Below are 144179 nucleotides of genomic sequence, written 5' to 3' on the forward strand. Positions count from 1 at the left end.
CCATTTTGCGGCTCTGTCCGGGTGCTGATGTCTTCATCTCGCGGCTCTGTCCGGGGTGCTGATGTCTTCATCTCGCGGCTCTGTCCGGGGTGCTGATGTCTCCATTTTGCGGCTCTGTCCGGGTGCTGATGTCTTCATCTCTCGGCTCTGTCCCGGGTGCTGATGTCTTCATCTCTCGGCTCTGTCCGGGGTGCTGATGTCTCCATTTTGCGGCTCTGTCCGGGGTGCTGATGTCTTCATCTCGCGGCTCTGTCCGGGTGCTGCGGCTCTGTCCAGGGTGCTGATGTCTTCATCTCGCGGCTCTGTCCGGGGTGCTGATGTCTTCAACTCGCGGCTCTGTCCGGGGTGCTGATGTCTTCATTTTGCGGCTCTGTCCGGGGTGCTGATGTCTTCATCTCGCGGCTCTGTCCGGGGTGCTGATGTCTTCATCTCGCGGCTCTGTCCGGGTGCTGATGTCTTCATCCCGCGGCTCTGTCCAGGGTGCTGATGTCTTCATCTCGCGGCTCTGTCCGGGGTGCTGATGACTTCATCCCGTCACGGTTCTTTGGGAAGAAGGTTCTCTTCCCTCGAGCCAACGCAACAGCCTTTTAAACGCGAGAGAACAGTGAGATGGGCTGGGGTTCTGGAAGAGGGGACAGGAGGCGCGGCCTGGAGTGTTTCTGGGTTAGAAAACCCTGGATGCCATAATTGGTGTCCCTTTCACCATCACTCAATGATTACACAGAATTTTTTTTTTATAGCACGTTTAAAGGTCGCGGTGTTATGCTGCGCTAATCTGTGCTGCGTGGTGCTATGTTTCATTATGCTGGTGTATGCTATGCGGTTCTTTTTTTATTATGATGCGATAGTGAGTTGAGGCTGACCCATACAGCGATACTTAGGACACAGGCGGGTCGATTCCCTGCAGGGCTGACTCATCTTTCCGAGGTCATTACAATGAGCACCATTCCATTGGGTATTCTCAACACCTGTAGTTCACGGTGCGCAGAAATGGCAAGTGTTGTAAGAATAGCCTTGTAAAAAACAAGTTTTTAAAAAAATTAAATAAGTGCTGTGCTCTATTGTGCTGTTATGCAGTGCTTAACTTGAAAACGTTAAAAATGAGCGTAGTGGCCAAATACTTTCTTAGGAGCAGAAAACCAAGGCTGCCTAGTTTTAATTCTACCTCATGCCTCCCTCCTCCGGCTTCGGGCCTCTATATTTCACTCCTGCAGGCTTTTTTTCATCCAATCATTGATTTTTTTCGTCTTTCTCTTCCTCCTTTTTACACTTTTTTGCCTTTCTTTTGCTCTGGTGACGATGATCAATGTGCCAGTCTCCAAATATGAGAGCCAGTGCCCTCCACCAGCACAAAGTACGCCATGCCGCTATTCTGTATTAAACTTTTCTTATGTTGGGAAGGTCTGCGCTATACTTCCATTAAGGCATATTGTAGTCTATGCTACATTATCGGATGCTCAGTAAGAATGGTATATACACCAGTATGGCGGCCAGATGGTTTGGTTTTGATTATATATTTCTGCAGTACTTAGTGGAATAGTCAGGTGGACATGCCGCACGTTCCCATGGACATGAAGGCACCTATTGTTTTTGTTAAAAACAAACAAAACAAAAAAGGGAAAGGAAAGAAACAAAGAGGCGATGGAATGTTGAATTGTCCACCCCAGGCTGGGCGCTTCGTTCTAATATGGCGTCCACGTGCGAGCTGTCGGTCATGGCGCCGGTCTCCTGGAATCTATTCATAAAGTACTGAGAGATGTGTAACACAGGCCAGGCATCAAACAAGAGAAGTGGCATTGTTGTGGCAGCTTCTGTTCCTTGTCGAAGACCTTGTTATGTCTCACCTTGACACACTTGTGCAGAATCTATTCACGTACAAAGCGCCGCGCTGCTTGATGTATGGGCGCGCGCCTCCACGCGCCTCTGCTTCCTTTGTGTGGTGGTGAGGAGAGGGGGCGATGAGGGGGTTTGTGGGGAGAGGGAGAGCAGAGCGCCAGTCCATTACTCTTACCCTTCAGAGATGAGTAGGGATCTTATGGTGCGTGCACAGGTAACGGGCCGCACGTGGTATATTTAGCTGGATTTCGCCGGGGAGTCGCAGAAACAGGCTCGAATCCAGGTCAAGAATTTTCACAAGGACCCTGGGGGAAGAGGGGGAGGAGCTCAAGCAGGGGGTGCTAATAGAAGACTCCGATTTCTCATGCATTAAGACACTCCATAGCATCTCAGGAGAGCCCCCTCTCTCCCTCTCCTTTGGAACGAGCTGTCTCTCTGATTTTCCCCATTGAGTTTTGAGCTAGAAAATAGGAACAGAAAGGAGCGCGCGCTTATGTGAACCCCGGGCGTCTAGAACTGGAGAGTAGTTTTAGTATTTATGAATGGCGGCGTGGATGAAAGGTTGGTGTCTCGTGCAGTATGTTTCGCTCTTGGCTCATTAATATCCAGTGTGATCCGAGGTCTAGAGATGATAATATGTACTAAATAAACGTAACCATGCAAACAAGCTGGCCATTGGTCATTTGCTGACTTGTTCATTGACCCTTCTGTATTGAGTTCACCGAAAAGTTTGATTCTAATCCGGCAGATGCTAAGTTGGCCACCTCACTCCAGGTCAGTATGGACACAGTTTCCAGTCCTGGAATTTTGTGTGATAGCCTAATCCATTCTGAGTGTTGCAGTCTTGTTTAGTTTCCCTTGAACAAATCTGAAATCAATGTATTGCAGGTTGAAAAGTCAGGACTGGACGCAGAGTCCGCCATGAGCTGGGGTGACATGGTCTCCCTAGTTGATGACGGCCATGCCTCAATACCCTAAGACTGGAACTGGTCTGGGGTCGCTTATGTTTCCTTTCATATGGGACCAGGACTGACTGTTCAAACTGTGCGCTTCATATGACAGCAGGGCCAAGACACATTTTCAGGTGGTTGGTCTCCATTCGGAATGGCACCAAGGGCAAATTAATGATGGATGGAGTGGGACCCGAGAGATTGCCAGTCGCTGAGACTTTTGCACATATTCTATCAATCTTCTTTTGTTTTCCCACTGAATTATCTGCACTGATGTTGCTAGTCTCAGCAGAGATTCCAAGGACTGTTTGACCACAGTGTCCGAACCTCACCCTCCAGCAATGGTGAACAGCATGGTGGAATTGGGCACTGCCTTCAGATGGCCTCTGGCTCGCAGTGCATGCCATCCCCAAAGAAGGCCACACATTTAGAAAAGGTACCAATGATGGCTCATATGGCGCCCAATTAACAGACAGCAGAGAGGTGCAGTGCTTCGGCATTCTTAATAGTGGCAATGGATCACAGGTCCACAAAAGGCACACATCCGAGCGAGGAGCTTACAGCCACGTTTGCCCAACATCATTACTTGATGAAGCTTCTTCATAGACTGAGGGCCGGATTGCTCTGATGCATTTCCCAGTTACCCACGCAGCACTGGCAGTACAGGTCAAACATGCTTATTGTTGGTTTTGCACTTGAACGGTGAAGAAAATATCACTACAAGATCTATGTGACCAGTACAATGCATGTGATCCAGCCTCTGTCTAGTACATAAAACGAGGCTGGTCTGAAGGGCACCATTTTAAGGTATGACATTGGCTTGGCAGCCTCATTTAATCAAAAAAACGTGTACATCATATTCTAGTGATACAACGGGAAACAACCTTAACAACGCGGGCATCACTTCGCGATGCCATTACAACGCGGTCGTTACAACGACCGCGTTGTTACCATGCAATGCCAATACTACGCAAGTCATTACATAGACTTGCAGTAGATGGTGTGCTAACATTAGAAATATTATAGTTTACAATTCCAACACCTTCCCTACTGTTACGTAGGCTGGAGTTGGAATAACAAATTATACATTTCTAATGTCAGAGCGCCATCTAATGCAAGTCGATGTAATGACTTGTGTAGTAATGGCTTTGCGTGGTAACAACGCAATCGTTGTAATGACTGTGTTGTAATTGCACGTGTTGTGATGACTCGCGTTGTAACGAGTCTTATTCAATACAACATACAGATAGGGTCTTCGAATTATATCCTAATGATACCACATACAGATGGCCTTCAGCCATTGGTCAGGTGGAAAGCCATTCAAACGGTTGCTCAGCCCACAGAATTGCATGCATACAATGGGCAGTAGATCAGCCCTCTTCAGCCATTGGCTGCGTAGCCAGTGTCAGACTCATTTGAATCAGCCCACTTGGAAGCCATTCGGTAGTCTGCATGCCAGTCATGTTGAATGACAGAAGTTTGCCTGTTACTTGTGCTTCTGAGAGGCACAAGGGTTCTCTCTGAGATGCCTTTTGTCCCCTACATATGCATCAGTGTGATGTAGGTATGTGGAAGACAGAGCGAATATCCCCTCCTTTGTATGAAGTGTATGTGTGCTTTATGTTTCTTGCACTTGCATGCGGAAATATAAGAGACTGCTGCGAGCCAAATGGATCCGCAAAAGGCCAGAGCTGTTGGGTTCGTTAGTGCTTGATTTTTTCAGTGGTTTAGTAGAAGCGATCCTTCTTACGTTTATGTTAATAGAATTCAATCAAGTCATTATACTTATTGCGGTCTCTATCATAAGTGGGAGCACTTCAATTTCTTGTGGGAAAGCAACGGAGTGAGAAGGCACAATGTTCATGTCATTCTTTTCTCCTGCAGCATTGCATGAACTATTTGGAACATTGTAATAGCATGGCCAACAGCCTCGCTGCCTTTATTCATACATATACATTTCTGTATTTCAGTTGTGATGCTCAATTGCGAACATAATTATCGCTAAGCATGAGTTTTTCCAGGTTATTTGCTTCCTTGATGTTTGTTCCCTAGTTTCGGAAGTTTCTCCTAGAAGGAATGCTTCCATGGCTTTTCTGAAGTAGGCACAGCTATGCAACATATGGTATTACGTGGAACATTTCCCCAGTGTCTGGGAACCGGGAATAACATCCTTCTATTTCCTCAGCTTATGGTCCTAAATATGGGGTTGGTGGGTGGCCTTAGTCAGCCAATCAAAACCGCTTGGTGTGAGCATGTGGAACAATCTTGCACTTCAGAGGAGGGAGGAGCTTGTTAGCCATTTGCCTGTGAGGTATAACACTTTGAAGAAGATCCTTACCTAACTGGGAGCAAGTGTTGTCTCCTTGGCATTATGGATACCGATTACCTCTATGAGCCTCCAGTAACTTAGGTTTCAGAATCTTTTAGAAGCAGCTGAGTTGAACATTCTGGAAGGCGTTTGTAGTTTGTGTTGGCATTGTCTTGTTTTCAGCATATCAGGTTGCAAAGTTCTGCTCTGTGGATGCTGTCTCTATACAAGGATCCCCCTATAATACCTCTTTCAAAGAAGACCCCTCCTGGCTACAGCAGTGACCAGCGTGAACCTGAGCTGATGGTTTTTCGGGTGAGATTCTGTTTTCTTGACTTATATGGCATACGTGACAATTTGGTAGAATATTGGGGCCAGCAGGTAGAAGGCTTAGGCTTTTGACAGGAGCCTAGAAGCTTGAATCTTAGCACCATTAAGCTCAAGGCCAGTCTTTACTATCTTACATTCTTATTTCTGCAGATTTTTGCGAATGAGGAAAAGCAAGTTGGTGGCTTTCCGCAACATGGAAGTTAAAGGAGAGGCTATATTTTCTAAGTAAGGTCACGATTGCCAAAAACATAGATGTTAATGAGTATTGAGCAAGGTTGAGTGTTGGAGGTGCTGCAGGCCGCAGTGGCTGGATCTAAGATTGTAGGTTCCAGAATCCCTTTATCCTTCCTGTCACTGTGGAGGGCAATGAACTATTGAAATGTTGAGTCTCGGCATTGTGAGGTCTCTCAAGGAAGGTCATATCTATTACTATGTTTGAGAGCACGATTGATATACGAGGAGTTGCATTTCCAATGAGCATTGAGTTGTGTGCATTAAAATCCTGTCCCAGGTGTTTTTAGTGACTTGTCTTGGCCAGAAGTATCAATGGTGCAGACTGAGGGATGGTGGGATTCACAGGACACCTTGAGTTGTGTGTTTCTGGCATTTCAAGGAAGTTTGGACAGCTGTGAATGAAGGTTTACAATAGTTGGCCACATCAATTGACACAGAGGTTTTAAGATTGTTTTCAAGTACACAAAGGATTTAGTTAGAGGACATAACCAAGGTCAGTATGTATTATATACTTAGTGTATATAGAAGGACATGCTGTAAAACAGTGCACCATTTGAGCCATGTGATTAGTGTAGATACCCGCATTTTCCAATGTTTTTTATTGGGGTAGAAAACTTTTTAAAAACAAATTGATCATATGGTCAATAATATGTATTGAACATTTAAATATCATGCAATGGTCTAAATGATCTCATTGCAAATATTTATATACCTTCGTAAACTTCTAATTATCTGTGCATTTTATACATACAGTCTTTAATAGTTGGAACTTTTCTCGATTTCCAAAGTTCCATAATTAAATAACGTGCATTTTACGTGGCAGTAGAAACTATTCTTTTTGTCCAATCTAGTTAATTTAAGCAAAAGGTGGAGCTCAAAAGTATTATACAAGGATTCACATTGCTAGAAAATTCCATCCTCGAGAAAACATTAAAATATTTTACCTCCGAATCAAATAAGATACGGACAAGCCCCTACCGTATGTCGGCAATCCCTCCGTTTATTGCTTTGCTTCTAAAACATGATGATGAAATATTTGGGTAATATTTGTTAAGAGCCTTGGGAGTATAGGCAGTGGTGTCTGGCACAGATCAGGGGTGGCAGGTTGAGGGGTGTAAAAAAAATAAAAACAAACGTACTTTATTGCCACATCTCTCCTCTTTTCGTCTCGCCCATTGGGCAGGAAACAGGCAGCACCCAGGCTCCCCTAAGCCAATCACAACTCTGCATTGCAGCGTTGTGATTGGTCTGAGCGCCATGGCTGGGTGCTCAGTTGAGGACTGGGAGCCTGGGCATGTTCTCCACCCAGGCAGTAATGCAGCTTGAGTGGAGAGCATGCAAAGTGCGCATAACTGTTTGGTCAGCCCAAGATGGCCGGCCAAATATTCATACACACTTACAGAGTGCCACCACTCCTCCCCCTGCTCTGTGAGCCCCATCCCACCCCGCCATGCTGCAGCAGGAACAAATAAAATGATAATACCATTGAGTTATTACACTTTTATTTTTCCTTTTTTTACACTGCTGAAAAGCAATGGGGCGACGGTCCTCCGCCCTAGCAGATGAGCCGCCAATGAGTATAGGAGATCATCTATCTAGAAAATCCATGTGACTTAAATTAGAACCACAAAATGATTCATGACTAAGGTAGGACATTTCTTCCCAACTTTTATGTGAAATTATAACCTCATATATGTGAAATTATAACCTCATATTTATCCAAGTTCTATGTGAAATTATAACCGTAACTTCTTTATTCTGTGTGTCAATAAAAAAGATTATTAACTTTTTCTTAGGCATCCTGTTTAGGAATTCTATACCAAAATCATAAGCCCTTGAGCAATAGAAGCTTGAGCATGGGTTGATCGAAACTGAAGTCATGTTCTTGACCTCCTTGCGTCATCTTGCTGCTTCTATTGTCATATCAGAGAATATGCGAAACTGAAACTCATTGTTACCTATGGAGGACTTTATAGAGATGGCCATTGACAAAATCTGTTCCTTAATTCTCAAGTCAGCAAAGTTGAGAAGACTAGGTTTAGGGGATTAGAGTGAATTAAAGGCTGTGAAGGAACGCAAGGAGTTTGCATAATGGTGAGATCTTGAGAACATTAAGGTAGAACAGTGCTTTTATTCAACTTTTTGATCAGGCAAACTGGACTGATACCATCTTCTTGGTGTTCCGGTATGGCAATGAAAGGTAGGTTAAAGCACCTCAAGGGACTCTCTAGTTCTTCTTGCTTAATTTGGAGCTGTGATAATACTTTATCACTCTACTCACAGTGGTTCTGTAACCTCACATGTTAAACCTCTGTGTCAGAGACTTGCTATTCTAAATCTTGAATGTGACTTGTAAACAACCCACGTTTTTCATCCAGTTTGTCTAGCAGGTATTTTATTTGTGCAGCAATCTCTGATTGAATTAACTTCATCTCATTCATTTCTCTCAATGTTTCATCTATTATTGTGGCAGTAATCACCTGGTCTACTTTTGCTTTTGAATGGACTTTTAGCGCAAGGAGCGACTCATTGATCTTAGCCGGATTTTCAGTAACAAAGAGTGTGATGTTAGTCAGTTTTTCCTGGCCAGTTTTATTTGTTGTGGCAGTTACTGCAGACTCCTTTATTGCTGTAAAAACAGTGTGCTCTGAATAGTTATTTTTCTAGGAAAATAAAGATTGTTCAATATCTGTCTCTGCACTCACTGTGGGGGAAAAGCATCATCTGTCATTGGAACAGAGAGTGGTGTTGCTTTTTTAATGTTTTGATGGCAGACGCGCTGGCAGGCTGAGCTTTTGCGGTTATGAAAAAGAGGGTCGGGCTGTGTAGCCGTCTGAGTTGATGCCAACATCAAATCAGAAGCACGTGACCCCTTCTTCCTCAGTACGAGAAGATTTGCGCAGTGAACGCCGGTCTTCTTGTCTGGTTTCAAGATCCGCAGTGAGTTTTTGCAGTTCTAGGTCTGAGGAGCTAAAAGGAGATGTTTCAATTGAGTCCATTGTCAAGTTACATCTCCTTGTGCCCTACAGCCAGCCCGAGGCTTCAGAGCGTGTAGCATCTGAGGGAGTAATCTCTGCAGTTTAAGGTTCAGCGATGACGGCAGTCACTCTCATACTATTTTGGCTTTTATTGATTTCCACAAGCTGATTGCGAGCTTTCATTGTCTCCAAACCCCTGTGGCAGAGATGGCTTTCTTCTCCGGCTCTCTTTGAGCTTGTCTCTCTCGCAAGCAAGGCTGCCCTCTTCGCTTTACGAGCTGTGCCTCTCAGCGCACACGAGTTCATATGTAATTGTATTTATATAGTGCTTACTACCCCTGACGAGTCGTTCAACAGTGAAGAGTTGCGCACATCTTATTGCTGAAGCCATTCCTTCAAGGAGTTCTTTTTCAGGCTTCCCAGCACTGAGAGCTGCTTAGAGCTGTCAGCAAATCGCTCCCAAGACAGCCTTCCCCAATCCCAGTGTGTTTGGGAGTGAGGGGAGCAGGCAAGTCACTGACCGTTCTGTAAAGTGTGGAAAAGGCTGCATTATTGAGAGAGGTGCCCATTGATATTTTAATCCTGGGCAAACCGCCTTACAAAACTACCACAACGCGAAACGTTTACCAATTACCTAACCATTGTCCTACCCCACCCCTACTGTCCCACTCACAATAGCCCACCCCTCAAGTATCTCATTACTATTAAAGAGAGTTTGAACATCTTCAACTTTGACTTGCCCCTCCAGCCTAAGACTGCATGTTGTAAACTGTAAGCAACGAAACGTCTGAACCTTGAGCTTCCTGCTTATTCTCCCTTTCCCTGTGTTTCACAAATGGCAACACCCCTCCAACTTCTGTAGCCCCCCGGAAAACTTTCCAGGCCACCACTACCAAGAAAGAGGCTGCAAACTGACTTTTCCTGCCCCTCCCAACTCTTGTGTCAGACTCCCCCAGGGACTCGGCTCATCTACAGATATTCAGTGCCCGAGCCACTACCGCTTTCAGTTCTAACAGATGCAACTCCATCCCTAACCAAGATGAACGCCATCAATCCAATAGAACTCAACGTTGTTGTACTGGATGTCCGAGTAGCAAATGTGGCCAAAAGCAAGGTCCCTGCAGTATCGACTCATCTCCCTGCTACTCTTTCTGCGAGCCCGGTCCACTGCTGCTGGCTTCACAGTGCCCCTTCGGTGCCTGCGGGGCATGAGCTCAGTCCAAATGACAAAGCACCCAGCCCACGGGGCCTTCAGATGCTTCAAATAATTCTTCATGGCCCTCATGAATTTCACACCCTTCTCCAGGGCAAGATCATTCTCCCCCAGATGGCGAACCAACACATTCGGTCATCTCCCTCTCACTAGCTTACCATTCAAACTGATCAAATCGCACCATCTCATGCCCCCCTTTCCTCACCAGATAACAGGAAACAATCACTGGTCAAATCCCAAATTGGTACCATAGCTGTCTGAGCCATCTGCCGCTCCACCCATTTGATGAGGGAATGTCCTTTAACCCAGATGGATACATCCTCCACCCCGGTCCCGCGACCGAACCTGAAACAAAAACAGCAGTAAATAAAGCCTTGACACATTGCCCTCCACCCAGATGCATGCACATATCTCCCAAAGCAATCAGAAGACCAGCTCCCCAACTGTATGATGTCCACCCATGCCTAGTTGCAATTGCCAGCCTCGCTCACTGTGCCAATCTGGAATGAGTGTGTCGAACAGTGGGAAATAGTGACCGGTAATGTTGATAGCACCTTGAGCAGAACAGAGAGGAGCTGGGAAGCATCACCCTTGCCCCCGATCTGCGCTGAAAAACGACCCCCCCTCGGAAACCCCGCATTGTGCAAACCACCTGGCACACCATGCCACTGGGCAGAATTCCAATGCCGGGAGCACCTGCAACACTATGAATTTCTCTTATGCCCTCTGGTCCATCTTCTCAGCCACACCGCCAAACTACTGTCTCTCTTCGTGACATCCCCCCACTTCACTACCACCAGCCCAACAACTCAGACATCAAAAGGTGCCAAAGAACACCCAGAATATCAGGGTGGAAAAAACACACACCTCTCCTTCTCCCCTGCTTACCAAATGGCAACTTCCGGATTACCCAGCAAAACAAGCTCCATGATAAGGGCCTCCGAGGTCTCCCCAGGCAACCATGCTCCCTCACCCAGCCCTCGAGCATCCTTTGCCCCAGTTCCCCTGCTGAAGGGGAATAGCCCCACAACAACTTGGCCATGAAAGCGATACCCACTAGCTTGACTACGATTGTGAAGCTCTTCTCTTTCAAATCCAGGATAAATTGAACCACGTCCTCTGGGCTACGCCACCCTACCTCTCTGTGCTGCATCTCTGAAGCCCAAAATTCTGACCAAGCATGGCCATAAGCTTTCCTAATCAATACAGTTGTGGACCCTAGCCCCATCCTGTGTTGCCCACTGACCACAGCTCCACTGGCACAGGTGTTTTGCATCTATCTGCTCCCTTGGCCAGGCCAAGGAATCTCTCCCACTGGAAACGAGACAAAGCATCCACAACACTGTTGTCTAGACCCAGCAGATGCCATGTCCTGAAATAGATATCATGACGCAAGCAACCCAACATGAAGACACGCAATAATTTTAGCACCTGTGATTCTCTTGCCGACTGTTTGTTCACCACCTGCACGACAGCCATGCTGCCCACTCGGAACAGCCACCTCTGGTGCACCAACTCTGCTCCCCACCGTGTAGTCACTACCACTAGTGGGAAGAGTTCCAGTAACGCTATGCTTAGCCCTCCTGCCTTCCACTGGGCTGGCAATTCCTCTGAGCACCAAAGACCCTGCCAAAACAAACCAAAGCCCAGACCTCCAGCCACGTCTGAGAAGATTTGCATGTCCCAGTAAATATCATCCTGCTGGGCCAATAGATTCCATTGAAGGAATTCAAGAAGAATCCACCCAGCCTGAGGTCCTCTTTATCCCCAGCAGATAGGCATACATGATGGTACAGCAGTGATCCTACTTCACGAGTCAAACCTAGCCTCCTTCAAAATGTCCTCCCCGCCCTTAACACCCAACAGGCAAAACTGAGGTGACCCAAGAGGACCTGGACTTCCCTCACCTTCAACTTCTCTCTAGCCAGCATGTTTGTCAACAATGTCTAAATAGCTACTTTTTTGTCCTGTGTCAATCACGTCTCTATTTTTTACACATCCAGTACAATTCCAAGAAAGGACAAAGCTGTACTAGGGCCCAATATCTTTTCAGGGGTGAGAGGCACACCCAGGTCACCCATGAGCTCCTAGAATCTTATCAGCGCATAATGGCAGTCCACCAAGCAGGGTGCCCCCACAAAGAAGTCACCGAGGTAGTTTGTCCTGTGTGCCTGTATGCCATGTGAAAAGGAACTGAAACACTCAAACAGTGCACATGAGATGAAACATCCCATCGGCAAAGCCTTATCCACATACCATTTCCCTTCACGGTGTATGCCCAACAGTTGAAATTTGTCTGGGTAAACCGGAAGCAGATGAAAAGATGATTTTATATCGCATTTTGTCATCCGCACCCATTGTCCTGTAGCCTCCACCAGGAACATGTCCAGGTCTACTGATGCATAGGACAGCTAAACTGTCTGGTATTAAATCATTCATGGACTTGCCTTTGTGCCATGACAAGTGCTGGATTAGGTGGACTGCCCCCATTCCTTATTGGGCATCACACCTATGGGTGGCACAATAAAATCTGCCTTTGGCTAACCATCAAAGCGGCCGCCATCATCCCCTACAACAGTGGTTCCCAAACTTATGACTCCTAAGGACCCCCATTGAGTCATTACTGGAAGCCAGGGACCCACAGACAATTTTTATGATTTATATTTCAAACATTAAAACAGTAATTCGAAAAAAATAAACACACGTGTGCACACAAAATAAATAATCAAATTACTAAAAGTTTTAGTATTTTATATTGAAAGAATTTGCAAAAAATGAAAACTTTTAATGGGAAGGTTGGTGCTGCATCTCCGTGACTAACTTTCAAATGGTTGGTTTTATTTCGCAGTACGAGGCTCCTGCCAGGGCCAGACTGGAACCTCAAAGCAGCCCTTGCAAATGTTTTCAGACTAGTCCCCATACAGTGCACACCAAGTGCAGTGAGTGAGCCAGACAACTACAAATGGGGCTTTGGGAGGCTCTCCCCCCAAGAAAATTTAGGAATCAATGGTGCATTCTACAACACATTTATCATTATGTATTGAACTGTATTCGCTTTTAAAGAAAAGTAAATCATGACCTTACTATACACCAGGATACGACAATTTTTGTTGGGGTTCTTTAATGATTCCCTTATTATCACCCTCCAACAGTGTTTCTCTTCACTCCATAGCCCCTCTGTCGCATGTATTTTATTTGTTTTATAGCATCTCTCTTGCCATTGTAGGATGTCAGAGCACTTTACATCACACACATATAGAGACAATGAATCCTACGTGTAAATCAGTGTATAGAAAATGTTACATAAGGCAAAGGAGACTACAATGTAGAGGATTCACTTGTCATTCACACTGGGAGGAATTTGTAAAGAGTGCTTGCTCTGTAGAAGTACAAACTCAGGTTTCAGAACGTAACACAGTGGTTAGCATTGACTTTAACAATAAAAATGTGTTTCCACCCAAATAAACCGTTTTAGCAGCATCAGGATAATGAAAGACTGGGAAAAACATAAGTTACAAACTTGTGCCATGCAGTTTGCAAGCAGCTCTTTGATGACAGTTTATAGGTCTGAGTGTTGGATCACGATTGACACTTATGAACTGCACAGTAACAAAAGAATCTATGTGACAAAAGCAGTAACCCACTCCCACTAACCTATGCACATGAAATACAGTTTTTTTAGAATGCATTGTACATGTTCTTTGCAGTAGGCATATTAACCCTCCGTGCTACATTAGAAATGTCAAAGCTGCCACTGGACAAAACGCTCATCTCTCTCCAGCAGGTACATTAATCACCACAGTTATCTTGACACTTTTATTGTTGCTCGAAAACTGCTTATTATACAAGGAACTTTAGAATGTTTTTAAAACTGTTGCCTGAGGACCCCCTGGGAATGTGTCACGGACCCCTGGGGGGCCGCGGACCACAGTTTGGGAAACACTGCCCTACAATATCTCTTTATCAAGTTTGTCCTGCACTGTGCGCTTCTGTTCTCTGGCGGAACGCAAATTGTCTGCCCATCTCTGAACCTGTGGGCCCTCATACCCCAATCATAAACCCATTTTGAAATCATCCCTTAAGATCCTTGCATTTCCTGGCTTATAATGAAACCCCAACCAGTACTCCAAACTGTCCAGTCCAACCGGAGTAAGAGCCTTTCGCTCCAGGTCCATGTGCTCCTCTCCCCCTTCTATTGATGAATTGCTGTTGCTGTTGGTGTGTACCCTGACTGCCCGCATAGGGATGCCACTGCCCTCTACTCTGACACCCTCCCTCAGTGTTCCCGAAGCAGTGCATTATAACGTCTGCCAGCCCATTTGGGGCACTCGGGCTGAAACTTGCAGTACTCTCTCGTGCACATTTCCTTGTTGTAGTCCCAATAGGCTCCCCTGAAACTCCCTTTCCTCTGGTTGCCCCCCCGGTTGGGGAGTCCCTGAAAGCAGGGGCGTAACACAGGCCCCAAGCATTAGGGGGCCCCCTTGGCACTGCACTCAGGCTAGAGAGCTCATGATTGAGCCTGGAGGGGGCCCCTCTTCGTACCGTGCAGGGAGGCCCCCTCAATTTTCATTACGCCAGTGCCTTAAAGGGCTTGTAAACTATTATCGAGCTGCTGGCCCTAAAAATTGTCTTTCCGATCTTCGTGGGGCCAATGGTATGCTGCCATAGATCATTATCCTGATCCTCCACTTAGCCTCAACATCCCAGTCTTGCCCTGATTTCCTCATCATATTGAGTCTATGCATAAGCCCCCATTAGTCAATTGGGCCTTGCGTATGACATTGTGCAGGGCAACGCAGTGGTCAGGAAACTTCTTGCAGTAAACACTGTAGTAAATTAAGAAAACTGCTATCTAGTTTACCATTGTCAGGGAAGCCCTCAGCCTTTTGGCCAGTTGGTACTCTTTCTCTTTAGACCCTTCCTTGGAGAGCAGTTCCTGATGAAGGAGTTTAAACATCTCTACTTACTCTCCCTTTCAGATTTTCTCTTTCGGTGTCAATATTAAGTGTGCCCCCAATGGTTTTGTGATGCCCATGTATGGCAGCCATTTTACCTTCAACTCCTTGTTGTCCTCCCCGTCTTTTTTGCCTCCTTCCCCTGTACCTGTTGCACTAGCTTCCACTATGCGCTCCCTGCCCTGAGGCCCACTGTCCACCATTCCTGTTGTACCCATTCCTGCCTCTTTTGGTGGGCTACCAGCTGTTGTGCCAGTGCCCACGCCAACATCAGCCATGTACTTACCGCTTTGCAGTTGCTTCCCTCCCCATTGCCATAACCCGCATCCTTACCAGGAGATATTAACAGACATGGCACATGCCCACTTCGTAGCCCTTACCTGGCTCCTAAGTCGGTGTCTTGCAGGTGCTTGCTGCCTGGCCATTGGCCTCCGTGTTCCCAATGCCACACTGTGTCAACCCTCTCCCATCTGTAACACACTAGACAAGAATGGGTTAGCGGCACCCCCATGCACCAACCTGTGCCTCCATAGGTTCTTCTCCATGGCGTACCTCGTCTTCTTTGAGGCCATCCTGCCCATGATCCAGCATAGACACTCCTGTGGTGTCCTCTGCACTGGTCCAGCTCGGGCCTGCTCTCCCAGCCTGTATTGTCACTGTTGCACTGGCCTGTGCTGTGGGCTGGCACCCAGTAGCCAGGGGGGCGTAGATACCCTATCATGCTGGTCTTCTGACACCACCCTTCCTTCTTCGGCTCCAGAGGAGCCGTAGGTTGCCCAAGACCTACCCGCTGTTGGAGCCAACGAGGTCGTCCTAGACCTACTTCTGCTGTCTGTGACAGAATCCCCCACAGGTGTCTGGTGAACCACCCTGGCCCCAGCCATTTATTCTCATTGGTGCCTGTGAGCCACACAAGGCTCTCCCGAGTCTGGAAAAGGGTGACGTTCCTCTGCCTGGAAAAAAGAGGACAGGACTAGTGTGCTTGCACCCCTAGCCCCTCCTGTCCCTCCTGCGTCTACCTCTGGTGCCCAAGACCACTGACCCTGTCCTACTCTTTTATCCATGCCACCTGGGGTATACCCTACTCTGTTCTCCATCACCCCAACTCCTCCACCCCACCCGTCCCCCCACCCCCTGGTCATCAGACTCCAAACTTTGCCCTCCCCACATTCCAGCATACCACAGAACCAGTGGATGGCCCCTGAATTCACGAGGGCCCCCACCCCTACCTAGCTCATCCCACCACTCCCCAATGTGGGCCGCTGGGAGGACTTCCCCACCCCAGCTCCCCAGGGCCCACCCTCAATCTGGCTTTCCTGACTGTTTAGGGGAACCCTCAGCAGCCAGTCCCACCAGCCCAGCCAGATGACCGTCCCCATGAACTCCCCACACCCTCCCGGCCTGACTCTCCTTGGTGAGGCCCAATATAAAATAAGAAAATTGCACAGGGGCTCCCGCCCAACCCCCACTGACATCCTCCTGTCCAAAGCCTGCAATATAGTGGGAGATGCTGCAGCGGCCTCCTGCTCTGATTCTTTGGAGCGGAAGGCTCATCCGACACCTCCCGCTCATTCAGGGAGGCACCACCTCGGCTTCCCAATCGCCTTCCGTTTACAGTCCTGTACATGTGCCTGGGTCATGGATAGGCCGCTGTCAATTCTTCATAGAGAGGCGCCACTTTGACCAACACAGACGGCTCCCCAGGAGCCGCCACTTTGCCCCGGCCTCCCCTCCCCCTACACGGCACTGATGCAGGCTGCAAGGGATCCGAGCGTCTACCTCCATTGGGCCCGTCCCACCTGCAAGGAAGCCCCAGCACCCTGAGCACCACCTAAGGCTGCCAGCTGCGGCATGGAGTGGCCTCACACCCGCACCTCCAACTCATAAGACGTTGCCCACATTTTGCCGGGTGGCGCACAGGCAATGCAGGCCATGGCCATGCTGTCTGAGCCCCACTGCATTGGTCTCACCAGGTAATTTCGCCTTCAGGCACCATCAAATCCATGCAACCTGGTTCTAGCAGCGGGCGCAGATCTTCAGCAACCATCGTGGCACTAGCCACCCTTTTCTGCACTAATCTCAAATTTTTATAAAATGAAGAAAACAAAACTTCCAGGGTGTCCTGGAACCAGCCTCCAGCTCACCAAAAACCAAGATGGTGGCAGAGAGCCCAAAAGAAGCCTCATTTATAGACTGATTGGACTACATTGAGCTCCAATTGACTCTAAGTCCAAGAAAGGGGCAAGCAGTCAATTTTGACTGCACCCACTCCCAGAGGACACCAGGGGGCAGACCTCCCCGTGGTCAGCTGCGCCTCAAATCCCCTTTCACCTCCTCCTTCCCTCCATGTAGATGTTATGTGGGTCGTCTCTAGCTGTCAGTGACAGAACCTTATCTTTCCAGGTTTATGTCCAAACCTTTGCAGTTGCCATGAAACTGGTCCTGGCAAAGCGACGTTAGTGTGACACCATGTTGAAACTCAATGGTTTGGCCAGCGCTGACAGTGAGAGGGAAGCTCGGGAGTGATGCACAACAAGGAGGATCATCCGTCCTTAGGAGCAAACTCACACACACAGGCAGTGCCACCGTCATGGGCCACCTGTGAGTTCGTGAATTCCCATTATGTGATTACCAGTCCTATTACCTTACCAAGAGACTGTATGGAGAAGCCAATTTTTATTACTGCACAAGTAAGACACAAGCAGGTTTGGCTTTTATGCACATTATTTTGTGTGCAAACAAAGAATGGCTGTAACCTTACATGGAACCCTGGGTGTTTAATTCATGACCTGCTTGTACTTCTGAAAGGTGTATATAGGGTTAGGTACAGTTGTTCAGTTGCTGCTTGGCCCTTGACTAGCAATAACTTGCTGGTCATTAAACCTGCTCACACTTTTGCCAACACGGGCACAGTGAGGGTAGGCTATGGTGGGACCTCTGAGCTGCAAATATTGTGCAAAGTCTTTGGGATTGCAATGTGCATAGTGATGTGTCCTCTGGAGCTCTAGCCGTGGCTGGTTTTCAGCCAGTGACTCCACCACCAAAGCTGTCACTTGTATGTGACTTATTAGTTCTGCTAAATGTGTCACAACGTTTTGAATGATGCATCTGAGGGGAGAGAGGGCCAAGAAACAGAATTCAAGGTGAATATGTGGTAACAACACCGACAACAGAGGGGTATTCAAACACAGCTTTATTCTCTTCAAATCACACGGAGCGTGATCTCGCCTGCGCCAGCCGCAGAGCGTGATTTCGCCTTCGCCAGCCACTGCCGTTAGTGGAATCCTGCAACCGTGGCACCCCAGAGAGATAGAACTCTGGATAGAAGTACAACAAGCACTGCACAAGGCAAGTGCCACATTGCAACAGAGTCCTTCCTTTGTTCTGACCCTTTTGAAAGGAAGGGTGCTCTGCACTTCGTCAAGAATCAGCCATTGCCTCTCTACCAGCCACATAGAAGTAGGTTGTAGCTCGAGATGGTCCAAACATGGCACGTTTTTGTGGACAATGGCCAATGATTTTATTTTAGACCATTGTCAAACACAATGATGTCCCTCTGTAGCCATAAGCTAGGTTGGATGTTTTTGTTTAAGGATATAACATATATTGCTCCGTTCAAGTACTTAAAGTTACTTGGTTCATGCATACTGTCCTGCTTTGGACAAGAATGAATTTTTTTTATTGAATAATATGTTAATAAACCGAAATAAAATCAGACTGCAAAATGCCTACAGTCTCCTAACACAACCGTTTTGCAGTTGTAGTCATGCTAACACTCCCTGCTGTACATCTCTGTTCCCTGCTCTTGTGTGTGAATCAACCGCCTTCTCCGCATTCCTGGAGCACACAGTAGTGAGAGCAGTTGTGAATTTCCATCACCCTTTTATGGTAAAACCCTGCAATCCTATAAACAGGACCGACTTTCACAACAGCTGCTTCCTTGTCCCTTGTGAAGGACACTCTGCTCCTCCTAACAGGAAGAAGACATTAGTGAGGATGATAGAGACAGAGCAAGAAATCCTACTTTATTCGGCTCTATTCCAGTGTCTCAGTCCAACCGTGGTGGCCATGTCCTGGGTAGTATTTAATCCTGTTCTAAGCTTCCCACGGTATTTAAGATCTGATGTTGCTCCCTGAGAGGATTCGTTAGTTGCTGAGCAGGCGGGCACTCCGAATTGCCAATGCGGCACTGTGCTGCAGTGTGCTGCAGTGTGCAGTGCTTACATTGTAACATAATGAGTGCTTGTTGCCCAAAGCACTGCTCAATAGACAGTGGCCGGTGCTATTAAATGTACCAAGGCAGCCTGGTTCTGAATCCACCTCATGCCTCTTTAATCCACTACCAGACACTCCCTGACCCTTTATCTCACACTTGCAGGCTCCTATTTTCTCCTCTGTTGTTTTTTCCAGCTTCTATTCCTTCTTTTTTCCCGTTTCTGTGTTTTCCCCTCTGTTACTCACAGGGAATGCAACCACCAGCTCGAAGTAAGTACTGGCAGTGTGTCACACTGACTTCTCAGACCAGGCAGTTGCATGCGGCTCTTGTAAGTGACCTTATGAAAGGCTTCCTGGAGAGGCAATTAAAGGTGTTTTATAATAAAAACATTTGTATTTAAGACACAGGGATTGGCAATCTGCCGACCGAATACAAATAGCCTGTCACTAATATCCTTAGAATTCAATGTCAGATAAGGAAAAACAGGTACGGCTCACCATTGTAATAGCAGTTGCAGCTTTACACCTCTACGAAGCTTAAAAAAAGAATTTTAAGTTTGAGATTAAAAAAGGAGCCACATATTGTAGCTCTAATCTCTCTGCTGGACAGGGTCAGGAACGCACCACTCGGCAGCTGTTTAATGTTTTTTTAGTGGATCTGTGCTCCGCCTCCTTGCCCGCTTGATTAGACTTCCAGCAACAGGCAAAGGAGTTTTAGCACTTGTGTTTCCCTGGTGCCACCCATGTGACATCTTAGAAATGCTATTCCCTGCATCCTGATGGCCCATCTACATTGGGCAGTGTTAGAAATGGTATTTCTGGTTGGCTAGGGCATGCGCCTAAGCCAGGCAGAAACCACCACTCTAGTCAGAGCAAGGGAGTTACACATCAAAGTTAACCCCTGCTCACCCCCTTTGTAGCTTGGCACGAGCAGTCAGGCATATCCCAGAGGCAATGTGTAAAGTGTTTGCGCAACACACACACACAGCAGCGGCACACCAGGCACACCACAAAAGAAACTCCACACAAGGTTATATCAAAAATAGCCTTTGTATTACTCACAAAACACATTAGAATGTAATCACATATATACGCTGTGCCATCTGGCACTTGGTATGACTTTACAGGGATTATATACACAACAGGGCCAATCGGGCAACTGTCTTAACCATCATAACCCACAGTTAGAGGAAACAACCAGTAACTCCTGGTAACATTACACTTAGCATGTACATATTAGGCCAAAAGTATCAACAGTAGCTCAGTGCATCATTACCACACCTCATGCCCATCTCACGTGTAAATATACTTCACAGTATGCCACAATGTCCCCGAGAGCCCACTGGCCCCCTAATGGCAGTCCCAGCACCTCTGTGCCATCTACCTGGACTGCGTAATAGTTCGGTGGAGGCTCCTTACTCCACCCAGAATCGGGAGCCTCCGTCGAGGTTCTACCCCACTCAATGAGCCTTGTCAAGGCCTATTTCCCTCTAGTAAGGGCTTTCTCTACTATCTGTTCCTCAAACAGCTGTCCCCGATCTGGCAGTGCAGCTGTGAACGCCGAGTCTCGCCCCCAAACTCGGGGCAACACCAAAGCGACTCAGGACTGTCTTGGTCGTCAAGGAGGGAGGGAAGCCGACACCTGGCTCCCCCTAAAATCACCCTTTACCACAATCTTACGGTTTCTGGACTGCTTATTTATCGACCACCAGGGCCATCTAAAGTCTTTAGGGAAGAATTAGTAAATAAAGTTGTCCTGCTGGCTAGTAAGGCAGCTAACTTTACCATCATAGGAGACCTCAACTTACATCTAGAAGATAGCGGCAAGACGGGCATTGCCAATTTTTTAGCAGATCTAGAGGGATGTCAGTTAGCACAACGGGTCTCCAATACTACAAATGCAGCAGGTCACTTGTTGGACCCCATATTTTCTAACCTAGGCTCTTTAAAAACTGAGCCTCCGATTCCCATGGCCTGGACGGACCATTTTCTTGTCCCTTTTTCCCTTTATTGGCAAGGCAAGAAAAAGCTGAACCGTCCACTATTGGTGTCCAAACGACCTTGGCATAAATTAGAGGTTAATAAATTCTCAGATTTATTGTCAAACCACACTCCACAGCTGTCATCAGATATAGAGTTAGCTGAGACACGCTTTCAGGATTGGCTGAATCAAACTCTGGACAGTTGTATTCCTGCTAAAGTTAGCTTTAAACAAAAAAGAGGACAGTCAAACCCCTCGTTCAACGAATCCCTGATTGACGCTAAGAAAAAATGTAAACAACTTGAGCGGGCCTGGAGGCGCACGTATGATATAGAAGCAAAAAATAAATACCGCAAATCCATGAAAGCATACCATAAGCTGGTACGGAGGGCCAGAGCGGAGTATATCACTGGCAAAATTTCGGAGAGTAACAACTCCCCCAAAACGATCTTCTCCCTTCTTAAAGTTATGAAATGTGCAAACTTGAAAGCCGACTCACCTGTCACCTCTAATAAACAGTACGATTAGTTTTGCTGAATATTTTGTACATAAGGTGGATAAAATGTATAAAAGCTTTCCACCGGTCACTACTAATATTGATCAGAGGATAGGGCACAAGTACAAGGGACCCATGACGGATAAAACACTGTGGGGCAGATTTAAAAGCCCCTTGCGCCACTTTTGCGTCACTTTTAACATGGGAAAAGTGACGCAAAAGTGGTGCAATGGGTTTGTAAATCAGCCCCTGTGTTCCTTTCCCCAAATATCCCTTATTGAGACTGAGTCTCTTTGCTTGAAAATCAAATCAGGCTCTCCAGCTGATTCCTTGAGACCAGCCCAATTCTGCCAATTTCGCAACCTCATTTTACCAGTGGCCGGGGAATTGATTAATCTATCCCTGACCTCAGTGCATATACCATCAGCTTGGAAGCACGCTAAAGTGACACCTCTCTTGAAGAAAGCATCGTTAGACCCATCTGAACTGGGTAACTATCGTTCCATTTCTCAGCTTCCCTTTCTAGCCAAGGTGGCTGAATCCTATATCAATACTATTCTGTCAGAGTTTACAGAGGAAAATGCCATCCTGGACTCCTCGCAAAACGGCTTCAGAGCCCGTCACAGTACTGAGCCGGCTCTGTTGGCAGTGACTGAGGAAATTCATGGTAGCTCAGACGATGGAAATTCCGTGGCCTTAATTCTTTTGGATTTAAGTGCCGCATTTGACACTGTCTGGCATGAAATATTACTGTGCAGGTTACAGGAGATAGGGATTGGGGGTTCGGCCTTGACCTGGTTTTGCTCTTTCATAGAGGGCAGAACTTTCCAGGTCATAGTGTCACCCTACTACTCCCAGGAGTTGGCAATTAGACATGGGGTTCAACAAGGATCGATACTGAGCCCCGTGATCTTTAACATCTATGTACAACCCTTGGCAGTGGTGGCAAAAAGCAGAGGGTTGTAGTTGGTTTCCTATGCCAATGACACCCAATTAGCCATCGCCTTTTCTAAGAAATGTAAAAATCATCTCATCAAATTTAAGGAGGATATGCTGGCAATCGCCAATTGACTGACAACAAACTTCTTGCAGCTAAATGCCAGTAAGTCGGAAATTCTGCTGTTCGGGAGAGACAGCAATATGTAGTCAGAGCAATGGTGGCCAGACCAATTAAAACCAGCACCTCTGCCGAAGGAGGCGGTCAAGAACCTGGGCTTTTGGATCGATAGAGGTCTCTCTTTTGACGCTCAATCCAAATTAGTCGCAGTGACCTGCTTCGGGCTCCTGAGAGGGTTAAAACCTCTACTTGACTTTTTCGAACCCAAAGTCCGGCAGACTGTTTTACAGGCTACTATTTTATCCAGACTGGATTATGGAAATTCCCTTTATTTAGGTGCTAACAAATCCTGTATTCAGCGCCTTCAGAGAATACAAAACACAGCAGCCCGTACTCTACTGGCGCTTCCAAAATCATGTTCAGTGTCTAAGCTTCTACCTAAACTACACTGGCTGCCGCTAGGAAAAATAATCCAGTTCAAGACACTATGCATTGCTCACAAAATCTTGACTCAACAAGCTCCTGCGGTCCTAGCAGACCTGCTAACAACGTACGTCCCGAGCCGTCCCTTGCGGTCAGCTGACCAAGGGTTAGCATGCACCCCCAGAGTTTTAAGAGCCAGAGCTGGTGGTCGTTCTTTTAAAGTTTTGGTAGCCAAACTCTGGAACTCCCTTCCAACTGCTATTAGAGGGCTGCAAGATCACTTAGCTTTTCGGAAAGCCATAAAGACCTGGCTTTTCCTGGCGTAACTTTCTCTCCTTTTTCCCGGGCTGTCACTACTTACGGGCATTCTTGGTAGCGCTGGGATGCCCCATCGCTGGGGCAGCTCTGCGCTGTATAAATCCGCTAATAATAATAACACTCTGCCATGGCTCAAAACGAATAATGCTCCCACACTCACAGCAACTGTAGCTCAATGCAGGAAAGCCCAGCCCCACTCACCATTCCGTGGGGGCTAAGCAAGTTTGCAGCCGTCTCGCCACTGATGACTCCGGCTTCTGTGCTTGTCTCCTCCACCTCGCGGTCTGGAGCACAATCCTGCTTTGTCCCACCCACAACCAGGCATAGACCTCGCCTGACTTCTGGTGACCTTCCAGAAGCAGCGGGACCCGCCCCAAGGGATTTAGCAATCACCAGGCGAATGGAACCTGCGGGGCTCTCCACTTCCTCATGGGAGCCCCGCCTACGGTACGGCGTCCTCTGCCTGACTTCCGGTTTGCGGCTGCTCGCGTCGGGTCCACCTCAGGAGCCCACTCCTCTGGCTCAGAAAACAGCTGGGGAAGCGCCAGCAATGCTCCTGAGGTAGAGGCTCTGTGGAGAGGGGCAACTTGCAGCACCCTCCTCCTTCTTAGTTCTAGGGCCAGATCCCAGTGCCCACAATGCCGCGTTTGGATCACGTTGCTGCCGGACTCACGGAAGCAAGAGTCCCACGGCAGAGATGCTCAAGGTGTCCCCTTTTTCAGAGCACTGGGGACACCTTCACAGGAATAGCAGGCAGCCCAGCACGTCGGGACCCTAAGCAGAGGGCAGTCCCTCCAGCCCCCCCCAGCAGGTAGCAGCTTGGTTCCAGATGGTGGTTCCTCCTGGTAGTTCAACAGCCTGCCGGCCACAAGTCCCAAGTAAGCACACAACAGCCTTTTCATGGGGTCACAGCCCCAATACTTATACCAGTCAGTGTCTTTGTTCTTCCCCCTGGCACAGCTAAGCCCAGTCAAAACCAGTTCTTGGGGGGGGGGGCACTTAAGAACATCTTTACAATGCATAACAACCTCCTTTATCAGTGTAGGCTCTGGCCCCAGACAAACCACATGGGGGTGGAGCCAACATTGTGGAAGGCAGGAACAGTCCTATTCAGGATCAGGTGCTATTACTCCCACTACTCCAATTCAGCCTAGCGTTCACTCACCCAGCCCCTCTGGAGCCACTGCACGTACCTAGCCCCTGTCATCCAGAGCCAGACATGCAATACACAACAGGCAGGCACAAAGACACATAGCACACAGAAATGCCCACTTCTAAAAGTGGCATTTCTAAAATAGTGATAATAAATCTGCGAACACCATTACACAGCATTTATTACCACTATTCCAAACATACTAAACTTGATCATGCTACTCCTCTCATGTCAGGAATGACCACTGAAACACATATCAGGGAATCCCCAATGCATTCCTATGAGAGGGCAGCCTCACAGTATTGAGAAACCAAATAGGCTGTTTGTCACTACCAGGACATGCCACACAGTTAAGGCACATGTTCTACCTTTTACCTGCAGCGCACCCTGCCCATAGGGCTAGCTAGAGCCTACCTTAGGGGTGACTGATATGTAGTAAAAGGGGAGTCACAGACGTGGCACCCACTTTATGTGCCACGTCACAGCGACGGTAAACTGTGCACGCAGGCCCTGTACATTTTCCTATAGCTTGGAAAAATGTCACATACTCTAGAGATGAATTACTGAGGCTGAACAGAAAGAGCATAACATCTTGTGGACCGTGACTCGATCTCCTGAAGGAGCCAAAGAGATGTGAACACTGTAGGCTACAGCTTAGCTGCACGAAAGTGAAGACCTTGATAACTCAGCAAAAACAAGCACCCATGGTTAACTTGAAGGAGTTCAAAGCTGTGTTATTTAACGCACGCTCACTAGTAAAACACAACACTGAACTCGCAGAAATGATAGAAAGCCACAAGCTACATCTAGCCTTTATAAATGAGACTTGGGCAGACACAGCATCAGATCCGGAGCTGATATTAGCACTCCCCGGAGGCTATCCCATGACCAGAGCTGATAGGACACACAAGTGAGGGGGGGGACTAGCTATCATTATCAGAGATGAACTTAGAGTGGTTGGATGTTCGACAGGCAGAACTCCGGATTGTAAAATGTTAGCCTTCCGGATATCACTTAATGACAACTATACACTAAAAGGGCTTCTCATATATCGCCCACCGAAAACCTGGACACCGCTGATGGATAATATTAATCCATTCTTGGAGTCCAGAATTAACTGTTCAGACTTCACAGTTTTAGGAGATTTCAATTATCACCTAGAAAAAGAAGAAGATTACAACACTAGTGCGCGAATTGACGCTATGGCAAATTTCTCCATGGGACAGATAGTTAGACAAGAGACATGTTGCAGGACATATCCTGGATGGAATACTTCCAATCCCAGTGTAAAGATTTCGGTAATCATCCCTGTCCTTTGGTCGGACCACAAAGCCATAATATTTACTATACAGGATAACGGACAACTTAAACCATCAACTAGTATCCACAGCGCGATCGCCTATCAAGATTGGGCCAAAATCAACGTTCCAAATCTACAGACCTTGCCACAAACATCAAAACCAAATTTAGACTCAGACTCTAATACTGTGGTTAATAGAGTAACCACCTGGGTTAAAACTGTGGTAGACGAAGAGCAGCCCCCAAAAAGAGCTTCTTGGCCAAAAGGAAAAAAGCTTCTGAAACTTGGTACTCAGAAAAACTTCGGGAACAGAAAAAAGCATGCAGAAGGTCCGAAAAAAAGTGGAAAGCCAGTTATGATCAGGAAAGAAATATTGAATATGCATATACTCTGTCAGAATACAAAAAAATGATTTTCGAGGAAAAAGGCAAATATTTTACAAAGAAAATTTTGGAGGCCAAGAATTCCAACAGAGAACTGTTTGATACAGTGAAAAAATTAGCTAACCTCCCAGCAAACTCTCAGAAAATGAACTGTCCGGAATTCTGTAATACTTTAGGACAATTTTTTATAAATTAAGTTGAGTCAGTGTTCAAAACTTTCACAGACAGCAATCATCCCTCTGTTAAGAAAAGGTAGCCAGGGCCAGATATACAAACTTCTGGCATAGGTTTCTCCTTTTCCTCCCCCCCACAATGGAACAGATTATTCAAGTGGTAAAGACCACTAAGTCGGGAGCCCCGTCTGACCCCTGCCCGCCTAAAATCTTTCATCTGTTCCCAGAATTATTCAGTGAGCAAATAAAAGCAGTGTTCTCTGAGATAATATGGCCTGGTCTGTTCCCAGAGGCGTGGAAGATAGCCTCAGTCCGGCCGCTATTAAAGAAATCTAATCTTGACCCCAGTGAACCCAGTAGCTACCGGCCAATCTCCAGGATCCCCTTTCCATCTAAGGTGCTGGAGAAACTACTCAATACGCAGATTACAACTTTCATCTCTGCCGGAGATCTCCTGGACTACTCACAATATGGGTTTAGAGAGAGCGCCACGGAACAGAGACTGCATTGGTTATGGCAGCAGAGGAACTCAGAAAAACACTGGATGCAGGAAGGAAGGCCGCCTTGATCTTGTTAAATTTGTCAGCGGCCTTCGACACTGTCAACCACGAGATTTTAATTGGTAGGCTAACGGACCTGGGATTCCAAGATACCGCTATTACCCTACTGTCATCCTATCTAATGGACAGAACTTTTATTGTAGAAGTGGATGGATCGGCATCTAAATCCTTTAAACTGCCATGTGGGTGCCTCAGGGCTCCTCCTAGAGCCCCACACTTTTTAATATTTATGTGGCCCCTCTGGCAGCGATCATCAGGAAATGTGGTTTTTCAGGGGTCTCATATGCCGATGACACCCAGGTGGTGGTATCAGTCTCAAATAATATCGAAGAGACAGCTGATTGGTTTAACATCTGCATGTCTCAGATAAATACATGGATGCAGAATAATTGCCTTAAATTGAACGGTGAAAAAACAGAGGTTCTGCTATTAGGGTCAAACACCTTCTTTTGGTCTCCAAGATGGTGGCCAGCTGATCTTGGCGAGTGCCCTACCCCGGTCCCAAAGGTCTGGAACTTAGGGGTGGTATTTGATGAAAAACTGACATTTGAGTGTCAAATCAATAAGCTTGCATCTACTTTTTGGAGCATTTTAAAAATGATTAGGAAAATACGCCCTTTTATCCCCTTGGATGCATTAAAGACGTTGGTGACAGCATTAGCCCTTTCCAGACTGGACCATGGCAATGCCCTATATGTGGGGCTACAGTCCCAGTTCTTATTAAAGCTCCAGCGAATGCAGAATGCTGCAGCAAGATTAATTTTGGACATCCCTAAATATGAACCTGTTTCCCACCGATTGAGAGATCTCCATTGGCTTCCAGTGGAAAAAAGAATTGTATTTAAGTCACAATGCCTAGCATATAAGGCATTACAGGGTAAAGGACCACTGTATCTGAGGACACACCTCAGAAGATATTTGCCAGCTAGAAACCTGAGGTCAGCTCACTCACAACTACTGTCAATTCCCAGGTACAAGCAGGTTCTCTGGGGGGACACAAGTTGTTTATTAGAGACAGCGAAGACCTGGAATCGTTTATCGATCTCGATAAAGAATAGCATGTCACTCATGGCTTTTAGAAGACTACTGAAAACTTGGCAATTCGTCAACTAAAATGTCAGGACTACCAGGGCCTACTAAAGTTTCAGCATTCCTGCCAATTCCAGTGCCAGGACGCCCTCGGGCATATACCCGCTTTACAAGTCTAAAAATCAAATCATCAAATCAAATCAAATCAAATTGTAGAGGCCTGAGACAGGTTTGAAAGGCTACTTGGGTGGGTGGCGCAAGCAGCGCTGCAAGTAACCCTGGGCGGAGTATGCGGCGTGGTGCTGAACGTAGTTCCACAGAGTTTAAAACAACTCAGTGGAACTACGCTCCGCTCGGCACCCTCCCCCTCCCAAAGTTTAAAAAAATAATTTAAAAGGCACTAACCTGCCTCGGCTGCTTCCTCTTCGCAATGGCGGCTCTCACCTGCCTCCTCCTCGCACTGAATAACCCCTATGTTGTGCGTCTTGCATGTGCACATGCACATTCTCATGACGTAGAACGTAGGGGTTATTCAGTGCGAGGAGGGGGCATGAGAGAGCAGCCATTGCGAGGAGGAGGCAGCTGAGGCAGACGAGGCAGGTAAGTGCCTTTTTAATTATTTTTAACAACTTTGGGAGGGTGGAGGGGCCGGCTAGCTATGCTTCACCACAGAGTCGTAGTTTTTCCTGAACTCGGCGTTTGTGGCGGAACGCGGAGTAGGCAAAACTACGCAAACTCCACTGGCAGAGCGTAGTTACCCGCCCAGGGTTAGCTCCAAGCCCACCAGTAGTATTTCATTTACTGGCCCCGGGTATATGAGATACCACTTTACAGGAGTAGACCAATCCTACCAAGTTTACCATAGAGAGCACATGCACTTTAACACTGGACAGCAGTGATAAAGTGCCCAGAGTCCTAAAACCACCAACACAAGGTTAGAAAAAATACCAGGAAGAAGGCAAAAAGTTCAGGGATGACCCTGCAAAAAGGGCCATGTCTAACAGGTAGGATATCTGGCAGCAAGGAATGGTCCAGTAACCGAAGTGAAGTTGCATGGGCCTTGAGCTAAATTGGAGAACTTTGTGCTTCTTCAAGAAGTTCTCTGAATTTGCTCCACTGCACACACAATGAATATAACTTCGCCCAGGCAAAAAAAAGAGCTGTTGGCCACATACGTTGTTGACTGTGCTGTTGGCTCAGGTAACATGGTTTGTGAAGCCCACTCTGGACACACATTAGAGATCACTGCTGCTGGGCTAGTTTGACAAATTGGAAAATAAGTAATTTGGAGGTAACTTTATTATTGGGTTCAACCTCTCACCTCTCACCTGAGCCCACAACTGAATCGATCTTCCCTTTTGCCACAGTCCAAGTAAAAAGACACAAAGAGACGTGTTATATTCACTCTCCATTCACTCAAGCTGGACTCTTTGGGCTCCCTTCATTAATGTTCATCACAATTGACGTTAATTAAAACTGTAAAACGTATTAGTTTCTATTTCCCTTATCATAAGTGTCTCCTAGTTTTTTCCTCATATAACTTTTGATAATACTTTTTTTGCTCGAATGTCTCTGTAGTGTACCTATTATCTAGTGATTTTGCTATATGATTTCTGATCCTCAAGCACCACTGGTAGACTTATTGCTTTCCGACTTTTCCTGCATTTTATTGGTGTACCAAAGGGAACTTTAATGAGGCCCTCTGTCTGACCTCTGTCTGTACACATCTAAAAATGTGGTTTGTGGGAGCTCAGCTAAAGCTTTTTAGAAGTCTAGAAACTCTCCCTTTCCAAACAGTATGTTTCTTATCTTAATAATTTAATCTACACATCAAATAAAATATTCATACTAGCAGTATCTTATATAAATGTTCCATGGTATTGAAATAAGAATGGAGCATCTGTCAGCGTCCCTCACAGCAATTCCCAGAGGAAATGTAGCATTTCTCTTGGGAACTGTCCCATACGGATGTATTTTTGCAGAATTATTTATAATCTGTTTGTCATAACTACTGTACTTACTTATGTTTTGTAGTTGTTTTTGATTGAAGGGGCCCAGGTTGAGACAGGCTATATCAGAGACTGTACCCAATGGTGCAAATTCCGGGCCTGCAGTCTAAGTAATAGTTTTTTTTTTCTGAGAACACCAACAAAAGCAAACACCTCATTAACAACACAAAGAAAGTGACCCATGTTTATCCCATCACTTCAGGTGACTTACTGTGTACAACACCCTCAAACTGCTCTCACTTTCTAACTTTATCAACATCCACCATCAGCGCCTTCCAAACCACCAATTATGAAAACACCAGCCTCCCATGTACAACAGTGATATCTCTCTGGAGAAACCTTTTTTATAAAAAACTTTATTTACCAGTTTCTCAAATGTAACAATAAATATGTTAGTACGCGTACTACATAACCCAGTTGGGAAAGCAAATATACGGAAAGCAAATCACCAGTATCATACATGCTTGACAACAATTGCAGACTGAAATAAACAGGGTAGTTCTTCTAAGACCTTCCAATCCGCCCAACTGAGCACATCCTACAGACTGCGTTGGTTCCAGCAGAGCACCCACGTGTCTCAGGTTTTACATGTACTATTGTGTCTACTGAACCTCGGATGGACATCTCAATCAGCCCACTCCCATTGGAACAATCCCATGTTCCAATTGTGAAGCAGCTAATGAGCGTGAGGCTGCTACGTAGCCTTTTAAGGGGCCCCAAATGTCTGTTGGACGGGACGACCTTGGCAAGGTGCTGATGTACAGCTCGCTATTAGTGTTACGATATGTTAGGCTGTTTAACCAACTCTTTAATGTTATGTTATGTTAAGTGGAATTTATAAAGCGCACTGACACCAAGGGTTTCCTGGCGCTGAGAGACAGAGGTGAGTCTGGGGTCAGAGGAGGCGGGAATTAGCCGGGTAAGGGGAAAAGGAAGGTTTTGAGCAGTTTTCTGAAATGAAGGAGAGAGCTACTGGATTTAATGGTCAGGGGAAGAGGATTCCAAAATTTGGGGACAAGGTAGGCAAACCGACGGCCGCCGAATTTGTTGGTTTTGGGGACAGCAAGCAGGTTGAGGAGGGCTGAGCGAAGATTGCGCGTTGGACGGTGTGGATTGATGAGAGTTGTCAGAAAGGCAGGGCTGGGGCAGTGGAGGGATTTGAACATGAGGCAGCCCAACTTGAAGGCCGCCCTTTGTTCTATAGGTAGCCAGTGCAGTTTGTGTAGCAGAGGTTTGGCCGACTGCCATTTGGGAGTTTTGTAGATGAGACGGGCTGCTTGATTCTGTACGACCTGAAGGCGATGCAGCAAAGATTTCGGGAGACCGTAGTACAAGGAGTTGGAAAAGTCCAGGCGGGATAGTACCAAGGAGATGACTACCTGGACCAAAGCAGCTGGTGGTAGTAGGTGACTGACTTTGCGGATTTACCGAAGCTGGGACATGCATGAGGAGATCACAGCGCCCACGTGAGATCTGAGGGAGAGTTCGGTATCGATGGTCACACCAAGACTTTTTACTGATTTCACAGGGACCGGGGGGGGGCTAAGTTATTAGGCCAGAACTGCGGGCCCCAGTTGGAGGGGCTAGAACCGGGAAGAAGGAGCTCCGTTTTGCCGGGATTTGGTTTTAATGTTGGTGCAGTCTTTTTTTCCCATTTAATTGCAATCTCTATCTTGGCCAATAATAACCCCATGGCAATACATTTCCGGATCCCCCTCGGGAAGTTAACCACATAGCCCATCAGTGCACCCTCCGGCGTGGGTGTAATGTCCATCTCGACCATGTCTCCCAACGTTCGAAATATTTCTGCCCAATATGTTTTAATTTTACCACAATTCCAAGTGAGGTGAGCAAAGTCTGCGTGCGAAGCCCTGCATTTCAAACAAAAGTGGGGTCTGTCCGGGTCTATCTTATGAGTTTTTTCTGGGGTGATATAGAGTCTCTGTAGAAATTTGAAGTTTATCAATTTATGACGGTTGTTTAGGGAGATTTTTTATGTCTGCATACAGCATGCAGTCCATTGGTCATCTAGGATCGGGTGTCCCTGATCGGCCTCCCAGGTCTCCCGAATTTTGATATTGTCCATTGGGATGGTGTCTGCACATGCTCTATACAATTTGGAAGTGAGATGCTCTCCCCCCAGTACACTCAATAACCGTGGTGAGTGGTGCAAATGGTTCAGGCTCTAGCAAAAATCCCGGTAGTAGTGGCCCCAGCGCTGAACGTATCCTGTTAAGAATGAACCTATCCCTAAATGTGGCCTCATTAAATTTCTCCTCCTCTGAGATAGTGAAAACCTGCCCTCCCATGAACAAGTCCCCGAATTTACCTATGTCGTATTTGGAGAGCGTTCTTTGCACAATTGTTTCACTGGTGATTGAGATCCAATTATTAATATTAATCGGGAGACCAGGAGAGTATAGTATGGGGGCCTTCATAATTCTGATCAATTTTTTCCAAGCCCAACTGGTGGTCGAGACAGTTTGTATGTCGTTGGGATCTCGGGGGACGCCCCGAGGGAGGACCGTGTTGAGGGAGCCGGGAAGGACTAAGTCTGCCTCTGGTCGTAGATACGGGATTCTGGCGTCTGGGTGGAACCAGGAGTGCGTGTAGCTGCACTGTGCAACTAGCTAACATAACTGAAGATTAGGCACCCAAAATCCACCTCTACCGTAAGGTAATGTCATAACCTCCCATCGGGCCCTGAGTCTCTTGCCTCCCCAGGTAAGACTAATGAGGTGAGTGTGAAATGTCGAGAAAAAACAGTTTGGAAGCGGAATAGAGATATTATTAAACAAATATAAAAAATTTGGGGACAAGAATCATTTTTATTAAAGCAACGCGGCCTGCTATCGAGATGGGGAGTCACAGCCATTTTTCCACCTGCGTCTCTAGCTTGTGTACAACCTGGCCATAGTTTAGTCAGAGTATTTGGGCAGTATCTAAGTGTATATGTATTCATAGATATTTCGTTGGGTCCTTACTCCACTCCATCGGAAACTCACAGTTCCATTGTGTAGTATTTATAGTAAGGGAAAATATTACTGATTTGTGCCAATTGATCCCCAAGCCGGAAAATCATCCAAACCAGATAATTTCCCTTATCAGGGGTTCGAGCTTTACCTGCAGTTCCCGGACGTACAGAATGATATTGTCCGCATATAAAGAAAATAGAAGGGGACCCGTGTGAAACTGGAGGCCTCTCTGCAGATGCCGCTCCTGAAAATGCCTGACGAGGGGTCCATTGCCAGTATAAATAGAAGCGGCGATAGTGGGCAGCCCTGTCTGGTGCCTCGTGAGAGAGCGAAAGAGTGAGATACAGTGCCATTTAGGCGTATGCTGGCAGCCGGGCCGTGATATAGAAGTGCAGTGACATTAATTAATCCCTGGGCATTCCCATCCTGCGCATAACAGAAAGAAAAAAGGGCCACTCTAGACAGTCAAAGGCCTTCTCGGTGTCTAGAAGGATTGCAGCAGCTGGGGTTTCCGGATTCATTCTATGTAACACTGCAAACAGGGTTCTTAGATTTAGGGAGGTAGACCTATGGGGCACGAACCCCGATTCGGCACTGGAGATTATTATGTCAAGTAATAAAGAGAGCCGCAATGCTATCATCTTCGCTAGGATTTTGTAATCTAAAATTAACAGGGAAAGCGGTCTATACTATCCGCAAAGCAATGGGTCCTTCCCACGTTTGGGGAGTAATACAATCACTGCTTCTCGAAGGGATGGTGGTAACTCATTCTGTTCTAGTGCCTCATTGTAAACCTCAAGCAATCTAGGATCCAGCAATTCCTTATATGATTTGTAAAAGTCACCAGTGAAGCCATCAAGGCCTGGTGCCATGGAGCCGTTCAGTGCCTCAATCGGCATGAGAATCTCATCGGAGGAGAAGGGTTCAGCCAGAAAGTCTTGCATGAATTTTTCTAGGTATACCAGGGCTATTTCGGACAAGTAATCTTCCAGTTCGGTGGGATTATGCGTGATTTTGGATGTGTAAAGTGTGTCATAATATGCTAAGAATTCATCATGGATTTCAGAAGTATCGGTGAGGAGTTGTCCTGACATGGATCTGTCCTGACAATTGCTGCTCAAGGCGGGCCAACCTCGCCCTGAGATCTTTCAACACACCGGCGTGCTTGGCTATGCTAACTCCCCTAATGTAGGCTTTAAGGGCCTCCCAAAGTACTGCCCAGGTATCAACCGATCCAGTGTTTATTTTGAAATATTCTACTATTGCCTCTTCGATCTCAGTGTGAAACACATCATCATTCAGGGCCCTACCCGGGAACCTTCATTGTTGTTCGTGCCCTTCTGGCCTGGGGACGCAGACTTGTAACACAACTGGAGAGTGATCTGATTATGTCCTGGAAAGCGCCGTGGTGGTCTTGTACCATGTGTTCAAGCACAGGGAGCATAGCCATTAGTCCAAATTGGTCCATGTATTGTATTGTGATGAGTAGTGCGTGTAAGTGTTAGCTGTACGATTGTGTCGTCTCCAGATGTCAGACAGATTCATTGAGTCACACATTTCTATAAGGGCATGTCGTGAGCGTGGTTTAGTGTCTGAGGAGGTGAAAGAACTGTCCAATGTGGGGTTAAGCAATAGATTATAATCCCCGCCCATTAATATGAGATCGGAGCTCGAACTAAGTACCAAAGTGTGTAGCTCGTGAAAAAATTCAGGGCTGTGAATGTTGGGGGCGTACAGGCATATCAATGGAACGTTGTGTCCATCAGCTTTCATATCACTATGGTGTAGCGGCCTTCTCCATCACAATAGGCTTTGTGTAAGTGAAAGGGAAGACGCTTGTGAATCAGTATCGCTGTGAACGGGCGTATGAGCTGTAATTTGAAAAATAGTGGTGTGGGCCCCAGCTAGCCGCAAAATGGGTGTCGTTAGATTTAGGAAGGTGGGTTTCCCGTGAAAACGCCACATCTATGTGATGTCTTTGTAGGTATTGGAGTACGTGTTTCCCTTTTCTGGTGTTGTTTAGGCCCCTGACATTCCAGGTAATCAAAGACAGGCAAGATTGGTCAGGTAACTTAAGTAATGTTGTCATTCAAACAATCTATCTGAAAAGACAGTATGGCCTTAGTGGTGAAATACATTTCAACATAGCAGTGAGCATACTGATAAATATAGTCTGAAAAACAAATCTGCAAATATTTCCCCCCGCCCAGCCTCAGGCCCGCAGACGCTAGGAACCAACCCCCTCAAACTATAACCAAATGCACCCAGTAAACATCCAAGTTGTAAATGCAAATGTACAGTATGATGCATTGTTATCAAGAATACCGGCAACGTGATATACTCACTGGGGAGAGGCAACGCCCCGACATCTCCCAGCAATGTAAAGCATTGAACTGTAATACTTATTCTGTCTAAGCATCTATGAAAAAACTTCTAATCTAAAAAAACTGCAACACTGCACAAGTTAACAAAGTTATTCCGTGGAGAAGAGTTCAACACTGGCAACTGAGCCACTGTGTGGTGGGGAAGAGCCAGACCTGACCTCTTTCTGCTGACTGTTGCTGTTCTTGTAGGATCTACAGAATTTCTGCACCAAAGTAGGGGTATCAAAAATGTGTGATCGGCCATCGATATCGACATGTAGGTGAGCCGGATATAACAGTCCCTGTCTAAGGCCTAAATTACGCAGAGTGGCCTTCACGCCGTTGTATTTTCGTCGTGCTTCTTGCACCATCGCAGTGAAGTCTGGATACAGCGCAACTGTAGATCCCTGCCAGATGGTCTCGCCACGCTCCCTGGCGGTGCAGTGTCCCTGTGCCGAAAGTTCATTATTCGTGCAATAATAGGTCTCGGAGGGCAGCCAGGGTTGGGACGCGGGCCAAAGGAGCGGTGAGCGTGTTCTACAACAAAGCCCGGGGTGAAAACGTCTTTCCCAAAGAGGTCAGTGGGCAACGTTTCCACAAAAGGTCAATACGGCCAGTGTTTGTAGATTCGGGTATTTCAAGAATGCATAGATTGTTGCACCTACTGCATCCTTCTAAGTCTTTGTTTTTAATTGCAACGTCCTTTAGAATTTTTTCCATATGCTCCAAGCGTTTGGTAGATTGGGAAGCTCCGTCTTCAAGATCGGATACCCTCCCCTCCCCTCCACCGTGTCCAGCCATCTATCATGAACGTCCATTGTGGCCCCCAAGGTATCCAGATGTTTTTCAAGCGTGTCAAACCTGCCATCTAATGCTCTAAATCCGGCTCTCAATTCTGCCAAAATGGAAGACTGGGTTGTAGCCGGGTCATCTGAGGGGACTGATTTCTTGGCCACCCTCTGTCATGTTGGTTTCAGACTCTTGTGCTTTCTCAACAGGTTTCCCGAATGTGAGCAATCTTTGTTTAGGGTCCTTCCGGACCATACCGTCCTGCATGCGTGTAGTGGGGAGTCGACGCGAGTGTCAGCAGTGTAACTAGCGGAGCAGATGTGCCAAAAGATTCCCCTCGAGTGCCACAGTCAGTATGACCGCAAAGGAAGAATACCCAGGAGCAACTAGTTCAGAAGAAATGGTCCAGTACAGGGGGAATATGCTGTAGGCGAAAGAGCAACCCAAGTGAACAATGTCAGAGCCGGGCACCACTGAGTTTATGATTTCCCAGTGAGGTAGTGCAAATCAGATCTGCCTGTTGTCTTTCCAGGGATAAATCCCAAAGGCTGGGGGACGCTGCAGACCCAGCTAATCCCCTACCTTGCCTGGCACCTTTCAATTTGAGCCTTCCAGTTCAATCAGGGGCATTCTGTTCATCCCACAGTTCTCTTAAGTAATTATTGGAGCCGTGTTCAAGGGCTGGCCAGGCGAAGCTCCGTTGTAAGAATCCCCGGCGGCAGGCCCCAGGGTGCCACGTCCCCCCCTGACAGCGTCATACACGCAGCCGGGTGGCTGCCTACCGGGCTCCCCCGCGGTCCCTATCACCGCGGGAGCCTCGGGGAGTGGTGCCGGCCTCACGCGCGCACTCTGATCCCAGCTTGGAACCGGGGTGCGCAGAGGCAATGGCAGCGGGGGTGAACAGGGGGCAAAGGCACACCCAGAGCCGCACTCACCTTTTCAGCATCGCGGGAGGCAGCACCGAGGTCGCAGTCTTCACGGACATAGGTTTGCACTCCAGGCAGGGATGCACAGTGCCCGTCTCAAGCCCGCGCTGCATAGACGAGTGCAGCCCTGCCCCTCAGCCGGATCAAGGCTTGATTTATTCAGTTAGCTGGTGGTTCAAGGAGTCATCTACAGCTCCGAATCTTCTCCGCAGTATGGGGGCAAAAGGATTGCGCTCAGGTGCCGGAGGTTGTAGCTTATTAGGTGACAGAAAGCATTTTACTGGGTTCTTCTGGTGGAGCTTCAGTGCTGCATGGCCATCACGGTCGGCAGCCTGGCCACGCCCCCCTGGAGAAACTTTTGCATTTGTTCCCAACATAGTCAACACACTGCTGGCCCAAGTCATCTTACTCAACGCCCTCGAAAGTGCAGACGCCAATCAGCCATTGGGAGAAACTTCACTATCTGTCAGTGACCTTCTTCACTGCTAACCACCAAGTACCGCTAAATATCTTTTCAACAGCCATGGGTTTTGAGAGCACTAAACTTCACACAGTCACCTTTTAGCTCTCCAGCATGCATTAGCACCTGCTGACCCCAGAAGCTACAAGTGGCATCCAGAGTACCCTAACAATCAATCCTTCCTTCTGTTATTCTCAGCCTGTGCATGGGGATTCTTAAAACACGACTGGCCAATGAAGCATCAAAATTAATCAGTACCCTGATGACAACCAAACTCTACATGAAAGTCTGTACCAGCAATGAGATAAGCTGACTTAACGTCTTTCCCACTCTTGGAATCAGCAGTAGTTCTGAGCACGCGCAGATCCAGGAATGGCTCACTGGCACAAACTGGCAAGAGAGCTCAGTGAGGTAAATGTGGGCTTCTGAAAATTGTTGTGGTCCTTGTTGACTCATCCTGCCTCTCATCCAAGGCTAGTGAACTGAGTATCATTACACTGGGATACAGAAAGGCTTGTTATTTGGATATTATTTGGAGCACCGTGAGACAGGAGAAGTGAGGTGCAAAGCCTCTATAATAATGAAGCTATTATTATGTGTGAGCTGGAGGGATTCATGATACAGATCGCTGCAAACGGAAAGCTACTTGGGTTCACCCTTGACATCAATCTCCTCTGCTGAACCCTTAGAAATAAAATCAAAAACACACACAGCATGGTACTAGCAATTGCTCCTCTACCAGAACAAAACGTACCTCCCAGAAGGAGATTCAAATATAAGTGCACCAGCTCTGGTTTGACAGCACCTTAACAGATAGTTACAACATGTTAATCAGTGGAACCCATGACTGTCACCCAACTCCAGTGAAGGCCTTTCTTGCATATAGCCACTCACTTTATCAAATGTCTACAGAGGTATGACCACATCACCCAGCCTGACAGAGTCCATAGGATATTCCCAGAGGTCTTCATCATATTCAAAGCAGGCCTTCTTTTGGCACTTACAGGGCAGTAGCCACCAATATACTAAAAAGATTAACAATTCAATTGAACAGCACAATACAAAAGTCATTAACTTTGCGAGACAGAAATGGAGAGAATCAGACATGAACAGATCAAAATATAAACATTTTCATCCAATGCATCAAGGAGCTGGAATAACACTTTGACACAGTCCAGACTTGCTCCCCAGTCTTCCACTTCAGAAAACATTATGGAACACCTTGTGCATCAATGTTAAGGACTTCCCTGCTCGTCTTCATCCCTGGGCAGAACTTAAAAGACAACCCCCCTTTTTATCTGATCTTGAATCTTTCACCCCAAGCTATATACGGCTCTCCATTGCTTGGATGATGGAATATCACTGCCTATTTATAAATATGTATGCACATAAGAAGAAACAAAAATATGCATTTTGCTTGCTGACAGAAACATGCTTAAGGAAGTGGCCTGCTTTGGGGGCATTGGACTTAGAGGTAGTATTTCATAATAAGTTCACATCTCAATGGCCTCAGCCTCAGTTTACGACCTTTCACTTTTATCACTGACATAATACCGAAAGTCACATTATCGAACAACAACATTTTCGATGTAAAAATATCGATGACAAAAATATCGATGTTGTATACTTAATTAAAAAATAACACAAATATCGATACCACAATATCATAAAGTAACTATATCGACAACACAAATATTGCACACATAAATATTGCTATTCACAATATCGACGCTTCTAAATAAATATAGGACGTCTAAAATATCGACTACAAAAATATAGACATCAATATTATCGTTTCTTTGAATATATCGACAACTCAATAATACATAAAATAATTTACTTTAAACACCATAAATAAAATAAAATGCATAAACATACATGTTAAATTAAATTAAACCAAAAACAAAACTATCACAAATATAACAACAGAAATAAATGATAACATAATAAACACACTTATAATAATCATTTAAAATATACACTTCCAACATAAGAAAACATTTTAATGCATCTTATATATCATTTATTAAAATATAATTATTTAACATCTCCTACCTCACCCTAAAAATTTTTTTACTCTTAATTAGCGTCTTCCATATAGGGAAAACAATTACCAAACCAAGAAACAAACTAAAAATTAACCAATAGAAATACAGAAGATCAAAGTAAACCAATGATATTAAGCAAAGGCTTAAAAATACACTATATAAACGAAAGAAAAATCATTCTTATTTTACACCTTAAACCAAATTAATTGTGAAAGGTGAAACTCTATCGGATTTTGACCACAAGCAAGAAGTGCATCAAATTCAAGTCTACTACACTTGGAAAAAAGTAAGTAAATGAGCATTTCTAAATAAGCAGTTAAATTAAATTGTAACACAATTTTCAATTGCTAACTAAAACTACTAAGTTATATATTTTATCTACTTATATTTCCACTACAGATATTACTCCAAAGTTACGAGAAAAAGGAATTTACCTCGCAAAAACATCTAACTAACAAAGTAAGTATACTTTATAAAGCCTTTGTACAATTTCTGTATAATAAAACTAAACCCCTTATGTATCCTAAACACCAAAGAAACCCTATGTAGAATTTTAAAACATTTGAAAGCCTTAGTAAAATCTAACAAAAATGGTAATAAAGGTATAATCTATCCTTAACTAACCCTGGGCGTAGTTCGTGTAGTAGTGCTACGCATAGCTGCAGAAAGTGCACTTCGCACTACGCGAGATACGCGTAGCACTACAAGAACTGCGTAGTGCGCTGTTCGCGATGATTGCACAGTGCCGGATGCTTGTCTGCACTGTGCAATCATTGAAAACGGCATCTTGCACAGTGCGACTCGAGCAGATTTTTACTCGAGCGGCAGCTTTCTCAACGCGGACTGGAAGTTTCTCATCGCGAGCATACGCGACCACTCGCAATGAGAAACCTGACCTCCCCGCGTTTAGAATCTCGCCGGGAGGTTTATTTTCCACGCTGGCGATCGGCAATTTGATGTTGCTGATCGCGAACGAGGAAAAAGTCTCACCGGGATGTCATTTTGCTCACTCGCGGTCACCAACTTGACGTTGAGGACCGCGAGGGAGCAAAAAATGCCAGCTATGGTACGCGTTTTTGCACTGTGCTACGTGCAATTCGCGTAGCGCGAAGTAGCACAAACTACGCAAACTACGTGAGCGTAGCATAGTTGTCCGCCCAGGGTTATCCTAAACACCAATACCACACCATGTACAAATGTAAAACATCCAATAAAATATACTTTATTTTCCTTCCACAGAAAACTATGACCAAACAGCATTCATTAAAAGAAATAACATCTCCTTTGAAAGAGAACTTAATAGCACTTAGTAAGTGTAGGAGAGTAGGGTCTGCAATCCTATGATCACCCAGATTTTTTGCTTTTGCTTCATTGGTTTACGACTTTCCCCGGCTGTGGGCCTGCCAATCAGACCCACAGCCTAGCTGTTCTCTCTCGAAATTATCACACATGTACATTAGGTGCATCCACTAATTGGAACTGGGCCGCCTTGTCAGTCCCTGTCTCAGCATACCACAGGTATCCAGGGCATCGGTGTACCCAGGGCCTACCAGGGGCTGAAGCATGTATTATGCCACCCCTGGAATGGCCGCCCAAATCTGACACGACTGGCTGCACGACAGCTGGGGCCACGTGGTGTAATCACCCGTTGCTGTAGGTGTAGTATTCCTACACCTAAACCCTAAAATGGACACATGGATTCCTATCAGTCACTCCTATAGCAGGCCTTATCAATCCTGAAGGCAGAGTGCAGGGAATCATGTGGGACGGTGCTCTGGCGCGAGCTGAGCCCGTCGACGGCTTGCGGAACCAAGTCCTAATAGCCGTTCCATGGTGACGCGGGCCAACTACTTTTAATGCATTATAATCCTGGCGGTTATTTGCTAACTTTGGCCTCACATCACCTACACATGTCGAGTAAGGTGTCATACGAATGGGAATACAAACCCCTCGCCAGTCCTGGTGACGGGGTTAGCATTCCCCCCTTTCAGAGGGACACGACATGGAAGTAACCTTGAACCCCGGTTAAAGTTGACTCAAGCCTCAGCATCACAAAATGGATGCTGCCACCAGACACAAGTCTGACCTCCTGCTGCTGGGGGACCTTCCAGCAAAGGGAGCTTGGACAAAGGGTTTCCTGTCGAGGGCGGTGTTAGCACCATCCCAGACAGGGTTTGTGTATCCCAGGTAGGCAGGGCTGAAAGGAAGGTGATTGCAAGTTGCACCCCGGTGCTCACTGTGCATAGCCCGGCTCAAACCAGTTTCGGGGGCACACCAGCCCCTGAGCTGGCGCGAAGCCGGACAAAGGATAGGGGTGTAACCACCCCCCTCCTGGCTCCACCCAGAGGTAGAACCTAGTCACGGGCCAGCCCCTTTTTTTTTAGAATAAAGGTAGGAGCGAGTCCCCTTCCCAAATTGGATAATCAGATAATCGGATAACTCCGAATCACGAACCACTTTCCACGAAAGGAACTCTTGACTATTTCTGAAGACTCTCCCTTGTGGCTAAGGAGTAGCCACCCTGCACCAGCAGGCACCACCTAAGCGCTTGCGGTTTGCTGTAAGTCTCTCCTACGGATCAAGACTGCCCAGCTCGACGAGACCCGAGTCCCTGCCATCTCTGACCTTTTACCTGCCTCATCAGCCCAGCTGAGAGTCGTAGGTGTGACGAGACCTGCGGGACCGGCCATCTTCAGAACCTGCACGACGCTTATCTAGCACGCCCACCGAGGGACCCTCGAGTGAGTGCACCTAGGGTTTGAGAAGCCCTAACCCTGAGCAGCTCCAGCATCGAAGTCTGCCTCCCCAGCATCCCCGAGATCTGCGTGGGGGCCCTTCCGCTCCTTGCTGTTCACCGCGTTGTTCGACCACTTGCCGACCGGCTTGTGGCCCTCTTCACGACGCACCACGGTTGTTTCATCACTAGTCTGGTTGCTCCAGACTGGCTCTTGCTCCCCTTCAACAGAGGAGTACCACGGACCCTCCTGGTCCACTCCCGACGCCATCTTGACTCCCCCGCTTGGGTTGCCACTGCCAAGATCCGCTGCCCCTGCCTGGGCCCAGCATCATCGACAGCAGACACCTTCGTGGGACAGCTCGCCCTCCATCCTGGTCGCCACCGCGCCTCCTGGTCCGAGGAACAGCCGAGTCCGACGTCATCCACTCACCTGGTCGAGGTGACTTCAACCGGTACCCTCCTGGTACCCACACGATCGCTGGCTAGCGGTTGAGACCTGAGTCCCCTCTGCTTTCAGGTTTTCTTTATCACCGATCCAGGCTTGGATCTCGCTGAATATCGACACTGGTCGCCTGCCAGCAACTCTTCTTTCAGGCTCCTGAGACTACAACGAGGACTTCCGACATCTTGCCGAACCTTCTACAGCCGCAGCCTCTGGCTAGGTAACACGAGCATTTCGGTGCTCCATCGCAGGTTCGCTCTACAAGTGTCCAGTTCCTTTTTCGTTTAAGTCCCACTGATCGGATCACTCCGGAATCGGTAACTTTAGACTTTCTAACCTCTCCCCTTCCACTTGCAGTGTAATGGTTTCGTGCCCTCGGGCATTTGTGTAAATAGTGCAACCAGAAGTATTTTCCTAAGAGTTTTGTAGTGTAGTGTAAAGAGCCAGGGTAGTCTTGTTATAAATAAATATCCTTTATTTTCATAACAACTCGTGTGGTGTCCTTTCGCTTGGTGTTCAAGGGGTATATGTGATGGTAAACAGCTGGCTTAACACGCCCTCTAGAGTTTAGCCTAAGACTGCTCGTATCCACGCTACTAGGATAGCTGGTCTAAAAGGTTGACTTACAACCAATCATCAATAAGGGTCGTTTGGAATGATACACAGTGATCACTAGAATAGTGAGCACTACATATCAGGCCAACTTCTCACAGTAAGTGTATGTAAACTTTTTTTTCTTTTTAACCATATAGACATGTATACTATATTTTTTAATATATATTTATTATAGATTTTTCCACATCACAATGACTGAAGGTGCCTAATTTATTACATCTCAGAAAGGGAAATTCTTATTGTGTTACATGGGGTATGTCTACACACAAGCGAAGCAAACTGGCCTGAAAGTGAATTGGAAATTTTAAAAATATTATTCCAATGAATGTTATGGTAATGCTACTACTAGGGTAACAACTGTATTATACACTCGAGAACATAACCATCCACCTAATGTCTCTGAAATTGAAGTGAGAGCAACCCTTGACAATATAAAATAATTAAGTACTAGATCACAAACCGCTGTAAGTGTTATACTTAAAGAAATTTTACCTAGAGTACCCAAAGAAGCAACCAGTCAATTACCATCCATTGCTTCAATGAAAAGAACTATAGCTAGAACCAAACAAGCAACAACAACCACAATACTAACTCCCCAAAAATTTGAAGAGGTCATAATTCCCCCCGAGCTAGGTATAACACACCGTGATGAACCTTTTATTTTCTACGACAATAAAAGCAGAGATAAAAGAATTATTATGTTTGGGACAGCAAACAATATAAATAAACTTTAACAATGCCAAACATGGATGATGGATGGAACATTTACAATATTTTACCAACTTTATAGTATCTATGGCCAATATCATAACAGTTGCATTCCCTTTATTTATGCATTGTTACCAAATAAACAGAATTCAACATATTCTGAAATGTTAAGTAAAATAAAGCAAGAAACAAACGACTTTTTTCCTCAAAGCATAATAATCGACTTTGAGCAAGCTATGATAAATACTATCCTGAAATTGTACCCCCGCACATCTATACAAGGATGTTACTTCCATTTTAATCAATGTTTATGGAGACATCTACAAAATTCTGCTCTTAGGGGTCCATTCCGGTCCGGGTCGGACAGCTCTCCGAGAGCTGTTCGTAGCCTTACCTTGCGACCGACCCGTACCCGGAGCCGGTCCGTCATGTTGATGAAGTATGATGCGCATAACTGGCAAAAATCCGACCGACACTTAGGCTGTGATTCAAGCTCCATTCTCCGTCCGAGCCGTAACTCCTAACGCCGAACCGAGCCGGGCGGAAGCAGTATCCATAGCAGTATTCGCCCGGATAAGTACGATGCATACTTCCTACGCACCGGATGGGTCACCACGTACGGCACGTCACAGCATCCAGAAAAGAAGCATATCAGCTACGATTCGCGCCAGAACTCAATCCACGGCTACGAGACGGACCAGCTTGCAACGGGTACGAGACGGAGCAACAAGCAGCGTGTACGAGACGAACACATCATGAATCCCATCGCGCAGGTCATACCAGTACTCTACATCTATGACCGGATCAGGAACAGACACGGATGGTGCAGACGGTAAGTCAGACACCCACCACACAAACAAACGACACGTACCTGCAAAATGTCACACACACCCAGGGGATTCATATCCTGGCCACTAGCACCATGCCACCATAGGGGTTGCATGGCCAGCACCACTACCACCCCACCCATAGGGATTATGATGCCCATCACTACTGTCACCCCCACCCATAGGGGACCTGTTGCCCATCACTACTGCCACCCCCACCCATAGGACTTATGTTGCCCATCACTACTGCCACCCCCACCCATAGGGACTATGTTGCCCATCACTACTGCCACCCCCACCCATAGGGGACCTGTTGCCCATCACTACTGCCACCCCCACCCATAGGGCTCATGTTGCCCATCACTACTGCCACCCCCACCCATAGGGACTATGTTGCCCATCACTACTGCCACCACCACCCATAGGGGACCTGTTGCCCAGCACTCCTGCCAACCCCACTCATAGGGCTTATGTTGCCCATCACTTCTGCCACCCCCACCCATAGGGCTTATGTTGCCCATCACTACTGCCACCCCACTCATAGGGATTATGTTGCCCATCACTACTGCCACCCCCACCCATAGGGGACCTGTTGCCTATCACTACTGCCACCTCCACCCATAGGGGACCTGTTGCACTTCACTACTGCCACCCCCACCCATAGGGACTATGTTGCCCATCACTACTGCCACCCCCACCCATAGGGGACCTGTTGCCCATCACTACTGCCACCCCCCCAATAGGGACTATGTTGGCCATCACTACTGAGACCCCCACCCATAGGGGACCTGTTGCCCAACACTCCTGCCACCCCCACTCATAGGGCTTATGTTACCCATCACTACTGCCACCCCCAACCATAGGGGACCTGTTGCCCATCACTACTGCCACCCCCACCCATAGGGGACCTGTGGCCCAGCACTCCTGCCACCCACACTCATAGGGCTTATGGTGCCCATCACTACTGTTACCCCCACCCATAGGGACTATGTTGCCCATCACTACTGCCACCCCCACCCATAGGGCTTTTGTTGACCATCAATCCTGCCACCCCCACCCATAGGATGGGTGATGCGCCACACATCCATCATACAAAAACATTAGGTATGTCAGCAAAATACATCCGCCCTAACATCATGACAATAGTGCGTAGTCTGTGACAAATGCCCAGAACAGTGATTATGACTTGAAACATACAATGTAACTACCATCACATGTGTGACCAAAAACTGAGTGTGGCCTACACAAGGCAAGCATATCTATAGCACTGTGTCAATGTGCACTAACAACCCCTCACTGTGTAGAACAAAAGTTAAGTGTGGTGTTCCAAACTGCAGCAAATGTTGAGCATTGTGGTAATGGGGTCTAAAAGCCCCCTCATCACAGTGACCAAATGGTAAGTGTCATCATGGTCAAAGCTGCAAATGCCAAACAGCATGTATGATTCCTGGTCCCAACACATGAAACACTTTTGTGGCAAAGTAGTGGTTGTGTACCATACCCACAGAGATGTGGTGATGCTAACAGTGCTGTGAAACCCTAACATACTCTCAGCCATGTGCAGACAAGCACCACCTATGGGGGCTGACACTGCATACAGTGTACAATGACACAAAAGCAGAAGTGACCATCACAAAGCATACACACATCTCGAAAATAGACACACAAATCAAAACATCCTGTGTAGACTGTAGGTGTCAGGTCACAAACTCCCATTCCATGGCAGCAATGGGACCTAACAACCAGGATGAATGTGCAGAATGATGTGATATGACTCACAGGGACAGCAGGGAAAATCACTAAAACAACATCCAGACAATGGCCCACAACAGCAATACCAATGCACTGGTGCAGATGCACCAACACAAACAGGCAGCCTCACACTGCACATCTGACACAACATGTGTATGTGTGTCTCAGTATCCCCAGGCAACTACACAACACATGAGGGGGGCTGAACCACAGTGAGACAGATGTGGACACAGTGCCATACACAAACACAAATCACTCAGCATGGCCCGTCATCCATGGACAAACGGGAGCTAGGGGCCCATACATGTAAACATTTACATCAGTCCACCCTCAACACCACACACCCTGAACTGCACAAATGTGCATCTGTGAAGCCCACATAGACAGGTGACATTGCACATGCATCCATGACAAACACAGTAATGTTGGGAGGAACTAAGGTGCACAGACTCATCACACAAGGACAGTCTCCAACCCTGGTGAATGACAGACATACTGCACAGTATGCGGTACGTGGCCATGACGTCAAAGCTCCCGTAACCTTCGGAATACCTGCCACAGTCCCAGGACAATGCAGAAGACAAGGAGAACCACAAGGCACACATGCTGACACCTGCCAACATTGCAGCCCTGAACCGGGCGAGTGGGAGCAGTCACACACACATACACATGTCTCAATCACTGAAAGGTACCAGCTAGGGACAACTACATGATATTGCGAACAAAGAAGTGCCTTGGGGACCCCTGACTGTGTCCCATCTGCGTCTGACCACATCATCACCATTCAGAACTGACAAATCCCAATGATGAAACACCAATTAACAGTAGTGTGTCATGCACCCACACATCTGGTAGCCCATGGCAACGATGTGGGATGAACACAGTACAACTCAGCAAGCATCAACAACAGGAACTATCAAGGGAACACTGCCTGTGTATGAAAAGGGATGTTGACACACACACACATGCTCACACAACACACACCATGGGCCCAGGCAATGTCACAGAGCAACACACTTACTTTAGGGGACTCAACTCCTGTGGAAGCTCAGCTGTGCCAAACATAGTCCCAGCAGGTCTCAGTCATGTCAGCAGAACACTTGGTCAGTCAGCCATCAGTTACCACCCAATGAAGGCTCTGGTCACAACAGCCTGGGTACGGGAGTGTCCCTTAAGTCATCTGCACATACTCAATACATATGTCCAGCAAGTTGCACAGAGGACCCAGTTGCTCCGACACCAATGATGCCCACACCTACATGTCCAGTGGAGATGCGCCCACAGTCAGGGAAATAGACAGATTGGACAATGGGAAGCACATAATATGTGCATGTGTGCAAGCCACAGATGTGACCATGCAAATGAAATGTTTACAGAGATGTTCACAAATTGTTAATCATGACACACCCAGTTAGCTGCAAAGGATGACATGGATACCGACCAGAATAGGATACATATCTCATGGACCACATGGAGTACCTCACATCAACACCTCAGTATTCAACTTTGGAAAACCAGCATTACAACTGCAAGGTCATGCTAAACATCATCAACATAATGTACAGCTAAATCAAATTCACAAGGATAAAGAAAAAAGCTTTATTCAGCAATTTTTAAATGCAAAGTCCTTTCCAAGCAAAGGTCAATGGCCAGCCCATATCCAAATGTCAACAATGTGATTTGAGTGACAACTGTCACACGTTCCTTGCATGCACTGGTAAGGACAGGGGACATCCCCTTGGAGGGGCATACATTGGGGCAGGCCAGGTACCCAAAGGACAGGATCAGGGCTCAGTAGAAGGAGGCAGTGAAGGGGTGGTGGATACAGGAGAGTCACTGGCAACTGCAGTGGAGCTGACTGAAGTAGTGGGTGCAGTCACAACTGTGGGGCACAAGTCAGATGGGGTGGGTACCGGCACAACTGCAGTGGGCAGGTCATATGGAGTGGACTGGGTCCCCACTGCAATGCCCAAGTCAGACGGGGTGGTCATGGACTCCACTGGAGTGCCTGACTCAATGGGAGCGGAATGGGGTTCAGGTGAGGTCGGCAGGACAGAGGGGGGGACACGGTCCCCACATCAGTGGCACAAACTGTCTGACCGGGGGTGGTGGGGGTGGAAGAGCAAGTGGTAGGGGGGAGGGCCTGAGCATTTTGGGGATGGTGTATCTGTGGGTGGGGGAACCTGGGGCAGGGTGTGGAGGGGAACCTGTGGAGTGGTGGCCTGGGGGATGGAGGACTGAGACTTTGTCGTGGAGCTGCGGGGCGGGGATGGGTTCTTGCTCTTCCGGCTCTGGGGGGACTTGCGGGTGGGGGCCTCAGTCTGACTGTGCCTCGGGGAGGGTGTCCGGTTGTGAGGGGCACTCCCCTCTGTAAGTAGGGACTTCCTCTTCCCCTTGTAAGCTGGATCTGCTGGGTCGGTGGGGAAGAGGCCAAGGTCACAGAGGAAGAGCTTCTAGGGAGATGGGGTTGCAGGTGAGGCAAGGGAAGGGGGCTGGGAGGGAGAGGTATCGGAGGACTGCGGAGTGGTTGTGGATGTCTGCAAACCATCCCCTGTGAGTGTGGTATCAGTCCCTTGAGGTTGCTTATGTGCATGTCTAGCCCTTGGTTTGGGTGTTTGTGTTCTTCCCGTGTCTGTGGGTTTGTGTGAATGTGCTGATGTGGTGTGCTTGGGACAGGTAGGGTGCTGGGAATCGTGGGTGGTGCAGGGGTTGGAGGGGTGCGGGACTGTTGGAGGAGGGACACTGCTGCCGTCAGGGAGGAGGCCACGGACTGATTGGTCCTCTGTAGGGCAGACATGCCCGATGAAATGCCCTCCATGAACGACACCAGTTGTGCATTGAGAACACTCAGCATTGATGTCTGCCCTACATGGATCTGTTGGAGCAAGTCCACAGACTCCTCACGCAGGGCAGCAGGGGACACAGGAGCAGGGGGTGCGGTGCCTGGCACAAAGGAGACATGCTCTCGAACACGGGAGCCTCGACGGACCTCTGGGATGGGAGCCGATGGGAGGGTGGTGATGGTGGTGGTGGGGGCGATAGCGGGGACAGCCTCACTAGCTGGGGTTTGGTGGCTGCTGACACCCGCCTCCACAAGGGAGTCATCCTCTGAGCTGCTGTAGCCCTCAGCTGGGGTGGATGGACTCCTCGGTGTGGCTCCACTCGCCCTCCGTGCCACTGGGTCCCTCCAACTCCTCACCTTCTGTCCCATTCAGGCTCTGTGGCTCCTCCTGGTCCATGGAGCTGTCCCCTCCTGTGGCCGTGGATGTATCTGGATAGAATTAGTAAAAAAAGAACAACATCAGTCACCTGCACTGACTTCACACACCACAGTGAGTACAGAACATCACAGGGCAAGCCCTGGCATCATCAGCTGAACACTGCTCAAAGTGCTCACACTGTTTAGAATAAGCCAATTGTCAGTTTCACCATCAACCATGGCACTCATATCCCTCCTGGACTTGTACTTATATGTCTGTTGCATGTTGGATGCTAATACCCCAATGTGCCGACATGCACCACCTACACATTTGTTGGACATGCAAGTGAACATGTAGGAGTATGTTACTATACACACATCACATCTCTTGCCACTGACTCAGTACAGGTGTCAGGATGAAGGGATGGCCAGAGTCTCATTTCACATGCTTGTGATGCATGCCAGCAACACACACTATGATGTTCTCATGTCCTGATAGTCAATACCACAATGGGGTGCATGGAGCACATTTGACCACAATGCAAGATCACTCATAACAAGTTAAATGCCATGGCACTGGAATACCTGGAAAGTCAGTCAACACTGTCTCCTGGCACAGGGGCAGGGCATCCAGACAACAACAGAATGCACTGTGTCACAATCATAGGTAAAGCAAACTCTGCAGCTGACAAGTGCACTTGTCCATCCCCTGCAAACAAGATATCCCGGACCCAGAAGACCCCACATCATACAAAACAGACATATGAGTCTCTGCGAACACAACTCCCTGTACATGAGCACATCACAGTCTGCTGTGCATGAAACACAGCTGCCTGAAGTTCACAGTTGCATACACCATTGTTCACTGTCAAGTGATCACACACCTATATGTCACACAGGTCTTGTCTCTCATAGTCACATCTCAGATGTCCTGCTGACCCTCAAACTCATGAACACCCCAGTTGTCCGGAAAAGGAAGCCACACCACAATGACACAGAGGCAGACACCTGAAGGCACTAAGCACAACCTGTAAGTTGATACACAGGAGTGGGATTACAGAGTGTTTCTAAATGCCCTTGAGTAGGCATGACTGCCCAGGTCTATGTGAAATAGTGTATAGCCCTGGACAGTAGTCAGGTGGCTAAGCAAGTGTGACACACTTGATATACATACTCCTGAGGCCCACAAATTGGAGTCCCCTGCTGCATGGGTGTGTTTGAAATACCCGAGGCACATGTGGCGAGTCAGACCAGCAATTGTAACACATATCAAGGGCACAAACAGATCACATGTCAGATCTCAGGCATTGTGTAAACAATTGACCCACCCATGAAACCCACAACAGAGTCACGGTAACAGATGCTGTCCAGAACCTGAAGCATAGCTGACTGCAGGCACGCAGTGCCCTAGTGACACAAGCCACAGACTGTAGGGTCCATCCCTGTGGATCAGATGAGGAGGGTGCATCACACAATTAAGGGACATGAGTACTGGACTACAAGACCTACGTAATGTGGAAGTGTGACCAGGCCAAAAGAGTGCAAATAGCATGTCAGACATAGTACACAGATTAGGCATGGACTTACCCCCTCCTTGCTGCTGTCTGGTATTCAGCTGCCCATCCAGGTCTGGGAAGACCACTGCCAGGATCCTGAGCATGTGGGGGGTCAGGGTCTGGTGTCCGCCCGTCCTGCGAGGAGGCAACAGCTTCAGCTGGACCCTTGCGATCCTCCGGGTCCAGCCCCGAAGGTCCTTCCACCTCTTCTCGCAGTTGCGGATCCGGCGCTTGTAGACCCCCACCGATCGAACTGCCCGGGCGATGGTCAGCCATATCTCCTACTTCTGGTGGGCATCAACCTGTGAGGATGACAAAGTTAAAAGTCCATTAACACACATGGCCCATATTTGTGCTGCACACAGTTGGATATACATGTCGTCATCACAAATGAAAATGAGTAACACAGGTAGTGCACCCATGGAAATGGACAAATGCCCTGCATCGCTGACATGTTAACAATGCCTGGGAAGTTTAAGATTGCACAAATGCACTTTAGCTGTAGAACATCTGTTCATTACATGTACCTACCCACTTTGGGGGATGAAAGTACTCAGTGAGTATGCTTGCCACTGGTGTACACACTGCTAGTACTGCTAGTCAGACAACATGCACAATTAGGAAGGCAGTGACAGCACACTCACCTGCTCCCCTGGTTTCCCATACAGCTTGCTGTACTGTGGAAGGAGCCTGGTTCTCCTCCTCAGTGAAGGCTGGGGCCCTCTCCAGAGTACGTGCCATAGCAGTAGCCAGAGGATGCAGAGACAGCAGCAGTGGTTGCAGAGATGTGGCCCAGTAGCATGCAGTGCAGGCAAGTGAGCTCCCTGGGGGCCAGCCAGCCTTTAATCTGTGCTGCAGAGGCAGAATCTGTGCCAAGTGTCCCAAGTGATAGGTCCAACACGGTTGCATTCTATGAATCTGGCCAATCTATGGAAATGTACGACTCGTACACGTCTTCCGCATCGTTCAAATCTTCACCTTCATAAAGCCCTAGTAATTGCAACATTGTTGTAGGCACCCAACTGAATTTCCAGCGCACGACTCGTACAACCGCTTCTGAATCCGCTTCTGTCTCAATGACAGTCCAGAGCCAATGGGTGCGCACGGCTCAGTCAACTGACTGCACAACGCGTAGTTTGAAAATACATACACACCCGTCTCCATAAGATTTACTGGCCAAGGCGTACGCAGGTCTCGGTCCATGCCTGCACGACGTGTATGCATGATAGTCACCCGCGTCGGTTCGCATTGCAGTCAATGGCTAAGCGCAGGCACGGCTTGGTCCTGAACTGTGCAATGCGAACGCATAGTCACCTGCGTCGGTTCGCATTGCAGTCAATGGCTAAGCGTACGCTCGGCTCGGTCCTGAACTGAGCAATGCCTACGCATAGTCACCCGCATCAGTTCGCATTGCAGTCAATGGCTAAGCGTACGCACGGCTCGGTCCTGAACTGTGCAATGCGTACGCATAGTCACCCGCGTCGGTTCTCATTGCAGTCAATGGCTAAGCATACACACGGCTCGGTCCTGAACCGTGCAATGCGTACGCATGATAGTCACCCACGTCGGTTGACATCGGTGTTACTTTTTTATGGCTTCCACACACAATTACTTGCCAGGGACTCAGGTGCACACCTACCACACTACAGCATGTGCCACACTGTGTCCCATGGCATGTTAGGCTGCATTACCTGTGTTTTGGTGGGCAAAAATTTGGTTGGTTGTGTGACACTTTTGTGCAGCCACTCCCAGGCTGTGCATGTGTTCATGGGGACAGAATCCTTTGTGTGTTGTGTATATTACCACTGTGATGTGCAACTGTACAGTTATGGTCATGAGTCATGGACACAGTTGCAGGTTGGATATGTCTAGGACATGTCACATACAACCTGAGTCCTGGGTGTGATGGTATGTACGTCACAGTGAGAACTATAGCCCCAATTCTGATGTACACCCACAGTCTGTGTGCATGTTGTGTCTCAGATGTGGATGATCAAATGTGCCCAATGGGGGACAGTCTCAACATCCATGTGGTTTGTGCATCAACATTGATGGTGTGTGTGTGTCTACGAGACGTCCATGTAGGGCCTGCAGAGAAAACAGTGGCCACTACCTGAGGGACTCACGGTTGTTTTGTGGCGTGTACATGATATGCCATGTCTCCATGTGGCAATACAGGGACCCTGGGTATCTGCATGTCAAAGAGCTGTGATGCCTGGGAGACATCAGGCCTCACTTGTCACTGTGGTGTGTGTTTGGAACGTGACAGCAGTACATAGGTACTGTGACACAGCCCAATGATTGGCCATTGCACTACATGGAACTTATGTAGACATGTGGACTTGAGGGCCTGGTTCTTCTCCTCAGTGAAGGCTGGGGCCCTCTCCAGAGTACATTCCATAGCAGTAGCCAGAGGATGCAGAGACAGCAGCAGTGGTAGCAGAGATGTGGTCCAGTAGCATGTAGTGCAGGCAAGTGAGCTCCCTGGGGGCCAGCCAGCCTTATATCTGTGCTGCAGAGGCAGAATCTGTGCCATGTGTCCCAAATGATAGGTCCAACATGGGTGCATTCTATGAATCTGGCCAATCTATGGAAATGTACGACTCGTACACGTATTCCGCATCGTTCAAATCTTCACCTTCATAAAACCCTCGCAATTGCAACATTGTTGTAGGCATCCAACTGAATTTCCAGTGCACGACTCGTACAAGTTTTGAATCCGCTTCTGTCTCCATGACAGTCCAGAGCCAATGGGTGCGCACGGCTCGGTCAACTGACTGTACAACGCGTAGTTTGAAAATACATACGCACCTGTCTCCATACGATTTACTGGCCAAGGCGTACGCAGGTCTCGGTCTATGCCTGCACGACGTGTATGCATGATAGTCACCCGCGTCGGTTCGCATTGCAGTCAATGGCTAAGTGTACGCGCGGCTCGGTCCTGAACTGTGCAATGCGTACACATAGTCACCCGCGTCGGTTCTCATTGTAGTCAATGGCTAAGCATACGCACGGCTCGGTCCTGAACTGTGCAATGCGTACGCATGATAGTCGGTTGACATCGGTGTTACTTTTTTATGGCTTCCACACACAATTACTTGCCAGGGACTCCGGTGCACACCTACCACACTACAGCATGTGCCACACTGTGTCCCATTGCATGTTAGGCTCCATTACCTGTGTTTTTGTGGGCAAAAATGTGGTTGGTTGTGTAGCACTTTTGTGCTGCCACTCCCAGGCTGTGCACGTGTTCATGGGGACAGAATCCTTTGTGTGTTGTGCACATTACCACTGTGATGTGCAACTGTACAGTTATGGTCATGAGTCATGGACACAGTTGCAGGTTGGCTATGTCTAGGACATGTCACATACACCCTGAGTCCTGGGTGTGATGGTATGTACGTCACAGTGAGAACTATAGCCCCAATTCTGATGTACACCCACAGTCTGTGTGCATGTTGTGTCTCAGATGTAGCTGATCAAATGTGCCCAATGGGGGACAGTCTCAACATCCAGGTGGTTTGTGCATCAACATTGATGGTGTGTGTGTGTGTCTACCAGACGTCCATGTAGGGCCTGCAGAGACAACAGTGGCCACTACCTGAGAGACTCTCGGTTGTTTTGTGGCGTGTACATGATATGCCATGTCTCCATGTGGCAATATAGGGACCCTGGATATCTGCATGTCAAAGAGCGGTGATGCCTGGGAGACATCAGGCCTCACTTGTCACTGTGGTGTGTGTTTGGAACATGACAGCAGTACATAGGTACTGTGACACAGCCCAAGGATTGCCATTGCACTACATGGAACTTATGTAGACATGTGGACTTGAGATGTGAGGTGATGTTCATGTAGGTGACATATGTGACCATACCCAACAGCACACACCTCAGTACATTGTTTATTGTCATGATGTATCATGTGATATTTTTCTTGGTCATAGCCACATGGGTGGATGAATCGACAATCTTCCTTTGTTCATCTCTGTACTGCAGGGCACCAGCTGTCCATAGACCGTTCCCAGACCTTGAAACCATGCAGGAACGTGACTGCATCCGACGGTACCACTTCACCAGGCCACTGATTGAGGAGTTGGCGGAGCAGTTGGTGCCACATCTGCTACCTGGCCGAACATACCCTACAGCACTGACCCCAGAGGTGAAGGTGATGGCAGCCCTGCACTTCTTTGCTACTAGTACCTTCCAGCACACTGTGGCTACTGCTGGTGGTATGTCGCAAACTATGTTCAGTCGTGTGCTACGTGATGTCTTGGAGGGGATGTTTCCTTGACCTGTACATAAAGTTTCTTAGCCCAGGTCAATTCACTGAAATAAAGGATGCTTTTTATACACTGGGGAGGATGCCGAACGTCATCGGATCTATTGATGGTACACATGTGGCCCTGGTACCACCACGGGCACATGAGCAGGCATACCGGAACAGGAAACATTTCCACTCCATCAATGCTCTGGTGGTATGTCTTGCAGACATGTGTATCACACATGTGTGTGCATGTTTCCCCGGTTCTGCGGATGATGCCTACATCATGAGGAGTAGTCGCATAGCAACGCTGATGTCACAGATGCCAGACCAGCGTGCCTGGCTTGTCGGTGTGTACTGACTGTTTACCATTGTGTGTGTTTGGCTATGTTGTATTCCACCCTCTTTCAAAACTCAGCTAATTGTTCAATTGTTTTTATGTAGGTGACTCCGGATACCCCAACATGTCGTGGTTGCTGACACCCCTCAGGAACCCTGTGACACCAGCCGAGATGCGCTACAATGAGGCACATGGTCGGAACAAGAGGGTGATTGAGCGGACCTTTCGTCTCTTGAAAAGCTGCTTCCGCTGCCTGGACAAGACCGGAGGGGCCCTCCCATATGACCCTGCAAAGGTGTGCAAAATTATCCTTGTATGCTGCTTGCTACACAACATGGCAGTGCGGAAGTTGCCTCTCATCCAGGATGACGATGACCTACCTCCGCCACCTGTGGAGGATCCAGGCCTGGGCCACGATGCCAGTGATGATGATGATGAGGGTGACGTCCGCACACAGTTCATCAGCAACATCTTCACATGAATGTGTGTTTACAGGGTTGTTCTGTCAATGTATTATAAGTTTGGACATCAATACTTACAATCTTTGTTTTGTCTTGTTTTGTCTTCTGTTGTGTGTCTGTCAATTATAAGAATAAACTCGTTCCTCTCCACCACCATATTTGCTGGCGGACTATTACTAATATATTTTTTTACACTCACAGTCCTCGGCAGGGTGAGCCTTAGCGCGCTCATACTGCCGGGACTCTGCACCCCCACTCTGGTCCTGACGAAAGCCTGTATACCATACATCTGGCAGAAACATGTTGACCGCCACAGAGAGAATCTGGTCTTTTAATTTTTGACCCTCACTCTTTGTTTTAATTTTTCCAAATAGCAAAACAAATAAAACTGCTTTTTTGACTCAATTGGGAATTTTTAAATTCACTGTCACCTCACATGAACCCCGCTCCGCAGTAACCTGGCGTTGCAGCACACTGGGATGGCATTCGGCCATACCCGGTGGAGCCCGATGATGAAGCCTGTCACCAGCCAGGTTGGTGAGTGAGGGCTTTATACGAAACCTATTTTGGTTTAGTTCTCCTTAAACAACATAAAGTGTTGTTCTGAGTCAGCAGACTCGTGCTCCTGTGACCCTAAGAGGTTGTGCCTAAACCACACGGACTTTGTTGTTTTTTGAGATTTTCCCTTGAGGGGAGTAGTCGTGTTGTGTTCCCTTCCTCTCTCGTTGTTTTTGTGTAATGTATTGAGTTAGCCTGAAATGTGTTGGGGCTGCTCTGTTGCTGTTTGAGTGTGTCTGTGTGCCACTTGACTGGATGCGTGCAGTGATGTGTCCTTTCAGGTGGTCTGTACTCCACAATAGTATCGAACTGCTAACTTGTTTCTGTGTAGGTTTATTTTGACATGTTTTGTGCATGTGTATTGCATTTCTCTCCTGTTCTGCTGTGCTTTTGACTGAGTCTTGTGTCTGTCCTTCCCTGGGTACTTTGCCTGTTGTTTGGTCAACAATGACCCCCCAACACCCAGAATCCAACACCAGTGTGGAAGTTGTCAATTCCCATCCAGTGATGTGCCACACACCCCTGGACTTCAATTCTCTGACACTTTGTCACCGTGTGTCCACTGTAACGTACAATTACCTTGCAACTATTGTGGAATAAACATGTTGCTGATGTGTAATGAACCTGTGCTATGCTTTGTAAGATGTGTTGTCTGTCTTCCCACATCTGACTGACATTTGCTTACCTCACCTGTGGGATTGTTACCACTGACTGTGGATAGGTGTGGTGTCTGTGCATTCCAATGTATTTCAGGTCAACATCATTGTGTGGGATAAGTTACATGGCCATGGTATGTGTTGTGGTGCCAAAGTGGTGTGTATCCCTCACATGTGTCACATCACCATGACTGACATAACGGTGATCACATTGTTGTAGTATTTGGCATGCACTGTGTTGTTTAGCAGATCAACATCTTCATGACACATGACAAATTGGAATCACAACAGAGGCAAGTATAGTGTACTGGTGAGCTGGTGAGTTTATTTACAAACATGTGTGAGGATAGTGCACAGGATGGTGGGTGCTGTACATTGGGTTTTGAATTCAAAGTTCACAGTAGAGTTGGAAGTGTTGGTAGCTGAAATGTCCAGAGTAAGTCCACAGTCATCTGCTACATTGGACCAACATAAACCCTCCATGTCATGTAGGCGAGTTGTGTTAGATACGACAAGGTGAATGGTTTACGCACAAAGAACATTGCCCAGAACAGGTTTAGAGGCCCTGGGGGATGTGCATGGACATCTGCGTCTCACTTGTTCTTCTTTGGACGACCCCTCTTCTTGTTGGGGTGGGGGGGTCCTTAGGTGCAGGTGTCTGCGGTGCAGAGGACTCTCCGCCAGAGTCATCCTCCCTCCCTATGGCACTGGAAGATCGTGCCGCAACAGATGTGGCCACACAGGGAAGTGTGGACATGTTGGTGCTTATTTGGCGGAGGCATTGGAGTATGTCCCGATACACAGCTGTAAGTGTATCCCACTTTGCCTCCATGCGAGCATGATGGGCAGCCTGCTCCTGTTGAATGTCCTTGAGGATCCCCACTACCTGGCCGATTCCTCCGGTGCTATCCTGGTACGCATCTATGATGCGTGTCAGTTGGGGGTCATCATGCAGTTCAGACACCTCTGCAAGGTGCGCCCTCTGCCTACCACCCCTCCCAGCACCCCTATCCACACGGACAGGACCTGCGGCGGCACGCACAGGTGACACTGGGCCCCCTTGGGTGTTGTTGCTGGTGGTGTTGCCCATAGCTTCCTGGGGGTCCTGTGTCCCTGTGCTGTTGGTGTTCTGTGGCCTTGGTCTGTCTGTGTTGGCTGAGGTGCCCTGTCTGTTGCCAGATGCTGGAGGCGTGGATACAGGGGGTGCAGATGTTGGTACTGCTGCATGATGACTCACACCGGATGTGCCAGGTTGTTCGCCGTCATCCGAAGAGGACAGAGACGGATCCACACCAGAGAGCTGAGGGTCCACCAGAGTCTGGGACAGGGACTCCTCTTCATTTGGTGCTGTGTCCCCAGCACCACCTGTGTTTGGAAGAGACACACAATGTAAGTTATGTTTCTACAGGCATCGATGGTTCACATACATGACATTTTCTACTGTACGTCAGGCTGCGTGCCTGTACACTGCTTTGTCCAAGGTTGTCACGGACAGAGATTGATATTGTTGTGGCACATTGCCCAGCCAAAATGAAACATTTAAATGTGCATGTCGAAGTGTGTGCATGCCCAGCTCATGTATAGATTTGGCTGTACATGGCCATTACTACTCAAGGGCCATCACGTTGCTGACACAGGTGTGTCATCCCTGTACACATTTGAGCTTTAACAAGGACATACGTGCAATTCCACTGAGGAGATGTTGTAAGATTGGGGCATGTGTGGTAGCAGATTTTGCTAGCCTTTGTGTGTCACATTGGTGTATTGTTCCGACATGGTCACAGTCCGGTCTGCCTGTGATCTCTTGGGAGAAAGTGTTTTTTACAGTGTTCCTAGTTCCCATCTCATTTTATACAAGTGATGATGTCACCATCGGTAATGAGTCTGGTGCTGAGTTTTGTACGTGCATATGTGATTTGACTTGTCAATGTTCTCCATGGTGACATGGATTGGGCAAGGTAGCACTCTGGCTTTTCAATGCTCATGACAGTGAGAGACGGTGGTTTGTGCGTTGCGGTTTGGCTGCTGTGAGTAGCATGTCTCCTCCAATGCAGTCCAGGTTAGACCTTGTGTCTACAGTGTCTATGTCAGTGAGTGGTGTGTTGTGTGAAGGATGCATATGAGTGGAATGCAGCTCACAACAGCACCGAGTGTGAATGAGATCATGCTATGGTGTCGGCTATATTGGTGTGTCACTGTCAGATGTCCCCTGTCAATGATGTATATGTGAGTTCCTGTGTGTTTTGTGCAATGTACTATATATGGCTCTCCACACTTGTCATCTGCAAGACACACCTCCACAGCCAGGACAGGGGGCACCCCTGGACACTGCATCCCCAGACAGTGATTTTGAACATATGGTTGCCATGGCTGTGTGTGCGACCGTGTTTGGTTTGGCCAGTGCATATGTGTGATTTTTAGCCACATCATTTATCAGGCCCATGTGTCAGACATATTGCCCGGGCATCATCTTTGTGAGTGACTGGTACCACGTGTGGAATGTGTTTTAGCATAGAAGGTATGTGTACGGCCAGCATCTGTGTTATTTGTTTTCAAGTCAGGACCTCCTTCTCCCCCAGGCCAGTTATCCCATCATAAAGCGTGCCACCACTGCAGTGGGTGCAGGTTAACTTTCCGGATGTCAGTCAGTGCAGTCCTGGTGTTTGATGGTGCCCAGATCCCCGCATGGCCTTGTGCTCCCCACAACAGAGCCCAGTGTCAGACATCTTGTCAGTCCATTCCCACTCCCTGTGAGGCGTACATGGTTCAGTGTGAGCTTGCTGGGCCATGTGGGTGGGTGGGGAATGTCTGTGACTGCAACTCCCATCATGCTTTTGGCTACACCCCCCTTCCCAGCATGCCCATACTTCCTTTGTTTTGACTCTGCTTCCCTGTGAGGGGGTGTGACAGCAATGGCAAGATGGCTGACTGTGCAGTCCTGGTGTTTGTTGGTGCCCTGTTCCCCGCATGGCCTTGTGCTCCCCACAACAGAGCCCAGTGTCAGACATCTTGTCAGTTCATTCCCACTCCATGTGAGGCAAACATGGTTCAGTGTGAGCTTGCTGGGCCATGTGGGTGGGTGGGGAATGTCTCTGACTGCAACTCCCATCATGCTTTTGGCTACACCCCCCTTCCCAGCATGCCCATACTTCCTTCCTTTTGACTCTGCTTCCCTGTGAGGGGGCGTGACAGCAATGGCAAGATGGCTGACTGTGCAGTCCTGGTGTTTGTTGGTGCCCAGTTCCCCGCATGGCCTTGTGCTCCTCACAACAGAACACAGTGTCAGACATCTTGTCAGTCCACTCCCACTCCCTGTGAGGCGAATATGGTTCAGTGTGAGCTTGCTGGGCCATGTGGGTGGGTGGGGAATGTCTTTGACTGCAACTCCCATCATGCTTTTGGCTACACCCCCCTTCCCAGCATGCCCATACTTCCTTTCTTTTGGCTCTGCTTCCCTGTGAGGGATTGTGACAGCAATGGCAAGATGGCTGACTGTGAAGTCCTGGTGTTTGTTTGGATACAAGTTCAAAGAGAGCCCCTGTGCTTCACATAGCAGCACCCAGTGCGGTGTATCTTTGGGTGATATTTCACTACAGTTGTGTGGAGTTTGTGTTGAGGGGTGTGTTTGTCTCCACATGCTGGTAAGTTTGGTCGTGGCTGTCAGTCCTCCTTCCCACCCGGCCAGACATCCCACCATGAAACGTGCTTCCATTGGAGGGCGTGCAAGTTGTCTTTCAGGATGTCAGGCAGTGATGTCCTGCACCTGATTTGCAAACAAGTCCTACCAGGGCCTTGTGCTCCCCACAACCGGACCCAGTGTCAGCCATCTTGTCAGTCATTTTCCACTCCCTGAGATGTGGGCATGGTTCAGAGAGGTTTTGATGGGCCAATTTTGTAGGTGAGCATTATCTGTGACTACAAACCCCATCATGCTTTTGGATACACTCACTTCACCTGCATACCCACTATTCATTCCTGTCAGTCAGCTTCACAGTGAGGTAGTGTATTTGTGGTGGTAAACTGTCTGACAGTGTTTATTTGGCTTTTTTGCCACTGCCTTGCTCTATTTGTTGGTAGGTTTGTACATGTCATGACACAGTTACAAGTCACTATGAGATAGCAGGTATTGTGTTTGTCTAACTAGCATACACATCTTGGGATGATTATCTATTGGTTACAGTGGCTTTGCTAATGGTGCATGGTTTCACTGTCCCCTTGCCACACAATATTAAGTATGTTGGTTGTGTACTCACCAGGCTCTGGTATGTCTGCTAGACCATGGACGCTCTCTGGTGGTAGGATGTCCTGCACCTTCTCCTCCCAGGACCTGAAGTACACTGGTTTGGCAGGAGTGCCACCACCAGTGCGCAGACTCAAAGCGAGATCTTTCTCGATGAGTTTCTTGACCCTCCTGCGCACGTCATACCAGCTGTTCTGGATATCGTCCTTTGTGCGCAACGTTGGTGCATGTGCGTTCACCTTGTCCACAATCCTTGCCCACATCTTTGTTTTCTGTGACATGGGGGTCCTTTGGACCAATGTACCAAACAAATGTGGCTCTATTCTGATGATCTCGTCTACCAGCACTTCTAACTCACTATCTGTGAACTTTGGATTCTTCTTTGGGGGCATGGTGATGGGTGGTGGTGGTGAGTGATGTGTGTGTGAGGCTGCAAGTGAGGGTGGGTGAGTGTCGGTTTTGCTAGCTGTATGTGTGGGTGCTTTTGGTGAGGTGCTAATGGTGTGAAAGTTGTGTGATGGGTGAGTTGTGAGTGTGTCTGTGGTTGCTGTGTGATGGTGTTTTCTGCTGGCTGTTGTCTTCTATTTGCAAAAGATCATGGTAGTGATTGATGTCCTTTATATAGGTGCAGTTGTGGGTGTGTCTTTGTTCCAAGTTTTTTTAAAATATTTATTGACTTTGTCATTGCTTGTTTGGTCCTTTTTTTGTATTTTTTCCTTTGGGTTTTCTAGGCATGAAGGAGACGTTCTTCTGACCGAGAAGGGTGCTGATGTTGGCTCGTGCGGGCTTCTCCAGGTCTTTCACGCTGACTTTCTTCTGTGTTGCATACGCGTCGGTCGCGGACATCTCCATTGCTTCAGGTCCCTGTTTTCTGTGCGTGTCGGTCATGCGGCTTGGGCTCCGTGCGAGTTGGTCTGGGTTTACACGCAATGCATCGTACTGCGAGGATCGGACATCGCGGGTACGTGTCGGTCGGGTTCATTCCTGGTACATATCGGTCAGTGCAAATCGCGTCCGTTTTCCAGGCGAATCAAGGTTTTCCCTAAGGCTCGGTCGTACGACTTGTATTCCGTACGTGCCGGTTGTAATTCATATGCGTTGCCTCGTACTGCACGGGTCGTACGGTGCCGGTCCGTGTCGGTCGGTCTCCATTCCGGGTCTGTGTTGGTCGGTACGTTTTGCGGCCGGAATTGGAATCGGCCCCTTAATGGGGGTAGGTGCTGGACACTAAACTTAATTAATTTACTATTCCCACTCCAGTCAGTATTACATTTGAGTAAGTGCTGGACACTAAACCTAATTTACTTACTATTCCTACTCCAATCTATATTAAAATTCGGTAGGTGCTGGACACTATATTAATTAATTTCCTATTCCCACTCCAATGAATGTCTTTATAGGACATATTTACAATACCACATATATTTTCATACTTTATAATTTATTTTAAAAGTTTTTACTTTAGAATTGCTATTTATTTATAACTTTGACAATATTTTTTGAAAAATTCCCCACACTTTTTAAATTTGTGAAATGTATTTATACTTTACATAAAAATCTGGTTTTTAATCTTAAAAATAAAAAGTTAATTTTTTTCTCAAATTACCACCCTTACCCCTTTTAAACACAACATCCTACTCCTAAATTGTTTTTTTATATTGTAAATTACATTTTAAATTGATATTTGAATTTTTTTAAATTGTACAAATTATTGTTATATATTTTAAAACACTCCCCACCCTTATCCCCTATAGACCCAACATCCCACTCTTCAATTTTATTGTAAAATTAAATTTTAAATTAATGTTTACATTTTAAAAAATTCTACAAATTCATACAATATATTTGAAAGCACCCTCCACCCTTATCTCCTATAAAACCAACATACCACTCATAGATTTTTATTTTTATTTCGAAATTAAATTCTAAATTAATATTTGAAAATTTAAAATTAATACAAATTAAATTGATATGTTTAAAAACACTCCCCACCCTTTCCCCCCATAAACCCAACATCCCGCTCCTAAATGTTAATTTGAAATTCAAAATTACATTTTAAATTATAATTTGATATTTTGAAATTAATACAAATTAAATTAATATTTTTTAAAACACTCCCCACCCTTATCCCCTATAAACCAAACGACGCGCTCCTAAAACAATATAAAATTATACTTTTACGTTATAACATTTAAAAAATGTATTACTTAACAATAACTAAAAAAATTCAAAATACATCCAAAAAAGATAATTTAACATGTCGATATTTTTGCTATCGATATTACTTACATCGATATTTCATAACACACTTCAAAAAGATATTTACTACATCGATATACAAAACATCGATATTTAATACTGTCGATATTACAGACTCGATATTTTTATACATCAATATTTAAAAATCGATATTTAGACTCCCCACCCTTTGACTTACCCATTCTGGGGCCATATTAGATATAACGCACCAGGGTGCAACCAGCATTTAGTATCTGCAGCAGCAAAAAAATATGCACCTGCGCCCTTTTATAAATATGGATGTGGCCAGCGCAAAATGTGCATTACCAAAATCACAAGAGGGTGTTCTCTAATTTGCATGTGGCATGCCATATACACATGAGGGAACGCCTTTGCCCCTGCACTCATGCCGTGCTACTGATGAGGGACACGAGCAAACAAGCAGTCAGGAAGTGCACTGATTGTGTATTACATATGAGTAGCCACACAATCAGTGTTCACCCAAGGAAGAGGGGATCTATTGTCTCCATGACCCGGACTGGCAGGTGTCATCACACGCTGCTGCTACATGTGGTCTGATCCCTGGACCATCTTAAACATGAGGTCAGGACCACGTTCAGTAAAAGAGGGAGCCCTGGTTTCAAACTGCACGTCCATCGTTCATTGATGCAGTCTCCCCAACTGAGGAGAGATAGCGCCGATGCTGTGAACGGCACACCTTTTCTTTACTCAGCTGCAGTGTCCTGATCTCGGCTGGGAGAGCTCAGGGAAGGGACAGAGCACACAATATGTGATTCGTCACATGAAGAAATCACAATAGACGACAGACGTTACTATCTAAATGACATTTGCTCATTTCTTTCTACATTCTATAGGTACCTATCTTTCTAACAGACTCTCAGCCTTCCTTAAGAACAGCCCGGTTAATTGCCATGCATGCGGTAAATGCATGCGGTAAATGCATGCGGTAAAAACGTTAACACACATTTCGCATTTATGAGTTTTTGGATAAATATCGGTGTCGTGTCTTCGCAGCGCCAATGATGACAGACACGATAGGTTTATTCAGGACTCTTTATTTCTCTGTCCTTACACCAGCGTGGCCCTACTCTCACTGCCCTTCCTATGCCCCGCTCCGCCCCTTCCTGTCGGGGCAGTCCTCCTCTTACTCCACCCACTACACTCCACCCTCACAACCACTAGACCACCTCATCTCTACATCTCCCCCTTTGTTAGCAAATGAAGTGAGTCACTAAAGAGTTACATCTCTTCAATCAGCCGCTTGGGCTGGCGGATTGTTTGTCGTGGTCTAAGTGTACGTCCTTCAAGCGCTACAGTAGCGCCGGCGCCGGGTTCCTGTCCCGGGTGACTGTCGCCTTCGCTCTGTGCTTCTGACTGTCGAGCTCTTGGTGGTGTCATTCGCGACTCAAGCGTCTCTTGCAGAGCTGGACTGCACTTCTGAAAGTGGGACACGTTTCGGGTTACGCGCCTGTTGTCCGACTCCGCTGTCAGCATGGTGCCTTTCTGTCGAATGACTGTTAGAGGTTCCGCTCTGAATTTGCTATCCGTCTTCTTGCATTGCTCCTGCTTGACGACCACGCAATCTCCTTCGTGGAACGAGAGGGAACGAGCTCGTCTTCTGCCATCCGCATACGTCTTCATGCTTTCTTTGCGAGCTTTGTCAGTGGCTTCCACTTCCCGATGAACGCGGCTGGGGGAAATGGGTCGTAGTGCTCCCTCCCAGGTGGGTATCCGTGTCCTGACTGGGCGTCCCAGCATGAGTGTGGCTGGGCATTTGCCTGTGGTGGCATGCGGTGTAGTCCGGTATGCTCGGAGTACATCGTTGAGTGCCACTTGCGGGTCTTTCTTGTCCAGAGCAGCCTGCTGGAATGTCTTTTTGAGGGTGGCCATGAATCTTTCAGCTGTGCCGTTGGCCTGCGGCCATAGTGGTGTTACCCGTCGGTGTCGCACATTCATAAGTGTCATGAAGTCACTGAATTCCCGGCCGTTGAAAGGGGGACCATTGTCCGTTTTCACCTCTGTGGGTATTAGTCAGGCTGCAAAAACTTCGTCCAGGATGGTGAGCGTGGCGGCCGCATTGGTGGATGTCACAAACCGGGCGATGGGGAATCGCGAGTATTCATCTATTATGACCAACACATACTTGCCCGACGGCATGGGGCCATAGAAATCCATTGCTAGTTCTTGCCATACTCCTGGCGGTAGGGGCGTCATCTGGAGTGGGGCTGGCGGGTCTCCTTGCCTTACCACTTGGCATTGCAGACAGTCTTTCAGAGTGTGCTCTACCATTTTGTCTAGGAAAGGGAACCAGACGCGTTCACGAAGGGCCCTTTTCGTCGTGACCACTCCTCGATGACTTTCGTGTGCCAGGTTGACGACTCCTTGCCTCAGTTGCTGAGGAATGACAATTCGGTGATCCCGTAACAATAGGCCGTCCGTTGTAACTGATAGTTCCTCACACACATTCCGGAATGCTTGCCACTCCTGGCGCTTTGTTGTGTCACCGCTCTCGTCCTCCGAGTCTTCGTGCCGCCACCGGTTTGTTCGAACTCTTCGAATCACCTGTTGCAACATTGTATCTTGCTGGGTGGCGTCCAGGATGGCCTCTAGGGGGACCGCTGGTGGCCGCGCCTGATCCACTACAAAGTGGATGTATTCATCTGCCATGGACGGTGTGGGACAATGTGAGTCTTCCGGGTGACGCGACATATAGTCGGCCGGGTTGGCTGCCTTCCCCGGCTTGTGCACAATGGTGAACGTGTATTCCTGCAGACGGAGTCCCCACCGTTCAATGCGGGGCGGCATTTTGGACCGTGGATTGCCATAGATGGTGACGAGCGCTTGGTGGTCCGTCACCATGGTGAAATGTTTTCCGTAGATAAACACGTGGAAGTGTTCGCACGCCCACACCACCGCAAGGCTTTCCTTTTCCGGTTGGGAGTAGGCCTTCTCTGTGTCGGAAAGGCTCCTGCTGGCGTGGGCCACTATGTGTCGTTGGTCCGTGTCTTTGTCGTATTGGGCCAGGATGGCACCCAGCCCGACGGGGCTTGCGTCCACGGTTATTTCGGTTTTACGATCTGGGCTGAAGTACGCCAGGCTCTCCACCGTGCCCACGGCCCTCTTTATGTCTTGAAATGCTCGCTCGCATTCGGACGTCCACTCAAACACTTGTCCCTGTTTGGTCAGTGCGCGAAGGGGGTGGCTGAGTGTGGCATAGTCCTTAATGTATCTTGAACAGTAGCTCGCCATGCCTAGGAAGGACCGCACATCACTGACGTCAAGTGGACTCCTGGTGCTGTTCAGAGTGCTCACTTTGTCAGGGTCTGGCTTCATTCCGGCTCCAGAAAAGATGTGGCCAAAGAATTTCAGCTGCGACTGGTGAAACTCGCACTTCTCTCTGTTGAGCGTGAGGTTTGCTTCTAGGAGGGCATGGCACACCCTGTCCAGGGCCGTGTCGTGGACTTGGATGTTCGCCCCGTAGACTAAAATGTCATCGCTGTAGTTCAGCGTGTTCGGGATGTGATGGATTGTTTGTCTGATAGCTTCTTGAAATATCTCGGCGGCTGATGAGATGCCAAAGTTTAGCCTCTTATATCTGAACAACCCTAGGTGCGTTGCAAACGTCGTGATGTATCGGGAGCTTTCGTGGAGTTCCAACTGGTGGTAGCCTTTGTTGAGGTCCAGTTTAGAAAACACCCTCGCCCCATTGAGGGCGGCTATCATGTCGCTTAAATGGGGTCCTGGATGACGCTCTCTCTCAATGGCGGTGTTGGGCATCCTCATGTCCACACAGAGTCGGACCTTCCCTGGTGTTCCTTTCTTCGGTACGATCACTACCGGAGATACCCACGGCGTGGCGCCCTCTGTCCGTTCGATGATGTCGGCATCCAGCAGATCTTGTAGCTCATCCTCCACCGCTTGCTGGAGGTGGAACGGTACTTTCCGCGGGTGTTGGGCAACTGGGCGGACCTGGTCATTTATGTGGAGGCGAATCTGGCCTCTGTTCATTTTGCCGAGCCCGGAAAACAGCTTCGGGAACTTGTGTATGGTGTCGTTGTCACTGTTGACACGGTACAGAATCTCTACCAGTTTTAACCGTTCAGCTGTTGGTAAGCTGAGGAGACAGTCTGCTTCCGGCCCCTCGATGACATGAATCACGGCTGGAATAGATGTTGTTTGATGCCTCAGTGTCGTTGAGAACTTCCCAAGACATGGGAGCGGCTTCCTGGACATCCAGGTGTAGACACGGACATGTGCTGGATTGAGCCGAGGCCGAGGGTTCATCTTCTTATACTCCGTCACTGGGATGTAGTTAAGGGATGCCCCACTGTCCATCACAAACTTCGTGGGATGCGTGCCTACGCTGATGTCCAGTCGAGGGTATTTTTTAAGCTGGTCTGGATCGGCAATCATGTTAGCATATTCCACGGAATATTCTTGTTCACTTGATGGTGATTCAGAGTCTCTAGACGGTGATCTTCTGGACCACCTTGAAGACCGTGACTCCCTGCTGGACTGGGAGGATTTGGAGGAAGACTTCCGGCGGTCACGTACCGCTCGTGCGTGATGGCGGCGCGTCTCGCCTCTTGGCAACCTCGTTGAGTCTTTGTCTTTCTCCCGGCGGTACTCCCCGCACATGGTCTCAAAGTGATTGTTTCGGCCACACTTGTGGCACTGCTGCCCCAGGGCCGGGCATGCTCCGATGTGTGGGAAGTCGTACCCGCATCGGTAGCACCTTCGCAGTGGCGCCTTTTTCCCATGATCCTGACGCCTGCTCCTCCTCCCCGATTCTGGTCGTCGATGGCCAGGGCGGCGGTGTCTCGACGGCGGCCGGGCGTGTCGCTCCCGCTCTCTTGATCCCCGGCGGGGGCGTTCGGTGCGTACCTGACAGGCTAGCTCCTTGCGTTCCACGCGTCCCGCCTCCATTGTCTTGGCCTGCTCTTCAGTCTGATCGTGGAGCCTCGTGATCTCTTCTATTTCATCTAAGGTGTGGCTCTTCTTCAGTAATTTCCTGCATAGTGTCTCTGACTGACAGCCGTCAATCACACGCAGCCGTATGGCGTCGTCCGTCGAGAAAGCGTCGAACTCGCAGTGGCGCGCCAAGCGCCGCAACCGTGTTATGTATGAGCCCATGACCTCATCTTTCTCCTGTCGCGCTCTCTGGAACACGTACCGTTCGTAGTCCACATTCTTCTTATGCACAAACTTCCTATCCAGGGCTGCTCGCACTCTGGCATACGTTCCCGCGTCTGCGGCGGGGAGTTCCTTTATCATCTTGCTGACGTCCTTTCCCACGAGGTTTCGAAGTGCGATTAGTTGATCTTCGTCCCCTATCACCTTTGAGCCTTTGATATAGTCCTCAAAGTCTTCTATCCATTCTTCCCAGCGAGGGCCCATGCTGCTCCCGACCACGAGCGCTAGGGGCTCCGGAGGGCGCAGGTGCGACAGTCCCATGACGATCGGCTTCGCTTCTTGGCGGGCTGGGGATCGGGCTGGGGATCCATGGTTCGACATCGTGTGGCACGTGAAATGGGTTCTGCTTCAGCACGGTACGGGCTCTGGTAATTCTTTAGGAATCTTGATTGTCTATATGTTTGTGCGCCTTGTTCAGGTTTTATTTATTTTTTTTTTCGTTTGCTCGTGCTTGTTTAAATTTTAGTGATGCCTGACTTCAAAATGGCCGCTCGGGTCTGTTTGCATGGGACGTCTGGAGACCCGCCTGACTTCAAGATGGCCGCCGGCTGGATAACGTGCATGGACATCACACGTGCTGCCGGGCTTTCAGCTCATTCATTTCTAGACTGCGCACTGCTCAGGCGGCCTCCTCTCATCATCCGCTTCACTCAGGGCTTCACAACAGGCAGGTGGGTGAGAGTCTTCACGCTGCTCTAACCTGGGGACGCGCGTGTCAGCGTCGTCGTTTCCTTCCTGCCCTTCGAGCGCCGGCCCTCTTCCAATGCAGGGCGCGTTCCACGATCTCGCTCCTCACGCTGCTGGGCTCTCACACGCTCCGGGCGTGTCCCGCGAGTGACGGCGCTTCGGCTGGTTTCCTCGTGCCCAGTCCTTCGCCAGTCTCGTCAGCGTGCCGGTGTTCTGGGAGAGCATTTAGCTCGATCCCACCCTCGTCGCCAGCTGTCGTGTCTTCGCAGCGCCAATGACGACAGACACGATAGGTTTATTCAGGACTCTTTATTTCTCTGTCCTTACACCAGCGTGGCCCTACTCTCACTGCCCTTCCTATGCCCCGCTCCGCCCCTTCCTGTCGGGGCAGTCCTCCTCTTACTCCACCCACTACACTCCACCCTCACAACCACTAGACCACCTCATCTCTACAATCGGCAGGTCAAACCTGGCAATTTTTATAGGGGGAAAATGCGTGGTATTTACCATAAGAACATGTCGACGTGTGTTGACCACAAAAATATGCTTGTTGTTCCCCCAAAACACCTACCTAAGTGGTATTTACCGCACCAGTTATATTCCTCCGAGGTCAGATCTTATCAGCTGTGATAAATATCACAACAAGCGCCTCGGAATGAGGAGCCAAATATCTATATGTTTTGCCCAACGCAACACCTAGCAAATTCCTGCTTTCTTTTACCTGCCTAAAAGTAGGACCACTGGAAACATGCGATGCTACGGCTGCAGCGTTCCGTGCTTTACCACACTCATTGCGTAATCCATCATCTGATGCATTATTGGCAGATTTCATCAAAAAAATTGTTTGCAGCTCAATCGGAACAAAAGTTACGAAATAAACGCCACGCATGGAGCCATTCATATGCAGACACGTTGCAAAGATTAACTGATCACCTTTCAGTTGATGATTGCTATGTTCGGATGTCAAACTGGCACTAATGAGATGATACATTTTTGCAGACAGTATTAATGCAGATCAAAATGACAAAATAACAAATATGATACAGCCACAGAATGCATTTTGCTTCATAAATTGCTTTTCTTTCATAATTTCTTGAATCTTGCTGCATCATTTGGCCCTTCTGTGCAGCATAATCCCAGCTGCCCTTCTTAAAAGTGATTCATTAGATAGTAGGTGCCCCACAAAACGTTTCTTACCCAAATGCCAATTGCGCCTTATTGCGAGTGCGATGCCTCATACTTTATTGTTTATCACGGTCTTGCGGCATTTCTCAAAGTGACACCATATAGTATGAGAGCTTTTTGAAATGTAGCAATATATAAAAATCGCCAGTTCAGTTTTGTTTTTACTTTATTCCAGGTCTGGGGTTCGTTGGTCTGGTCAATCTTGAACTTTCATCAAATTCAGGGGCATATTTACAAGGAAGTGGCGGAGCGCGGCGTTAGCCTTGTTGGCCAAACGCCACGCTCTGCCACTTCTGAAACGCAGGGCTGCACCGTATTTACACAACAACGGTGCAGCCTTGCATTTCCCCCTGCGCTGGTGCTAATTTAGTTGCCTAGCGTCAACGTAGGCACCCTTGCACCGTAGTGCAAGGGTGCCTGCATTGAAGGGAATGATTGTTTATGTGCAGAATGTGTCCCTTCATACACATAATCAATCTGAAATGGCGTTTTCTACCTTTAAAACGTCATTTTTTTAATGATTATGTGCAGAAAGGGACACCTTCCTGCACATAAACAATCAATGGCGTTTGGCTGTTTCTATGTGTGCTGCACAATGCAGCACACATATAAACAGCAAAAACAAGGAGAAATGAAAAAAAAATCCTTTTTGCCCCAGGGTAAGACCAGGTTTTCCCTGGTCTTAATTTTGGCGATGCGCCACCCTTGCGCCACCCTTGTAAATATGGGCAGTGCTTAATTTGTAAAATATTAAGTGCCAGGGCTCTGACCAGAAGACCACTGCAACTTGCACCACCCATCGCCCTTGCCATCTCTGCCAAAACAACTACTGAACATCTCTCTCGCATGTGAATGCGACAGTTCAGATTATTCCAGGTCCCTAAAGCTAAAGGAATGGCTGGGGAGGCAGGTATTAGTAATTTATTTATGTATTTTGTTTTCCTAAACACTGTTATACTGCTAATCTCTAAATTACATAAGCAGCGCCACCTTGTGGCACACTGCCCTAAGTGTGGTCTTGACAATTAGGTGCCGGTACCGAGCACCAGAAACCAATTGAGTGCCGGTGCTCAGCACCGGAAAGCTCCGGCCCAAATTAAGCACTGAATATGGGGCAGCGTCAAAATCAATGGGTGTTGTGGTGGAACCTCCACCGCAACACCCATTGCCCTCCCCTTTCAGGCTAAGTATAGCGTGAAAGGGTGCCCTATTTACAAGGCAGCGTTAAGCCACGTGAAGTGGTTTAACGCTGCCTTGTTTATAAGGCGAAGCCCCTATCACCACCATAACGTCAAGAAAAGTGACGCTGTGGTGGGGCTTGAAATTACTCCCCTCAGTTTGTTCTTCCTCAATTAGTGCTCTCAAGCTGCCACTTTGGCATTTGTGGCACATTACCATGGTCACATTTTGGGAAGAATTTGTCATTTCCATGTGTGCTGTCGGGGGATATATCCTCTGATCACCTAGCGAATGCTCTCTGGAGATTATTCTCGGGGTTAAAAATCTAAGGGTACCACTTTCACCTGGTTTTTACACCAATCTTGGATTATTAATTTTGCGAAATTTGAGTTCAATCTCAGACTATTTTTTTATTCACTCTTCTTTGAGTTTCAAAATGACGGAGATTCAGGAAGCCCTCATCACAATCCATATTCCTGTCCATCTCACTAACCTTTTAGATTACTCTTAAACTAAACCTAAAGATTCACCTCAACCCCAACCTTCATTACACCCTTTACACTAACTGTACCCAGTGCTTTAAATGGGCCGGTACTCACCAGTACTGAGTACTGGCACTTCATAGATTTATCACTCTGAGTACCCGCACTTCTCTACTGCTGATGAGAGTACTGGTACTCATGAAACGCTGGTGCTGGCGGCCTTTCTTTGACAGCCAAGACACTTCTGTAGTCCTGAGCCGAGCCCAGATGAACAATTCAGTGTGGGCTCATTTGCATACCGTCCGTGTGTTCACCATCATGCTGTGTTGCAAACACAGACATCGAGGCAGCCCGGTGACAGCGTAATTAAGAAAGCCGTGGGAGGTAACCAGGTTCAAATGGCTTTAATCCCACCTGATTCTTTTGTTAACTGACTGCTTATGTTTGTCTGCTTGCCTGTGTGCTTGCCTGTGATTGTTTTTGTGTGAGAGAAAAACAAGAGAAAGGGGGAGAGAATAGAGACACCCTTGGAAGTTATATTGAAGGAAATGTGTGGAATGTTTTGTGTGTGCATGTTTGCTTGTTTCTTTCTGTGTCACTCGAGAATATATAGAATTGTGCCAAGCAACAGCAATTAACAGTATTGATCTTGCACATATTACAAAACAAGGAAATGTTAAAATATTGTCACTTTTGGCTTTCGTTGTGTGTCATGAGTAAACAAACCTGTTCTGTTTATTGAAATACATTTCTCATGTGTTTTGGTATGTGCTACCAAGTAGTATCGAAGTCAATAAGCATCGACATGTCTTGCCCTAAGCCCCGCCCCCGAACCCTGCCCACTCGCCATATTTAAATGAGTACCTGCACTATTTCCCCTCCATTTAAAGCACTGACTGTAACTCTCTCTTTCACTAACCCTAAGTGCAACCACTACACGTGCCCCTTTCTTTTAACCTATTTCTAATCTTACCCTTTCCATAATCTTAACCTTTACCCTGCCACGAACCTCATCCCAACCTAACGTGTGCCCCTACACATCGCACTTATTTGCGCCCTTCATATTGTCGGTCTTCGTTTTTAATGGTTACCAGGCAGGTATTTGCTTCCTATGTTGTGTCCTTGTGTAACGAAACTGATGCTCATGTAAAGCGCTCCAATACCTTCGGGTCAAGTTCGCGCTAGATAAAAGACCCGCATCAAAAAGCAAATGTTGACATTCACGACTTCTTGCGTCCCTCTAGCATAAGGTGGCATTGCCCACTTGGTGGCAAATCATAGGCAGATGTATCAGCGCGTTGAGAACGTGTGTGCCGTTGCAAAGCATTACAACTTTGCACCTCTCCAAAGCAGGAGGAAAGCATCTTCATACTGGAGGCAGTTCATGGGTACCAAACCCACCGTGCGAGGGGAGAGGCGAGGCTCAGAGAAGCGGTGCCCCCCTATGATTGGTCCCCAAGCTTCTATGTCAAAAGCACCTCACTCATGTACATTTGACTCCTACAACTTAAGGAAAATGCTGGGCCAGTATGGTGGCAAAAATCCTGCTGTCCCATGCGACGCTTCGTTGCTCAGTTCTCAGTCCTATGCAGTCACCCTCCTATGCAGTGTGACGCTATTCACGAATATTAATGACCTGTCACGTTTACTTATCACCTTGCTCAACTAATACTTTGTTCAACCAGCTCTAGCCACTCTCCTCTGGGTTGCAGCACAGAATTATACTGTCAGTGTTGTGCTACAATTCTAGATTGTTGTGCACAACAATTTGAAGGCAGAAAAGTCTTTCTAGAAGCTAAATGCAGGCCTCACTGGTAACTGTGCATTAGAAACGGGTGATAGTTGTGTTGCCCTCTTATCCCACTCTAGTTTTATCTGCAGACTCACATCTGCGTATTACAGGCCGTGAATATCACATTTTGTGTGCTTCCGCACCAGGCTTATATATCACTTGATGAGACCCTGTCCAGTCACGACCAGGCCCTAGCACGCGTTGTTTGGTAGAGGGAGCTACAGGAGTGATTGAATTCATACATTCATTCATTGACTTGGCATCGACTGCTAGGAGCCATGTCGCACATTCTGTGAGGAATGACCGTTACCCTGGCAGCAAGAGATAAATGGCGGCGCGGTTCGGTGGCACAGCTCTCCTCTCTAGCTTATTACTTTCACTGCGGCTGAACCCATTTTCTCAGTGTTAATCAATCAAGCTTACGGCTATCATGAATGCAACACTTGCAGCAACGTTAGCGTCACTGGACTGCTGACAGCCACAGCGTACAAACGACACTCGCGGGTTCCCCACCAATGATCCCTTAATGACTTGAAGGTTGTATCTGCCCAGGTTCCTTGTCAAAGGTTCCGCCGGGGAATCACCCAGCCGCCATCTTGACTATGGGTTCGTGCTGTGATCTGATTGGTGGAGAGGGCACCAGAAGCCTAAACAGCAAAAAACCAAAAAACATTTCCAATGCGATAGGTCTCGCATTTGCGTGAGTTTAAGCTATTAGCATTGTAAATGACAATGCCTTTTATCTGTTTTGATAATTAACACATAAATAAAAAGCAATGTCATTCACAATGCCAATAGCTCAAACTCTTGTAAATGCAAGACTTATTTCATTTCAAAGAAGCGGCCGCCAGTGTCCTGAGCTGCTTGGAAAGTGAAAGCTCACATGGCGCGCTGAATGTTGCAGGAAAGCATGCTGTGCCTGCAGTAGGTGAAACTTATTAAAGAAAATAGTGCTTACAGACTAAATAAGACGTACGTGTAACAAACCAAGTAAAAGGGGCAGTCCTCATGGGAGGTTACAAATGAAAACAAGGCAGTCCTACTGCGGGACTAGCAAGCCTATTAATGAATCATAAGCCAGCATTTAAGAAGTACAATGACACAAGCCAATGACAAATATGGGCGGAGAGTGGGCGGGGCTTCAAGTCCATACTCAAATACAGCATGCCTCGCAGAGCAGCACATGCGCTGCCTAGGCTCACCCTAAAACGTGTTGTGTATATCTTATGAGGTGATACTCTAATGTCAGTGAATTGGACAAGAAGCAAAGCAACGAAGTGCGTTATCAGCCACTGTAAGCAACATGCTTTCCTTTGGCGTTGTTTTCCTGGACACTGCTTGGGTAAATGGTGATGTAATTTATAATTCTGTTCTCTTTATTGAGGCTGGCGTAAATGGGGGGAAAGAGCTGAAACATGCTGGAGCGAAGAGAATGGCAATTAAGTTAGGGGAAGTGTTCAAGGCAACAATTTCATTTTATTTATTAAAGGGGTAACATGATTAACCTGTTTCCTGACACAGACAGTCTCATGTAATTCATATGCAAGAAACCTGCACTCTGCTCCCAGGTCTTGCCAGATGAATTGAAGCTGAGTTTACCTGCAGGTTTATGAGATTAGTCCAGGATGATAAACGCCTGCACTTGTACCACTGATTGCACCTGCTCATTCATCCCTGCTCACACTTCTTTGGCTGAGCAGGGTGTGCAGTCTGCAGTTTATCAGCTGTGCTTATTTTTTTAAACCGGAAGACATGCTATGTGCGTAGCTTCCTGTACGTTTGAAAACACATGGGACAGCGTCAGCGGCCATTTGCTGCAGTGGGAAACAGATCCCGCTGCAGTGAAGGGCTACTCAGAGCAACGAGGAGATTGGATCCGTTCGACCGCTTCTGTCAGTCCTCCACTGTAAGCTCCACCGCCTACCCGTAGGCAGCTGACCTACACCACATGTACCCACACCAGTGTTTAATTTGTAAGAAAGTAAGTGAAACAACCCTTCTCGGGAGGCCCCTGCCGCTTGCACCACCAATTGCCCTTTACAGCTCTGCCAATGTCAATACCAACATAACTAATAACCATCTCCATTCTACAAGTGTGACAATTCTGACTACTCCAACCACCCAAAGCTATGAGATTGACATTGGTGGCAGATATTATTCATTTTTAGTGCATATTGAATTATTTAACACTGTTTGTCTGCTTACCTCAAACATTTATAGACAGCGCCTCCATGTGGTAGACTTTCATTAGACCTGGTGTTGAGAACAAAGTGCAGGTGCCGAGCACCGGAAACCACCGGTTCAAATTAATCACTTAAGGTCATATTTACAAGGCGGCGATAGAAAATTATCGCCGCTTTTGTGGCTGTTTTCGGCTGAAAAGCGGCGATAATTCTATCGCCTAATTAGCAAGGTCACGCTAACGCGTGAAACCTTGCATTAGCGCACAAATTCTTAACGCCCAGCTTTGCATCTCTAATGAGATGCAAAGTGGGCGTTCCTGACCTGACATGACAGGAGAAATATCGCTAAGCGACATTTCTCCTATCATCAAGCCCCACGCTATGAAGCATAGCGGCAAGAAAAGTAGCGATAACCCCTGTTATCGCTACTTTCCTTACGCCTGCTTCAGGACTCACTTAGCCATGATATCCTATGGAAGGTGGATATCATGGCTAAGTTTGTGAGTCCCTATCAACTAGCTAACGCCACATTTCGCTAGAATTTTTATCGCTGTTGAGATAAGCGTTGCTAATAGCACACTATCTCAGTGATAAAAATCCATGTTAGCCGGCGATAATTATCCTAGCGCTAAGTGCGCTTAGCGATAATTATCGCCAGTTGTTGCTGATATGCCCCTGAGACTCTGATGGACTCTAGTGTAGACTTACTTGAAGTAACATCAGAACACTCATATCACCAACCTGTGGCAATGTTTGTTTCTTCCTTGCTTGGCGCCGATAAACACAGAGCAAAGCAAAGATCAGAGAAGGTCTGGCAAACGTTGCACTTGAAACCTACCCTTGACTACATTTGTCAGAGCAGATTTGAGCTGTGCATTGCGACATTTCGTTATGTACTCATGTAGTTTGCCATGATGGTAGACAGGCAGGGGAGGGAGAATGGAAACCACTCCTGGAAGCTGTACTTGTGTGTGAGATGTCTCAGAGAGTTTCTATAACCTTTGATGCTTTTAAGCCTTTCCTTTCTGGCCACTTAGTTGATAAAACAGAAAGGTTTATTGTAAGCAGGATCAGGGGCCTGGTCTCCTTGCTCGGTAAGCAGGCCACAACATCATCTTCAGTGGCTCGGATTCAACAAAAAACTTACATGACGAGACAAATCAATACACTCGATTATCATTGCTAAATAAACTCACTTACATCTATTCACTCAATGAAAGTCAAAATGACAACCAGGGAAACAAAGGGTGAACCGAGTTGACAGAAATATTATAGAGTTTTTACTTTTTTGGCTTTGTTCATGTTAAGGGTATGTGGACTGCTCTCCCCTTCTTCTTACTGGTCTTCTTCCAGCCTCATGCTAGCCCCACCCACTGCCTACCTGCACTCCTCCCCCTCGCCGAACCTACATAATGCGGCTGCTTCGCAACCCCATTAAGAAGGTGCATAGACCCCTGCTTCTCCACTTACCCGTCACTGCTCCTCTGACCAGTCTAAGGCCCTTTAGGTCCCTCGAGGCCCTGCCTTGTTCTCTCTGCTGCTGCCGCTCTCCTCTGCCTCTGTCATTCTTGAGTGCTCTCTCGCCATTTTGGTCTCACTAAACAAGTTCTGGCAAAGCATGACTTCAAGCCCCCAGCCTGATAACTTTACAACGTGCTAATAGGCCATAGAAAAGCTGACCAGTCAACCACTCAAAAGCGGATAATCCTCTTAAAGTGCATAGCATGCCCATGCTTGGGTGTGCTGGGTTGCGTCAAAGTGGCAGTGCAATCAGGGTCTTGTACAGAGGGGTCAGAGTACCTTTTTAATCCAGTTTTTTTTTCATGTGGGAAGGAGGGCACGTTCCTGCATATTTTGCCATTTTGGTCTCACTAAACAAGTTCTGGCAAGGCAAGCAGCATTCATTAAACTACGCTTGAAGTCATGATCCTCCCTCTCGCACATCTTGCACTGAAAGCAACCATCTAGCAGGCGACAATGGACCTGGTATCCTGCCCTCCTTGTTGCACAAGACTCTAACTGCACCCGCGTTGATGTAAACACGAGCACAATCAAACACTGGCCCATTACCTCCTCGTTAGTCATCCTCCCCACATGACTAACGAAGTGAGCTTCAGCTCCACCACAGAACCCTCGAAAGCAAAAGTTAGCCTCCCATGCCTCCCACCCCTTCCCAATATGGCCGACCCCTACCCCTATGGCCACTACAAGAGGTGGGCCGGCCCAACCCCAAAGCCTGTTTTTTTTGTTCTGCACACGTCTCTCCAGAGTGCGTCAGGTAAGTGGTGCCTGCTGTAGCAGGTACGTGGGTCTCGTGTTGGAGGTCCTGCTCTAGCGGACCCTAGGGGCTTGGACCCTGTTTGTATCCCCCTGCTTGTTGCCCCCGGTGTGTTTGCAGTTGATTACTCCTTAGAGCTGGTTAGGCTCTGCTTTAGCGGGCCGTGGGTTTTCAGGGGGGGGAGCGGGGATGCGTGGGGGCCGGTCTTTCCGGGCCCCTTCTGTGTTTCCCTGGGTGCCTTTTCTCACTTTCTGCCTACTTTAGGAGCAAGTTGGGGGGATGTGCGCTTCTGGTATCTCTGTGGGTTAGGGTCTGTGACTATTTCTCTCATGGTTGTGGGTTCTATGCCCATTGAATCCGCCGCCCGCCTTTCCTTGATTACATGCGGGCGGCGGCTGTGCGGCACTGTCCGTGTGTAAGCCTCCCGCCTGTCTCTTTGATAGTGGCGGCGGGCGGGAGCTATTCGGACCCGACCCCGAGCCGCGATTCGCTGCTTTCACCGCCCGCCTGCCCCTCGTGGCGCTGGGGGAGGCGGCGGCTCTGCGGGGTTACGGCCCGGCCTCTGCGCGACTCTGGCGCTGCGGGTGCCATTTTTATGTGCAGCCGCTCGCCTTCCCATACGGGTGCTGTGGCGGGAGGCGGCTGTGGGACCTGGTTTACCTGTAGCTTGTGAGTTGATCTCCCCATTCCGTTTCTGTGAGCTCCATGACGGCGGCGTTGCTTCATGCGCGCTGTTCGTTCGTTCTCCCTGCTGAGGGGCCGGCTCATTGTCCCGGGGGCGGGGCTTCATTGTGGGCTTGTCCCGCGATGGCTCTACCAGGTGTTTTCTCCCGCCTTCCTTTGCCTATTTTAGGAGACGGGGGTTTCATTCTCGTTTTCGTCCCTGGGCCTGGTGTGTCTTGGAGTGCTGGAGTTCTTGCTGATATTTCGTCATGGAACGTGGGGATGTCCCTGTTGGGGAGGACCAGCCCCCCCAGGCTCCTCCTGAGGCGATCACCCTGCAGTCCATTCAGGATATGATTCAGGCCGCAGTTTCGGCTGCTTTTGTGCAGCGCTCGGTGCCGGGTCCCTCCTCCCCAAAACGTCCTCGCTTGGATCCCTCTTCGGTTTCTGACGCTGAGGGGGAGGAGGAGGATCTCCGGGGGCGCTATGTGCAGGGTCAGGAGTTGCGGGATGTTCTTCTTCACATAAAGCAGAACTTGGCCTTTCCAGCTCCGGTGGCTTCGGACCTTTTGGAGGACTTTTTCTTACAGTATCAGCATAAGGAGCCGGAGTCTCTGCCTCTTCATTCCTCCGTCAAAAAGGTGTTGGAGGGGGAATGGATGGAGGTTGACAAGCAGGCCTTCCCGAGGTACCTGGCGAAGCGCTATGCCATCCAGGACTTTGCCAAGGAGTACCCTTCATCTGTCAAGGTGGACTCTCTGATGGCGGGGCTTTCCTCACAGGGTTCCATCATTTCCGAGGACGCCTCACCCTCGGACCCTGTTGACAGGCGGGTGGAGGCTGCTGCCAAACGAGCTTATTCGGCGGCCAATTTTTCCATTCGTGCCTCTGCCTACCTGTCCTACACGGTGCAGTCCTTATTGAAGGATTTCCAGTCCTTGGCGGAGCTGCTGAACCAGGGGGCGGATGTGGTGCCTACCCTGGCGCTTATGGAGCAGCAGACTCGGCTCCTGTCTGACATCTCCTTTGACACCTTGGGGGCTTCTGCTGCTGCTGGGGGCACTGCCGGCTCCATCTGCAGGCTTGGCTGTTGAGCGGGTGACCTTGTTGGCCCAGGGGTGTTCCCCGGGGGTGGTTGCTTTATTGCAGGGGTCCCGGCGGTCTTCGACCTTGATGTCCTATTCTCGTCACTGGTCCTCTTTTCCCGTTGGTGCAACCTGCTGGGTTCTGACCCGGTGTCGGTGGATTCCATGAGGGTTCTGGATTTCTTGGCGGAGGGTTTTTCCCTGGGGTTGGCTACCTCCACTCTTAGGGCTCAGTGGCTGCCCTGCGGGTCTTCCGCAGTCCGGACCTGGACCTCCTGGATTCCTTGGTGGCCCGCTTGCTGCACAGCTTTTCTCTGAGACGGCCTCGGGCTGTTTGCCTGTCTCCTCCTTGGGACCTTCCTTTGGTCCTGCGGGCTCTGCAGGGTCCCCCCTTTGAGCCCCTTCAGTCGGTGGATCCGAAGTTCCTCACCTTCAAGGTGGTTTTCTTGGTCGCCATTGTCTTGGCCGGCCGCATGGGCGAACTGGGGTCTTTTCTTCGGTTTCCCCCCTTCTTGAGGGTCCTGCCGGACCGGCTGGTCCTGCGCCATGATCCCCGTTTTCTGCCTAAGGTTCCCTCCTTGGCTAACTGCTCTCGGGAGGTATCCTTGCCTTCCTTTTCCCCCTCGGTGGGTGTTCCCCTGTCCTTGTTGGATGTCCGTCGTGCGGTGGAAATTTACTTGGATCGCACCGCCTCTTTTTGTCAGTGTGACAGCTTGTTTGTGACCTTTGGCCCGGTGCGGTCGGGGCACAAGCCTTCAGTTTCCACTCTCAGTCGCTGGCTGAAGCAGGCTATCCTGCTGGCTTACAGCTCCCAGGGGTCTGACCTCCCGGGGTCTGTCCAGGGGCGTTCCACCCGGGGTGTCTCGGTGTCTTGGGCCTCGTTTAAGAGTGTGTCCACTGAGGAGATTTGCCGGGCGGCTACGTGGTCCTCTCCCCACATGTTCATGGAGCACTACCGGGTAGTCCTGGGGGGCTCTCTTCCTGGGGATTTTGCGGGGGCTGTTCTAAGTGTGGGTTCTGCCGCCCCTTGATTTGTCCTTTATTGGGCTGTGTTTATTCTGTGGTTTTCATTACACATTGGATTCAAGTTGTTTTGTTACCCTTTTATCGCCTTGGTGGTGTTTTGTTGTATACCATGAAGCCGTTTGGCATGGGTATGTGCTCACTTCATTAGTCATGTGGCGAGGATGACTAACGAGGAGGTAATGCCTCGATTACTTACCGGTAATCTTCATTACTCCGAGTTAGTCTTCCTCGCCACATAAGTTCCCGTCCCTCCCTCCCTGTCTGGCTATCAGCTTCATGTTTGGCTTGGTAGTTTCAGGCTTTGGGGTTGGGCCGGCCCACCTCTTGTAGTGGCCATAGGGGTAGGGGTCGGCCATATTGGGAAGGGGTGGGAGGCATGGGAGGCTAACTTTTGCTTTGGAGGGTTCTGTGGTGGAGCTAAAGCTCACTTCGTTAGTCATGTGGCGAGGAAGACTAACTCGGAGTAATGAAGATTACCGGTAAGTAATCGGGGCATTACGGACTTTAAACTTATCAATGGCTTTGTTTGGTTGAAGAGGCAGTCTTCTTATGGTTGACTAGTCCGCCAGAGTAAAAACTAGGCGCAGAACATCATGCTGAGCAGTTTTAAGTACTGAACCAGCAACAATCAGAATTTCTGTATTTTATTGTTTTATACACAGCACAGCACAACACTGCACATTAAGCCATTTTTATCTTGTATGATTAGCTACTTCCAGCACTTGCATGCTATTTACAAATATATTTATTTTAATTTTTTTAGTGAAAAGCTTTTAATTGACTAAGCACTCAAAATATAATAAACTTGAAATTTCAAGCTAATGTTGGAACTTAGAAGTGACTTCTACAATGCAGAAGACAGAAATTAATAAAAAAGGACATTACCTAATTTTGAATGTGCTACAAGATAGACAGAATTTGGTTGTCAATGGAAATCTGACTATTACATTTCTAGAAGCCCTGATGAAGCAGGTTACCATGATCAATGGTTGGCTGCTGTGTGTGTTAATGTCAAACTAACAGAATGATAGGAAATGGTTATACGAAAGATGGTTTGAATTTTTGAAAGGGACTGCTCTCTCACACTGCGCTGCCTTCACTTGTGCCTTTTTTAGGTCTCGCCTAGGCAGCGCTTGCGCCGTCTTTTCGATATATGCTGTAGTCAGGAATTGGCCTTGAAGCTCCGCGCATTTTCTGCCTATCTTTTCAAATTGGCTCCTGTTACAGTGCATTCTAAATAGTTGCTTTTGATTAGTGAAAAGGCTTAGTAGTCCATCCTTATTACTGCCTTTTCTGCTTCTGTAACCTCCCATGAGGACTGGCCTATTGTGTTGTTACTCAGTAAGTTTAATTTACAGTCTTTTAGCACTATTTTCTTCAATGATTTTCTCCTATTGCAGGCACCACATGCTTTCCTGCAACGATGTCTGCTTTTCCACTCTCTGTTGACTGTCTCCTCCTCATCGCCTGTCTGGTCCTTTTTACTGTCCTGCCTCTGGCTCCATGCTGTAGGTTTAAGCACGCCACCCAATTATATATTTGTATTAGTAATGACTCCTCATTGTGTCCTGTCTCGGGCTCCATGGTATAGTAGCTTTGTTTTTTAAGCAACCACATGCCTTTCTTTACTTTTGCAAAGCATGGCACTCCTGCACGTGCTATGGTGCTTCACTGCTGGCCGCCCCGCTCCATGCTTCTTAATTACTTGCTTTATGCCACAGCGTGCCCGAAATGTACACTGCGCTTTGTCTTTGAAATATGCTCCCTCCCTGCTTCATAGCCGGCCACAGCGCTTTCATTGTAGTAGAGCGGAAACACACAAGCGATGTGCATGTGTGGTACCAGCAGTGGCTTTCTTGTGGCCTGGGAAGGGCATGTCACCTCTGAAAGTGCAGAAGGTGCAGAAACTGCTACAGCGATGAGTTCGGAATAGTATTTAGCCACTGTGAGGACATGCAAACGCTTGTTCCTTGGGCTATTGCTGCCTCGCCTCCCTCCTGTTTGTTTCAGTTGTGGTATCAACTGCTTTTTTTCTTTAACTCGTGCATTCAGTTTCATGTCAATAGGGCACCTTTCTTTATATGCAGGTCGCCGTGTTTACCTTAACAAAGTATTTTTTTCTATAGCGCGCCACATGCCATGCTTTCACTTAAAGGGCTTTAATACATTTTGTGGAACAGCTACTCTTCATGTGAACACTCGCTCCCTGGGCTGTTGCTGCCGCCTCCCTCCTCATGCTTGTTTCAGTTACGGTCCAACTTCCTACATCAGGCCAGTCCCCAGAATGACAGGCAGCCTTCAACAAATGAGTTAATTGCAGTTCTTTGTCTAACCTTTCACTCCCCCCCCGCATGTAGGCTAAGTGGGCTGGGCAGTGAAATTATTAAATAGTACAGCATTGGCATCCGATTGTTTTTGTACATTTAGAAAGTGGGAATTTCTCTTTGCTTATAACTCTTTGTGGATTGCAGCCTGTCTCCTATACACATCTGGGCTGGGTGACAGCTATACTTTGTTCTCTCTAGACAGCCACAACACAGGAAGGTCTGGGTGTGACGGGATACATCTGTATTCATCTGTATACTGACAGTCATCCTGGTCAGGGAAAGAGAGAGGGGGCTCACACTTATATTTGAATAGGTTGTGTCCTGCCCTCACACAAAGGGCTGATTTACTCCTTACTGATAGTCTAGAGCCAGGGCTGGGTTGAAAGGGATCCTTGTGCACTTCGGAGAATTCATTTGAAGTCATCCCCTGCATCAAAGACATTATTGGGTACTGGGGCTCTGACCCCATCTAATCAGACACTGCGTTTGACTTGTAACCAGACGCTGATGGCTCTCCATCTGCACATTGCCAGGAGGGACCACTATTTGTGCTAACTGCTTTGCCGTGTTGTTTTTTTTTAAAACTCTTTTTATTGAAGATCAGCAATACGATTGCATGAGTACATGTAAGTGAGACATTTGTACAAACAGTGTCATAAAAAGGCAGGTTTTAAACAGCATACTATTCACTTACATTTCAGCATATGTAGATTGTACATTAATTAACCAGGGGACGGGAAGGGTAGGAAGACAAGGGGGTACATATATCTCCGCAGTAAGTATTCCACTTAGACCACACCTGAGACAATTTCCTTGGGCACCCTCTGGAGACATATACTGTTTTTTCTCGAAACATGCACCAATCCATGTCTCGCTTCCATGATGTTAAATCAGGGGTCTCTCTCACCCCCCAAAGTCTGGCTATCATGTGCCCCAAGGCTGCCCATAATCTCTCTTCACTACTCAAATCTATCGGCCCCCATACATTGAGCAGACACGTCCTGGGCTCAAGACTCAGCTCCTGAACCAGAACCTCCATCATACAGCTCAGCACCCTTGTCCAGTATTTACAAATGAAGTCACATTCCCACAAAATATGCAGGAACGTGCCCTCCTTCCCACAACCTCGCCTACAACCCGAGTCCTCCCGATATCTAATTCGGGCTAGAGCCGCCCTTGAATAGTATATTCTGTGTAAGATCTTTAATTGTATAAGCTTAAGTCTCGATTAAATTGCAACTTCCCTTGGAGAGGCAAGGGCCTCAGCCCAGTCCTCATCATCTAACTCTAACATGTCTGCGGTCCATTTCTCCCGAAGCTGTCTAAGAGGATCTGCTACATGGTTAATTAGTTTATGATCGATCGGTGAGGGATATGGACTTTTTAGGCATGAAGCCGTCAAGGAGTCTATCCTCCAGGGGTATTGCCTTTGGGAGGGTCTCCCCCAGCGGGATACGTGCATTCAGAGCGTGCCTCACTTGAAAGTATCTGAATATCTCCGAGCCTGCCAAATCATATTCACATTACAGCGTGGAAAACTCTACCACTTTACCCTCCTGCCATATATCGCCTACCTTGGATATTCCAATTAGGTCCCACCTATCAAAACCCTTGGAGTTTCTAAGGGTACCCAACAAATAGGAATCCCACAGGGGAGTTGCCTTCGTAATTTTCGTATCCCAACCAAGACTTTTGTGTGTTGAGTGCCAGGTTTGGACTGAGTGCGCCATGGCCCCGTAAGACTCAACTTGGCGGGTCTGGAGTAGAGCGCCCTGGTGTAGGAGCCTCCTGGAAGAAGACATCTATCAATCAGATATCCCAGGTCATTGTGCGGCCGATATATATACCCTTGTTAATTGCCGCCAGTTGCGCTGCCCAACAGTATCTCTTAATATCTGGAAGTCTGATTCCTCCATCGTACCAGCTCCTCGCCAATTTGGTAAATGCTATTCGAGGCGTCCCCCCCTATCCAAAGGAGGGCTCTCTGCTCACTTTCTATTTCCGCAAAATAGGATGCGGGAACAGGAGCAGGCGAATTTTGTAGAGTGTACAAAAAGCGGGGCAGGGACATCATTTTAAAAAGAGCTGCCCTGCCCAGCAGGGACAGCAGGAGAGTTCTCTAGTGTTCCACATCACTTTGAAGTCGCCGCAGAGGCTGCAAAAGGTTGTGCTCATAATACAACCTGGGGTCTTCAGTGATGTATATGACAAGATATTTGAAACCGTCTACTGCCTCCGTCAATCTACATCCCCTGGGCAGGGGCGGAAATCCCCCTCTAAGCACATAGATCACTGATTTCGTTAATAGTATACCCGGAGTATCTGCCAAAGGTGGTGAATATATCCAGGACTCTGTTTATATAGGCTCGTGGTGACGACAAGTATAAGAGGATATCGTCAGCATATAGAGAGATACGATCCTCCCACTTCTCTGACCATTTCAGACCCCTAACTTTCGTGTCCCTACAAATCCAGCTCGCCAAGGGCTCAAGTGCCAGGGCAAAAAGCAGCGGGGACAGAGGGCAGCCCTGCCTCGTCCCCCTTCCGAGAGTGAAGACTGTCGACTTTCTGTTATTCACAACCATCTGCGCCAATGTTTCCGAGTACAGCATCTTCACCCATCCAATAAACCCCGGTCCAAACCCCATTTTCTCCAGTACCGCGAAGAGATAGGGCCATTCAATCGTGTCGAATGCCATAGCAGCATCCAACAACATCACCACCGCGTCCTCCCTAAGTGTAGCCACTCTCCCAAGTACACCATGAAGTCGACGAAGATTTAGGGAAGTGTTTCTGGAAGGCATGAATCCAGACTGATACGGATGTACCAAGTGAGAAACCACCCCAACCAACCTCGTAGCCAACAGTTTGGCTAAGATCTTCGCCTCTGCGTTCAACAGTGAGATAGGCCTATATGAAGAGCAATGGTCCCTAGGTTTACCTCCCTTATGTATGACTACCACTGTGGCAATCCGCTGATCCTGGGGGAGTAGGCCAGCCTCTTGGCTTTCATTGTACATAGCTTTGAGGTAAGGGGCTATTATGTCGGGCTTTAGTTTATAGAGTTCTATCGGGAAACCATTGGAGGCCATGGCTTTCCCGGATTGTAGGTCCCTGATGGCCAGTGCTATTTCATTGTTCGTGAGTTTGCTGTCAAGAAATACAGTCTGTTTCTGATAGTGTCGGTAGCCGGACGTCTGTTAAGAGGGCTCTTGACTCATCTACCGGGCAGACAGAGTGAGATTTATATATCTTAGTGTAATATTTGGCGTATTCATCTGCAATAAATTGCGTGTCTGAAAGCGTCATTCCTGCTTCTTTTGTTAGCTCCGTGACCAGGCGATTGGAATGCTTATGCCGGTCTAGCCATGCCAATAGTTTGCCTGCTCTGTCCACTAGCTCGTACACCCTACTGAGTTTGTCCCTTTATAATGTTTTGGCTCTGTCTGTGATCACGCTTTTGTATTCTTCCTTCTTAAGGTTAAGTGTATGTGTCGTGCTCGGTCCCCCGGCCACTAGCAACTCCCCTTCAAGTGCTAAGATCTCTTCTTCCATCTGTGTTAGTTCCGCATTCTTTTCCTTTTTGGCCCCCACTATCTGGGCGATTACCTGACCTCGGACCACAGTTTAGAATGCCTCCCAGAGTGTTCGCGCCGAGCCCACAGATCCCTCATTGTCTTGGAAGTAGTGCTCAATCGTCGAGGCAATATTCTGTCTTATTTTGGGATTACCCAGGTGCCACGGGTTAATGGGGGCTATTCTACCCACCTGGCTCTTGCCCTTACCCAACTGTACCCATATTGGAGAGTGGTCAGATATACACCGTGCCATATGCCTAATTTTTGTGATATTTCCCACCTGGTCTGCCGGCATGAGGATGTAGTCAATACGACAAAGACTATTGCATGCCCCAGAGTGAAATGTAAACTGGGAACCTGCAGGGTGACAGATTCGCCAAACGTCCGCCAGTCTGATGGTGTCTAAAAAGGTGGGCAGAACCAGTTGCGCAGGACCCAGGTCTTTGGGAGGGACAGCGATCTCACGACTTCAACATACCACAAAATTTAAATCCCCCCCAACATCAGCCTCCCCTCCGGAAACTCCACCAACTTGCTTCCTAAATCTCGAAATGCTGTTGCTTGAAGTCCTGGGGGGACACAGACAGAAACCACGGTCAATGTCACTCCTTCCCACCTGCCCGACACCGCTGCATATCTACCTATTTCATCAGTCCAGGTACGGTCTGTGGACATCGGGAAGGAGTTGCACATCATAATACCGAGCTTGAGGTAAATCCCGAGTGTGCGACCAGATGATAGCCCCATCTGTCCAGTGCTTTGCATGTATTTCCTATCAGATGTGTCTCGTGGAGCAGGACCACATCAGGGGCATGCCTTTTAATATACTTTAAGACAATTCCAATTTTGTCTCTCAAGCCATTTACATTCCAGGAGAGGAGTTTGAGTTTTTTCTCACCCATTGAATCCTGTTCCGCCCCCCCTATACATCCCACCACACCCCCGACCCCGCCCCCTGGTGCGTACGATTAACATCACTGATCATTAGCATGCTGCAACATTTTGTTGTTGCCACACAAATGTCATTTCTCACAAACCCTGTTTTGAACTGTATCTGCTTGTCCCATACTTGAACTGATTTAACACTTGGTTCCCAACATCCCCCCACCCTGCCTCCATGCACTCTGGGCCTCAAAATTGCCCATACCCCAATAGTGCAGAGTGCCTGTTGCCTTATTCTAATAAACTAACTCTTAACTCGGGGGTGGCTACATTTCCCCCGCAGCCGTATGCCCACTACTGTATGTCCCCCATTCTGTGCACCAAAAAATATTGAAGTTCAAACTGAGTCATTTAGCGTAGCCATTTTCTTCTTGATCCGTTGGTCGCTTTCACCAGAGCGTCGTCCAAAGAAGCCAAATGTTGACCAAAATTATTCCAGCCAATACACATTGCGTCTTGATCGTCCAAAGGCAGTAGCCTGCGTGGGGATAGCCCCTCCCTCCTCATCGCGCATTATGATCTTTGGCCGGCCTCCAGCCCTCCAACCACTCCTGCGCCGCCTCTGGGGTGTCAAAGTACCAGGTTTGCCGTCCACATCGATCCGCAGTTTAGCAGAAAACAGCATTGAGTACCGAATTCCTTTGTCCCTCAGCTGTTTCTTAATGTTCAGAAAGGTTCTTCTTTGCCTCTGGACCACAACAGTAAAATCTGGAACGAAGGACAGTTCACTGTTTTCGAATTTGAGGGGAAGATTCGATCTGGCCGTTTGCAATATGATGTCTAGGTCTCTGAAATTCAGGAACTTCTCCAGGATTGGACATGGGGGAAGACCTGGCTTAGGCCTACCCCCTTGTACCCTGTGTGCCCTCTCAACTGTAAAGTAGTTCGATAGGGTTTTTGGCCGGAGGTGTTTCAGTATTAAGTCCTCTACGAATAGGCCCACATCTGGTCCCTCCGCCTTCTTGGGGACCCCAATGATCCTTACATTGTTGCGGCACCATCTACTTTTGTAGTCGTCCAGTTGGTGTTCTGTCCGTTTCTGGGCTTCCTGCAGTTCCTTGATCTCAAGTCTCATCTGCTGGGTTTCACTGCTGAGCTCGGCGGTCACCACCTCCATAGATTTCACTTTTTCACTTGTTTTCTGCAGATCGGCTCGCATCAACGTCATTTCCACGGTAATGGTATTCATTCTTTGTTCTAGGGAAGTACGTATCCCAGCTATTGCTGTCATGACATCTTTGAGCGTGGGCTCGCCTGTGGTTGGGTTCGTCATTGGGTCAGGTTCACCCTTATTTGCAGCATCCCCCTCTCCCTGTTTTTGTGTTGCATACTTATCCAACTTGGTTTGGTGCATACTCTTCTGTCCCTTGGCCCCCGACATGGCGGCATCTGTTTGTGCCCAGAGGGATGCTCCCACAGGAAGCAACCAGCTGCCCGGTCGCGGGAGCCTCCCTCCTCGATGATCCGTCGGGGTGCCTCCGGGGATCCAGATATCCAACACACCCAGAGCAAGTCCCATATGAAGTCTCTCGCACTTCAGCAGTGGTTGGGGGGTCACTTGTATTGGGGGAGGGTTCTGCCCCCCCACCGTTGCGCGGGTTAATTATTTCCAAGTGAATCTTGACTCTAAAGCGTTCCACTAAACACTTTGCACTTCATTACACAGGCCCCAGCGCATGTAAGATAACTGTACTTATGACTGCCTGTTTAGTAGTAAAATGTAGCAATATTCTGCATTTAGTGGAGTCCCTAGAGCTTTTGGACCCGTTGCCACTGCACCTGCTGCAGCTTTCAAATCAAGCCTCTTTTAACTCCAAGATAAGTGCAATTCTATCTTCCTGTATAGTAGTAAAATATAGCCATCTTAGGTGTTTAGAGGAGTTCTGACAACTGTCGGGCCCGGTACCACTGCACCTGATGCACCATCCAAATCATGACCCTGTTGTCTGCAAGGTAACTGCACTTGCGACTGCCTGTTTAGTAGTAAAATATAGCAATATCAGGTTTTTAGAGGGGTGCCTAGAGCTTTTGGCCCTGATGCTACTGCACCTGCTGCACCATTCGAATCATGTCCATTTTAACTGCAAGGTAACTGCAATTGTGACTGTTTGGTAGTCAAATATTGCAATATGATGTGTTTAGAAGAGTTCTGCTAACTTTTGGGCCCGGTGCTATCACCTGCTGCACCATTCAAATAATGACCCTGTTGCCTGCAAGATAACTGCACTTGTGACTGACTATTTAATATTAAAATATAGCAATATCCGGTGTTTTGAGGGGTTCCCAGAGCTTTTGGCCCCCAGTGCCACTGCATCTGCTAGACCAGTCAAAGCATGACCCTGTTGTCTGAAAGGTAACTGTACTTGTGACTGCCTGTTTAGTTGCAAATTTTAGCAATAATCTGGGTTTAGTGGGGTCCCTAGATCTTTTGGCCCTGATGCTACTGCACCTGCTGCACCACTCAAAATCAAGTCCCTTCTAACTGCAAGGTAACTGCAATTGTGACTGCCGGTTTAGTAGTCAAATATGGCAACATTATGTGTTTAGAGGAGTTCTGACAACTTTTGGGCCTGGTGCTACCACACCTGCTGCACCATTCAAATTATGACCTTGTTGTCTGCAAAGTAACTGCACTTGTGGCTACCTGTTTAGTATTAAAATATAGCATGTCTCTTGTATATTAACTTGATTTTTAACGGGCAATTTAGAATTTGATCATAATGACCAAATAGATTAAGTTAAAAAATCTATCTGAAAATGCCTACAAAGTGCAAAGAAAGGTACTGAGGCATGAATAGGAAATGCCACAAAAGTTCTAAGGCTAAAGCATCTGCTTTACACAACTACGTAATAAAAAGCAAGCATTCTAGCATACTGTTAGAAGCTGTCGGCCTATTCTGTGGGAAGAGATCTTATCTTGACAGTGAATGGGGCTTAAACAGTGGGAAGAGATCTTATCTTGACAGTGAATGGGGCTTAAACAATGTGAATAGCTTTAGTAGAAATATTGTAAGTGTACGCAGCCAGGGGAAGTTAACAAACAAAAGTTCCACACAAAAGTGAATGAACACAGTAATTTGGAAATTTGGGACCTGATAAGAGCCCCCTTTTGAGATATATTAAATACAAGAGATTTCACAAGCACAGCGTAAGCGCTGTGCAGTTGAAACCTAAAAACACAGTGTTGTCTGCAGCACAGAACTTCACCCAGAAAGTTAGCTCAAGCACTGCAGATAGAGCGGCAATAAAGGAGGATACCTCTTCCCAGAACTCCATTTTCTATGCCTGTAGCCCTTTGTTTCTCGAGGGGGCCCTGAAGGTGTACATTTGACCCTGTGCATAAACTGCTCCCATTCTTGTGGCGGTCTTCAGTTTCCCTTGTAGGGGAGAGGGATGTGGGGCTGTAAGATGGCCATACAGGAACATGACAATGTTATTCTTACTGCACTGACTCTGTAGGAACTCCACGTTCCTCCTTTGAAGGGGGCACAGGGACTCCCATTCACAGTAGGTTTCCTGGTCTACCTTGGACCTCCCTTGCTCTCTCCTAAAGGCTTTCCCAAGACACACTAAATGAGTGCCAACTCCTTAGTCGCACAGTTAATGTGTCTCTCCAATACCTTTCTCCTTGTAACATGGGCTATCTCAGTATAGTAACCTCAGGATATGAAAATCTCAGGGTAAGTATTCTGGGAAAAACATAAGCATTGCAGACAAAATAACCAGGAATGGACATATGAGAATCAAGGGATTCAGGGGAGAGTTCAACTGAGGATAGTCTATAATACAAGGGAAATAGCACACTGGTATGTTTAATGGTAAATGAAGGGTCTTCCACTGTAGTACAAGAAAATATTAAAAAAATAATAACAAAAATGCATAATGTAATAAAAAACAAAAAATATTAATAATAGAAAAAGTTGAACGACAATTGATGCAGGATCTATCCCAGAAAATGATTAACCAAATAATAACAAAGCAACAAAACTTACATTTACCTCACAACACCTAAGTAGGCTGAAACAGGTCTGTTGCTGCTCGTGTTCCCATCTGGAAGAGGCAAGGCCTGGCAGTTTGTGCTGGACTGTGTCTATTGGAGCATGGCCAAGACTGATTCACTTATGGCATGCCTATGTCTAGACTGGCACAGTGGGAAACAAATGATGGTCTGCCATGCAACCCGAGAAATCACCAATGGATGAGAAGAATTCTTGCATACTTCCCATCAATGTGTTGTTTCATTTGCGTTATCTTGATGGTGCAAGGGTGTAGGTGTTCCATCCAGTCGAGTCGATGGGATTCACATACCAATGTCAATGGAGGAATAAGGGTATGGAATGCTCATGTGCAGTTCACGGGCCTCATCTGTGCTTCCTCCCGAAGGTCTGCACAAGTGCTAGTGGCCTTCCCTGTAGCTCCAAAGTGCCCAAGAGTGCAATGTGCAGACTGCGGTGGAGGCGCTTTTTCAAGCACAGCCCCAGGTGTCATTTCCACCCAACTAAGTAATCTTCACTTTTAAAGGCTCATTCATCTCTGACGAGCTTCAAACATTTGTCCTCCAGGTACCCAAAGATGTCTACATGGGGCGCTCGACACATACTTTCTTGCCAGTTTATGCAAATGTGTTGCCACTGAGGAGCTAAGCAAGAAACCAGTCTTAGCGGAGATGGTTTAAAAGTGCATGCACATCCTCGGTGCAGGACGGACAGTCTCGGGTGACAGAGATGTGAATGGCCTGTGATGCCAGCGTCGCAGGGCCTGAGATCGCCCGCTCGTCTTTCTTCGCTGCGCAGCATCAGAGCGGAGGGCGCGAGGTGATATCATCTCGTTATCTGGAAGGCGCAGAGCAGGCAAGCACAGGCAGCACAAGTGTCTCATTCCCCTCCCCGAGATGAGCCGCCGCGCGCCACGGCGCGGGTCCTCTCCGAGGCGAGGCCAGAGAGAGCTCACCTCAGGTGCTCAATCTTACATAATTGGCGACTCGGCAATAGCAGAACCTGCACTCTTGGATGTCCAATGCAATTTTCCGCGGCTGAAAGTGGATTTATTATAACAAGCAGAGACAGGGCCCGGACACAAATACTGTTATAATGGGAGTAAAAATAGTGCCGGAGGGGCATCTGGGCAGTGCCATTTCGTTCCAAGCCTTGATCTTTCGCGGTGGCGAACGGGCAGAACAATAGCCGCAGGACAATCCGGGGCTGAGGGCTCCAAAGTCAGATCCCATCGCATGAAGGTAAATTCGGCCCAGCTGTTCTCGAGTCTATTCCGGGGATTATTCTAAATTCCATCACACAGCAGAAGAGAGGTTTTATGATCCGACCCTGGAGCACAGGAACATGGGCAGCCTGAGAAGCAGCAGCAGCTTTCAAGATTCTGTAGGGCATCTGAGGTGATCATGCTGGCCTCCTGTAGGCCCCTGCCCTTGATGGTTCACACGTACAGAGACCCAGAACCAGGGATGGTGCTACACTGCACCAGACCAATCAATCCTGGAAGGCAGGCATTTGTAGAGAACTAATCACTGATGCTAGTTGTTAGGGCCCTCTTTTACAGGTAAATGTGGATGTTACCAATTGCTGCCTCTATGTTTCGGCATGTAATTCCTTTGACTGCTGTGTAACTCAGGTGATTTTATTAGTCCGACTACCGGTTTTAGGTTACCATCGACAGACAGCTTTCGCTGGTTGTTGGCAAAGACCTTTGGGCATATTTATGAGACCTTTGCGGTGGCGCAAACTGCAAAATCATACCCGTGAGGTTGTGCAATGCCACTCTGCGTGGCTTTGAATGGCCTCATAGATATGGAGTACGGCAAGGCAGGGCAAACCGCTACGTTGCCTTACTCTGCGCTCGGGAGGCATTCCATGTGCGTTGGGGTAGTTATTCACTCACAACACCCATGGAGTTTGACACTTCCCCAGATTTACAATACCATGCACACCTGAGAAAGCACCAAAACGTTATGGCTTCTGAGGGGAGGCACACATAGAAAGAGGAAAATGCTTCCCAGGGTTGTTTTTTGTGCAGGATGGTGCCCTTCCCTGCACGTAAACAGTCCTGCTGACAACACAGGCACCCTTGCACCATAATTCAATGGTGCCTGCGTTGGCACAAGGCTTCCAAAATGGTGCCAGCGCTATCACTGGGGGGAAGGACAGGAATGCACTGTATTAGAGAAATATGGTGCATTCCTGCCTTTTCATTTTGACAAGGTGACTTGCTGCACTGCTCTACGTCAAATCCCCAGAAATGAATCCCCTACTGCATACATTACAATATACACAGAGTGGGCTTCGGGTCAGCTACTTACTCATTATCTGATCATATTCTTGCCTATCTCAGTTCCTTCTTTTCATTTGATGACTTTACTTCATATTTTTGTGGCAATCCCTCCCCTTCCAGCTGTCTAGTTCTATACCCGCTAGGCCTAGAGATGTTGTCTTGACACATCGCGTCCGTATTTTACAAACTATTAAAACAGACGCCCTACATGTTTCTACTTAGCCAGTACTTGGAAGTACGGGTAAAGTTTGGCACACACAGGCGAGCTGAGACATGCCCAGTGGTATTGGTGGTGACATTGGCATTACCCCTTGAAAGTGGTTTCACTTGGTTGTTTTGAGAAGTCATTGTTCCACATGTTGTAATGGGATATACACGTGTTTTCCTTGTAAATACATAACCAGTGAACTTTTATATTTAGCTTCTTATTTGTATATTTTGATATATGTTTGTCACACTGGAGGACTGTGTCACCTGCACTTACGTTATTCATTATATTATTATCTGCTTATAAATTTAATATAAACATTTTCACAGAAACCATCCTCAGTATCTATATTCCTTGATCGTTGTTTGCACTCATGTTTATATGAAAGATTACCAAAGTGTGTAAGCACCACTTGGTGTTTAGAAATATTACATTAACTGGAGGCTGCCCGAACTGATGTAAGAGGGTTGCAATAGTAGTCTGAAATAAATAATACTAACCCTGGTCCCCGTGGGCATATAAGGGGTTGTCCGTGTGAGAATAAATACATAACCCTTCCCCTGAAGCATTCTATCTCTGCCATGTACCTGACTGGTGGCTTGTATTCTTCCATTGCTGATATGAGAGGAATATTTTATTGTTTATTTTCAGAACTCCATGGAGGTACATTGTTATACTCACTCTCTTCCCTGTTCCTTCACTTGCCCTCAATTAATTTTGTATTTATTTATTCACTTTTGTTTTTGTGGGCCTGGGGGCTGCACATTACTATTGGGTGGATCGTTTTCAGGAATTTGCTGCTTCTCCCACCTACCCACGTTGTCATCTTCCTTTCACCTCCTTCTTTTTTTGTACTTTTCAGTTTTCTTTTTATTAATGTTGTAGGGACCTAGAAGCTGCAATCACGTCAACTGCAACCCATGCTTACTTTATCTTTATAAATTACTGTTCTGTGCTTTAAAATATCCTTTTAGATAGCTTCTGTGCCTGCAAATACAGGCACAACAGCCACCTAAGAAAAAGAACTAGGAGTGCCAAAGCCAATAGTTATCAAGGGTGAGACATACTGGCATTACCAGTAAATGTTTAAAAGTATGTTTTTCTTTTAATTGTGCTAATATTTGTTGTTTCTACCTCCGCTCAATAACTTTTTATTGCAGGCTCAAGTTTTCAATAAAGATCGTTAAAAATATGCAGTTACCTGCTAATGGGAATCAAAGGTTGTGTGATATGACTTGATGTAACATCACTGGAGTCAATGGTGTGGTTATGTGTTGTCTTCTACCCCTATGTTTTATGATTTTGGGCCAATGGTGCCTTTGTTAGACTTCAGTATAATATTGGGTATTGGCTTAACTTGCATAATTTGCTGTAGCGCAATTGCGTAAAATGAGAGTAAAATTACATAAGATTATGTGGAATTTCAACCCAGCATTTAGCCCTATCTTCAATCAAAAATGGACCAGAGGATGCATTTTGTGCTAAGAAAATAGCAATAAATGCAACAGAACACAAACTGTTGCTGTGCTTCTGAGGTAGGATTTTTTGCCAGTTTTCTCAGAATTATGAGAACGGACGTAATCATGTAATTTTTTATGGTTTTGCATCAAAAGAGAAACACAAAATTACCCAAATTACACAGTTACTCCTGTGTAATTAAAATTTCACCCCGGCCTATGTAATTATTTTATTGGTGGGACCACAGTGTGTCAGTTGTTTCAAAATGTGGCAAAGACCAAGTACTTGAAGGCATACTTGTGCATGGAACTAGTTCTTGTTTCAGTGTCCTGTATGGAATCAGAACTTTATCAAAGGATCTTTAGTGGCATCAATCAATTATGTTAAGTCCTTCTGTGAACGATCTTCAACAGTCATTCCTTTGTGTTATGCCATTCTGGGCAGGATCTTCAATTTTATCTGTCCATTGTATTAAATAATTCTGGTGAGAGCAGGATTGGAGACATACCTGTGTATGGAGCCAATACTTCATGACACTCCCTATAAAACTGAAGAATTTGTTTGTGTTTGCTTGGAAACTGAATGTCGTACATGCATTTCTTTTTCATAGGTACCAATCCATATTACCTAATCCCCACTCTACACATCTAGTAAAGGAAAGACCACCAGTGAGTGGAGCCTTTGCCCCTTACAGATTAATAAACTCCAGTAAAGGTGCCTCGCAATACATAGTTAAAACTACTGAGATCTGTGGCCAGTCCGTCGCAGAAGGTACAAGAAATCTTGAAAGCTTGCGGAGATTTCGGTACCAGGTTATACCTCGTGCCTATGCAGTACTTGCCATAAAGAAGTTCGTAGACGCAGGTGACAAGAGCTATAGCCTTCCCTGCAGCACTTACAGTAACAAAAGTGATCCAGACCTATAGGATAAAACACTCCTGGTGGTTTCAAGCTGAACTCAATAGCCCAGGGCACCTGGTCACTTCTTGATATCATCTCAGAGTCAGAGCTACTTGAAACTTTAGTCAAGGTTAAATCATGATTCATCGCCTGGCTCCATTAGCAAGGATCTGGCTAAACATTTGGAACTCCACTGGACATCCCTAGTGAATTCTTCACTCAAGAAATATGTTTTCCCTGGCAGTTTAAAAATCAGCTTAGTCTTTCCCCTCTTGAGAACATCACAGCTGATGACACCAACACAAATAACCTCTGCACTGTCTCCACCTTCCTTTCTTAGAGAAGGTGCTAGTATTGTGTAACCTTCTAACTTTTTGACATTTTCCAAACGTGATGCAGACTGAGATGCAGCTAAGAAACTGCCCTGTGAAAATTGTAGCTGACTCACTTGCTTCCTTGACTCAGGAAACTCCTGCTTACTTGTGCTTCTAGACGTCTCAACTGCCTTTGATACAGTCAACTTCTTCTCTCTAATTAACATATTGAAAGCATTGATGGCCATTAATCATAAGTACTTAGAATCTGCAGAGCTTACAGAACCAATGACTGTATGGCAGTGGAGGCTCCCTTTAGGGTAAGGGATTGATTGAAAGGTTACGAGGCTTGAGTTAGGCCTCAATGCCATCCTGTTCAAAATGGATGTCACAGCATTATGTTTATTCTCTTTTTATTCCTGCTGCACAGAGTCCAGCAAGAAATGTTTTGTTAATTTCTGAATGACAGTGTTCGCGAAGGAATCTTGCGAGAGGGTCTACTGTAACACTTTTTCAAGGGCCTTCTACTTGCACGCAGTATTGCATTCATTCACAATGGTACTGTTGTTTATGTTACTAGTTTGTTCTGACACCTCCGAATTACATTAGATCAGAGTGACTGAAATGATATTCATGTAGTGGGCTGTGCTAAAGTGGTAGGGTCATGTGACATTTTATAATGCTGTAAATTGATTTGGTGACAATTTAATTCTTTGCTCATACCAGATGAGTTTGCAGTTCTAATGAATTACATTAGAGAAAATGGCTATATAAACGCTTGAATTTGGCGATGAGCCAGTTTTTTTCTGCTAAGGATGCTACCTGATTTCTTACTGATTTTGCTCCACATCTGAGACTTAAGCTATTAATGATTTTGCCTAATATTCTGCATTGCTCCATTATTGAGCCTTCATGGCAACGATGTTATGCAATTAAATGAGATTTTGTGCATTTACTCTTTACTATTGCTGTATTTTCCTTGTTTGAATTTTTTGATAAACCTTTTATGTTTTTTCAAATTTGCTCTAGAACTCAGTGTTTGAGTCAGTCCTTTCTTTACTGGCTGTGTTTTGAAATGCTGTTTTTGTACTTTGTCACTGGGACACATTACCTTGTGATTCAAGGAAAACACCGTCCCTAGTCACAATTCACCCAACTCCTGGGAGCGCCATTGAGCTGTAGCATTGTAAGGGTGCAGCGCATCCGAAAGTCAGTGCCTCTTTGTTTCACCTGATGGGCGGAAAAGTGTGAGCATTCAGCTGTGCAGTGCATGACCTCTAGCTGCTCCCAGGGCAGTGAAATGAGGCACAGATCCCACCATGGTGGAAAGAAGAACAGTACTGAAAGGGTTCAGACACCACTGCAAGTGTTCCATGTGCAGGCAGTGCACCAGGACACAGTGCGGACGAGTATCTAGGGACACCCACGTCAAGTTCAAGATCAGCTGCTGGAAATAGAAACTGAACGTTTCCCTCTCTTTTCCAGCATTGGTGCTCTCAGTAGCATCTGTAAAAGGTTAGGGCTCGTGGCTCTAAAGAGCATGCATTTGTACATGTTATTCAGATGTGTGTAAATGGGGCTGGGAAGGGGTAGAATACTCCGAAGTACCTGTACTGCAAATGTCATAGTAACATAAGCCATACAAACACACACCCTGATAGGAGTTCCAGCTGGACTTTGCAGTAAAACAATTTTAATTGCCACAGTGGAAGATATGGAGCTCCTTGTTCTGCAAAACTTACAGTAAACTGGTCTCCCCCACGTTGGAGACCGACCATTACTGAGACACCATTGCTAAAACATCTACCTAAATAAAACGAAAAAGAAATGTTATAGAAAATTAAATAAATAGTTACACTACATGTACAATATTATAATATAATTTATTATAATATAAATTGCATTGTAACTTATTGGCAAAGCGTAGATCAGAATTTGGAATGTCAAAACCACAAACAAACATGATATATTTATTCAAGTTTAAATAAATAAACTGTGAATATGAGTGTATTTTTTTTTATTGTGTATGAGTCGATGAATCGAATAAATTAAAACTGAAATTCAACTTTTACATTTATTGCAATAATTGAGAGCATTTCTGATCACTTTTAAACATTCATGACCAGTTTATGTCTGTAAAAATAATAAGTGTAATAGTTACTACAAGAATAAAACATTCTACTTATTTAACTTTTTAGTTCTAATTTTAAAATTACTTATTACTCTATCTTATAAGTTAAAATCCTAATTCATAAGTCTAAATAATGCCATTTAATGTAATGGAAGTAGAGGTAATATATAGGCGGAAGCAATGGGAAGAAAAAGTAATTAATTTGAAACAATGGGGTACACCTGTAAATATTTTTGAAGCCCTAATGGTGTATCTCTTTGATCTCTAGAAATATGGTACTGCGAAGCACAATCAGTGTCACGGACCTACAATCCACTGGACATCTTTGTTGTCGTGAACACACACATCAGTGTCTTGCATAAAACGAAAATGAATAGTCCTGATGTGGAGGCATTTTCTCTCTGCATGTCAGGGTCATTACTTAATTTCCCTGCCTGTTACCACCATGCCTCTCATATCTGACCTGCTCTGGGAAATCTAGTGATGCTCACCCGTCCTAATTAGAGTGGGGTGAACTTCACTCATCATCATAAAACTTTATTTTCGGCTCAATGGCCATAAAAGCACAGTTAAAAAACGAATATAAAGTAGTTAAAATCCAATTTAAAAAAAAATATAAGGGAGTCACGTCCACACAATGTAACAGCATTTCCGGGCATCAACCGCCTTTGAAAATAGGACATAAAAGTGCTTATGGGAAGTACAGTAGATGACTAAATCTCATGTGCACATTTACTCAGCCAACATATTTATCTCCAAATTGTCAGGGTGATTAGAATAAAAATAGAATAAGAGCCCTATACATTAAAAATTCAGTTCTATGTACATTTTAATTCGTAAAAATAGAAGACTTTAAAATCGACATTTTATCACAAATACAGCATTTGTTAAAAAAAAGATGATCATGTACACTTATGTGTCTTGTTTACTGGTTCTTTAGAATGGCTCTGTGTGTATGCCACATGGAGAATAAGTAGCGTGAGATTGAAAGAACTATGGGGATACGTGTGTCACATTTCAAAATCCTGTACATTTCATGACAGTGAGTGGACCCCAATTTCTACAAAGCTGGATTAGCCATCGTGATCTTGCCTTCTTATACCCCTGACAAAAAAATATCACATGGAGATCGGTCTCTTCTACGTTGGGGCACACTGGGCACTCTGCCTTTGTATGTCTCTCCCACTTTTTTGTAAATGAGCGTAGCGGTAGGACTCCATGCCTGAATTGCAGATAGAGCTTTTTTGCCAGAAACGTCTGTATGTCATCTAGCACTGGTTCTAAAACAAATAAAGTTTTTACATCTAAAAACCCGGCTGTCAGTCTCCCTAGCGAGGGTCACCTCTCCAGCTGGGAGAGTTTATGTTCTCAGTAACTCTCTACCAAAGCTTTTCTAGAGGTTATTTGGGAGGTTTCTTCAGCGTTATGCCACAGGCTGCCCCTACCCAAATCCACGCATGTTTTCTTGATGTACAATAACCAGGGCAACTTCCCTGCACCTCGTAACCCCATGACATCAGTTAGTTCTTCTCTATAGGAGACCAGTTCGGGGGTGGATCACAAGCGACGCCAGTATAATATGGGCCTGAGTGCAGCTTCTTCCTCAATGGGTCTAATCCCTAGGTCCATGCGTAAAGGTGTTTAGGTGTGTTGGGCGGTAGCCTCATAAGTTGTCTGGCAAATGAATTCTCAGTACGGGCTATCTGGCCAGATGGACAGTGCCCCCAAAGTTCTGCTCCATAGAGTGCAGTCGTCCTGGCCTGGGCTTTTTAGATTTCTACGTCCGGACTCACCAGTTTATCAGAACAGGTCCTGTATAATTTTAAAATACCACTCGTAGTCTGGGATAATTTTAGACCTATTTCACTGATTTGTGTTCCCCAGTCCATTCTTTCTGTCAGTATTATTCCCAAATAGTCAAAAATGGGTACCCTCTCTAGGGGACTGCCACCCAGACAGGGGTTTAGGCGGGTGGAATTGCCTACATTGAAAGCCATGTACTTGTTTTTTTGCACATTGATTTCTAATCCCCGCTGTTTGCAGAAGGTGCTGAAGTTATTTAATGTCCTCTGGATTCCCATAGGGGATTTGGCCAACAAAAGCGTGTCATCTGCAAACATGAGGGCAGGTATTAGTCGTTTCGCTAACTTTGGGGCATCAATGTTCATCCCAGTGCTCAGTGATTTTATCAAGCCATTGATGAAGAGGCTAAAGAGAGTTGGAGCCAGGACACAGCCCTGTCGGACCCCTCTCTCGACAGGAAGGGGGGATGAAAGTTCACCATTTTTGCCAAATCTGATTCGAGCTAAGTTGCCCTCATGTAGACCTTTTATCTGGTGACAAAGATAGTCTGAGACTCCCATATCTAATTGGGTTGCCCACAGTTTGTCCCTTGGTACTAAGTCGAAGGCTGATTTGAGGTCTACAAAGATGAGATAGAGGCTGCCACCCTCTATACTCACAGTTTTCCAGTGAATCATCTGTAGCCTTAAAATCTGATCAGTTGTTGATATCCTTGCTCGAACCCGGCTTGGAGGGAAGTAATAATGTTATGTTCCTCCATCCAAATATGTAAGCACCCCAAAGAACCCGAGCAAAGTTTTTCTGACTTACGTCTATTAAGCTAATCGGGCGATAGTTGGTATCCCTTTTTATATATTGGGATTATTTCGGCCCCTGCCCAGGTAGTTGGAATTGCCATGCCCTGGAGGATTGCATTAAAGAGAGATAATAAATAGGGGGCTCATACAGTCGGCTCGGATCGAAAAAGATCTCCAGGGATCTTGTCTAGCCCGGAGGCTTTTGTTGGTTTAATCATGCCCAAGGCATCACGTACCTCTCTCAGTGTGATTGGTGGACTTTCTACGAATGTCATGCAAGGGGACGGTAGGGGTCTATTGGCTAACCCTTTCCCGGCTACAGCCCTTGAGTAAAGTGTTTCAAAGTGGGCCTTCCACAACTCTTCACTGATATTAGGTTCAATGGCTGATTTGCCCTCCTTGGACCCTGAGTTGATAATGTTCCAAAAGGACCTAAGATCATGATTTAATAGGGCACTTCTGAGCTCAGCCCATTGTTGCGATTCCCAGCTTTTTTTGGCCATTTTAATGTCATTCTTGTATTTTGCCCTTGCAGCTTTGATCACTGGCCTACCATTGTTTTTGATGGCAGTGATTAGGGCCTGTTAGTGAACTTCACTATGAACTGCCAACCCTGTATCGAATGGGCTGCAAGGTCAAGAATTTGCCCGAGAAGAGTCTACTGAGGATCCGCCCGTGAAAACCTAGCACTTTCCCCACCTCTAAAAGGGGTCAGGCAACCGCAGATTTGATAGGGAATGGTAATTTCTGATTTGCGTAGTTTCTCTGCACCACCAGACCCTAAATGACCCAACAGATAAATTAGTTAACATGCAAAAAACACATAATGTTGCATTGCACAGAAATGTAGCACTGCTGACAGTTTCACTAGTGGTGATATTGCATAATGTAACTCTGTTTATTCAAATAACCCTTGGAAGGCTGTCTAGGGTTGCTGTGGCCATATATTATGTAACTCTATGAAGCTATCGCTAATCCAACAACCAGTGGTGCCCCTAATCTTGATTGCAACCTGTTTGACCTGATACTCGTCAGGCAACGTTCCCTGAACTTTTTTGCTTTTCCTGCCTGAGTTTTTCTGATTCTCTAATGGGGTCTCTGGGCTCTGCGCACTTTACGACTGTAAATACTCATGAAAGCATACGTACCCTTCCCATCCATGCTGGGAAGTGGTGCTGATTCCATGTTCTGAAGCACAGACCGATCTGTTATTGCAGACCGGTGGGTGCACACTGGTATCTGTCGTGAGTAAACTCAAGGGCACCGTGCCATTGCAGGCCACTGTGAGTACGTGCCCGCACCTATGGTCCCCGTGATTGTGTGTGCCACCTGCCAATGCAGGCTTGTACACTGGCCCCACATATTTCCAGGATCAGTTCTCCTCGTATACCCCCAGTAAGAACCTTAGGTCGAGCTCAGCTCGAAAGGTCAAGGTCCCGAGAATACACAAAGTGAAATGGGGGAAAGAACGTTCTCTTATTGTGGAGCGATACTCTGGAACACTTTGTCGCTTTCTTTACATTCACAGGTTACACTGGAGAAATTTAGGAAACAGTTGAAGACCTGGCTATTTACCCAACAGATTAATAGCTGTCCCAGACTTGTTTTGTTCTAGGTTTTTGTTCCATCTAGCGCTAAGGCACCTTTGGGTATTGAGCGCTTTAAAAAACTATTTCATTTAATTTCATTTGATTACATGCATACAGACACACGTATTAGTTAAACCTGTGTCCAGTCTGCTGTGCAGACTTGGATGGGTGTACTTTCCCAACTGGTGATGGGAAATATGGCCCGAATTACGATGGCCGTAGGTCGTACCGCCGTCCGCCATCACATCGGGCAGGAGACAGTCCAACAATGAGCCGTCGGTCCCACCTCCCCAATTACGATGAGACTACCAGCATGGCGGTTGGAAAGTGCTTTTTTCTACTGTGGCTTGTACTGCGGCCCAGGAAAAGGGCCACAGCACAGGCCGCATTCGAAAAAAGCACTTTGTGCACATCCATACACCGTGTGCCAGGCACCATGTGGTGCCTGGCACACTGTGCATGTAAGTGTGGTGGGCACTACATCTGCCCCCAGGGCCAATTATAGCTGCCCCGGGGGACAGGGCCCTGCTTGGTGCCCCCAAAGTCCGTTTCCATCTGCCTTTTCATGGCGGTGGGATCGCCATGAAAAGGAAGTCAGAAAGGGATATCCTAATCCCTACGGTGGTGCCTGTGCAGGCACCGCCTTCATTGTAGGGATAGGATTCCGACTGCCGCCCAGACAGGATCTTGGATCCTGTCAGAGGTGGTGGTCTTTCCCCCGACCTCTGTGGTCCAACCGCATTCATCAAATGTAGTGGTCAGACCAATGGCTGGTCTGTCAAGCAGACCGCCACCGACAACTTGTCAGTGGTTGTCGACCTGACATGCTAATGAGGCACTATGTGTCCTTCCTAACATTGCAGGTCGGTGTGTGCAATAGCACACGTGCACCCTGGTAGTGAGGAATACCTATGTGTGTTTTCGCTTCCTATGAGGCCTGCTCTTCCCATAGGTTAACATGGGGAAGTGGATGACTTTACTTCGGATTGCAATAGTAGATTGCAGTGGAGCAGCCTCATGATGTTTCATATCAATGGATTTGCAATGCCAAACCTTTCCCATTGGTAAAGGAGGTTTTGGCATACCTCACTTAGAAATGCCACTTATAGAATATGTGAATTTCTATGCTCCAAGAGTCTTGGGGACTGTGGTTTCTGGCTTCAGTGGACACCAGGGGTCGGGGGAGCACATCTGTGCATTCCCCAATCAACAGCCATAAACAATGGGCATCCCACGGGAATGGCACACCTATTCCATTAGAGGGCAGTTTGGGATAGATTGAAGATCGAGGTTGTGACACTCAGCCTCTAGGGGTCGGATCATGGCCCCCTAGGCAGACAGGCCTACAATTTAGGGGTGACATCTGGGGTTGAAAGGGAAACTCCTACAGCACCCGAACTTCAAAGCCACACAACAGTATAACTATGAGTGCCATTCTTCAGCAAGGAGTGAGATACGCTTGTGGGAATGTGGGTTACTGGAGAACCTGGACTTTGTGGTGCGCATTGTCAAAAGACTCTGTTGTGCACATGGAGCATAACTGCCCGAATAAAGACTGGCCTGGACTGAAAACCTGCTAAAGTGTGGTACCCTGAAGTGTGCTCTCCATGGGCGCAACTGTGGGCCTCCAGTTCTTTTGGAGATCTCAGGGACATTAAAGATCTCCCACAAGGGACCTACACCATATACCTGCGACATCTGGAGAGAGGTGCCATCTCAAGTGTCCACCTTGGCTACTGACTTGTGTCTGGAGACCGTATTGTCTTGTGTAGAGCCCTGAAATCTTGCCCGCATCTAAGACACATGGTTCCTGTACTGCGGGGACCCCAACACACATAGGCATCTAGTGGGTGGTGAACAGATACCCGACTGATGAGCCCATAATAAAAAACAGTCCTGAGTTTCTTGTGTTCCGGTTCATGGAGGACCTGGCTTTGCATATAGCTGGGTCCAAACTGAGTTGGCATCATGTGCAAAATAGTGATGGATTGGGATGTGGCCTAAGTAATTACCAGTAGCTGAGATTCATTCAAGCATTCAAACCATCACTTTTTATGTCCTTTAGTAAATCAAAGAATTGAGGCAAGAGAACTGACAGCCCATACCTCTTGTGACTGAGTGCCAGATAAAACTATGCAAGGTCTCTTTTTCTGTGTTCAGAGGCACTCCCAATCAAGTTCCCACTAGGCTGGATCTCCCTGACATTGTTTTTCACTTTTTTATTGCTCTGTCTGTCCTGTTGTGGTTCTGCCATTGAGATACAATTGTCTTTCACTGCTGGGACATAACAGATTTCCTTCAATCCTCTTCTCTTTTATTGGTCTTGTTAGAGACAGCTATAATGCCTGCCAGGGACCTTGACATACCCCGACACACAGAGGGGCTATGGTATATTGACTAGACTCTTAACAGGAGCTGGCCATTTGATTTCTGATTAATGTACTAGGTCAGCTAGGGAGAGAGGCACTCTTTTCTATTCTGGCTTTAGCTGTATGCCAGAGAAGATTTGATGACAAAATTATGTGTACAGAGATGAGCTTTGAGTCAGTCGCTACTGCTATTGCAATAGCAGCAAAAACAGACGTAGCAACACAGACGGGATCACAGCAGTAACCAGTGCTATAATGACAGCAATGACGACTTCTGTGACCTAGGCTATTCCACACAGCAAGTTTCCGAGCAGTGACTAATGCATCTCAAGAAAGACAACAGCAGTGACCACAGCTGCCATCACAGTATGGATAACAGGAGCAGCCACAGTGGAGACCTCAGCAAATGCCACACCACTGAAAGGCAACAACTTCAACCATAGCAGGAGCAATCACAGGGGCCACCAATGGAGCAACAACTACTGGGATAATTGCTTCGTCAACAGTAGGGACAAAAGCAGGCACAACAGCAGGCACAGGAACAAAAGTTGAGTTCCAACAGTAGCTGAAACAGCTGGGACCACAGCTACCACCACAGCAGCAACAACAGGGGCATCAATAGTTAGAGGCCCAACAGGTACCACAGCGGTGACAAAAGCTTCCACCCACCACAGCTGTAACCACAACATGGCCTACAGAAGCAACCACACCTGCCAGCACTAATGATGTAGCCATAGCAAAGATAAGATCTGTCACCAAGCACAGGGGCCACACCAGCAACCAAAGCAGGACCAAAGGGGCAAGGATATCTGCCTTCACAAAAGGGACCATAGCAGAAACAACAGCTCTCACAACAGCAGTGACTTAAACAACAACAGCTGTCTAAACAAAAGTGACTGTAGCTGCTGCAACAGCAGGGACCACAACAGCAACTACCTGTGATATCATGGGTAGGGCAACAAAAACTTCCACTATGGAAGGGACAAAAGCATCGCCAAAAGTTGTGACCACTGAAACAAAAAAAGATGCATGGCATGGGCTGGTAATTACTCCTGGGTGCATTACGCCAAAAGTTGTGACCACTGAAACAAAAAAAGATGCATGGCATGGGCTGGTAATTACTCCTGGGTGCATTACGTACACCTTTTTCAGTCACTTTTAGAAAAGAGACACAGACAAACCATATTCAAATTATCATTGATCCTCTTCCAATTGAAAAAGTGCACCTAAACTGCAAAATTATTGTGTGCTATCTAGACGGAAGCACCAGCATCTACCGACTAGTTACTTCATACTTTATCCTCTTCATTGAGGTACAGCTTGAGACCTGTGGCACACTGATCATGTGATCACATTGAGGAGTACCTTTTGCCAGTCACGACCGGTTGATTCACGGGTGGGGTGGCAGGGGGCCATGTGGGTAGGGGAGGTTTAATTTAAAAATAAAATAAAAGTTAACTTAACTTCGCCGGCCCGGTCCTGTGTCGTCGGTCCCACGTCTTCTTCTCTGAAATAGGAAGCAGCCGCAGGCAGCCTCCCTCCCCTCCCGCCAATTATAGCTGCCCCGGGGGACAGGGCCCTGCTTGGTGCCCCCAAAGTCCGTTTCCATCTGCCTTTTCATGGCGGTGGGATCGCCATGAAAAGGAAGTCAGAAAGGGATATCCTAATCCCTACGGTGGTGCCTGTGCAGGCACCGCCTTCATTGTAGGGATAGGATTCCGACTGCCGCCCAGACAGGATCTTGGATCCTGTCAGAGGTGGTGGTCTTTCCCCCGACCTCTGTGGTCCAACCGCATTCATCAAATGTAGTGGTCAGACCAATGGCTGGTCTGTCAAGCAGACCGCCACCGACAACTTGTCAGTGGTTGTCGACCTGACATGCTAATGAGGCACTATGTGTCCTTCCTAACATTGCAGGTCGGTGTGTGCAATAGCACACGTGCACCCTGGTAGTGAGGAATACCTATGTGTGTTTTCGCTTCCTATGAGGCCTGCTCTTCCCATAGGTTAACATGGGGAAGTGGATGACTTTACTTCGGATTGCAATAGTAGATTGCAGTGGAGCAGCCTCATGATGTTTCATATCAATGGATTTGCAATGCCAAACCTTTCCCATTGGTAAAGGAGGTTTTGGCATACCTCACTTAGAAATGCCACTTATAGAATATGTGAATTTCTATGCTCCAAGAGTCTTGGGGACTGTGGTTTCTGGCTTCAGTGGACACCAGGGGTCGGGGGAGCACATCTGTGCATTCCCCAATCAACAGCCATAAACAATGGGCATCCCACGGGAATGGCACACCTATTCCATTAGAGGGCAGTTTGGGATAGATTGAAGATCGAGGTTGTGACACTCAGCCTCTAGGGGTCGGATCATGGCCCCCTAGGCAGACAGGCCTACAATTTAGGGGTGACATCTGGGGTTGAAAGGGAAACTCCTACAGCACCCGAACTTCAAAGCCACACAACAGTATAACTATGAGTGCCATTCTTCAGCAAGGAGTGAGATACGCTTGTGGGAATGTGGGTTACTGGAGAACCTGGACTTTGTGGTGCGCATTGTCAAAAGACTCTGTTGTGCACATGGAGCATAACTGCCCGAATAAAGACTGGCCTGGACTGAAAACCTGCTAAAGTGTGGTACCCTGAAGTGTGCTCTCCATGGGCGCAACTGTGGGCCTCCAGTTCTTTTGGAGATCTCAGGGACATTAAAGATCTCCCACAAGGGACCTACACCATCTACCTGCGACATCTGGAGAGAGGTGCCATCTCAAGTGTCCACCTTGGCTACTGACTTGTGTCTGGAGACCGTATTGTCTTGTGTAGAGCCCTGAAATCTTGCCCGCATCTAAGACACATGGTTCCTGTACTGCGGGGACCCCAACACACATAGGCATCTAGTGGGTGGTGAACAGATACCCGACTGATGAGCCCATAATAAAAAACAGTCCTGAGTTTCTTGTGTTCCGGTTCATGGAGGACCTGGCTTTGCATATAGCTGGGTCCAAACTGAGTTGGCATCATGTGCAAAATAGTGATGGATTGGGATGTGGCCTAAGTAATTACCAGTAGCTGAGATTCATTCAAGCATTCAAACCATCACTTTTTATGTCCTTTAGTAAATCAAAGAATTGAGGCAAGAGAACTGACAGCCCATACCTCTTGTGACTGAGTGCCAGATAAAACTATGCAAGGTCTCTTTTTCTGTGTTCAGAGGCACTCCCAATCAAGTTCCCACTAGGCTGGATCTCCCTGACATTGTTTTTCACTTTTTTATTGCTCTGTCTGTCCTGTTGTGGTTCTGCCATTGAGATACAATTGTCTTTCACTGCTGGGACATAACAGATTTCCTTCAATCCTCTTCTCTTTTATTGGTCTTGTTAGAGACAGCTATAATGCCTGCCAGGGACCTTGACATACCCCGACACACAGAGGGGCTATGGTATATTGACTAGACTCTTAACAGGAGCTGGCCATTTGATTTCTGATTAATGTACTAGGTCAGCTAGGGAGAGAGGCACTCTTTTCTATTCTGGCTTTAGCTGTATGCCAGAGAAGATTTGATGACAAAATTATGTGTACAGAGATGAGCTTTGAGTCAGTCGCTACTGCTATTGCAATAGCAGCAAAAACAGACGTAGCAACACAGACGGGATCACAGCAGTAACCAGTGCTATAATGACAGCAATGACGACTTCTGTGACCTAGGCTATTCCACACAGCAAGTTTCCGAGCAGTGACTAATGCATCTCAAGAAAGACAACAGCAGTGACCACAGCTGCCATCACAGTATGGATAACAGGAGCAGCCACAGTGGAGACCTCAGCAAATGCCACACCACTGAAAGGCAACAACTTCAACCATAGCAGGAGCAATCACAGGGGCCACCAAAGGAGCAACAACTACTGGGATAATTGCTTCGTCAACAGTAGGGACAAAAGCAGGCACAACAGCAGGCACAGGAACAAAAGTTGAGTTCCAACAGTAGCTGAAACAGCTGGGACCACAGCTACCACCACAGCAGCAACAACAGGGGCATCAATAGTTAGAGGCCCAACAGGTACCACAGCGGTGACAAAAGCTTCCACCCACCACAGCTGTAACCACAACATGGCCTACAGAAGCAACCACACCTGCCAGCACTAATGATGTAGCCATAGCAAAGATAAGATCTGTCACCAAGCACAGGGGCCACACCAGCAACCAAAGCAGGACCAAAGGGGCAAGGATATCTGCCTTCACAAAAGGGACCATAGCAGAAACAACAGCTCTCACAACAGCAGTGACTTAAACAACAACAGCTGTCTAAACAAAAGTGACTGTAGCTGCTGCAACAGCAGGGACCACAACAGCAACTACCTGTGATATCATGGGTAGGGCAACAAAAACTTCCACTATGGAAGGGACAAAAGCATCGCCAAAAGTTGTGACCACTGAAACAAAAAAAGATGCATGGCATGGGCTGGTAATTACTCCTGGGTGCATTACGCCAAAAGTTGTGACCACTGAAACAAAAAAAGATGCATGGCATGGGCTGGTAATTACTCCTGGGTGCATTACGTACACCTTTTTCAGTCACTTTTAGAAAAGAGACACAGACAAACCATATTCAAATTATCATTGATCCTCTTCCAATTGAAAAAGTGCACCTAAACTGCAAAATTATTGTGTGCTATCTAGACGGAAGCACCAGCATCTACCGACTAGTTACTTCATACTTTATCCTCTTCATTGAGGTACAGCTTGAGACCTGTGGCACACTGATCATGTGATCACATTGAGGAGTACCTTTTGCCAGTCACGACCGGTTGATTCACGGGTGGGGTGGCAGGGGGCCATGTGGGTAGGGGAGGTTTAATTTAAAAATAAAATAAAAGTTAACTTAACTTCGCCGGCCCGGTCCTGTGTCGTCGGTCCCACGTCTTCTTCTCTGAAATAGGAAGCAGCCGCAGGCAGCCTCCCTCCCCTCCCCTCCCCTCCCCTCCCCTCCCCTCCCCTCCCCTCCCCTCCCCTCCCCTAAGCCAATCATAACACTGCAATGGCAGTGTTGTGATTGGTTGGTGTGAGAAGTTGGCCTGATATATGCTGTCCACTAGTTATAGTGGGCACCCTGTATCAGTCCAAACAACCCCTTATTGGTTATAGGTTAAAGACAACCTTTATTGAAAGCTATCCTAGTGGTAGCAATGGAGAGTAGCCTTCAGGCTAAGTCTTGAAGGAATGTAAAGCAGCTTGTTTTACCAGTCTATAATCTCTTGACTTCCTAAATTAAAGATATCCACACCAGGTATATATAAAAAATATATGTATTTGTTATTAAACACACCCTCCTAGTCCTTTTATGAGACTAGAGGTCAAAACACATAAGTTACACTTCAATAATCACAGTAAAATAGCACAAATACACGTCAGGCCCTAGGGGCGAGCCAAACCATATACTTAAATAGTGGTATAAGAACCATGACTAAACAAGACACAAGGCCTAGAGCCTGTAGAATCACTGGGACCCCAAGGAACCACCCAAGGTAGTGACACAGGGCGGCTGTGTGCAGTGTGTGAACACAGCCGCAAGCTCCCATTAGCTTCTATGGGGAAAGTCACGGTTAGATTTTTAAAGATTTGGGACACTTAGAAATGAGTCAGGACCAAACCCTTTTGGACTTAGAAAGTTCTAGGGCTAACACCCACGGGAGCACCAAAGTACTCAGGGAAGCCGGGTGCATAGGTGTCTTTTGGTGTCGGGTCGCGTCGTCGATTTCAATGGGAGCTGGCAAAGAAGTGCTGCTGCCGTGAAGATGCGAAATGTCCGAAGAGATCCAAGCCTGGATCGAAGATGAGAAGAACCTGAAAGCAGAGGGGACAGAGTCTGGGTCACTAGCCAGTGACCAGGAAGGCTATGGACAGGTGCCCACCGATGTCGGGTGATTTCAGGTGAAAGAGGTGAAGCTTGACTCTTCAGCCACGAGGACCAGGAGGTGTCGAGGATGATCAGGAGCAGGATTCGAGCTGTGCCATAAAGGATGTCGAGTGCTGCAGTATCGGTGCCCGGATTGGACACAACAAGCCTTGGCAACAGCAACCCACGCAGAAACGAGAGAGATGCTTCGGTACAGACCAGCTAGGTCTGTGGGACTCATCACTTGGTAGGGAGTCGGGGCACATCTGGAGCAACCAGAGAAGCCCAAGGAAATTCAAAGTTACCCCCTCCGGGACCCACCAGACAACGGACCAGGGATTGCGAAGGGACCTCAAGATGAAACACAAAATGGCGGCCCACGGGTCACTAGGAATGACAAGGCCAACAATCTTTGGTGGATTCAGTGCTCCAGGACGGGGCTACAAGTCAGCCCAAGCACAACTTCAGGAGACGTTGAGAAGTTAATGCACTAGCAAAAGTACATGGTGACCAGGAGTGCCGGTTCCACGCTGCTTACGAGGGCTGTGGGTCTCAGCTTTGCTGGGGACTCAGGTCAGCCTCTGAGATGTCTGGAAATCCTCTTCCTGGGCTGCAAATACTTTGGAGTCGGCAGGAGCTTCAGAAATGCAGACCGGCAAATTGCTTTGTTGGTGCCTGCCAAGCAGGGGAGCCACTCTTTGACCCCAAGGGAGATTTCTTCAGTCCTCTGGTCTTCAGCAGAGCGTCAAAGGTCCAGGATTTGGCTTGAGAGTTTCATCCAGGGTATTCTAAAGTTCTGGTTACAGAGGTTCCTTACTTATACCTAAGAAAGGGATTGGACTAGCTCTGGGGACCCTCCTATGGGAGGGTTTGGAAAGAGGGGTGGCTACACATATTTCCTTTGTCCTGTTTCACGCTAGGGCAGGGGCTGGTAGCCCCTGAACCAGTTTGAGCTGGACTATCCACAGGGACACCAAATGTGCCCCCAGTGCAGGACTTCAAAGCACTCTGAGAGTGCTCCCACCCAGCCCCAATACACATAATCCTGTCTGTGAGGTGGTTACACCTCCTTGTGACAGGAAACCTATTGTCCAGGTGTTTCCTGCCAGAGTTTCGGTCAGCAGTAGGAGGCCAGACATATGTCTGTGGCTGCAGCATCCATTTTGTGATGCCAGGGCTCTATTAAGCGTCTACCGGGTATACCAGTGCTGCCATGTCTCTCCCTCTAGAAGGGTGGCATCATACTCCCACATCAGTTACTGGTGTGAGGGTATGATTCCAAGGTGTTTGACACCAAACACAACATGTTTCCGTGCAGCCAGGCCAAAGTTAGCATTTACCGTTTGGAAATAATGCACTTAAGAGTACATGGTCAGGCTGCACTACAAACAGCATCAGAGAAGGGTCTCCAAACGCTGCAGAGAGGCTCTGCTCATGCAAGGGCACCCTCTCACTTAAGAACAAAGCACTCTGCCTTCAGGATTGATAAGGCCTGCCATAGGAGTGACTTATAGGTTTATATGTGTGTGTATATATAGTGATATGGGTAACCTATATCACAGTAAGGGGTGCATGCACCACCTTACCCAGGCTGCAGTAGCAGACCTGTGGTGTCATTTTGGGTGGCTTTCCAGGGGTGGCATAATACATGCTTCAGCCCCTGGTAGGCCTCTGAGGTACCTATGCTCTGGGTACATAGTATACCATATACCAGGGACTTATAAGGGCACCTCGGATCCAATCTGTACTGTACCTAAAGTACATGGAATCAATTTAGAGAGGAAGCAGCTAGGCTGGGGCCCTGAATAGCAGGGTCCCAGCCAGATTAAAGTCGAAAAACAGTGAAACACCAGCAAAAGGTGGGGGTAAACATGTGAAGCAGATCCTGCTCTCCTACAGTTGGGATGCCGACCACACAGGGGTCTATGCATGCACCCTACATAGAGAAAAGGGACAGTGCATATGACTACTATGGTCGGCCCTGGGGCCGACCAAACAGTCAGCGCCCTCAGAGTGGGCAAGCCACTCCTCCCCTGGCCTAGAGCAGGACCGCCCACCCGCTTGCCCCCAACCAAACCCTTCTGCTCTCTTACAGTGCGAGAAGCAGAAACATACAATTGTATTTATAATACCATTTATGTTTCTGCTTCTGCACTGCGAGAAAGCAGTGGGGTGATGCTCCTCCGCCCACATGTAAGAGCCACCTCTGCCTTTTGCACTGAGGGCATATCAATGAGAAAAACAAACATGTTTTCGCAAAGCCAATATGTCTGGCTTTAATGTGCTAACACATGTATACCTCGGCTTGCAAAAACAAGCTCATATAATTTGTTGTGCCTATGCAATCAGAGTCTTCCTGTGCCTTTTCTGTGTGTGTCCTGATTTCTTATCCTTAAAGGTTGTGGTGCAATGCAGCATCTTAACAGTGACAAGTCACAAATACTTGCTTCACCACCTTCTGGTCCCTACATGCTTCTGAGTGTCCTTAGTTCATTGCTCAGCCACAACCCTGTCAATTACTGGTGTACAAAAGCCAGCTGGGGTAGCAGAAGCTTCTTCACAGGGGCTGCAAGGGCTTGGAATGAACTTCCATTCCACCTTAGGAACATCACCAAGCTCATTACCTTTAGGAAGGGTCTGAAAACTTGGCTTTTCACCCCATAGGGCACCACACACCTCAGCAACCGATAGGCAGTGATCGATGCCAGGACACCCTAGGGTAACCGCTGCCCTTAAGAAATTAAATTAACATAACATAACATGCACTACATTTCCTTTCCACCCTTTATCACGTAGTTAGCATTATCCCTTTGCCACTCATTCTGCTCTCTCTGCATTATGCTAGTCGTCTCATCTCTGAAATAGTAGACACATTATCACACATTGATTTGAAGCCCACATTTTATTTTGCCTGCTGCATAAAAATGCCTTGTACTCGATATTCATTGAATTTACTATTTTGGTCCTCTGACTCAAGATTTAATAGCGTGATATTGCTATTCACCCATTACGTCCACTTGTATTTCCGCTGTACTCATTACTTAATTTGTTGTTGTTATCCAATTTTATTGATATAACACAAGAATAGGAAGAGTGAGAATATTTTCAGCTCTCCAGGTCCTATTTATTTGTTACAGCTGCAGGGCTCCTCTGATGTTGTAATAATTGCACTTTTGGCCCACGGAAACCCCCACCTTCCCTGAACCCCCACCTCCAGAAACAGATGCTCGTCTTGTAATGACTGGGTGTCTGCCTTCTCATCCACATGCATCTGATTTACCTAATGCATGGCTGCCAACCTGCAAGAAAACCCTCACTGTGTGAGAGGAGGGAATTGGGGGGAGGGGGTGGGGTCAAGAAGAGCTTTGGGAGGGTCCTTGAGCCCATTATCTACCCAGCCATGAGAGTGACTCTGAGGGGGCATGGCCATTGAAGGTCAGGAGTGGCTTTGTGCAGGTCACTGTTAGAGAGCCACTCCAATCCCCCTAAAAACACAAACTGGGGCTTCGAAGGCAACTGCTGATGTCCTGGGGAGGTTGTACAACCCTGATGTACAACTGCTGTGCTGAGCCTCCACACTATGAGTTGGAAATGCTCTCTCCAGGGGTTTTCAACTCACAGAGTCGACGACTCACCTGTTGACCGTGTGAAAAGAGCCAATGTCGTTAGACACACGGTGGCGCCATGTGAGTTGGCCATTCCACATATGGTGTGCCCTCATTTGTTGGTCCCTAGACTCTCAACTTATACCCCAGTCTTGGGTCCATCTTTGTGTGTGCATCATTGTACATCATTGTAGATGTGGCTCGACTCTTGGTTGGTCTCATGAGATTTATTTGTTGATTCAGATGGTACACAGGGAATATGAACATTATGCAGTTCTGGTCTCTTTGAAACCATTTGTAAGTTGTGCTCTCTCTGTAAATTGTACAACATTTGTAAAAAACAGGTCACTGTTTTTTAGGTCGAACCTGAGTCAGTGTGCATGTGCTGCTCTGGCGATCTTCTGTAGATGAGTATGGAAGAGAACCCCCACCCGCTCTATGCCCATATTTGTCATTGGGTTGTGCCGTTGTCCTTCGTAAATCAGGCTTCTGATTGGTTAATAGGCTTGTTAGTCCCTCCTTAGTAGCGCTTTGTCTTCATTTGTAACCTCCCATGGTTACTGCCCCCTTTACTTCGGTTGCTACACAATACCTGTTATATAGTCTTGTAAGCACTATTTTCTTGATTGATTTTCTCTTCCTGCTGGCACAACATGCTCTGCTTAGATTCAGTCTGCCATGCACGCTTTCACTTTCTAAGCAGCCGGGACTATTGGGGCTGCTTGTTTGCAGTGCAAATATTTTTTTATCTACTCCATTCACTTTATGTGCATGCCTGTTTTGTATGCACGCGCGCTTGTTCATTTTGAAAATCTCGTCACCCTAGGCAAATGCGAATGAGTTAAGTTCAGAAGAATTAACATGGCATCTTTCTCTTTTCCTGCCACCAAGGTAGGGTTTGTATCTCTGACTTCAAGATGGCTGTCAACACTGCGCTAATCTTAAGAGGAGGTTGTGGGTGTAGTGTGGTGCTGCCAGAATGACACAGCAGTCACTAGTGCTCCCTGTATGTGCTCGTTTGTCTTTTGACTTCACGAGCTCGCGTGCTCTCGCAGACGCCGGGGGCGCGCGTGTGTCTGCAAGCTGGTAGGTGACACTGGTGGGAGAAGGAGGCTGCCGTGTGACGCAAGATGGCGGCAAACAAGGGCTTGGGTGAGTGAGATACAGAGGAGCTGCTTATGCATAACGGGGCACGGGCTAGAAGGTGGGATCTGGCCCCGACACCAGTCTCTTTCCCACCAGGGGCCTCTGGGTAGAACTCGAGTTAGTACGAAATGTTCCCACTCAGGACTGGGAATCACAGGATCCTGCACTGTCAGAGCCATGTAGTACCCCCACCTCTTCTCCCCTGGATTCGGTGACTAGAGGCAGGTTCACATGTATTGAACTGTGTGAGTGTGTCCCCAAGAGTGGGGTGAGTGTTCCTTTCAATACGATTTTTAGTGGTGAGTAGGAAATGAGCCTTGTTAAGGCACATTTAAGCGCCTAGTCTCTTAACAGTACATGTTCTTGTTTACAGTAGACGGTGGCTCCGGTCCTCAAAAAGAGTTTGTGCATTTTGTTTATATGCCCCGAGAATGGAATAGGTATGTCGGAGATGCATTCCTGGGATGGCGGTGACACACAGGCAACTTCTAGACCTTAATTCTCGCTAATCAACCAGCGCTAAATAAATAAGTGGATGGGACCCGGCTCTTTACGCCCAGAATACTTCTGGGACATGCACTCCAAGGAAACGGCTGTCAGTGAGACTTCTCATCACAGGAAACTTGTGGCACTGGGTTACACATCTCATCGCGACACTATCCGCTCACAGCAATCCAGCGTCATTCACCAGGAAGCATTAGATCCACTGCCAGTGGTGCCTTATTTCTTCTTACACTTCTTCCTCATGTTGAAACCTCTTTGATTGAATGTGGCATAAGGCGCACCCCATCCCTCCCAAGCAACACATCGCGCTCGTTGCTATCAAATAAATATACACACCCTCCCTATCAGCGGGTCTCCATTGGAGGGTGGGCCTTTGAGGAAGCAGCTGCCATCAGAGAACATGTCTGTCCCCAGATCACTTTTAATTTAAGAATCGAGCACTCTATCCAACGAACTGGTTTCACTATAAAAGATATGGAAGCATCTTATACTGGCAGCTAGGGAGCTTAACATGGCCTTCACAGGAGTCCTTTGCCAGTAAGAGTATGGTACATTGTTTCCACCTGGAATGGTTTTCTCCAGAGCATGGTACCTACCTCTTACCAAATAATCTAATTGATGCAGGATGGCAGGAGGGTCTCTCATGCAGCTGTGACCACTGGCTTGTTTAAATCAAAGCAAACGGGGAGCTCTTCAGGGGCCAAGGGAGACAGAAGGGGGCAACTCAGCAATGCCTTTAGGGAGGTCAAAGGTGCGTGATGTAAATTCCGCTAGATCTGGCGTGTTTATTTTCTGAACATCTATGTTAAACATGAATATGTTTTTGGTTGGCTCCTCTGCTCACTTGCTAAAAACCATGACTTCAACAAAGGGATCTTACTCTCTTTTCTCAATTTGTTCCTCTGTGAAATGATCCAAAAAAGACAAACTCTTTGGCTGGAAATGTCTCTTTGGATACACTCTCAAGCAGCCGCGAGCGCGAACCCAACCGGAAGGTATTGGAGCTCCAGTTCCAAAGAGGCAGCTCTATGCGCTTTGCTCCTGGACACAGCTCACCTGTAAAGGGTGCGCTTTCAATCCCAGCTTGACGATGCTCTCGTTCATTTGCTTTTCTTCCGCTGTCGGACACATTGCTCTTATGTTTGCTTCCCTATGCCCTCCGTGCGATTACCCCCAATGAGCCATAATTTTTGCTTCCCCACACCTGCACCCTCAGTTTTGCTTACCCACACCCTCCCCCTCTATGTTCCTTCTGCTACCTTTTGTTTGAAATCCCCCCCCCGCCCCAACACACGCACTTTTAAACAATCATTTGGAATGCAAGAGACCTCGCATGAGAGATAGTTTAAGCTATTAGCATTGTAAATGACAATGCCTTTTATTAGTTTTAAAAAGCAAAACATTAATAAAAGGCATTGACATTTACAATCCCAATAGCCAGGGCTTTAAATGGGCCGGTACTCACCGGTACTGAGTACCGGCACTTCTTAGATTTAGCACTCGGAGTACCGGCACTTCTCTACTGCAGAGGAGAGTACCGGTACTCATGAAAAGCTGGTCCTGGCGGCCTTTCTTTGATAGCTAAGGCACTCCTGTAGACCTGCGCCAGCCCAGCTGAACAATTCAGCGTGGGCTCATTTGCATGCCAATCGGGTGTTCACAGACATCGAGGCAGCCCAGTGACAGCGTAATTAAGAGAGCCATGGGAGGTAACCAGGTTCAAATGGCTTTAAGCCTACCCGATTCTTTTGTTAAGTGTCTGCTAATGTTTGTCTGCTTGCCTGTGATTGTTGAGAAAAACGAGAGAATGGGGGAGACAATAGAGACACTCTTGGAAGTTATATTAAAAGAAATGTGTGGCCTGCGTTGTGGGTGCATGTCTGCTTGTTTCTTTCTGTGTCACTGGAGAACATATAGAATTGTGCGGAGCAACAGCAATTAACAGAATTGATGTTGCACATATTACAAAACAACGAAATGTTGAAATATCGCCGTGTTTGGGTTTCGGTTGTTTCTAACGAGTAAACAAACCTGCTTTGTTTATTGAAAGACATTTCTCATGTGTTTTGGTATGTGGGGCAAGTAGTATCGAAGTCAATAAGTATCGGCATGACTTCTAAGCCCCGCCCCAAACCCCGCCCACTCGCCACATTTAAATGAGTACCTGCACTATTTTGCCCCCATTTAAAGCACTGCCAATAGTTCAAACTCGCGTAAATGCGAGACCTATTGCATTACAAATGCTTGTGCTACTAAGCGGGCACAATTGCTTCCAATGGCACTATTCATTTTTACCGGGGACTGTACTATTTGCCCCAACCATTCTTTCAGATGGTGTATCTAAGATGCACCCTTCAGGCAGACACGGTTTCACTCGTGTTACAGGTATGACCTACAGCTACTGGTGGCAATACCAGGGCCTGTTTGTTGCAGCAGCAGGCAGGGCAGTGGGCAGCCTAAAAGGGCCTATGGGTCCAGTCTGCCTTCGCTATCTATGCATCTCTGTTATCCGGGAGTATGTCTCAGCCTGCTCATATTTTTATCAGTGTGTTCAGACACGACCGGCAGACCTGCATGAAATACGCGCTCTTCGTCTTGCTCGCCTTTCCACCTTGATTTCCGAAGCGTTCTGTTTCAATTCCCCCCATATGTGGCTCTCTTTGCCCGCCTAAGCCAATCTACGACGTCGCCAGCGGCTTCGCTCCCACCTCGAAGCCTGGGAGGGTGTAATCAATTTCCCTTTCTGCCTTCTCCTTTCCCGCCAACAGATAACGCCGGACTTCATTGTGTGTTAAATAAACAGAAGGAGTGTTTGATGCACCTGATGCCAGAGATGCGGAGCCAGAGGGGGGCGAGGAGGAGGAGGGCGGGGGAGTGAAGCCGAGGTGAGAAAGAGGCCAGCGGCGGAAAGCGAAAAGGCAGTAGCTGAAAATAACCTCTAGAGTGCACCTGGGGAATGCAGCATGCTGCGGAAGAAGCGAGAGGCCGTGCCACCAGTCTATCTACAGAACCTGTCATCAAGGGACAGACAAAGGGAAACGTGAGAGATGAAAGGCGTAGAGACAGGCGCGAGACATAAACAGAAGAATGGAGAAGAAATGAGCAACGAATGGGAGAAAGGAGAGATGGAAGGATTGGAGGATGAATTGGGAGATGACGAGTCTGAAAAGAGAGAAGGAGTGGAAGGATAGAAAAAGCAAAAAAAGAATTAGCAACGCCATAGATTTCTCATCGATTGGCTTTGTCAATGTTTTTTTTTTTAATTTTGTTAATAGACATGTTGTCCACAGTGTGAGCTGCTATGCAACATGCCTTAAAGTCAAGAAAAAAAAGTGTTATGACGTGGTGAACTCTGGGCCGGTCATAGCACTTTTTTTCTTCATTTCAAGCAATGTTCCACAGCAGCCTAAACTGCTGTGCAGTGTTTCTTAGAGTCACGAGAAAAAAAAGCAACACGAAACACAAGGGAGGGGCAGGAGAAGGACTGCAGACATGCATTCTTCGAGATTTCATTTCCCAAAACTTACAAGAACAAAAAAGTACCTGCAGTTGCACACGGCCAGTGGAAGGACACTGCCACAGATAGGAAACTGTACAAGGTCCAAGCTCCATGGCAGGGACCAACACTGGAAGTGCCTGGAGGAAGCAGGAAGGAGTAGAAGATGCTGACCAATCAGAAGCAAGGAAATGAGAGTTATGTGGAAGCCAACCAATGGTAACCTTTTTGTTGTTAACTATAGATTTTACTGTGTGCTGTTCTGGCAAAACCTAAAAAGGGAGAAAAGCACTGTCAAAGTCAATACGTCTGTGTTTAATATGCCAACACATGTAGTGGAAGCTCTTAAAGGCACCACTTGCAGACCAAGAAGGCTATAGCTATAAAGTGTCCTGTCATGCAGTACATTACGACCACTCAATAGGAGACTGAATGATGCACACAGAGAACCAATAGACTTAGGCAAGAGATGAATATTCCAATAGGCTGAGCCAAGAAGTAATTGACAACATCTCAAGCCAGTGACTGAAAGACATTGGTCAAAGAAAGCTTATAATTGAAGGGGGCAGACCCAAAGCCATTCTACGTATGCTATAAGAAATAGGACTGTTTGACAACTGCACCATTTAAACCGAATCCTAAAAATTAAGACGTAGTAGAAGAAAAATGGCAGTGAATACATTTTATGTCAATACCGATGTCTAGATGTCTACATCCAACAACAGGGCAGCTTCAGTGAGCTACAAAATAGACTTTTATTTTTCATCATTAATGTTGCATCTTCACATTTTTCATCTTTAGTTTCAATTAAAACCCACAGCTTGTGTCTCGCAATTTTTTTAACAGACATTTCGTTACACCTTTCTTGTCCAGTCTCATCATAGTCTTCAGCTGATCTCTCAACAGTCCTTCAAACCTGCATCTTGGAACACCCTAAAGCGTCTCTCAGGCTTTTTATTTGGGACCTATGGCTGCTGGGGTCAACAAGAACTCAGAAATTGATAACACTGGGGTTCCTATAAACCAGGGACTGGACCTGTGAAAGAAAGTTTACCTAAGGTTCCTGATTTAAAATTTGGAATTGAAGTTACTCTGTACAACGATGCTGAATAAGTATAAAACTATTGCCTCCTCAACAGTGAGGCAAACATCTTTGCACGTATCCTACTCTTGCATTTGGAGGATTTGGTAGAAGACAAGAAACTGATGCCAATGTACGAGACGGCGTTTTGAAAGGGGTGTGAAACTCAGGACAATGTCCTGGCCATTGATATAATGGAGCAAGCGGTAATTTGCTGCAGCATCAGGCTTTATGCATGCTTTATGCATGCCATGTCGATTTTAGCACTGTATTTAATAAAGTGTCTAAAGCGGTACAATGAGGCAACTGAAAAATTGAGTCATTCCTGATTCACTACTAAATCCCATCTGCCTACTACGTTAGGACATATGGGTCTGGTTGAAACTAGGGGATAGGGGATGGTACTAGAGTCTCCAGTAAGATTCCCACTAATCGTGGGTTAAAACAAGGCTACGTATTGGCACCACTTCCTTTTAACTTCTATAAACAGAACTTATCCCAAAACTGAATAAAATAAGAGGGTTCTCCCTAAATTCGATTGGAAACATATTCCCACTCTGCAATATGCGGAGGATGTGGTTCTTTTGGACCATACACCTACTGGTCTTTTGGGTTCTCTGGTTGGCTTCTACAGATGCATTGCTAATAATGATCTGAAGCTCAATGCATCGAAGACAAAACTTATATAATTGGTGCATCTAAAAATCGACATAATTGGTCAATCGATGGAGAATGCATTGAAGAAGTTAAGGATTAGTATCTGGGGGCATGGCAAGACAAAAATCTGTGTCATAGAACTAATTATAAGGCTATGCTAAATAGAGACAGTTATCTGTGTTACCAACTTTGTCAAATGTATTTGAAACTCTGCAGCCCTTAAGGAGATTTGATACTGGAACGATTTAGAACAAAGGTCTTACCGACAATCTTATATGGATCCTCTACATATGGCAATAAACTGCACTAGGATCTACAGCCCATCTTGTCCTCTGCCATCAGATCCATTATTGTTTTTCCAAAATGTACCCCGGTTTGTCAGTTAAGGCAGGAATTTGGGCTCATTGACTATACAAAAATGGTCAATTTACTGTTCATTAAGCACTGTTTTAGGCTGAAAAATAAAGCACTAGGCACTCTCAAGAACATGCTCTAGAAAGAACTGTGTGCTAACTAGGCCTGGGTGGAGTTTGTTGAGTTCTGCGGTGACCCAAAAACTCCGCTGCGCTATGCGAAGTGCTGCAAGAACCGTAGTGCATTAGGTTGTGCTATTTGTGCTGATTTTTAGCACGTGGTGTTTGTCCCGTGCTGGAAAATCAGCATGAACAGTACCAATATGCAGCGCAAGAGTGTGCTGCTTCTTTCTGCCACTTGAGTAGCTGTTGTATTCGAGTGGTGGCTTCCTCAATGCAAACAGAAGGTTTCTCAACAATAGCAGTAGCGGCAAGCCTCAACCACCTGTGTTGAGAAATCTCACCGGGAGGTGGTCTGGAATAAGATTTTCCTCACTCGCCAACTTATTGCTGGCGAGCAGGGGCGAGGAAAAGTGGAGCAGAGATTTTTGGAACGCTGCACGCTACGTGGAGCGGGAAAACTCAGCAACTACACAAGCAGATCAGTATTTCACACCCAGGCCTTGCACAAACCAGGAAATTCGTCAGTTCAATGGCATTAAGAATCTTTCTCAAATTATGGCTGATCTGAGCCTCAATACGTTCTGGGATATTAGGCTGGGCTATAGATCCTTCAAGAAAGTGCCCCAAAAATCTTCATTTATAGTGCCATTCCTGGAGAACGCAAAGGAGCAATCTAAGCTAAAAAGAGGGTGACTTTCAGCTACCCACCTATACCTCATTTAAGGCTCAGAGTTATGTGACAACCAATTTGAAAACTGAGATGAGAAGGACATATATGAGTCTGAGATTCCAACTCTTAGCTTTGGGTGACATACGAACAAACTGAAGCACTCAATGTGGGTGTTAGAAATGGGGGTCTCTAGCTAGCAGTGGCCTGCACCCTGTCGAAGTAGGGACCCTTCCTTCTAGTCAGGGCAAGGAAATTACACCCCTAGGATAACGCCCTGCTCACCCCCCCCTGGCAGCTTGACACGAACAGACAGGCTTATCTCAGAGGTATTTCGAAAAGCATTTGCACATAAACACACAGTAACACAGTGAAAACACTACAAATGGTCACCACACCAGTTTAGAAAAATAACATATCTTCATCTAAACCTAACAAGACCAAAATGACAAAAATCCAACATACATAAGCAAAGATATCACTTTTAAAAGCTTAAAAACAGTTCAGTCCATATAAAACGATGGATGCATTACTTTTAGCATAAACTACTACATCAAAATCAAAAGACGAAAACAGGCGCAGGGGAGGTGATGTGCCGGAAAGCAAAGCGATGCATTGGTTCCTTACACGCAGTGAAGTTGATGCATCAGTTCCTTGCTGCCAGGGGAGGTGATGCATTGGTTCCTTAGTTCTACACAGGGGATGTGATGTGTCAGTTTCTTACTGTGCGGGGAGGTGATGCGTAATTTCTCCGGAAATGCAGCCTCAGTTCCTTACTGAAGCCCAGCGTTGATGTACATTTCGGTACACAGGTGCGATGCGTGGAAAATCGGGACCAACAGGGGTTCGATGCGGCGGCAGTGAAACAGATGCTGCGTCAATTCTACCAGCCATAAACAAGTGATGCGCAATTCCTTTGTAGTTCACAGATCCTGCTTTGCACTGACTTGGCTCCAAACACACTACAGGGGCGGTTGAGACAGCATTGTGAGAGGACAGGAACAGCCCTATTCAGGTGTCAGTTATAACTCCTCCCACCACTCTAGCTCAGGAAGGCCCATCAGCCTGGTGATGGGCCATCAGGATATGCAGGACACACCTTAGTCACCTTTGTGTGACTGTCTAGAGTGATTGAACAAACAGATTAACTGTCTGTCTAAACCCGATGTAGATTCCACAGGCAGACAGAGGCAGAGGATGGTGAAGCAAGAAAATGGTCACTTTCAAAAAGTGGCATTTTCAAACACACAATGTAAAAACCGGGAAACAGCCTTTACAACACGGCTGTTTCCTCTCATGTTATTACATCGCATGCGTTACAACGCATGCCATTACATCACATGCGCTTTTACATCGCATGTGATGTAATAGCGATCCACATCGTTGTGAGGAAACTGAGGCTCTTCCGTTTCCTCACAATGACGTGCACCGTGCAGGACGTGCAGCAGGAACCAGGAGAGAGGAACCACAAGGAGAGAGAGGTAAGGGGGATTGGGGGTCGGGGTTACTTTTTTTTAGAGTTTAGGGTAGTGTCGGGGTAGTGTTGTGGTGTTTGTGTAGTGTAGGGTAGTGTTTTAGGATTTAGGGTAGTGTTGGGGGGTCGTGCAGGGTAGTGTTTGAGTGTAGGGACTGGACTGGGGGAGGGTCGTGCAGGGGGTAGTGGTTTAGGGTAGTGTTGTGATGTTTGTGAGTGTAGGGTAGTGTTTTAGGATTTAGGTTAGTGTCGGGGGTCGTGCCGGGTAGTGTTTTAGTGTAGGGGCTGGTCACGGGTCGAGGGAGGGTCATGCATGTTTTAGGGTTTATGGTAGTGTTGTGGTGTTTGTGTAGTGTAGGGTAGTGTTTTAGGATTTAGGGTAGTGTCGGGGGTCGTGCTGGGTAGTGTTTGAGTGTAGGGACCGGACTGGTGGAAGGAGGAGGCTCGTGCAGGTTTTAGTGTTTTAAGGTTTAGGGTAGTGTTGTGGTGTTTGTGTAGTGTAGGGTAGTGTTTTAGGATTTAGGGAGTGTCGGGGGGTCAGGCAGGGTAGTGTTTGAGTGTAGGGACCAGACCGGGGGTCAGGAGAGGATTGTGCAGGTGGTAGTGTTTTAGGGTTTAGTGTAGTGTTGTGGTGTTTGTGTAGCGTAGGGTAGTGTTTTCGGATTTAGGGTAGTGTCGGGGGGGTCGTGCAGGGTAGTGTTTGAGTGTAGGGACCAGACTGGGGGAAGGGGGAGGGTCGTGCTGGGGTGGTGTTTTAGGGTTTAGGGTAGTGTTGTGGTGTTTGTGTAGTGTAGGGTAGTGTTTTAGGGTTTAGGGTAGCGTCTGGGGTCATGCAGGTTAGTGTTAGGACTGGGGGTCGTGGGAGTGTCGTGCAGGGATACTAAATTGGGGTTTAGGATAGGGCAGGGTAGTGTCACTTACCTTTCATACTTTTACCTTGAGTATACCTTTACCCATGCCTTTGCTTTGTAATGGCATGCGTGGTAAAGGAACATGCGTGGTAAAAGTATGCGATGTAATGGCATGTCGATGTAATGACAACGCGTAGTAATACCCGCGTTGTATTATTACGCGTTATAATGAGTCATATTCGTAAAAAACATCTTCACAGAAGATGTGATTTTAAATTCTGAGCTCAGGGAACCTAAACTTCAAATCTCTATATCTTCCCAATCGAAAGTTACACTTGCAAGGGATTGCAAGGCATCTCCAATGATAACCTATGAGAGAGATAGTCCTTGCAATAGTAAAAAACGAAATGAGCAGTATTTCACTATCAGGACATATAAAATACACCAGTACATGTCAAACTTTTTGCATACACTGCACCCTGGCCATGGGGCTACTTTGGGCCATATTTAGGGGTGCCTCATATGTAGAAAAAGGGAAGATTTGGGCCTGGCAAGTGGGTGCTCTTGCCAGGTCCACATGGCAATTTAAAATGCCCCCACAGACACTGCAGTGCCAGGTCGAAGACATAGCTGCAGGGCTATTTATCAGTGCTGCAGGCCCACTAGTAGCATTTGATTTACAGGCCCTAGGCACACATAGTGCACTTTACTAGAGACTTACCTGTCAATCAAATATGCCAATCATGGATAACCAATCACAATTTACACAGGGAGTACTTGCACTTAAGCACTGATCAGTAGTGGTAAAGTGCGCAGAGTTCTAAAATCAGCAAAAATGAAATGCAGCACTCAGTCAAAAACAGAAGGTCAGAAGCAAAATGACAGGGGAAAGACACACTAAATATGCCAGGTCTAACAGTGGCAAATGTTGCAGACGATGCTGTTATAAGAATGAATCACTATCTCACATTTTAAGCATGCCCCTACCTCTCCGATCTAAGGATTATTTTATAAAGCCAGTTTTTTTTGGATTGGGGGTCCGGACAATCAGGGAGGAGACCGCCACTTATTGCATGGGAGAAGATGTACAGCTGATTTTCAGAGTTGTCAACATAATTGATGTGGTACAGTTACAATACATCTGAGTGATGGTTAGTGTGGGTAACTCGAATTAATAAAACAGCACTTTTCCCCATGAACCTGAATATTTAGACTATAGTGCACCTTTTTAAACGGGCTTGCACTATGAGTTTGTCTTTGCATATGAAATGATTGCAGTCCCAATACTCTTTAGTTGAATCTGTATAATACCTAATACTGAAATGTAAAGTACTGCTTTTCAGTCTCTACCCCAAGCTTATCTTTTGCTATTGCCAAATCTAAGTTGATTATAGCCCCAAAATGCTGTCTCTTTTCTCAATTTCTAAAGCACTCACATACTTTACTTAGTCATTTTTATTTCTAGTTCTATATCAATGGGGCAGTGATATGAATACATTGAAATGAGCGTACCATAAATTAATTTGAGCATTTTTGGGGGTTTTAAGGTGATGATTTAGAAAATTTATATTGCACTGCATTGATTGATAATATTTTCAAAAACGCTTTGGTTTGTGGATAGTTGTATTGTTGATGATTTTAATTAATCAAACAATACATTTATTTAAGTAATGTTTTGTTTGTTTGAGTTAAATTTTATTTTAAAGGTTTTATTGTAGATGTTTTTGGGTGGGAGGGAGGGAAGTGTATTTATTTTAAATTTGTTTATTTTTGTTTTAATTTGGTACAATATTTTGTATTAACTGCATTTATCTAATTACATTTAATTATATTTACTTATCTATTTATTTATCATAAAAATAAGTTCTACATTTTTTATTGCTTGATGTATTTATTTTTTCAAATCTTTCCTAAGTCCGACACTTTCCCTGCTTTTGCTTACATTGGAGTGTGAATAGTAAATGTAACCCCTGCAAAGCACAACACTTTCCCTACTTTTGCTTAGATTGGAATGTAAATAATAACTCTAACATCTGCAAAGTCCAACACACTCCCTGCTGTTGCCCCAATCGTAGTGGAGATAGTAAATTTAACCCATCCTAAGACCAACATGTCCCCTGATTTTGCTTGCATTGGAGTGGGATTAGTAAATCTAATCCCTTCAAAATACAACAATTTCCCTGATTTTGCTTAAATTGAAGTACAGTAAATGTAACCCCTCTGAAGTCAGCACTTTCCCTACTGTTTTTCAGATTGGAATAGAAATAATAAATCTGACCCTTTCCTTGATTTTGGTTATGTTCTAGAGGGAACAGTAAATGTAACCCATCCAAAGTCCAACACGTTCCCTACTCTATTGTTGCTTGAATTGGAGTGGGAATAGTAAATCCAACGCCTCCAAAGTCCAACACTTTTACTGCTGTTGCTTACATTATATTGGGCATAGCAAGTCTAACGTCTCCAAAGTCCGAAACTTTCCCTTATTCTGCATGCGTTAGAGTGGGAAAACGATATCTCACTGGTCCAAAGTCCAACACTTTCTGTACTGTGGCTTAAATTGGAGTTAAAATAGTACATCCAACTCCTTTGAAGTGCTATACTTTTGCTAGTTCGATTGTTGTTATATTTGTTTTAAATTTGTATGTTATTTATAAAAAAAATAGTAATGTTTATTTAATATTTTTCATTAATTTTGTTTTTAATTTAGTATGATGCATTCTTGGTAATATACGGTTGTTCATTTTAACTTTTTAAGTGTTATTGTTAATATTTTTATGTAATTATTTTAAGAATTGCTTGACAAGCATTTTTAGATTTAATAATATATATATATATATATATATATATATATATATATATATATATATATATATATATATATATATTACCTACTGGCGGTCGCCAGTAGGTAGTTATAGTTAGGACCACGTTTCCATAGGAAAACCTCAACATTCTATTTTGAATAACTTTGGCGCCGGTCGACGAATCCTCGCGAATTTCTCAAAATAGGTGGGGCGCTACGCTCCGCTCCTACCCTGAAAGTCTCGGGGGGATCCGTCAAGCGGGGGCTGAGATAAAAGGGGGGTCCCAAAACGCGTTTTTCCCATGCATTTTTCCATAGGACCTTTAGAACGAGCTACAGCCCGAACGGCTGAACAGAATTACTCAAAATTTGGCAGAGAGGTAGTCCCTAGGTCAAGGAAGTGCCTTTTGTAGGTTTGGTGTAAATCTGTTCAGTAGATTCTGAGAAAATAGCCTTTAAATCAATATATATATCTGAGCCCGCTTACGGTACGCTTACCGTACGCTTACGGTAAGCGTACGGCGGCGTGCGCGAGCGCGATTCTGATTGGCTGTTAGATCTTAGTAAACATTCGAATCGGTCGAAACCAGGAAGCGGCGGCCGCCATTTTGTGTATTTCACTCTGAAAAAAAAGAGTGAAAACAAGGAAAGGGGGCAATGAGGAGAGTTACAGACCCCCTAACATTTGTAAGGGGGTCAAAGAAGGACAGAAAAGTACAAAAAAAACATTTATTGATTTAAAAAAAAATCACGGTGTACGCGTACGGTAAGCTTACGGTAAGCGTACGGTAAAAAAAAAAAAATAGATAAATGAAAAGCAGATTTAAGAGTTTAGAAATTAGGGAGCTCTAAAAAGAGCTGTTGTGTTTATGAAGTCATTTTTTTAGTGGTACCTACAAGTAAGTACCGATGCAGAGTCTAAGGTTCAAGAGGAAGACTCTGTTTATATATATATATATTACCTACTGGCGGTCGCCAGTAGGTAGTTATAGTTAGGACCCCTTTTCCATAGGAAATCCGCAACATTCTATTTTGAATAACTTTGGCGCCGGTCGATGAATCCTCGCGAATTTCTCAAAATAGGTGGGGCGCTACGCTCCGCTCCTACCCTGAAAGTCTCGGGAGGATTCGTCAAGCGGGGGCTGAGATAAAAGGGGGGTCCCAAAACGCGTTTTTCCCATTCATTTTTCCATAGGACCTTTAGACAGAGCTACAGCCCGAACGGCTGAACAGAATTACTAGAAATTTGGCAGAGAGGTAGTCCCTAGGTCAAGGAAGTGCCTTTTGTAGGTTTGGTTTAAATCTGTTCAGTAGATTCTGAGAAAATAGCCTTTAAATCAATATATATATCTGAGCCCGCTTACGGTACGCTTACCGTACGCTTACCGTACGCGTACGGTGGCGTGCGCGAGCGCGATTCTGATTGGCTCTTAGATCTTAGTAAACATTCGAATCGGCTGAAACCAGGAAGCGGCGTCCGCCATTTTGTCTCTCGCACTGAGTGTTATTTATCAAACATGATGCCCAAAAACATGTTACGGGGCTGTTTTGACAACTCCCTCCCACATAGTCATGGTGAGGGAGTCCCCCAACATCCCCCAAGAGCAAAAACGGTTTTATTTTTTTTTCGGCAATTTCGCCGATTACGCTTACCGTACGCTTACCGTACGCGTACGGTAAAAAAAAAAACAAAAAAAAAACACTATCCACACTTACCCCACCCCCTGTGCTTTTGGTGGCCGCTGGCCACCAAATGTACAGGGCTTATTTCATGTGAAAAAAAACTAAATTTTGGCAACATGAAATTATAAAATCGAAATAAAAAAAACACTATCCACATTGACCCCACCCCCTGTGCTTTTGGTGGCCGAAGGCCACCAAATGTACAGGGCTTACTAAATTTGATAAAAACCGTGCACGGAACGAACTGCGTTAAGTGGGCGCGCACGCCTCGAATGGCGTAAAGTAACTTAGCATTTAAAAAACCGTACAAATTCACTGAAAAAACCATAGGTTTCACACACGTTATAGTTAGGAATTAGCATTTAAAAAACCTTGCAAATTCACTGAAAAAACCATAGGTTTCACACATGTTATAGTTAGCGGAAATTTTACTGATAAAAAACCAATGAAATTGCCCCGTTATAGTTAGTGCTGGCAACTATAACTCACGCGACCGCAATCTTCTGCTGATGACATATGTGTCTTTATAAAAAAAAATATTTGTAATATATGTATAGCTAAAAATGTATGGAAGAAGACATGGGCAAATAAGTGTCTAAATACAGTATTAGCATCAGCAGAGGATTGCGGTCGCGTGAGTTATAGTTGCCAGCACTAACTATAACGGGGCAATTTCATTGGTTTTTTATCAGTAAAATTTCCGCTAACTATAACATGTGTGAAACCTATGGTTTTTTCAGTGAATATATATATATACACACACACACACACACCCACACACACGCACACACACCCACACACACACACGAAGAACGTTCCTTGCAAGCGAGCCTGGTTACATCCACCAATAAGGGTCAGTGCAATGCAAGGAGCAGGTGCAAGTCCTGTTTTGAAATTTAAAAAGGCAATGCATCAGCAGGTTCAGACACAAAAGACACACACTCCGGGGGTAACTTCAAAACCAAAAGAGATTTAATGGCAGCTTCCTCACGGCCATAGTGAATAACGTGCACCATCACCTTTAAAAAGAGTTTGGGAAACAAACAATAGACATAGAAGTTGTAATTCTATGTCAGTGCCTCTACCCACCCACAAAGAACGCATCAAAGAAAACTCATTGCAGCATGAAAGTATTATTATAGTGCCGGGAACACATTTTTACATTACCCTTATTTTCACAAAAAAACTATTCATGATATGTTTCGCTACTAGTTAACAAAATGGCTTGTAAATTGCCTAAAGTGCATAAGGATAGAGAGAACCCCTCAGGGAGACCTATCATCTTTGCTAAAAATAACCTCTTGGAGCAGAACTGTATCTATTTGGACTTTTTTCTTTTGCCATATGTATTAATTCTTCCATCCTAAAGACGAGACAGCACTGAATTACGAAGATGGGGGAGATACCCTGGAAGACTAGCTACATTTTGGTCACTATAGATGTTGTCGCTCCTTACACCTGCTTAGCACATGGTTTGGAGATCTAAGAGCCTCATTACGATGTCGGTCGGAAAGGCTCCGAACGGAATGCGACCGACCGATTACGCTGGGAAAGTAACCACTCCGTCTTTCTGACTCGGTTCGGACCAGTATTCGGATACTCCGAGTCAGTCAGAGCCGAATCGTACAGGTCTATGAACCGCATTTCCGACTGACGTATTATGGTGTCAGATTTGTACATCCTTTCCGAATTGGTCTGTCTGACACAAAATGGCTGTCGGAAACTGGCTTTGGGGGCCCGTAGCAGACCCCCTTCACCAAGAGGCCTCCGGTTGGGGACCGTGGGGGTACCCACGGGACCCCTCTCTCCAATCATGCACAGTGTTGCAGGCACCATGGGGTGCCTGCCACAGGGTAAAAGGTTTTCTGCAACCACCCATTTTTTTAATGGGAGCCTGTGTGTCGGTCGGAACACAGGCTCCCATTGAAGTCCAACAGAACGGTGTTCAGAATCATCTTCATCGGTCAGTCGGGCTCCCCAAATCCGAGTCAGTTGGAAACGATTCCGACAAGGGGTAGGTCAGAATGCTTCCAGATCGACATCGTAATGAGGTCCTAAGTGTGGAATGGATGAACACTCTAGGATGTTGTTTGAAATGTTGAAGTTTTGTCTTGATAACAATGTGCTCCTGTTTAACGATGCATGGTATTTATGCTGGGATTTTCATGGGATGGTGGGAGGAACAACATTTATGAACAGAAAAGAATGAGGTGTGGAACAAACACATTGCTTTTTGGACCCGGTATATAGATGACTTCAGCTTTGAAATCCCCAGAGTGCAAGTCTGTTGTGTCTGGACCTGCTGACACATTGCCTTTTTGAATATCTATCTCTCTCTATATATATATATATATATATATATATATATATATATATATATATATATATATATATATACACATATATATATATATATATACATATATATATTATCTACTGGCGGTCGCCAGTAGATAGTTTTAAGAGGCCGCCCTGAAGGGTCGGAGGCTCCTTGTACTTGGGGACTGTTTTTGCGTTTGCATATATATATATATATATATATATGTATGTATACATATATATATTATCTACTGGCGGTCGCCAGTAGATAGTTACAGTTAGGACCGTGTTTCCATAGGAAATCTCAAAATTCTATTTTGAATAACTTTGGCGCCGGTTGACGAATCTTTGCTAAATTTTCAAAACTAATGGGGCGCTCTGCTCGGCTCCTACCCTGAAAGTCTCGGGGAGATTCATCAAGCGGGGGCCGAGAAAAAAGGGGGGTCCCAAAACGCGTTTTCCCCATGCATTTTCCCATAGAACCTTTAGTCGAAGGTACAGCCCGAACGGCTGAACAGAATTACTTGAAATTTGGCAGAGAGGTAGTCCTCAGGTCAGGGATGTGCCTTTTGCATATATGGAGTCAATCTGTTCAGTAGTTCCTGAGAAATTTGCAGTTAAAAGCACATATATATCTATAGCCGCGCACCGTGCGCGCACCCTAACGTGCGCGTGCGTAATTCTGATTGGTTGTTACATGTCAGTCAACGTTCGCATCGGTCGAAATCAGGAAGTGTCGGCCGCCATTTTGAGTGGAAAAGGAAGGTGGCGAACGTGAAAAGGGGGCAGGGTAGAGAGTTCCTGACCCCCTAGCCTTGATCAGGGAGTCCCTGAAGGACCCCGAAGGCAGAAAAAAACATTTTTTTTTTTAAATCGCGGGGGTGCGCCATAAAAAAAAAAAATTTAATACGTAGTTTATTGAAAAATAAATATATATAAAAAAATTATAATACATACATAACTTAGCATTTAAAAAACCGTACAAATTCACTGAAAAAATCATAGGTTTCACACACGTTATAGTTAGGAATTAGCATTTAAAAAACCTTGCAAATTCACTTAAAAAACCATAGGTTTCACACATGTTATAGTTAGGTGGATATTTCACTCGTAAAAAAACAATGAAATTCCCCCGTTATAGTTAGTTGAGATAACTATAACTCGCGCGACCGCCACTCTATCACAAGGATGATGTCATCAGTGATGTCATGAGTGATGCCACTGACCATGTCATGAGTGATGTAATATATGACGTCATGAGCAGAGGATTGCGGCCGCGCGAGTTATAGTTATCTCAACTAACTATAACGGGGGAATTTCATTGGTTTTTTACGAGTGAAATATCCACCTAACTATAACATGTGTGAAACCTATGGTTTTTTAAGTGAATATATATATATATGTCTATATATATATATTTGCTCCTGAGTTAGCACCAGCCCAGCGCACACATGAACGGTGCTAGCTTAACATCGAGAAAGGCGAGTTGCCGAAACGCGTCTGTTTTGAGCGCCCAGAGTTCCCAAATAAATTATCTCTTGGAACTCTCCCCCGTGAGTGCTGTCGTCTGTGTTTCGGTACGATTACCGATCGGCAGTGTGGAGCTGAATGTCTATATATATATATATATATATATATATACATATACATAGATACAGATATATCGATACATATATCAATATCTATCTATATATATGTAGATATAGATATATTATCTACTGGCGGTCGCCAGTAGATAGTTATAGTTAGGACCGTGTTTCCATAGGAAATCGCAAAATTCTATTTTGAATAACTTTGGCGCCGGTTGACGAATCCTCGCGAAATTTTCAAAACTAATGGGGCGCTCCATTCAGCTCCTACCCTATAAGTCTCGGGGTGATTCGTCAAGCGGGGGCCGAGAAAAAAGGGGGGTCCCAAAACGCGTTTTCCCCATGCATTTTTCCGTAGGGCCTTTAGACACAGCTACAGCCCGAACGGCTCAACAGAATTACTTGAAATTTGGCAGAGAGGTAGCCATAAGGTCAAGGAAGTGCCTTTTGCAGGTCTGGTGTAAATCTGTTCAGTATTTCCTGAGAAAATAGCATTTAAAAGCATATCAATATCTATACGCGCGCAGGGTGCGAGCACCCTAACGTGCGCGAGCGTAATTCTGATTGGTGGTTATATGTTAGTCAACGTTCGAATCGGTCGAAATCAGGAAGTGTCGGCCGCCATTTTGTTTGTTTTCAGTGCAAGAGTGAAAAAGGAATGTGGCGAACGTGAAAAGGGGGCAGGGTAGAGAGTTCCTGACCCCCTAGCCTTTGTCAGGGGGTCCCTGAAGGACCCCGAAGGCAGAATTTCTTTTTTTTTTTTTAAATCGCGTGGGTGCGCGCACCGTGCGCGCACGGTGAAAACAAAAAAAAAATGTTTAATACGTAGTTTATTGTAAAATAAATATATAAAAAAATAAGTAAATTAGCATTTAAAAAAACAGTACAAATTCACTGAAAAAACCATAGGTTTCACACACGTTATAGTTAGGAAATAGCATTTAAAAAACCTTGCAAATTCACTTAAAAAACCATAGGTTTCACACATGTTATAGTTAGGTGGATATTTCACTCGTAAAAAACCAATGAAATTCCCCCGTTATAGTTAGTTCAGATAACTATAACTCGCGCGACCGCCACTCTATCACAAGGATGATGTCATCAGTGATGTCATGAGTGATGCCACTGACCATGTCATGAGTGATGTAATATGTGACGTCATGAGCAGTGGATTGCGGGCGCGCGAGTTATAGTTATCTGAACTAACTATAACGGGGGAATTTCATTGGTTTTTTACGAGTGAAATATCCACCTAACTATAACATGTGTGAAACCTATGGTTTTTTAAGTGAATGTATATATATATATATGTATACATATATATATATATATATATACATATACATAGATACAGATATATCGATACATATATCAATATCTATCTATATATATGTAGATATAGATATATATATATATATATATATATATAGATATATATCATTTTATTATTTAAAAGTTTGTTACAATTTATTTTCTTTTTTAAATCAATTTTATACATGCTTTATTATTTATGTGTTAGCAATTTTGTTCTTTTAAATTATTGGTAATATTTTGAGTGTGATGTTTTAAAAAAAGCAAAAGTTCTGTATTAGAAGCAGATTCAGGGAACAGGTTTATCCTGCCAAAGTATGCAACACAGCTAACAAACAATTGCAACCCTTGACTAGGTATCACATATTGCATCCTAATATTGCCAACTCTGAAAAAGAAAAAACAAAATTGGTCTTATCACCATCTATAACGAACAGACACATGAAGTTAAAACAGCAATGAAAAAACATTTGGCCATTTTCAAAAATGATGGAGTCATAGGCCCGAAAGTATCATCCAATCCCCTTATAACATACAGGATGGCTGGGACTCTGGCAGATAGCCTGACACACAGTTACTTTAGCAGGAAACCAAAGCAAGAACCATGGTTGTCCAAGTCTGTTGGCTTTTACAACTGCGGCTAATGTATGGTGTGTAGGCATATTTCCAACACAGAGGAATGCATGTCTTCTCAGGTTCTCGAGAGACCTATATAACAGTTCTTGTATTGTGCTTCTGACTTTTGTGTGTATGCACTAATATGCCCATGCTATCTCATGTATGTGGGAAGCACCACCTTCCCTCTTTGAAAACGCAGTCTTGAAGACCAACGTGCAATACACAATGTGGAAATATACCTGTTGGCTAGACATTTTTGACAGGAGCATGAAAAGAACATATCAAAACTAAGGGGCATATTTACAAGGGCTTTATCTCCGCTTTTTTGGCTTACAAATTCAAAAAAGCGGGGATAAAACCAGCGCCCTATTTACAAGAGGGTGCTAACATGCATAATCGCATGTTAGCACCCTTTTTCCCAACGCCTCACTTTGCATCTCCAATGAGATGCAAAGTGGGCGTTACTGGGCGCACCCAAGATGGACTACCTTGCAAATATCGCTGATGTTTACATCGCGATATTTACAAGGCAGCCCACATGATTTTAGCACACATTAGATTTTGGCGAAAACGTCCGTTTTCGCCAAAACCTAACGTCTGCTAAAATCCTGACTTAGCCATCCCTAACATAGGGAGTGGATTATGCTGATACGCCCCTCTGGGTCGTATCAGCAAGGTTATCGCCCTTTTGCAGGGAACATCGCTGGAAAACCAGGGCTGTTCCCTGCAAAAGGGCGATAACCTTGCTATCTCTGGAATTTTTATCGCCCTGGAGTAACGCGTTGTTAATAACGCGCTACCAGGGCAATAAATACCAGAGCTAGCCTGCGATAATATAATTATCGCTAAGCACGGCCAGCGATAATTATCGCTGCTCTTGTTAATATGCCCCTAAGATTTTAATTGGACAGTGTTAACAACAATTCAGTTGGAGGCAATAGGACCAGAGAGTTAAGGCAGCAAGAGTGCAAATATATCTTGGACCTATGAACAAACATCCCTTTGTCTTCAATAAAGATGAAGGGATGGAGGTGCATGTGGGCTAACACAATAGGTTCCAAATGTAATAATTGTAAATTTCTGTATTATTTTAGTGGTGTTAGAAATTAGGATTTACGATTCTGATACTGGAATGAGATATTCATATGGAGATGTCTGTGAAGAAAAGTTTTCAGTTATCTCTATATACCTAATTTATTGGATATACTGGTATAGGTCCTTTTTCATTTGTGTGTCCTTTCTCTCTATTTAGGGCATCATTATGATGTGGGTTGGATCGCAAACAACAGGTCAGTTGCAGTCCAACCAACATCTGGTCCAGCAGTCCAACCACCGCATTGTGGGGCGGGCAGTCAGAGGCGGGGAGCTTCTGACGGGCTCAAGAAACCCATCAGATCATCAGTTCAAACGAAATATCCTACAATAGGTGCGGTGCCTGCTCAGGCACTGCTATAGGGATTACGATGCCCCTTTCAGACAACCTTTCTGTGGTGGTCCGCCCGCCACAAAAAAGCTGTTGAAGTGGACTTTGGGGGCCCCTAGCAGGGCCCCGGCCCCCCACAGCCTCTGCTAAGAGGCCTGGGTGGCACCTGTGATGCCCCCCCCAAACATCAATGCATCGTGTGGCAGGCACCGCACGATGTCTGCCACAAGGTGCTTGGATGTTTAAAAAGTGTATTTTTCCTATTGCGGCTTGAGCTGCATCCTGCAGCACAGGCCACAATAGTAAGTACACACTTTTCAACCTGCCCTGAAGGCGGTTCCATCCTAATTTGGGAAACTGGACGACCGACTCCTTGTCAGGTGGTCTCTTTCCCGACACAATGCAGATCGGACGCTCGTCTGACCGGCATCGTAATGAGCCCCTTACTGTTCACAGGTCTTCTGTGTAACAGTATATGCATTAAAAAATGGGATAAAGTAGAAGCTATACATGTATAGTTATTTCATATTATTATTTAATGCATTATTAATAATAATGTTCCTTTTAAAAATAATTGTATACATGATTTATTATTTATGTGTTTGCTATTTGTTTCTTTTAAGTTACTGGTAATGTTCTCAGTGTAATGTTTTAAAAATATTTCATAATTGTTTTTCTATTTTTTAAGAGAATCCACATCTTTATATTTGCAAGTAGTTATAAAAAAAAGTAGTTATTCTTAATTATAGTATTATTTTGTTGTGATATTTTAAATGAATTAAACATAATAGTATATGTATATATATATATATATATATATATTCACTGAAAAAACCATAGGTTTCACACATGTTATAGTTAGCTGTACATTTTACTGATAAAAAACCAATGAAATTCCCCCGTTATAGTTACTGTAGGCAACTATAACTCACGCAACCGTAATGCTCTGCTGATGCTAATACTGTATTTAGACACTTATTTGCCCATGTCTTCTTCCATTAAATTTTAGCTATACATATATTACAAATATTTTTTTTTCATAAAGACACATATGTCATCAGCAGAGCATTACGGTCGCGTGAGTTATAGTTGCCTACAGTAACTATAACGGGGGAATTTCATTGGTTTTTTATCAGTAAAATGTACAGCTAACTATAACATGTGTGAAACCTATGGTTTTTTCAGTGAATTTGCAAGGTTTTTTAAATGCTAATTCCTAACTATAACGTGTGTGAAACCTATGGTTTTTTCAGTGAATTTGTACGGTTTTTTAAATGCTAACTTACTTTACGCCATTCGTGGCATGCGCGCCCAGTTAACGCAGTTCGTTCCGTGCGCGCACGGTGCGCTTCGCGCACCGTGCGCGCACAGTGAGCACGTGGTGCGCTTCGCGCACCGCGCGCCCACTTTACGCAGTTAGTGCCATGCACGCACGGTGGTCACGCGGTGCGCGCAGCGCACCGCGTGCCCACATTATGCGTGATGGGCCATGTACGCACGATGCGCTTCGCGCACCGTGCCCACATGGGGGACATATTATGCGCATCGTTGTGAAATGTTTTGTTTATTATTTTCGTTTAGTTGTTAATCCATGCACAAATGGTGCCATTCGGGCACCATTTGAACATGGGGTGGGGAGAGTGTGGATAATTTTTTTTTTTTAAACAAGTTTTTACCGTACGCGTACGGTAAGCGTAATCGGCGATTTTTCGAAAAAAAAAAAAATTTTTTTGGGGCCTTGGGGGTTGTTTGGGGGCCCGTATATCACTGCTGGGTGATTATTATCTCAATATACTGCCCCTTTACACATTTTTGGGCTTCATTTATGCTGCCCCACTCAGAGTGCGAGAGAGAAAATGGCGGCCGCCGCTTCCTGGTTTCGGCCGATTCGAATGTTTACTAAGATCTAAGAGCCAATCAGAATCGCGCTCGCGCACGTCACCGTACGCGTACGGTAAGCGCACCGTAAGCGCACCGTAAGCTGGCTCAGATATATATATTGATTTAAAGGCTATTTTCTCAGAATCTACTGAACAGATTTACACCAAACCTACAAAAGGCACTTCCTTGACCTGAGGACTACCTCTCTGCCAAATTTCAAGTAATTCTGTTCAGCCGTTCGGGCTGTAGCTGTGTCTAAAGGTCCTATGGAAAAATGCATGGGAAAAACGCGTTTTGGGACCCCCCTTTTATCTCAGCCCCCGCTTGACGAATCCCCCCGAGACTTTCAGGGTAGGAGCGGAGCGTAGCGCCCCACCTATTTTGAAAACTTCGCGAGGATTCGTCGACCGGCGCAAAAGTTATTCAAAATAGAATGTTGCGGATTTCCTATGGAAACGTGGTCCTAACTATAACTACCTACTGGCGACCGCCAGTAGGTAATATATATATATATATATATATATATATATATATATATATATACATTCATCAAAGTTTGTCAGTTTGTCAGTAACAGAGATGCACTTGCAGAAAGGTTAAAAATGTGGTTTATTCCAGAAATGCAGCAAACTCGGTAAGTTCAAAAGGACTAACACATTGCGGGCTCCATTGAGGTAAAGTGCATCATGGTAATTGCAATCCTGCACAATACACGTTTCCTCTCAGTGGGTGTGCTCCATCACTTTTCCAAAGTACATTGCCCTGGTGGGCATTCCAACACCATTTCACCCCGCTTACCGCATAAAATCATGTCCACACCCTGCTGCTCCGTATGTGACTGGAAATCACAGTCACTCAGATCTGCCTCGTAACTTACAGTGGTGCATTCTCCACGGCTGGACAGGACATTTTGCATTAACATCAAAGTTTGTCCCAAACAGAGATGCACTTGCAGAAAGGTTACACAGTACTAGGGATTGAAAGCTCCTATTCTGGCCCTCTTGAGGGCAGGGGAAGACTTCCTGTTTCCATTCTTTGTAAGAACTTGAGTGAAGAATACCTATGGATTTTTGCCTCCTACTTCTTGCTGGAGTTCAGAGGATGGGAGGTCCGTGTACGGCAAACTCCCCGTCTTTGCAATCTCTGCTAGGTCCTCAGTGACAGAGTTTAGAGTGACTGATCTTATCTGTCCCTTGAGGTGCTTGTTCCTGACATGGAGATCTCTTTGTTTTATGCTTTTTTTTTGTCTGGGGATTGCATTATGTTGGGTTGTAGGTGTTGGGCTCTCCCTGGCAAGGGTAAGGCATGCTTTTTGGGGAAGGTCTTTCTTTTCTGCCTGTTCACATCACTGGGTTTCTTTGCAATGGTGGGTTGGTACTTGGGGTGGATCCTGTGTGGGGCACTGGTTGGCATTACTTTTTCCCTGCAGGATAGTTGCAGTTTGGCTTGGCTGTCACTGCTCTCTGCCTTTGGTGGCCTGGCCTTTGTGGCATTTTGGTTTCTATGAGAGAGGTACCAGCCTTTGAACTTTCCACTCAGCTTATCTTATGAGTGTTTGCAGGATCCCATCTTTCTTAATAGTTTCTCGTTCATTGATACGGTCAATATTTGTTTTGGTGACATCAATAGTGTGACATTCTTCCCTGTTAAGGTGGGAAGGTTTACCTTCCTGGAACTGGCATTGTTTTTCATGTTTAAAATCACCTCGGCCAGGTTGTTGAGGTAGTTTATTACATTGAAATACTTATCTCTTTCCATGAATCTTCCAGCTCTGCCTGCCTTGGAGTTGGTTCTTCTATCATTCCCCAAGTGGAGTCAACTTTCTACTTAGTGCAGATGATAATTTTGGCAGAGTTGATCTGACCCTTCTCCTCTTGTTGACAAGTTCCTGAACTCCTGGGGACAATGCTCCATTTTCCTTGCAAGTGAATTCTTTTGGCATGCTATTTCCATTTTCCTGTTTTTCAGCCAGCTCGGGTGGGATGCAGCCATTTCCGTGCTTTTGGACTTATTGGATTAAGATGGTCATTTTATCTGCTTCTGTGGTGTGATTATCCATATTTCCTTCCTACAGGAGCCAGGGACCTCTGGATTTGTTTTCTTCTCTTGAAGAATTCTGTAGGGCATTTCTGCTGTTATTTGGTCTGGCGTGAGCCAAGACCTTTTCATTTTAAAACAATATATGTACAATATATTTACTTAAAGTGCCTTTCAGCCAGCTTTCTTCATCCATTGATATGTTGGTGTGTCATTCACATTTTGCCTCAGCCCACTACAGCATACAGCATGGGGCAGGTGGTCCACCCACTTCAGCCACTAGATAACTTCGATTTGAGAGACTGCATTCTGTTTTTTCACAAGTAGCACATCTATGCACAAGCTAGGTCCCTTCTCTGACAATGTTTTGCTTTTAATATATTACTTTGATGTTGCCTTTGTGTTGTGTTTAATGTCTGATGTGTGATGTGACAGCAAGATGATTTATACCAGATGTAAGTAAAGGCCACATTCCCGCTTTATCAGTTCCTGTCTCCTGCCAATGCTGGAAATTATTATCTGACTCCTGGTATTTCACAGCATAACAGATTGCTGTCCATACGAAACTGTTCTGTGTTAAGTTATCAAAAGCTTCAGTATTATACATCTGAATTCATAAGCAGAAAATTCTTCAGAATACGTTTATTCTGGACTCAGTTTCACCAATGGTTTTGTTATAAATTTTGCTCAGGAAAAAACCCAGCCTTTATCATGTTTAATTTTCACAACTCGTAATACTTTTTTTAATTCCTTCCTTCTTAGTTTCTTTCCTTCTTCCTTGTTTCTTTGTTCCCTTTGTTCTTGCTTCATTCTTTTATTCCTGTTTACTTGTTTCTTTTGTTACTTTTTCTTTCATTCTTTAATTTCTTCTTTCTTTCCTTTTTTCATTCTTTCATTCCTTCTTTCCTTCATTCTTTCATTCCATCTATCCTTTTTCCTATTTTCTTTCATGCCTTCTTTCCATTTTTTCTTTCATGCTTTCATTTCTCTTTTCATTCTTTCTTAATTTCCCTTTTCTTTAATTTCTACTTTCTTCTTTTCCTTTCTCTTTCAATCTTTAATTGACCCTTTCCTTTTTTCTTTCTTTTTTCATCATTTCTTTCTTCCTTTTTGTCTCTTGCTTCTCTCTTTCCTACTTTCATTACTTCTTTCATTTCCTTCTTTCATTCTTTCCTACTTTCATTAATTCTTTCATTTTTCTGACTATCAGTCCTTGTTTCCTGCTTTCATTCCTTCTTTCTTGTGTTCTTTGCTTATCTTTCCTTGTTTGTTTGTTTCTTTCTTTCTTTCTCTGTCTGTCTTTTTTCATTTTCTCTTTCTTACTTGCTTCCAATCCTTTTCCTTCTTTCTTGCTTTCATGCCTTCTTTCTTGCGCTCTGTCATTCTATCCTTCTTTATTTACTTCCTTCTTTCTTGCCTCCTTCTTTCTTTCCCACTTTCATTCTGGCAGCCCATCTTTCGTTCCCTTGTTTCTTTCTCGTCTCCTTTCTTTCTTTCTTTCTTTCTTTCTTTCTTTCTTTCTTTCTTTCTTTCTTTCTTTCCGTATTTCTTGCCTTCTTTCTTTCCTCCTTTCCTTCCTTCTTTCTTGACTTTTCTTTCCTGCATTCTTTTCTTCTTTCTTTCTTAAATGCAAGAATCTGGCAGCCAATGGCATAATGATCGACTTTTTCAGGTCTGTGTTAGAAAACACCTTTTGATTGTACTAAAATTATGTGTGTCACATAGTTACTTATAGGGTTTATTTGCCACACATTACCCATTTGTCTGTTGCTGTGTCATTCACATATTTCTCCAACCCACTTGAGCATGCATCAAGGGACAATGCGTCACCCCAATTAAGCCATTGGTAAACTTCACTATGATTTACGGTTTGCTGCCCTTTCACAATGAGCCCATCCATACGCAAAGTTATTCCTTTCTGTGCCAGGGAGTACTAAGGTAATGTGCACTTTTTTGAGGTCGAAAAACATGTTTGCCTTTAGTCAATGTGTTTTTTAGAATGACAAATGCCTGGCAGCCTCCCAAACAATAATTTTGCAAAAGCCATGACAAAACAAAGCAAGAATTGCCAAATGCCTGGTGGACTACGACAGAGCTATTGGCTTTTCCAGTGCTTGTTTGCATGGTTGCTGCGT

Source organism: Triturus cristatus, chromosome 4_1, assembly GCF_964204655.1.
Source record: "Triturus cristatus chromosome 4_1, aTriCri1.1, whole genome shotgun sequence".
Taxonomy (NCBI): Eukaryota; Metazoa; Chordata; class Amphibia; order Caudata; family Salamandridae; genus Triturus; species Triturus cristatus.